Genomic DNA, 144,179 nt, shown 5'->3' with positions numbered 1-144,179 from the left:
GACTGCCTGACCCGAGGACCACAGCTGAAATAAAGCACCTTCACCCACCAACCTCTCCCGGCTGCCCACATGGGTGACTTACAGCGTGCCCTCTTGGAGCTTGTGATTTGTGCAAACGAGGCTCAGGACGAGACTGCAAACTTAATTTATATGTCTGATGTGCACCAGCGTTGAGCCAAACCCATAAAGATGCACAGCTAGTTCACTACCTTACCCAGTCTCTCATTCCGAGCAATTTTCATTTTAACTCATCACTGGGGAGGTCATGAGAGAAAAACCCTTTTGACTAAGTTATCTTTGCCTTCTTTTTATGGCTTTGGTACAAAACGGATTAGTTAAAAAGGAGAGAAAAATAATCTTTTCTCTCGTCATGAGAACCACATGTGCTGTGTAAAGTAGAGAGAGAAAAGAAGTGAGTGCTGTAAGTAGTGGATTATTTTATGTACTTGATGGGAAAAAATCGGCCAGCTCATTTCAAAGCAAACTATGCCTACAGTACTTTAAAGGGAAGTAGGAGGAAATAATAATAATTATATCTGAATTGGCTTAGGGCTAAATTCTGTAGATGAATATGGGTGTGACTGAGCAAAATGTTGTCTTGATGTTAACCTGAAGGAAAAATGAACCTATCAAACTCAGATTCAGTTGCAAAAAGTGGTATGTGTGTTACTGTATATCCATGCAAGGATATTTGATTTTTTTTTAATTTTCTTAGCTGAGTATGCAAATTCACCTACTCCTTACTAGCCTTTGTAGGAGCATATTCATGTGAAAAATTATGACAATTTAATTTCAGTATTTCAATCTTAAAGATCCAAAATGGCCAATGTAAATGTTAGCAGAAAAAAGAAAAAAATAAATTAATGACTTGGGTATTTGTGGGGTTTGTTCTAAGTAGATGGGAAAGTGAGTAAGGACCAAGGAAGGGAAAGACCAGTAAGCTTATCTTTATCTATGGAGTTAGTGATATCTTTAGGGCAGACGGGATTATGTTATTGATCAAGGCCAATAGCGATGGTCATAAAGAGTAATAAATAAGAAAGTTATTAAAGGGAGCTTATCATAGGAAACCTTTGATAAGTGGGGCATTATAGACAAATCAAGGAAGGACTAAAGGATAAACAGAGTCCAGTCCTATGTGGTGGAAAAGAGAGCTCTGCTGCAGCTCTTAACCACAGCAGTCCTGGTGTTACTGAGAAGCAAATGTTTTTCAGCATCCAGAAATGTATGAGTTAAAAATACTTTCTCAACTGACAAGGGCTCAGCTAAACAGATCAAAAAGAGAAGGAAAACCAAAACACAAGCTCAGAAGTTGCCTTTGCCTTGTACCGGGAGTCAGAAAGTGTCAAAAGATGTGTCATATCTTAAAAGGCTAAATGAAAAGTTACAGTTCCTCAGTACATGAAGAAAGAAAACCTTTATTGAAATAGTTTCTTTGTCGCATCCTATAAAAATATTATGAGGACAGCGTGTATAAAAGAGTAAGAAAAACAGAGGTTACTGGAAATTCATGTAAAGGCAAGTTTCTCTGTTTTATAGCATAACGAGAGAAAGCCATTCCTCCCAATACTAGTGTTTCTAATTATCTGGGATTTTTTTTTGGCTATAGTTTCTAGACTTTTCTACTAAAAACCTATGGCACTTCCTAAAAAGGATGTTACCAGAGTAGTTGGATAACCCGTCCATCTTTCCTAACTCTGATATTAACAAACAAGAATATTCATATTTTCCAGAAATATGTTTTTTGAAGTCAAGGGCCGAGGTTTTCTCTGATGGATTTTGACATAGCATCCACAAGCGGTGACGTACCAGCAGCCGCTCCTTCAGCAGCATCGTGCAAAGCACCCTCCCCTGTCACGGGATGCAGTTGTGGCTGCAGAGCTGCCTGGATGCTCATCCACACCGGGGCTGACACTGCCGATTCTGGACCGGTTTTCTGTCAAGTCAAACCTTGAAAAAGGCTGGAGAAAAGGGGTTGGCTCTGGCACGTGGCAGTTCCCAAGAATCCCCTTGCCAGCTGCAAAAAGCTGAAGTTTCAGTAGTTCCAGCAGTTCGTCCTTCTGTCCCACTTGCTGAGCTGATTCCTGCTGGGTGCCAGGTGTGGATGAAAGTGGTTGATGGAGTTGGCCTGTACATCACTTCTGTAGAACTTGGAGATTTTCTTACTCCACTCTTTGCCCCGCTGGAGGTACGTGAGTAGGGCTGAGGGAGCTGAATGAAACTACCTTCAGTGCTTCTTTGGGGGCAAGCACTGAAATATTTTCCACTGAGGTACAAGTTACAGATGTGGGCTAGAACATCAACACACAAAGTTATCCTCAGTTGATTTGAAGCTCAGTGAAACTTTGAATACGTGGTAAACAAGGTAAGTGGGAACCATTTAATCCTAAATATCCCAGTTGAGTCTAAACCTTACGTCAAGAGGGTTTTGGGTGCTGCTGTTGAGGCCAAATTTGCTGAAGAACTGTGGTATTCACCCTTAAAGTTGTGGTGAGGTGAAAACTGACCGAAGCGAGGGGGTACTTGGGTGCGTTTCTGAGCCTGGTTGGAGCTGCACTAATGCTGGTGAGGAGAACGGCCTTCGTCTTTGTGCATGGTGCGGCAGCCTCTCCCCTGCCAGCCACCTCTGCAGCCATGTTGCATGATCAGAGCTGGGTGGATGAGAAGACTTACGGTGTTTCTTAGAAAGAGGCCAAGGTTGCTACTAGACGGATGTGTAGAATTTGTAAGCTGCAGCAGCCTAAATTCAGATTGAATGCAAGCACGGTAAGGATTTGGGGGAGTTAGGACATGGGCTTCCTCAAGAATCCCAGCTCAGATACAGAATAGACCGTTTTCCTGACCTATGACTGGGTTGAAAATGTCTCAGTTCAGTTAAACAGGGAGAAATTCTGCCTGCAATTAGATAAATTCTGCTTTCAAATTCTTCATGGCTTTTTGCACTGCTTACTCACTGATACCAATGCAAATTGGTTGTAAGTTACTTCTGAAATGGGAGTGATTTGTACCAGCCATGCACCAGAGAAATGACTTTGCAGCCCACCGGAGACCCTGTCCCATTGACTTCAGTAGGAGTTACGTGGCTATAACTGAGACTGTTGCTGACCCCAGATACCCTGATGGACACCATCCATTTACCCCGTTGGCTGCTACGCTTTATTAGTTTTTGCAGTGAGACTAGAAAATGGGATAGGCATCTATAAAGCGGTATCCAAAATATTCTGTTTGTCCTCTTTGTCTAAGTGCTGCAAGCTCTCCTTTTCTTCTTCCCAGCCAAGGAAATACTGCTACAGTGCATAACTGAAACCAAGTAGTTCTGCTATTTTTATGCTACAGATATGTACTCTGGGAATAATTGCTACATGTCCTTCTCCCAGGTGAAAACCAAGTGAGGCAAACCTTAACCATAATACTGGTAAATAGCTAGCTATGATTTCTGTTAACAAAGCTTTTTTTCACACACAGTGGAGAAGCAGCAGACTGGGAGTGTTGTTAGCAATATATTGTCTTCTCACTATTGTTAGAGTGGCATATCATCACCTCATTTTATTTCTTCCATCTGTTTCATGCCGGGTTTGCTATAATGCTACTTTGAGAATACTGCGATTGTTTGTTTGTATTGATATGAGAAATAAATATAAAATGTTTTTGAAGGCACCATAAGGATGGAGAGTTTGATGGGATTACAGTAAAAGCAAGCAAGCTGTGAACAGAGACACAGACTGCTGCAACATACAGAATCCATGGAAGAAAAGAGTTAGAGGTTATTAAGGGAGAAGGAGAAGAAAGATGTTCTTGTGACTAAGGCACTGGACTGATACTAAAGAAATCTGGTCTTTGTTCCTGGATGCATTATTGGATTCCTTTGCGACCTGTGACAAGTCACTTAATCTCTCATTGCCTCAGTTCTTCGCCAGTAAAATGGAAGTAAATAAATTTTTTTTACCTCACCAATCTACTTCAGAGATAAATCCATTCAAAAGTTATGAAATGCTCGGCTGTTAAAGTGGTGAGCACAGGGGAAAATGAGTAAATCAATGAATTCTAACTCTCTGCTTGTGATGAGTTTAGTGAGTCATTTCTCTGGCCAGTGAACCTGGTATAAAGACAAACACTGGCTTTCTCCTAGTCAGAGAAACATCAATGACCAGTGTTTTGTGTGAAGTCATAACAAGGTCTGAAATACTTTTAATGATAATATGTCAGTAAAGAAAAAAAAAAAAGATGAAACCCCCTTTTTTCTCATTACATCAAGGAAGAAAAGACCCAAGAGAGCGAATGATAGATGTCCTAACTGCATAAAATGAAAGCTTGAATAGAGGAAATGTACAACTTTTCTATCACTGGGAAACTTTTAAAGATTAAAACGTACATGAGCTTGACTTTTCATTGCCAGGTACCTTGCAGTCAATTACATCCACTAATAGTGAGAACAAAATGCTTCACATATAGCTGGTTGCATTTTATATTCCCCTTGCAACTGTATAAATGACCACACAAGACTCTAGGCATGGAGAATCCATTTCCCATACATTTCCAGCATATCACAACCTGAGGATGTTGCTTTATTCTTCAGTACCATGTTTGTCACCAAAGCTACAGAGATGTAGCATGATGTAAATGCTATCAGTGAATCACACCCGAAAGCTTCCTAATCCTAGATAACTACTACGTGATGCTGTATGTGTTTGGAACTGATAAGGAAATCTTTTAAATTTTCTATTATCTTTGATTAGATATGGGTTTTGGTTTTGATTTAGTGTTAGGCACCTACTGTGAGGAACAAAGGAGGTGTCACAGATAACGGAGAGATAATTGTTTTAAAAAGTGAGATCCCTAAGAGAATAAAAAGCAGGTTGTTGAATTTCTTCTCGTTTTATTGATTATCCTTTCACTATGATTATCCATCTGTGGAAACATATGCTTTCAAAGGCGATAGTCTTATCTATGAGATGACTAACATGCATCTAAATTTTCCATTGTTACATTCCAGTGACATGTCTTTAAACCAGACCCTTCTCCTGAATGTGTCAAACACCAGTGACACTGACTGGTTTTCCTTTATGATGAGGACAAGCAGTTTTCTTTGAATCACTGTGCTCTTCCTTCATGGCCCACATGTGTTTGAAAATTATTTGCAGGCAGATGCTGACAATTTCCTGAAGAAACTTCACGGTTCATTACCTCCCTTTATGATAGCAGCAAAATAAATTGCTGTAAAGTCAGTTAATGTGATAGAAAATGTTCAAATTTCCAATAATAATAATAATAAAATCTCAATCCTGCTCTCTAAACTCTTCCAAAACACTTTCCAAATCACCTCCCCTTCTGCATTTGCACGCAGATACTGAGTATTACTTTGTGCTAAGTAGAATAAAGGTTTCCTCTGTGATGCAAATACTGATGGTTTATGATGCTGCTTAAAGACATTCTTCAGGAAAAACAACGTGCATAATTTAGTGCGACTGCTGGATGAGCGGAGGAGAAACAAGGAATGGGGCTTGTTGCTTCTGCTATGTGTTGCTTGCTAGGTCCCTAACGTGAGTTGGAATTACAGCATACAATGGCATATTGGTTAAAGACATGCTCACATTTTCCTAGAGAGTGATGGATGTATATCATATAATAAGCGTATAGCTACTGTGTATATTCTGGTGATCATAAAGTGACTACAGGCAGTACAGTAAGCAAGAAAGAGCAGACAATCAGGCTTTTCCAAATTCCACTGTCTTTGCCATACTTGATATTAGCACTATTTGGAAGTAGCTGTGCTGGTTTACGTTTTGCTGAATGGCCCAGTGGCCAGGTTTCCAAAGAGGCTTTACCTGAGCTGACTCTCATGTTCAGAGGGAAATAATAACAGGGGTGCTTTGGGGCTCGCTCCTGCCAGTCAGGAGGGGGATTTTTCTCCAGGGTTAAGCTTGGATTCTGCACCATGTTGGCACAGCTCTGGTGTATTATCATGGCTCTTAAAAAGGCAAATTGCAAGGAGGTGAAGAAAAATAGGAAGCTGCAAATGGTGGAGGGGGGTGGGTATTAACTAAAGTGGATTCTCTTGATCAGCACGGGAGATGCTACACAAACAAAAGGGTGAAGGTGGTGTAACCAAATGTGACCCGACCCAAGACAGGAAAATGCTTTTGAAAAATCAGTGCTAAAGAGCTTGCATGGGAGTCAAACAGATGATATCCCTCTATTTTGAATTATGAAGCGACAGATTCTGTAAGTAACTGTGGCTGCACCCAGGGCAGGTGGGTGGTTATGACCTCCGTAATGTATATTTGTGTAGATAAAGCATGCAGGTAGCAAATCATAATCTCATAGCAAGCAAATAATTCTAAAGAGGAGATTTGCATCCTAAAAGTGCACCCTAAGCCAGAAGATAAGTCTTCCAAAGCCTGTATTTACCATGTGTAGCACATGTTCAACTCTGGGTGATGTGATCTCACTTACGATTGAAGCTAATGCCACAGCTCAGACTCCAGGGGTACACAGAGATGAGCAGTGTTTCAAAGTGTGTACCACTGGACAGACTAACCGTTTCAGATGGAAGAAAGAAATACAGTTTCTGGGGACTGGAAGAAACCAGGGCTTGTATCCTGTTTCTTATTTTTCCATTAAGCCTGATCAGTAAGTAAAGGAATAGAATCGAAATGCAGACCTGTAAGTTCATCGCTGAGATGAAAGAAGACACTCAGCATGAAGGCACAAAGGCACAAGAAAGAAAGACAGGGAAGTAAAAGAGGAAGCAAAAGGCAAAACTTCAGTAGAAAAATCCAAAGCATCAGAATGGCTGATTTCAGCTTCAGAGAGTCGCCCTGAGCATACATTAAACTGGGTTCAGCTGCTCTATGTACCATCAAATATTTCATATTAATAATTAACAAGTCACTGGCTGTCAGAGCAAGATTCAAATGGATGGAAGGGGAGTTTGGGTCACCTTCCCTAGGACTGAGAGTCTTAATGAAGGGATAGCTTTACTGCACTGCTGAGGAATGATGATATACTAGGCAGAAGGATTAAGGGATATACATCTTGAAGGCTCCTTCCATGCTCGCTACTCCATAGAAGAGTATTTCATTTCCTCTTTTTATTCTTCTCCTTGATACGCTGCCAATATGTGCACATAAAGGGCTTGATCTTGCCTGCCAATGTGTGATGTACCCCAATGTACATCTCTGGAAAATTAGCTTGCATATATGCAAACTCAACAGCAAAGGTGCTGTGTATCAGGGACATGACTGCATTCAATGACTGTTATAAATCAGAGTGCTTGGTGTGTCTTTGCTGGACACATTCTCATTTATCAAGGTGGTTTTTAAACCTGTGCCTAATTCTCATGCATGAGAAATGGGAATCCACTGAAATCTCTTGCAATGCCTTGTTCTGGCTTTAGATTTTCTCCCCAACACTGCTGTTCACCTTCAAACCTACTTGAACATGAACATAAATGATAGACTACAAGGCACTGCGTTTATTGCCTTCCCATCGATGGCTGATTGGGCCGTTACAACTCATGCCATCACACAAACAGCTTGAAATGGCACAGTCAAAACCCAAGTTTTCCTTGTTACTCTCATGAAGTGGAGAACGAGTTCAAAGAGATACCAGAAGGCCTTCGCAGCCTCGGCTGCAGGGCCGCTAGTGACTGCAGCTAAAGAGAATAGCCCCGCGGGAAGCGGCAGGCAGGATTTAAGGGAGAAACTGAGGAAACAACAGTCTCTTCAAGATCAGCTGGAAATGTTTGTGAAGTCAGGCTGCTGTTTGCACCTCTGGCTTGGGATGAAAAATGAGCGTAAAAGCTGTGCAGAATTACCTTTTTTCTAGTCCTACAGAAGGACAGACAGACACAGTGACAAACTGAAAGCCCAGAAGAAAAAGTGGCACATTTCAAAGAGCTAATTACAATTTCTTTCCCTTGGAGATTAATCCACTGACTGTAATTAAGCTCCCTCTATTTTTGAGATCTTGGCAAGATCTAAGAAAAGCGCGAGTGAGCGAGAGAGTGCCCTTGCTAGCCAAGCAGATTTTTTACTAAGCTCTATCAGATGTAATTAATAGACTTTTGTGTAAGACCAATGAGAAATAAGATTTCCAATAGAGCTGAATCAAATGGCCTTGGGTACCTCTGCACACACAGTTTGTTAGGAGCTAGGCCACAGCCAGGATTTACACATTCAGAGGATGAAAAGGAGGCGTAGGGGGGAGGCAGGATGAACAAGCTCCCCCCGCCCCAACTCCTTCTTCTCCTTTGCTGCTGCTTTGTTCTGTTTGTAATCTTACCAGATGGCTAAGGCAGCCTAGAGAAGAGATTGCCTGAAACAGGCAGGTGATGAGGCCAGCAGCAGGGACTCCGGCAGTGATTGAAGAAACTGATACAGCTCTCTAACCCTTGCTGCTAGCAAAGTGCTTTGTTATTCTTCTTTTGCTCATGGCTACATTGCATTTTGTGCCTTTCTGATGGCCAAGAAGGATGCTAGAAGCCAGATCCTTGTCTGGCACAAGTGAGAACAGCATCATTAACATCCCTAGAGTGTGGTTGATTTGTGCTAGCTGCAGATTTAGCCCTTAATTTCTACACATCCCAGCTCTGCTCTTCTCCTTATGGCTTCTCCTGTGAGTATGCAGACATGGTCCTCTCAGAGCAGGGAGGACCTAGCCATTTTCCACAGCTGTACCTGGCAGACAACATGTTTTTCTTTCCACCCACGCCAGGGTAATGCTATGGGCAAAGAGTGGTGCAACGGAGACCAAACTGGGTCACGGAGAGCATTCAGAGATCCCCAGAAATCTCTAGAGAGAATATTGACAATGCCAACACCAACCTCAAGAGCAGACGATTGTTTTCCATATTGCTAGCCTGTAAGTGCAGCCCCTGCCTGGGTTCAAGGTGCACTCTCTGCAGCAGCTTGCAGGGACCACGCTTGCCTGAGCTTGCTCCGTGGGCTAGGATGCTCCCACGTGCATTCAAACAGGCCAAGGGCAAGCTGTTTGTGAGGCAGCTGTATGGACTGAAAGTGGGTGGGATGTGGGGCAAAATATGCTCACAGCCATTCTGGGGTTGGTTTTCAAAGCCACCAGGTCTGTTCATGTTCAGTGTTCCTTTGTAATACAGATCAAAAACATGGCACTGCCAGGAAAGGTTGAAGCAGCTAATTCTCCATTTCCATTGCAGCTCCCAGCAATTCGGTGTGAAGAATTAGCCCTTTAAGAAAAAAAACGCTGTTGGGTATTTAATTCCATGCAATATACATTCTGACACTACTCTCATAGAAGTTAACGGTGAAAATCCTGTTGACTTGAATGGGAGCAGAACTGGGTCCTCTTACTGCACGGATTCAGCTGTAAGAGCAGAACAAGACTCAAACCGGTTTCCAGTTATTGTACAAAGACCCAGCTTTGTCAGTTCTTTGGTTTGTGGATCGTAATGACATAAATTAAAGTACATTTAAAGTTCTAATATTTACCCACAAGGAACTAAATAACAATAGAAAGCTTGTCTTTGTAGTTAAAAAAATAAACTGAAAGCCACAGAACAAAAGCTGAAATACCATAAAAATAAAGTAGACATATTTTGCATAGCTAAGCTTATATGCACTATATCTTTTGTCTGATTTTTTCTTTCTGGAGAATTAAGCATTGAATAAAAAATGAAAGAAAAATATTCTACTATTTCTTTTCTTAATCCTTATTAAATTGATCTTTTAATCCTTTTTAAAACTTCTTTTGGAGTAGTACCTTAATAGTATCAATTTCTCACTCTATATCATCATCCAACACTGCTAAGAGTTTTTGTATATCTTTTAAAAGTGGAAGCACTTCTACTAGCAAAATAGAAGTGTTTATTTGAACCAATAACTCTTGAAAAAAGATAAAATTTGAACACAGGCATCTCATACAGGAGGTTTTTCTCTGGGAGTTTGAGAGCTTTCTTCTACAAATGCAGTGATCAGGATGGGAAGAGCATTACCAGTTCTTTTGACCTCTACCACATGTCATATTTGCTTCTTACCTGTGGTCTCCTTGGAGTGGGAGCTACCAGACCTTCTACAGAGGGAAGTTAAAGGTCTTAAGAAAAAGCTGACCATCTTCCAAAAGGCCAGAAATAAGAAAGCTTTTCTGAAAAGTTTCTTCAATCTGGCCAGTGTTATGGCAAATCTTTCAAGCTTTGGCAGTGGAGTTAAGTTGCCCAGGGAACATGAGAAACAAAGAAAGAGGCTGGCAATTTGTCATGACCAGAAGCAGAAGAACCGGAACGTTATCGTCACATCTGGAGGTATCAAATCACCACCAGGTGCTGAATCAGACATCTGAATGAAGAACCTGCAAGAACCAACTGGAAGAGAGGACATGCAGGTGGTGGAGTAGGAAACGGAGAAATGCTGCTTGTCTCCAGCCGGGCAAACCTCAGAAAAGCCTGTAAGGGTCTCCCGGCTGGTCCCAGTCAAGACAGCCCTGGAGGGGCTGGCAGTGCATATGGCTCTTGGAGGCACAGGTGGATCCCACAGCAGTTTTTTGCTTTCCAGAAGTGAAGGGCATCATCACAATAATAAAGGACACTCATGTGGGGCATCCCAGACTGATATATTTGGTGGGGATCTACACTGGTGATGTTAGTTTCACCTAAGGCACTGTCAATTAAGGACATCGCTACTTTTTAGACCATTACAGATCATGACCAGGCTCTCTGAAAGGTTATAGGCTACACTTTCAAGTGGTGAATTAAAGAGATGTTGGTGTCGGCGAGCATTTATTAAAGTGCATCTAATCTTACGTGCTCTTAATCTTTCTATATAATGTGCAGTAAAACTGCATTATCATGTGCACCTTTCTCTCGGGACGCACCAACTAGACTCCTCTGGCCAGTAGCAACGTTTCCTGAGTTTCCAGAAATGACGAATGATTTCTTAATGCAGAAGTGCCGTGGCTTCACTGCAGTCACAAAAGCAGATTAAATTAGTATTGACCTCCATGCTGCAGTAGCCGCGTGGGTATCAGTAGAACGTATGACAACACCGCATACTGGTTCTCATTCTGCTTGAAGAAGATGAGATCATCACTGACCTAAAAATTGGCAGCTACCCCCACACCAGTGAAAGCAGCCTGGTTCCATTGACCTTCTAAAGAAAGTATCAAACATCTATCACATATATTTGGAACTTCAAAAGGGAGAGTTTTCCAAAAACTCAAACCTTTTGCTGACATAACTGATTTGTAATGTGGGAAGCATTATCTCAAACTGAGGATTGTTGCATGCTATCCTACTGGTGTCCCTCAGCCTTGGTTCTGCACTCACACGGGAAAGTTGTGCTCCTGGTGAGATTTCCAGGCTGAAAGGATGGACAGACAGTGAAGCTTACAACTGTAAATAATGCCCAGTGATGTGGAGAGCTAAAGGAGGAATCACTCACATAGCTTGGGATTAAATGGCTAAAGGCAATAAGAAGGTATTTTGGTCATATTAGGCATAAAAAATTTGTAGGTCGGGTAAGAGTCCACTGCTGCTTGCAAATGGTGAATGTGTAAATCAGATCTTGAAAAGGCAGACATTTTCAAAGAGATTTTTGTGCTGTAGGTGGGGTGGAGCAGGAGGACATGTCTGGCTCAGATGAAGTTATAGCCAGAAGTGGAAACCTCTCATGTACAGAAAAAAGTGCATGAAGCAGCATCTGCTAAAGATCAAAATTTTCAAATCAGCCTGTTCAAATTACGCACAGCCAAGAGGCTGAAAAGAGTGAGTCAGGGTGCTCAGAGCTTGAAAAATCTCGGATACTTAGGCAAGGAGTGAGCAGTGTGATTCAGGGAAGTATAAGACCCTGATGAAGATCTTGATCAAAATAATAGAACAGTGAATTCAGGACTCTACAAACAATAAACTAAGTTCTAGTTACCTCTAAAATTATAGCAAATGTCAATCAGTATGGCTTCAGGGATGCACACAAACCTGTTGCCCTTTTTTGAAAGGATTACTGGCCGGCAGATCTGTGTCGATACATACGCTTATACTTCTCAAAGCCATTTGACTTAATACTGCATTAGCTTTTGATTGAAAAACTTGCACAGAATGAGGAGCACTTTCTTGGAAAGTGGTACGGAACAGAAGGACACAGAGGTCATTGCAAATAATTACCCAACCACAAGCACTTAACGCAATGCTCTGGGAAAAATTGGCCAATGCAACCCGTAGATGTATGGTAAGGGAATATGAAGAAGGAAAGTGATTTTGAATTAATGACTGCTTTTATGATACTTTGTCCACTTCTCATTTTCATGCTTCAAGAAAGATGTGAAATACTGCAGAGAATTCAAAGGACAGCTACAAAAATGACCCAAGGGCTGGAAGGTAAGCCCCAAAGATAAGGCTTATGCAGGCTGCAAGATGACTTGATCTGCGTTTATAGATATTTACACAGAGAAATGAGATCTAGGGCAATGTTTTAATGTCACATACAAAAACGTAACAAGATCCAGTATCTGTAAGCTGAAGGTAAATGAATTCAACCTTGAAATAAAACCATCTTCCTAGCAGTGGTGGTAAATGAATATTGAAATAGCTTACCACAACGGTGGTGGGCTTGACATTGCTTCATGACTTTAGGATGAGATCAGTTGCCTTTCTGAATGATATGTCTTTATCCCACTACTGTCAGAAAGTCTATGGTGATACAACCATTTCTGGCTTTGGAAAGGAGGAGGCTGAGCCCCACACCTGAGATCGACCGGAGCTGTGATGAAGGCAGGGAGAGGAGGGATGTGGCTCTTGGGTGGCACGAAGGGTTGAGAGCCAGGCTGGTAACTGGGGCTGTGCAACAGGGGCAGAAGTTTGCTGCTGAGCACATCTTGGCATTACCCCCGATTGCTTCCCTTCCACAGTGGTGGCCACAGGCTTTGGGGGAAATTGGTATTTTTCCTGCATTGGGCCTGTCGCTGAGAGTCCCAAGGCTCAATTTAAGTTTTTAGGCCTTATCTTGCTGACATTATTTAGGCTACATAAGGTTTATATACAGGACAAAATTATTCTTATTATAAGGAGCGTTAAGGAGATAAACCAAGATAATTTCTAAGTGATGATAAACTTCCTGGGTCGAAGTTGAAAAAAAAAAAAAAAGGTTTGACAACCCTCTGTAAAGCATGGATCTGCCTGATTCAGACCAGGGAGCACAGTGGTTTTCATAGGCTGGCCTGAGGGCCATCCATGCAAGCAAGCCAAGGCTCAGTTTTATGCTACAACTAAGCTGATGCAGCCAATGCCTTGAAAATGCCATGCTACCTCTGGCCCTTTGTGGTCCCACAGCTCCCTGCACCACTACCAAGCATGTTTTACTGACCTGGCCCTGCAGTGGCCTGGCTGGGGCAGAAAGCCAGCAGTAAACTAACCCCAGGAGACAAGGTGAGTTGCTGCCTGCTGGCTCAGCTCCTGTACTGGAGGACCCTGGCCTCATATAAATGCCAGCACCCTGGAGGAAAGAGGACATGAGTCACTCATGGGGATGATGATGTGGTGGAGGACCACTCATTTTGGTGACAGTTTGCCTTAGGTGTGATGTCAGATTATGCTCATAAGCCACCTGAGTTCGCCCATGCCACCTGCTAACCTCAGAAGAAGACCTTACCATCGTGAGGAAGATTTTCAAGGCCCACAGTTCAAGGAAGGCTGAGAACAACTAGAGTAGGTGATATTGTCCTGTCCTTTCCAGTCTGACTTGGTGTGCTTCTGCAGTAATGACGGAAAAACATCAGCCAACAAAAGGACGATGAGAGCAGAGGCAACAACACATTATGGCCATGTCACATCAAATATGGAAATGTTTAGCCCCAGCTGTTGGAAATGGTACCAAATAGGATTTGTTCCAATCTCCATTGACTGGTGTGTTGTGGACAGTGCTGGCTCGGCTAACTGGGTTCCTCAGGGGTGTCTCTGAACAGCTCTGCTTTCTTCAATTATTTCTGTGTTTCGATGGTGTTTGTATTCCATATGTAATGAAAAAATACCCTTTCTAAATTAAAATAACTGCTAAACGGTTTATTATGCAAATGACCTGTGTTTTTACAGACAACATTCCCTAGTACTGAGATGGCCAGATTATTGATACCAAACTTTTTTTTAAAAAAAAAAAAAGAAATATTAAAATTTTGGATTAATACATACAAGCAATGTGGTATAATTATTTAAAAAACATTGACAGGTGTTAAAATTGAGACTAACAATCTTTTTGCTCATTCACTAAGTTCAGAATTGACCATGTCTTTGGGCAATTCATTTAAAACACTTTTTCTTCCCCTGTTCAAGGAGTGTGTGTGTTTTGAAGATAGGTGTGCATATAGATTAGGTCAGGAGAGGACCTAATGGTCCTAGCAGACATACAGGCTATCAGACATAGCCACAGTTGGATCTGCTCTGTTTGTCAACAGTACTCATATATACATAAATGCACAAAGACACCTTACTCTGAGATATTTTTCTACCGGGATCATAAATTTATATTAGAGTACTTTTATTATAGTCTGCTTTTCTTGGCTTGAAAATATCAGAGTATAATTTAATCCTCCCCTCTCGCTGCCTCTCTTTGCTGTTCCTCCCCTGAAGAGAAGGAGCTTGCAGTAAGTAGTGGCCAGAAGATGCCCTGAGGAAAGCATGGTCTCCTATAAATAGGAAATGAAACAGAAAGCTGCTATCATGAAAGAAGGGGCTAGGAAAGATTTTAATAACATTCTTCAAAAGGTGTCTTGTGAACACTCACCACAATTTAATCCTCGAGCGTTCGAAGTGCTCCTGAGATATTGCATCTTCTGAAGGGGAAAAAACCCTCTTTCTTCTCTAGTGTCTCTAAACCCCGTGATTTTTTAGCAGTACATTTTCTTGTAAAGTCAATACATGAGAAAGGGAAAACAGTCCACACCCCTTGCAAAAAGTTTGCACCAACACCATCCCATGTGGTTTGCACTGACACCGTCCCACGTTGTTATTAGTGTTCCCTTCCTGAAGTCAGTCCGAGCAGCCCGTGGGCACTGACTGCTCGTGTCCAAAGGACTGACCAGGAGACTGGTACAACTCAAATATTGCAGGTTTGGCTGTTTTACAATTTGCTGGTAAAGCTGCATAGCCACATTATGCCTCCAGATATGACCAGACTTGCTGAGTAAAGGTTCGCTGTCTGAAAAATTACCTTCTAACCCTGAGCTTGCTGCTCAGCACATGCTGGATTAGAGGCGAGGGAAGCCAGTGGGCTACGGTGCCTTTCCCAGCCCTGAGGCAGCCAGGGATCTGCAGCGGGAATTGCCCTGGGAGCTGGACTCTGGACTCCTCTGGACTCCCAGCCCTGCAAGGCTGGGCGCTGCAGGAAAGAAAAACCCTGCGGGAAAGGCACACATTAAAATAGCCGAGTGAAGAAGGAGACTCTGCAGTGCAGGAAGCAAGCATGTACTGGTCAAGGAATTAGATTACTCAAGGTGGTGACTCACCCAGTAACTATTCAGTGTTTGTGGTTAAAAGAGAAACCTTTGCCAGAGAATGACTAAAATCCATTGGCACAAGCTCTAAAGGAATCATGACTGGGCCTAAATGACTGTGTACGCAAGTGAGTTATTTTTCTGCCCCTTTCCACTGAAGCAAGGCGGAGGATAAAAAAAATACACCATCCCTGTTTACGTAGGTTATTACAGCGCTGGAGTCGCCTCAGGGGGCCTTTCCAGCAGCTGCTGTCGCTCGGGCCAGGTTCGGGCTTACATTTCCCTGTTCAGGCTGGGCTGTGATTTTTGTGTTCATTTTAAAGGCTTGAGCTGGCAGTGTACAGCTAGCTCCAGGGCATTCATTCTTGCTTCGTTGAATGGTATATAGGAGGAGAAAGAACAAATTCCAGGATCTTGCAGTTTTGCCACAGAAATGAAAAACAGAATGACTGGCTTTCGCAGGCTGCACCAGGGTAATCTGGGACTAATCTCAGCTCGATTGCTGCAAGCTGCTGAGCCTGGCAGTGGCTTGTCGCTCAGCATCTGGCAGGATCAAACCAAAGCCATCTCAAGTAACTCAGAGAAAGTACCACTAATGTATGCAAAAAAGCAAGAAGGACATGGTGTGATCGAGAGAGGGATGAGATGCCTATTTTTCTTCCCATTGGTGTCCAAAGTTGTTTTCATATTACCATTTTCTTTGTTTAATTCTGAGATCCCCAATGACCTGATTTTTTCCTCCCTACAGCCCAGCAAGCCATATTTACTGTCTTTGTCAAAGGTCAGTGAAACATTTCAGTGGCACGGGCTGTCAGCAAACATGCTTAGAAGAACTTGAGAGTATTTGGTTGCTTTTGTCAGTTTTTTTGTGGCTGTAAGGGAACTATGCAATAAGGCAATAGCCTGGCATGCACAGATGTGCATTTCCCTCCAGTAAAGGTTAAAACACAGCCCTGGCATCATTCAGAAAAGCCTTCCCGCACCTGCTTTTCATTTCCTTTTGCTATTTCTGGTAATGAAAATTGGAAGTGTGGCTATGGATTTGGGGTGTAGAAGGCCTTCTACACATTTTCTTTTTTCGTAAAGACAAGCCTGGAATTAAATGAATGTTTAAGACTCAAAAAGATGAAACCAGAGGATTTCTGGAAGGAGGAGAAGAAAAGGAAAAAAAGCTTGCTCTCAGTTATTATTTTTTACTACCAATCCAGCTGGGAAGCTCAAGTTGCCTTTCGTCTTTTTCAAACCTCCGCTGTTTTTGCACCAGAAAATCTGCTGCTTGCTGGAGCTGCCCCTTTCTAGGGTTTAACATGGAAACAACAGAACTGCAGTCTGTTTTACAACAAGCCATTGAGCTTCCTGTAGAAACAAATTCCTTTCCAGCACTTTCTTCCCCTGCTTGCCAGTCAGCCTTTTGTTCTCTGTCTTTTCAAAGCTTGGCTGTGCTGCCTGAAGGAAAGGGGCTAGCCTAGCCAAATGCACTTTTTTGCAGCTTCCCCCCCCCCCCCCCCCCGACTGCCACTGAGACACCCCCAGTAGATGCTGGCAGCACTTAGGGTGCTCTAAGTCCTCAGGGAGATCCTTGTTCGTGTCTCCCCCTCGGTTGTCGTCACTTGGCTGCAGCAGGACCTTTGGGTGTATTCTGTTTTTCTGGGTGGGATTTCTCAACCCCCCTGAGGGAGAGCAGTACCAAATTCGCACCAGCCCTGGCAAAAGAAACTGCTGCTTTGATGGCTTTGTAAACAGTGCAGACAAAACCCTCAGAGCAACACTGCTTGAAAGTTCATGTCTCACCTGGGCGTTCACAGTATTTCCCCAGAACACGCAAAGCCCAGGCTTCACTCTTGTGCTGCCTCATTTGGAGAAACATCTTTGAATTCTTGCTTCCCATGGGATCCCGCCTTCCACAGCAGCGTATGGGCCATAACAACTGGAATGTCCTGAATGGAGGAGGTTAAGACTGATCCAAAGCGGTCATAGTTTGGCAGTGAGGGCAGCCTGTGAACATGGTGGGTGTTCTGGACTCATAACCTGCTCCCATCAGATGTGGGGGCTGTGAGCACAGCTGCTCTCCCCAGCCGGTGCTCTGTTTGTGGGCTGATGGGTGTACAAAGCTGGGACAGAGCAGGAAAGCTCTTTGCCTCCTGTAAGAAATACCTGGGCAAGTTTTGGCAGCCAGCTCCAGGCGAGAATCCCAAACAGAGCAGAGGACGTAGCTGTCTAAGCTTTGCTTAGTCTGCTCTCACCGCTAATGGCCACCCACTTTCACACAGCTGGTTGCTCACTCCCTACTCACCTTGCCAGCTTTTCAAGAGCCCACTGCTGTTGGGCTTTTCATCCCCTGCATGCAGCCGGTGGGGAACTCAGGTTTCTGCCCTGGGGCTACGTTTCCTACTGATCTGAACCTCTAAGTCACGCAGCACTGAGTCACAACGAGATTTTGCCTCGGGTGCACCAACGCCCTCAGGCTTGTTTGCAGATCTCATCCTATGACTCCAGCCTCCTCTTTTCCTGACAACGCTTTTGCTCCTCCAGGGTTTTTGGTCAAATGATAATGTTGTAATGTCTGTGCCCATCAGTACCATTTTGAATACATGTGAACGTGCAGATTTGAGTGTTTAGTTTTGAGATATGGATGAGATGATCTCCATCTCCAGAAGTCCCTGCCTACCTCAGCATCTCTGTGTGTGATTCGGGGTGTGGGATTTTATACACTGAGCGACATTCCTGCCCTTCCTGCTCTCCCCACTTTTAAATTCCTTTTGGTGCCTGTCCATGCTTTTGCACTCCATTAAGGTTATTAGCAGATACTTAGGAAGAGTGTAGTTTGGCCTACCCGCTCTGAAAGCATCTCATCTAAATGGGAACTTTATAGGCAGGTCTCAAACCTCACAGGTCAGTTTAGTGTTTTTTAGACACTGCAGGTTGTCTTTTAGCATTCATAAAGCAGACCGACTCCATCACTTTTTATCTCATGGCTCGGGAAGGGAATCTCTCTGCTTGTTAATATCCTTATTCTAACATGTGGGACAGAATCACAATTGCTGTATACAAAGAATGAAACCGAAGATGACGGGCCTTGAAAAAATGAGCAGGATCTGGTTCTGAGTTAAGTGCAGCACTGCGCTTAGCTCCAGGGAAAGCCGGAAGGATGCAGAGAAGCGATTTCCACTGAGGCGTTCCTTTACTACAGGTTTTGTATCTCATCTTTATTCTCTGTCAGGGTTTCCTCCACCTTCTTTAAACCACAATGGATCGAGTGTGCTCCTTTGAAAGAAACATGCAATTATTCATCAGTATATATTATGCATAAAGAAATGTAATAGCTGAAGCTTTTCACTTTGGCAGTATCAAATTGTCCTGATTTACCTGTGGTCTCATTTTTTTTTTGGTAATACATGCAGAAAGTGCTCTAATGTCCCCCATTACCATAAGGATTCAGACTTAAAACAACCACCCCATCCTTTCTGCCTTTGGCACTATTTGTTGATTAACCATCTGCTGTCATCAAAATCCTGGTGAAGAAACATGTGCTCTGCAGTGCTGACTGAGCAGGCAGTGTTTGGCAATACCAAAGCATGGAAATAGCCAAAGCAGTGTCTGTGCAAAGACCAGAGCCCCAGGAAGCTTTTTCCCAGAAAGCCGAGGCAAGTGCTCGGAACTCCAAAGTGCTGCAAAGGTGATGGGCACCGCCACTGTTCGCTTTGGCTGCGCTTCCCAGAAGAAACACTTTCCTCATGGGGTGCCCCATGCAATTAGTCTTGCTTTGGTCCAAACCTCCTCAAGTATTACTGGGGTATCACATCAGCTTTTGTGTTCGGCCTTTCAAATGAATAACACTTGCAGGAAATAATTGCTGTAAATATAAAGGATATGCTATCATCTGCCCTAAATTTTTAGAAGGAAAAATGACTAAACAATCAGGAATGGCACTTGGTCAAGAACACTCATTTGGGCCAATGAAGAAGCAAAAGTGCCCTGTTTGAAAGAGAGCTGACCTGCAGCAGAGTGTTGCTGCTCCTTTGCTTCAGGTGCTTGTTGGTTTTCATTTGCTGTGGTGCTCTTAACTCATTATTTTCTGCAAGAAAATAACTGCCATTTGACCTAGTGATGCTAGTCTAGGCAGAATAATAACAACATCACATCCAGTGCACCATAATAATGTGTTATATAAAGATTCTGTTTCAAAATAGACCCTAAAAAATAACATTTACTTGCTCATTTTTCTGATTATGTACCATGCACTCAACTTTGAAGGGTGAATCTGTGGATGAGACATATGGATGTTTTACTTGGGCATCTGTGTTGGCCTGTAGATAAGGAGGGGGACCACTGGCCTGTGCCCCTCTGGCAGGGTGCAGAAGACCACCGACTCCTCCTGACTCTGGGTGGGCAATGACTTTTTATGGTCCCCAAATGCACAGCAAGAACATGGTCTGCACCTGGGTAGGGCTCCATTTCATGGATCTCCTCTGATGCCCGTGGCCTTTCCTGCTGCAGGATTAGGCAGGGTTCAGGACAGCCTGCTTAAACACCCCCATTTCAAGACCAAAGACCCTAAGCCACCTTTGGATTGAACTGTAGAAAGAATGTAATGATGTGCTGAAAAATAATGTAACAAACTGAGATAGGAAAGGAACACTTTCCCCACACCTGAAATTACTGGGTGAATGCTAGGAAAAAGAATATCACCTTGTGCTTGGAAAGCTGGCTCAAGTGCAGCATTTAACCCTCCTATTGAAAGTGTATCTGATGTCCCTTTTTCAGTTTCTTGTTAGCTCTTAATAAAATGCCAGTTGCACTTGGATCTTTACCTAATTGATAGAGATCTTCTCCCAAAACCAAGAAAACAGAAAGCAAAAGAAACCAACAACGCAACCCCTATAGGTGGAGAACAGCAAAAAAATCTCCATGAAGCTGGTAACTAGAGACAGAGCCCCAGAACACACGATGGGATGAACAAATGCATGGTGAAAACTTACCACACTACTTGAAGCTATAGAAACAGGCTCCCAAATTTTAAACAGTCCTCCAGTGTCCCTAGTGCTCCTATTTGGGACCAGTGCTTTATTTTGCAATCTGGTTAAAAAAACATGTTTCGAGGCACAGCTGGGTGACAGTAGGGAAGCCAAGCAGCAGAGACAGCTCCTACGTTACTATACACAATAGTTATTGCCATTAGGGGATAAAGGGACGCAGCAATTGCCCTTAATTTAGAAACAAATAGCAGAGGGACGGCTAGCAACTGGGGGAGTCTGCATGCACGTACACTAACAGAGAATCTATAGCACAGGAGCAAGAGGATGCTTTTTCAAGATGACATGGAAAGAACCCACTTTGAAGTTCCCAGACTGAGTAAAATCAATATCTAAATGCTTCAGTGAAATGTGTTTGATGTTGTCTACATGTAGAAACCCAATAGAGGCCACTTTTTATTGAATAGTACTAGACTGAGCAAAGTAGGTCGTATTACAGCTTTGTTTGGGAAGCAGCATTGTACCTGCCAGAACAGCATCCTTAATGCATCGTGTCTGGCACTGGAGAATGGGTAGGATACACACCCAAACCACCTGCAAGAGTGAGTACGCAGAAAAATAGATCTCATCTACGATTGTTTTCTGAAATAATCATTGGTCAAATTGCCAGATTCTGTCAAGTGGCTACTTGAACCCATCTCACATGCCAGGCATTTGCAAAGGCTATTTATAGAGCGACTGTGACTGCGGTGGTGCTGAAGGTTTGTCAGCATTTCCATTACAGGCTCCTATAACTTGGCAGTACAATACCCACTCCAGCCTACAGCGTGACATGAAGGGTGGGATTTTGTTTTGGTTTCCTTTCCCTAAATGCATTGAAATTTGTTGGTATCTATTAGACTTTTACATTTCTGTTGCTTTCAAAAAAGGAGTATAAATTTTCTTGACTTTTTAAACAATTTTTTTTTTTTTATGGCCAAAGATCAAGCTAGATTTTCCTGTAGGAAAAATGGAGAAGCCTAGAAAATTGGAAATGGCAGGTGGCTGCCCCTATGCATTATTAACACAATGTCTGGCTGATGGCTGTATGTGACACGGGGATGCTGTATTCCTGGGGAATGTGTGACATGCTCCTCTGGCCACGCAGAGGACTGTCAGGTGTTCCTCACAAGACATAAGAGAGCTGCTCTGCTGTTGCACTTGACACCTTCTGAGACCATCACATGTTTTGGGGCACAGTTGTTCAAGTACATGTGGGTCTACCCACACCCGTGGCTGGGCGCAGCCCCTGCCTGTGTGGACACCTCTCTTTCTGGGGTCAAGGAAAGAGCTTGCCATTGCTTCTCTCATTGCTCAATGGCCCCTGGATCTCACACCAGGGGGAGCCTGGGAAGAAGACGACCCAGCTCGCCCAGTTGGTTTGCACTGGGGTAACTCCACCCACGTACTGCCCGAATTGTGGGTGACCCCAGCTGCGGTGCGAGTGCTGTGCTCACAGCCAGATGGAAACATCCTGTGCCCACGCGTTCGGCAGCTGCCTTGCGTGTGTGTCAGTACATCAAGCGCGGCTGGGGCCACCTTCTTTACAGACAGGAGGTGGGCTGGCGGGGCAAAGGGTGCATGACACCCGAGGCACTGCCTCCCTCCAATGCTCCCTGCTGTCTGCGGGCATGGAAGGAGATGTTTTGCTGATGTGCCTTTCTTCACTCACCTCCTCACTCTTGTCGTCCAGCCCAAGAGGAATTGCAGTGCCTGGCAGCCCCAGCTCCTCGCCTGCTCTCATACATAGTCTGGACGTGCATTGATTTTTCCGCTTTTCTCAGACTGCACTCATCTGTCATTTTATATTACTGGAGATACCATTAGCAATAAAATAAAGGATGAAAGGTACAGAACCCATTAGAGTGCTTACTTCATGTGTATGAGAGAGTGAGTGAAACAATTAAAAGCACATCAGCTTACAAACATGCTGATACAGTTATTAGCACAGTGAATAACATTCAGAGCATGATACCAGGGGATACAGATGAAATCTCCCCTTTCCTTTCTCCTTCCCTTCCCAGGAAGCAGAGGGAGGGATCTGATATTTCATAACCGCACTGAATATGTGTAGCTGTAGATATTGTACATGAGCAAGATGAAAAGAAGATTAAATAATAAAATCAAGGGACATTACACAACAACCAGTCTGCAGTTGGCTTCTGCGTGAACGAATTTCAGACCCACAATGATAAAACTAGAGTGACAGGAAGGTTAAATGTAAAAGGAAGAGGTAGCAATATTATCCTGGGACTAGTACATAGTAAGCTGGGAAAAGCTTCAGCAAAGAAAACAAGTTTGATTATTCCCATTCATGGAATGATTTAACCAAAATCCTTCTGAGAGCTTGATATCCTGCGAGGATGATATGAATAAGAATAAAATGTGTACAAATATTAGATGATAAGCAGGCACTCACCCACCTTCCTGAACACTCCAGTGTCATTTGCAAGGAAAAACATCTGCTATGTATGTTTTGCAGCTTTTGTTTTTATTATCTGCCTTTTTCTCTCAGCAACCTTGGGTGACATGCCCGGCATCTGGAGGCCCAGGTAACTTCACTCCAATCAGCAGGAGTGAGCACACCTCGTTGGTGGCATCAGGTCTCCCTCCAGGTTTTAGACGGACTTACTCCAAAGGGTTGTGTGTTTGGTGCCTCTATGAGTTAGTGATCCCCATTGCAGATAGCCTTCTGGCACTTCCAGGCAGTGTCCCAGATAGTGTCCCAGGAGGTCAGGCCAGGTTAGGACCAAGGCATTTTGGAGGCTGACGATGCTTGAGGACTTGCACAGAACAGAAAGTTATTGAAGAGTTGCACTGCAATTTGGGGCAGGAGTTTTTATGAATGGTCTTTTCGATGAGGCCAGTGTTGAAAAAGCATGGACTTTCTCTATTTTTATGTTTCTCTTCCCTTTTTACTCTGTGACGCTGTGTAGAAAAAAGCTCCTACTGTGATAATGTACTGGATGATAATGTACCGAAGCGGGGTGGGTGAGTCAAGCACGACGCGGGGGTGGAGGTGACACGGTTAGCCCAGCTGACAGCACCACATGATGGGCAAACCCGTCTGCAGCTGCTGATGCACCCTTGCCCTTGCACACTTTCCCTGTCCTGGGGCATGATCTCCTTGGTCAGAGTCTTCGTGGTCCTTGGTCATGTTGGTCACTGTTGCTACGTGCCTGTGGCTAAGAGCTCAAAAGAGCCAGTGAGCCTGCCGAACTCAGTGAAGCATAACCCAGCGGTGTCCACAAAGTGTTCTCTGGGGCAACCACCCTCCTTCTTTCTAGAAAGTGGTATGTGTGAATATGGATCTTAACTCTTGCAGAAAGGTGGTTGCTAGAAGTTAGGGAGTTTGTCCACACCCACAACCCCACGAGTTTAATTGTATCAGTGCAAATCTCTCTGGATTGATTTAGGTTGTGGTTATACTCATTTACCTTGCTATATGTGGAGAAGCTCGAGTTGAATCCTATAAAGGATACCCAGGCATGGAAATCTGAACCCCAGGTTCAGTGACCAGATTTATTCACACTGATCAAAAACTGCTTAATATCTCACCTATAAGCTAAATTAAAACGACAGTGTGTTTACATCAGGCTTAATAACTCCCTGTGGAGTAAAACCATGGTGCTCCGATGCATGAGCTCAGTCATGTTTGTGCTTGACAAGGATACAGACGGTGGAAGTTGAAAGTGAAATAAAAGAGAACACAAAATGCCCTCAAAGTTATTAGTTTGGTGAAGGGGGATCACTGTGAAAAGAAAAAAGAGGAAAGGTAAAGGATCTTCTCATTTTGACCTATGTAGTGTTTTAATCTTGCTTTGAACAACAAGCACTGCAATCCTTCAGCCTCTGATTCAACACAAACTTTAGAGCAGAGGTAGAAAAGACAAGATGGATCCTGCAAGTCTGAGCATGTTTTGAGAAGATGTATACTGGCGGGACATTTCCATGACCCCGGGGCAGACAGCGGGGTTGCAGCACACATATGAATGGCGTGAAGGCTCTCATCTCCCCTGGTGAGCAGGAGGCAAGTGTGTACAGGGAGGGTGAAGCACAGCTCTGGTACACACATACCTCGGTTCCTGTCGTGGGATCAGGAAGGAAATGCTGACTAACAGAAGAGCTCTGAACTGTTTTTTTTGTCACCGATCCCCTAGCATTAAGCAACAGTGACTTTGCATGGACTGAGTCATTTCAGATATCCCAAGTACGGAAAAATAACTGAAAGATCCCGTATCTGTCACAAAGCTCATTTTGATTCAGGTATTTGCCTACCCAAATATTTAACCAGATCACATCAGAACAGCTGCATACCCCTTCTGGATGTCTCGGTTTGTGTTCTCAGGGAAACTGCCAAATGCCATTATAATTTCCCTTTCCTGTGTGAAGCAGCAGTGCCCAAACTTTTCAGGTCGCTAGGCCACGTGGCCTATCGTAGTGGCAGGCAAAGCTGTGCCATGTGATGCCTCCGGTCGAGTACAGCCCTGGGAGCTCCTGGAGGCACTAAGCACACTCTGCACATCCCACTCGGACCGTGTGTCCTGGGAAAGGGGCTTCGGGAGCCAGCAGAGCTTGCCCAGAGCAGCTCATGCAGCCAGACCTGAACTGGCTGCTTCCCCAGGCGAGTAACTGGACAACGGGGTGAGTCAGATAATTTGGAGTGGCAAGAACCTGCCTTGTCTCCCTGGGATGTTGGGACCCCTTTCTGCCCTCCGGCCGTGCAGCGATACCACATGGCTGTGCCAGGGCTGTGTGTACACCCATGGGAAAGGGAGGCTCAGCAGCTGGTTGCTGTCGTTGCCACCGGATTTGGCCCGCTCCTTTGGGTTTCTGGGAGGGGGGGTGACTAGGCCATGGGATGCACGACAAGGCTGTGGCCAGTCGTCTGGGCACTACTGATAAATGGGCTGTGCAGTGAGCAGCCCACAGGTCCTCTTAAAATGAACTGTCAGATGCGGATTCTCAGAGGGGATTTTTGTGGTGCCTAACTCCCAAGGGCTGGAAGACCTTTTTTAACTGAAAAGATCCTTTATTTACATTATTTTCTTCTTCTTCAGAACAAAGAAGATCATTGGAAATAGAAAACTACCAAAGAGAAAATCTTGTGAGTGGGAAAAGACAGAATAAGAGACAATGAGAAGAAAAGTATGAGAATAAGCCAAAGCCACCCAGCTCTCTGTTTTGCCACAACTATTTCCTGACCTGTTTATTGCAGTAAGTGCCTATTAATGGGCTGACTCGAGCTCTCAGATGTGTGAGCTCCTACCCCAATAGTTATGTCGTGGTAAAAACAAAGCACGAACAACAACAACCCCAAACCCTCCACAACCAGTTCTTGGCATTGAAAGTGTTAGCAAGCACTAGTGTAGTAATTAAATGTACCCAGTGCTTTCTGACTTCACAGATGACAGTCTGTGGTTTGCCTGCCCACCCAAAATGCGTGGGAGGGCAAACCCAAGTCTTAGAGCCGAGTGTCTCATCACTTTCCTTATCAAGATCTTCACAGTCACTGGGAAAGGGTTGCACCCATCAGCAGGAGACATTCCAGCGCAGGAGATGAGATGACTTTCCTACAATTCAAGTTGCACAAGATTCCTGCATAATCATACTCCGTATCTCATCTCTTTCTGCTGTGCACCTTTTCCCTCGTGAAATTTTGCATTGCTTCTTTGTCTGAATATAAAGGAAACTCACAGGACAAAGCAGAAGTTTAAAGCAAAAAGAAAGCATTACAGCTCAACAAAAACCTTAGAGGCATGGCCAAGGTTGTTCTACGGTGACCCTGAGTACCTGGACTTTCAGGAAACCTTTGACAAAGTCCCTGACAAAAAGCGGTAGGCTGGTCTTTCTAGAGAGGATACAGAAACCTGGTGATAAAACAACTAAAATGATGGGAGACTTCTCAATGGAAAGTCAACAAAAAGGCTGGGCTTGCTCAGTTAGACGGGAGATGAATAAAAGGGGACAGAGAGGAGCATCCTATGACACACAAACAATGAATATAGCACTGTCTGAGTTAAAAATGAAGTGAAACTGAAAGGTAACCATTTCCAGTAAACGGTAAATACTTTTTCAACAACCTGTCAAGTTCATTGCCACAAGATATGAAGAAAGTAAAGGCACTGTTAGGCATTTAGACATTTACATCAATAAAAGAATATGTATTGTTATTCTGTGTAGGATAACTGGAAAATGTAAGGAGGCAAATACTCACATCGCAGGTGATAAGCCACTTTCTTCTCCTGGTGCAGGTAAATTGGGAACTCTTTTGGAGATCACACTACTCCACAACTACTTAATAAGATCCTAGGACCTTTCTCAGAAACATCTAGAACTGGCCAGTCTCAGGCAGGACACAAACTGCTTTAACCTTCTATGGAAATCCTCCTATTCCTAGCACAATAAAGAAATCCCATGTGAACACGAGTGCAATGGATGTTGGGAGCTCATTTTTCTGACACTAAGAACCAGGAATGTTTGAAGGAATGGGTAATGGTGTGACCCCACATGTCTCCAAAAATGGCTGTTACGGGGTGCAGTGGCAGCCTCTGAGCAGCCATATAAAGGCATTCAGGGCAGAGTGCAAGACCCGTCCCCTCTTCTTCTCAGCTGTAACCCAAGAAATATTCAGCAAATCATGTAACCCAGAATTATGACAGATTCTCTCAACAAATGGCACCACAGGTCGGTGGTGTGATGCGAGGATCTTCTGGCACGTATCTCCACAGAGGCTGAGAAGAACAGCACCCGCCCGTGAACAGCATGAGCCAGGAAACTGAGATTAAGAAGCCTGTTTCGTATTAGATTAACAGTTCTTAATGGCTTTTTGATCCGCCATTCTGTATGAATTTATAGTAAAGAACTGACTTGTTTTGGATCCATAAATAATCATAAACAAATGTTGGGCCAGATAATCTTGCTCCTCCACACAGAGGAGGATTTTGCAAACCTTTCAGAAACACCATGTCTTGTTGCATTTGGGTACAGAAATTAAAGTTGCCTTGAGGCAGCTTTAACTTGTGTGACCGACACTTACAAAGCAAATCACAGTAGGTTTTACTGACCTTGGCAAAATCAGAGGTCATATTTTCACAGAGATAAGCCCTTTTAGACATATTCCCCTGACGTATTCACTGCAAAAAGGTTTCTTTCTGTACCTCTACAGAATGTAATGCATGTCCTCACCTTCATTCTTTTCTCTTCAAAGTATTACTGAGGCTATCGAGAAGGAAATTAAGTTCCTTTTAGAACATTTCAGTACAATTATTCAGGGCAGGATTCTCTGCCACGCTCTTGGGTATTTTTATATTTATGAGTTCTCTTTAAGGCTTTAATGGGGCAGCAGTCAGAGTAAGATGAACCAAATACGACTCTTAAAGAGGGACTTGGTACATTAGGGGCAGATTCTCATTCTCATTAGCCTTATAATTTTTAATCCTCTAAGCAGTGGCAGTGATTGCAATGTGACTTGTATTTGAGTGAGGTACATCGTAGGGTGAATCCAGTTTTCAGAGTCTGACCCTTCCTTATTCCACTAGAAAAGCTCAAACCAAATGGCAGTCATTTCCTGCTGAAGACCAGCTGATGGATGCGGGAGGTTATTGGATCAGCATATCTTCATTTTCTCTATAAAGGAAGCACCACTGCTGACATTTCAGGTAAAATATGGAAGAAGACAAAACATGGAAAAATAATAAGGTCCAGAGGGTTTCCAAAAGCCTAATACCAAGTATCCTGCTTCCCTTCATGTGTTCTGTGAGTTGCCTCTCTTAGTTTGAAGTAAAAGAGCACACAATGCCAAGGTGGGATGGAGTTGTACCATAACTGTGTGTGGGCTCTTATAAATTTGTGGTAAATCTGAAGCAGCTTTCAGTGAAAAACACTGAGTTACCTCACATTTAGCACAGCCTGAGATCAGTTCCTATGGCTCAAATGATGCAGTATGAGAGGACTTTAACCACCCAGACCAAAGCCCCAGCTAGCTCAGTACCCTGTCTCTAACAGTGACTGACAGTGGATAGGAAAATGGGTTTGGGGTGACAGTGGTACAGGTATATTCCTGGCTTGTGGCACTTCTCTACCCTAGATACTTCCTGAGCATCTTTGTGCATAATAGCTCAGGATGGTCTTTTCCGATGACTTTGTCTAATTGCTTTTTGGAACCCATGCAAACTTTTTGGATTTACAGCATCCTGCGGCAATTAATTCCTCAGTATAACCTTTGCTTTGTGAAAAAGTGCAACCTTTGTTTTGAAACTACCACCTGGCAGGTTCACAATTTGATGCTGTGTACTTCCCATCGTATAGGAAGAGTGAATAATCATTCCCTATCCAACTCCTCCATGCCATTCAAGGTTTCCTAGATGCCTGTCATCTCCCTGCTCCATATCTCTCTCTAGGTGAAAGTCTCCTAGGTTGTTTGCTTGCTTCTTGAATCTTTTTTTCCATACTTTTAATCACTTGTGTTGTGTGTCTGTCCTTTTTGTAATTGTATTGCATTTTTTTTAAGGACTGGAACTCCACAGAGGGTTCAAGATATGGGACTAGCAAGGATTTTTGGTCTCTGTTCCTTTCCTAATAGTTCCTGAGATGCCGTTTGCTCTTTTGGTGCTGCTAAACCCTGAGCTAACATGTTCATAGAAAAGGCCATTGTAATGCCAGGATTGCTTTTCTCAGAGGTAACAGGTAGCTCAAAACACACCATTGTGTCTCTGAAGTTAGAGTTGCTTTTCCCTGTATGCCTAGATGTTGTGTTCATAGACACCAAATTTCATCTGACGTCTTCTTGCCCTGTTTCTTTGTACCATAGCACTGAGTTGTATTCTGCACAGTCATCACTCATTTTTATAGCTTCAGTGCCTTAGTGTCATCAATAAACCTCATCGGCTTACTCTCCATTGCCTTTTCTAGGTGGTTAATGACACAGAAGCAGAACAGATCTCCACAGGACTGTAAGGTTTATTCCTCCTCTTTGTTTCCTTTAATCCATGAGAGAGCTTTCCCCCTAGTTTAGCATTTTTAAGAGCCCTTGGTAAGGGATATTGTGAAACTTTGTTGAAAATCCACTCCTACTTTATCAACCAAATGAGCTGTGTCTACATGCTCATTACCTCCTTCAGAAAACTCTGGTAAGTTTGTGAGATACGGCTTGCCTGCACAACAGCCATTATGACTCTTCTTCATTATATCATATTTTCCATGTGTCTACTTGTTCTATGCTTTTTTAAAAGTTTCTATCAATTTGTCCAGTACAGCTGACGATCTTACTGACAGGGCAGATCCCTGTTTGCCCTGTCCTTACTTCATGAAGCCACATGCCAACCAGCAATGTCCAAATCATCAGGAAGAGAAGCCTGGAAGACAGAGTCTTTCCGAAATGTCCAAGGGATGCAAAGATTGCTACACAGACATTTTCAGGCCTCCTTCCTGGAACTGCCATCTGCTAGCAGATATGTGAGCATCAGTTGCTATGGTAGCACACAAAATACTATGTCCAAACCCTGGAAACACAGAGTATAGGTCTTGAGCTGGGCTGTGGACCAAGAATTTCTGCAAGGTCTGGAGGATGAGAGTTTTATCCCCTTCCTGGCCCATGCAAAGAAATCTTTTTACTGTTTTATAGTCTCACGGCTGACATGGGTTCAGTGGCAGATATTGTCATCCTGGTTGGGGATGACAATATGTAGAGCTTCTTGTAAAACAAGCCTTAGTTTTGTTTTGCAAATCTCCCAGTGGAGATGCCTATATGGAGCAGCAATGGGCTGCAGCGAGACATTTCAGTGACTGTTTCCCAGTAAACTTATGCAACATCCATTGTGCTTGTGCAGCCTGTTGCAAAAAATGGATGCCATCCCCAGAATGTCGGCTGAATATTGATTTAGCAAATGGGGAGAAAAAAGGAATGAAATAAAAGGCCATTGTAGCTGGTACTGCACATAAATAGCTGGGAGGTTAATTTATGTTACTTATGGAAATCTGGAATACTGGGAATGCTTTAATGCTTATCCCAGCTAGACTATTAGTGCTGGTCAAGTTCTTATATGCATGCATCACCATGTTATCTAAATGTCGCTAAGCCCTCTATAAAAGCAGTCAGGCAAGGCTTTAAACAGACTAGAAAGGGGGCTGTGAAAAAAAGTATTGCTTTCTGTAACTATTTATAAACCTAAAAGGATGAATGTAATACAAATGCATGTAAGAAATGCTTTTATTTACCAAACAGTAGAGGAAAGCTGCAATAAAAGAAGAAAAAAAGCATCTCACTACCCCAAAAGAACAGCAGTTCAGGGTGATTTTTTTAAAGAACATATATATAGTTCTTTCCTTTTTTTTGCTGCTGGAAGGGTGCACGTATGACTAACGGAATCTCTCTGAACCAAAGAAAACACTTCAGACCAATTTACGTTCAACATGATTTTACCTTGTATAAAACACGCACTCCTCACTCATTTGACTATGAAAACAACATAAATTAAGAAAAGAAAAAAAGCAAGTGGAATATGTATCTCAACTCTTGCGGGGATGATAGCCACACCACTTCTACAAGGGGCACCATGATTTGCTCTCAAGCCTTTTCTTTTAATGGCTTGTGGAAAAGGTGTGACAAGGAGATCCAATGGTGAAATGACTGTGCTACATCAGCTAAAAATACTCCCTGGTCAAAGCAAAGGGCGGATGAGAATGTGCCAGAGGTGGGGAGGGAGGCAAGCCTGCAACAACGTGTATAAACAAATGCCCCAGCGAGAACTGGAATGTATACAAAGCCATTGTCGGAGATTTCCTACACCTTCAGGGGCTCATTCTTCTGCTGAGATGCACAAACATAGATGCTTTTCTGACAGGGTTTCTCAAAGAGTGTAAAAGCAAAAGCCACCGCTAAATATAGACGGCTGTCACATGCTGCCTTTAGTCACATTTCAATTCATTGTAAACTGCAGCATGCCTCGCCCCACGGTTCTTTTAACCTTGGTGACGTGTTTGAGGCTTTTTTTATTTGTGCACATCCCTTTCTCCCCCTCTAATTCGGAAGTGCAAATGTAGATGTGCAGTCAATAAACAGGCAGTTTTGATGGTCCTGTTGAGCTTTAAAATGTACAGGCATGTCTGAAACAACATGGGAAATGCTGGTGAAAGGGGGAGTGAGTGGATGAGTCACTTTTAAAGCAAAGCAGGCAAACTAGGAAAAAAAAGAAAAGAAAGATCTGTGTCTTGACTCAGTGCCCAAACTCTTAAGCTGATGCTTCACTGCAGAATCTGAAGTTCAGCTTATTTTTCCTCTCATTTGTTCTCTTATTTTTATGTCTTACATAATGGAGCTTTGATTCATAGAAATCTATTTATATAGTCTAGGATTTGGGCCAAACTCTGAAGTCCTAACTCTGTCTTTCCTCAGGCAAAATGGCCATTGTGGTTAATGATATGAATGAGGTTTGCTAGGACTGTGTGTTCAGGGCTGGATTCCTGGGGGGGCTACGCTTGATCACCCCGCGATTTCTAGTATTCTTGCTCGAGTACTGATTTAATGTGAGGAACTCTAGGCTGTATTGCAGCTGGAGGACAAATTGCATGGGACTGACAAGCTATCCCAGCTTTTACTGGTGAGGCCAACATGAGCCTGTGCTCTCTTCACATGCCCAAAGGCCACCAGACAGCACTTTGGGTCACAGCTTTTTGCCTTATTCCCCTCCCTCCACGTCAGTCCTACAGCAGGACAGACGTGGAAGCCACCCGCAAGCTGCTTGCTTGGAAAGCCCTGACATGAGGTTGCGGGATGCACCCCTGCTTCCTGCAGCCTCAGCTTGGGATGTTTGCTGTGGAGGAGAAATGGCTGGATCGCGAGGCACCGGTACCACCCCAACTGCAATATGTATTTTCGAGGTCTGCAGCTGATATAATTGAGGGCAGGTTCACAACTGAATGGGATCTTGGAAGCAGGGAGCGAGAGCTGGCTTCTCCTGGGGCTGCTTTGCTTGGGGCGGTTGGATGTGAGCGGAGCACCACATTCACTAGGTCTGGCTGAGGAGCCGGCAGAGCCAGCTGACCTTTTATCTGACAAGCTGGCAGTGAGGAGACGGCTGCCAGAGAGAGAGCTCCCCGCTGACATCAGAGTTATTCTTGGGGCTAGATGGAAAACAGCGAGAGATAATGCTCTTTGCTGTAATGATGAGGCTGATTTCAAATACTTCGCATGAAAACAGCAACCCAAACCCAACTAACTAGGTCAGAGGAGCAGAACTGAGGGAGGTTGCTTCTCTGTGGCACTGTGACCAGGGACTGGAGTTTCAGCTCTCTAATAAAGTGTGAACCCCAAAAGAAGCTCCTCCGGGGGCCAGACATGCCCAGGTATATTCTTAGCAGTCTGCTAATACCTCAGCTCACCGTCCAGCATTTCTTCCAGTGCAAATGCTCTTATAATTCTGTTTTTTTTTAATGTCTGCTTGTGAGAATGCAGCATCTTTGATACTGCTGCCTCTCGGTCATATTTGATGAGACCATGTTCATACTTTTAGCCAGACTAAAAGAGATCACTGTCATGATTCAGGGGGAAACAGGGAAAATGCTTTCAGTTTATGCTAGAATACATACACACACACATATTTATATATACCTCTCTCTATATATATATTTATATTTGTCTTTTCACTAATTTGTCACAGTTCAGGATGCAAAAGCCGTAGATAAAGTACTCCATTATTTGCCAATGTCAGAGTAATGAAATAGCCAAACAAGCACTCCTTAGCCCTTCACTCCCTCAGCTATTATTCTTTGAACGTTGGAGATAAATGTCATTTGTAAATCCCACTCATTGCTAACATTAGTACTATGCATATGTACTTCCTTTGACAAGTAACCCTACCAGTGAAATCTGTAAGGCACCAAACTTTAAGCAGTTTTCTTTTAAGCACGGATAATTAGGAATTGGGGGCATCTGTCTCTGTTGAGCACCCACACTCACTCTTCTTTAAGGTGTTCCAGGTTGGTGACGTACAGTCAAAGAGCCTTGAAACATTTGACATCCTTTCTCCTAATTATGAACTCCATTACCAACTTTCTCTCTGCTGGAGTGGCTTTTCTTTTCTCTCCCTTTCTCTTTTGTTTTCCAGTGCAAATTCTGCCTATGGGGCTCGGGCTATGCTCCTTTGCACTTACAGCCCAGCCAACCAAGCTGAGCCACGGGGTCCAGGACAACCCTGGAAGATTTGAACCCATTGGCTCAGCCGCTGCTTGGCCTCCCACCAGCTCTCTGGGAGCATCACGCAGTGGAGAGCAGAGCCACTCTTGTATGATGCCATCCCATGCCAGGAAATCTGACGACCTCACTTGTGTGGGACAAATCATCCTTTTTTCACAAGAAAGATGCTGTTCCTCAGGAGCCTGTTTCCTCCAGGTTGAAGTTTGTGTCTGGTTATATTACCACAGGAGGCACTGCAACGGGTAGAGCCCATGGAAATAAATCATCCAGCCCAGTGGGCAGAGCTACTCTTTCCCTCAGCCCAGGGAGAAGAGCGAATTTTCTCCCTCTGCTTCTCTCCCAGGCTTTGCCATAACAAGAAGGAGGGTGATAACATTAAAGGTATCTCAATTAGAAAACTAGTATCCCTTGGCTACAGCTGTGCTGTAGGACAACATCTCCAGAAGACACTCCAGATCTGAAGTCTGTTAACCCCAAATTTCCCTCTGGAGTTGACTTTCTTTCTCCACTGACTCCAGACAGGCCCTTGGGAAACTGGCCTCTGAAGTCAGTCTAGGGAGAAGGTGAAAACTGGCATTTGTGAATACCTCTCTCTCTCCCTTGTCCTTCTCTTTCCATCTCATCCAGGTATCTTGAAACCTTGAAGTCATCAAAGGTATGAAAGGATGGAACAGAAGTCCTAAAAGGCAGAAACCATCTTTGCTTAAATGAAGCCACTTTGTGAAATTATTTTTCAAAGTACAATGATGGCAATGCTAAAACACAGAATTTAGGAAATAAATGTTTCCAGGCTGAGATTTTTATAAGTCAGCCTTAACACCTTGCAAATACTACCACAGTTGCCAAGCTATAAACTTCTAAAACCAGAAGTTAATAAGGGACGTTGTCACTAATAGACATTTAATGGTAACACCACTAGTAGGTGATACAGCAATAATGAAAATAATGGCCCCTTGCAAATAAAGGATGGGTAATGTCTTTCTATGATAGCCCTGAACCACACTGAGCACACAGCGCAATCACAGCATCTGCACTTTCCAGTGGTTTTATGAAACGCATATTGCAATTCACTGACTACATTATATTTTGATTTCTTTATGGATGTTGCAAGGGATTCAGGTACATCTAAATGAGGTAACCCAGGAGAAAATTAGGGTTCCTCAAGTTTACTTGACTGCTTCTCACTGTAATAATTTTTCTTCTTAACAAGCGTCAACCTATGCGAGAAATGAGGAATGCACATAGCAGCTCAGCATCATGGTTCATCAGCCAGGCAGTTCTTCTGGCCTGCCCTGGCCAGCGAGCTCCCTGCAGCCCTGACAGGCCCTGCCACAGGGCATGTGGAGGTACCATGGTGGCCTGCAAGGGACCCCCGTGCCACAAGGACCTGCATGCCTCGAGTTGGCCATTTCTCACCTCTTTCTAAAACTCCTATTGCAAGTGATGCACTGCTGGAACAACCCAAATTTACTTCACCTGATCCTGGAGATGGATGGAAGAAGTCTCCAACAACACGGATTTTCCAGAGTTAAGTCAGGAGGAGAAAGCAGGTAAGCTGCAATGGGCTCACCTATGCTGCCATGTCCGGCGAGAGCATGCCTGGCAGGATACCTCATAGAGTACGTCTGCCTGCCCCAAATGGTGACCCAAATGCATATTCACAAGGTGTACATAAATTATTAAAAAAAAAAAAGAAAATTATTCTCTTCCTTTCAGCCCTGGCACTTCAGTGCTTGAGTAAAATTGCCTCCTGCCCTGTAATTTGCCAATCTTTTAAACACAAAAACATGCTCATGAGATGGGCAAAGCAATGCTTGCAAAACAGTTGTGCTGCACAAAGGAGGTGGTGGTTTTTAGTGGTGATGGAGGGCTGCAAAAAGACCTGCTTCCTTCAGACTGGGTGGTACCTGAGAGCAACACCAAACCTCTGCAGTGGCTGTCTCCTTCACCCCAAAGCATGACAGTAGTTCCAGGCAATGTTACTTTTGCTATTAGCAAATCTGCTTGGTCCTATGGGTTGCTGCAACTGGATGCTTATGTGAGAGCTCTTAGTGTGAGCACAAGCTTGCGAAAAAAAATAGCGTGCCTGAACTGGAGATATTTTTATGAAGTTGTGACTTAAGTTTTCTTTCTCTAGATGCTTTCCTCTTTATCCTCCTCTACTGTTGCATTCTTGTTTTACCCTGTAGTAATCGCTGCAAGCTCATCTGTGGTCCTAGTAAATTGTTTTCCTAACAAGGAAGAGTCTGTTGGTGCTTCTAGGAGGAGAGAAAGTGTTAAGTAGCTTTTGGGGTAGGTAGAGAAATCCCTGCTGGGTATTTAACCTACATTTGTTTTCAATTTACCAGAGTGTTCAGGTCTAAGTCTGCTGTTAAAGATGAAAACCAAGCAATTCAAGTAATTCAATAGGATTTAGCTGAATTACTGAAAGGGCTATAGTAACACAATTTGTAGTGTCTTCTCACGAAGGTCACAAAGTCTTGAAACAAGGAGGAGATTATTGGACAAGTTAAATTTCCTTGGAGCTGACAGCCTTACCTTTCCCCAGATAGCAGCTCATTTTAATTGTAAAGGAAGATGTTCTCTGTCCTAAGCTCAGCATTTGACTGACAAATTCAACACCATGCAGGCAATATTAGTCCCTGGCAGCCCTAGGCAGGTTGATGAGAGAAACAAATTCTGCAAAACAGGGAAACAAAGGCAAGTGGCAAGCCACACAATGCATTTTTTGTCCACACGTATGTGAAGTTCATTGTCAGAAGCCATCCTTTCCACCAACTGTAGGAGAAGGCTGCAATTGTGGAAATTCCCAACAATGGTTTTGAAGTAACAGGGACTCTAGCGCATCTAGGCAGAAGTACTGGATGTTCAAAGGGACAAAAGGGAAGGCCCTCTAAAGCCCAAGAAACTGGAGCAAGGAAGGATAAACACGCGGTTTCTCTTTATAAAGCCGGCTACTGAGCAGCTACGCTTCCCTTGCAACTCCCAGCACTTTAAACTCTGCTGCCAGATCTGCTGTATCTTAAATTCAATATTTGGTGCTGCATCTTATAACAAGGAACTGGTTAAAGGCAGGGCAATCTTTTAAAATTCTGCTAAAGGATTTTGCCTAGAAATTGTCTGCTTAGGAACATTTTTGCATGCTATGGTCCTGTCTGTGCTTTTGATGTGAGTCTGTAGTTTCACATCTAGACTGTAAGTAGAGAACATCTGTAGGGCCATGTATAAATAGTTACATAAATAGCTGACAGTGGACAAAGCAATTGTGTTGGTGAATCAGGTAATTGCTGGGCAAGTTACCCAAAAGAAAAGCTGACTCCTCTTTCCTGAGAAAGGCATAACAGTCCTTCTGGCACAAGGATTTTCAGATATTAGTGGAAACACTTTTTTTTTCTGATGACCTAAGTAATTAGTATTTTCTCTTTAAATAAACATGCCAAGTTTATGCCTTGCAGATTTCTTGTTCATACTCTATCTACATATAACCTTTCCTGGCTGTCTGCATAGCTTCTTAGCATCCAGCATCTTAACATTTTTATTGTGGCAGGAGCTTTGCTGCAACAGTCATTTCCTTAGCCCATCACTTGGACTACTCCATCATCACTTTTTCTTTGCTGGCTCCTTTCTCTCTGTGGTGATCACATCCCTGTGCTGGCTCTCGCCTCTTTGTGATATCAGACAGAAATAATTTCTCTTCACTTGCAAGCTCTATTAGAGCCTATCCCTACCCTGCCCATAAACCTTCATTCTCTGTCAGGAGGCTGACTTCCACTTTCATCAACCACCAGCAAGCACATCTGCTATTTTCTCCTCGGGCTTGGGAGGAACCCGTCATTAAAAATGTGCAACGCTCTCGCCCTTTCTTCCAGCCCCTGTTTTCAGAGACTCTCCTTTGAACACTGCAGGCCAAAATCTTGTCAGTAGTTTGCTGGACCTGCAGGATGGCTAAAATTGTCCTGTGCTCTCTTGTGTCTCTGTCTCTGGGTCTAGTTTTTCATGTTTGTGTTGTAAGCAAGGACTGAGTTCTTGTGCACTGAAGTGGGGATCCCAAGTCTGTGACAACCACCAGTGACTCATTGTATGGGAGCGTGCTTGGGCAGAAGGAGAGGAAGGGAGGGGAAGGTACACAGAGATTTTAAGCAGCTCCTTTCCCTCCCTTTAAACCCTCTCTTTGATACACCTCAGCACCGTCCCTCCAGGGGAGTGCTGTGTAAACCTTGCAACCCTTTAAACCCTTTACTTCAACCTCCAGCTCCGGCCTGGCTTTCTCCAGGAATGTAGGGAACTACACAGGATGCTTTCAGATATTTCATTACAGTCTGAAACCAAGGCAGTGCTTTCGAGTGGAAAACCCGAGTCAGCCTCAAAGAATTGGGAATTTGGTTGGTAGCCAACTCCTTCTGTGCAGCTCTGCTTTTCACATCGCCCTGCCCTCCCTTTTCCTCTAGGCTTAGTCCTGAGGAGAGTTAGGTTCTTGCTTTCTCCAAGAGTTTTACTATTCTGAACAGTGCGGTGTTTTACCGTCAGGTGCATCCTCCCTCTGCGACTATCCCTGAGAGGAGAAGCAGCACACGCAGGAGAGAAAAAGAGTGTTGTGAAGGACAGTTTATAAATGACTTCAGTGAAGCAGAGTGATGTGTCATTCTGGCAGGGAGCCCATTAAAGAGGAAGCGCTGCTCTTGAATGCGTTCAGCTGGGGTTTCTGAGAACTCCTTTATACCCACTCATTATCCATTTCACATTCTGGAAGTGGATGGTTATGTTTGCCTATGTGACGCAGATCTTAATAGTTTTCTGCAGTACTACATCATTTAGCTCTCAGCTAATATAAAACCAAGCTAGTAATTAACATTAAATGCTGAGAAATGGATCTGATGTGATGAATACTCAGCACATAATGAGAACACTGTGATTTCTTACTTGGAAGCCGTCGTGGTCTTACAACATAACCAGTTGTTACAGATGCCCAAACAGAGCTGGGATTAACAATAGGATCTGGTTACACTTGCAAACCTAATTGTTGCTAGTCTGGTAGAAGTTGCACTCTCGGGCTCCACTTCGATGGATAACAGCCCTGGCATCTATTGTCATTTCATAATGGTGTAATGCTATTTATGCCACAGAAATCCCAGCTGAGCCATGAATTACACGCAGATCAGGCACACCACGGAAAATGCAGCTGTGTCGGGGGACGAGGCTTGCAAGCGACTGCTCTGCAAGGCCAACTCGTACACTGTGGAGTGGGACAATGTGAGTCAACCATAATAATTATTAATAAAATGATTTGTTAGACCAGCCATTAAAGGGCCAGCAGAACTAGAACCCGAGTGTGCCAGACACTGCAAAACCCACAGCTGGTTCCTACTGAACAGACAGACAGACAGACAGACAAAGCTAGGCCTTAGCAAGGGGTAGGCTGGAGACCTTGCCCTTGATGCCACTAAGAGGGATGCCAGGAGGACGTGAATATGCTGCAGCTCTTCTGGCTCCTGATGCTGCCCAGGAACTGGCGGTGGTAGTGATTGAGGGCTCCTGTGGGACTGTAGCCTCCTCAGGGTTGAGGATGAGGGGACCAAATGTCCTGGGATGAGCCCTGAATGCAAGGGCATGTTCCCAACATCCCGTTTTTTCAGTATGAGCTGAGCAGGGATAAAGCACCAGTTTCTTGCCCCATGTAACACCATTGCAGAGCCCCAGCCTCTCCATGCTCGGGCGGTCCAGGCCCCTTAAAAGGCACCCAGGGAAGACCTGTGACAGAGAAATGTGGGGAGAAGCAGTCCCCTGCTGTGGGATGGTGACCTTCCCCTCCCTACAGAGCCTTCACCTTCCCCAATTCAGCTGCTGCTGCTGCTGCTGCTGCATTTCTGTGTCGGGAGGGGAGCAACTTGCTGGGGCAATGGCGATGCCCGAGACCTGTGAGGAGGAGAAGACCTGCCCCCCAGCCCATGGGATGCCCCATCACCCTGTGTCTCTCCAGCCTGGGCGCTCGGTGTTTGTGGTGTTTGGGAGGGGAGACAAAGCAATTTTTAAAAAAAAGGTAGTGTCAGTTGCCAAAATGTCTTCATCTAGCTCTGGACCCAGTCAGAATAGGATGTAATGTTCAAGCACAGCAAATAATGTGATGGCAGCAAATACGAAACTAATTGCATGCTTCTTGTGTGATTTGTGTTTTGTTTTGAGTTGTGAGGTGGTTCTTTTGTAGGGTTGTACCTCTAGTTAGGAAGGAACAATCCAAGTGGAAATAAAAGACGAGCGGGAGGAGGGTGTAAGGAATGACAATAGGGGAGAAACAGGTGAGCAGAAAAACAGAGAGTAATCCCAACATGAAGAGATTGCAAGCAATTTACATAGATTTGAAACAAAGAGATGATCAACCCAGGGCAGAGAAAATCCAGCCTGTACTGCGGAAAATTTTGAGTGCACCATATCAGACTTGAGCATCACCCTGACCAAAACGTTCCACGTCCATATCAGGCAGATAATAATTAAAGTTCCTATAAAAGTTCACACACAGTAGTGGCTTGGAAAATATAGTGATGTGAATCCTAAGAGTGTAAAAATAGAGCACTGATGGGTATTCACTTGGTTTACCTTGGAAAAATTAAGTGTTGCATTGATTCTACTAAAATTTGAACTTGTTTTAAACCTGAACACTAGATCACAAAACTTGCCTCCCTGGTGAGTGTGCAGCTTTTCCTTGCAAATGGTCATTAACTTGTGGCTTACCATGAAATATTTTATATTCCCTTTTTCTGATAAAAGTACGTTTTTTAAACTGCCATAAACTGTGCTGAATAGAAACTTTTCTACCAGATACAGGATGTTGAACATTGGACATACTACTTCATGGCCATCTGTCTTGGGCTTATGCCTTTGCGTTGTGTATTTTTAAGATTTTAGAATATGCTTAGAATAGCCTGAAGTTGAAACAGCAGTCATTTATAATATATCCACAGTCCCCTCCTCTACTAAATTAATCCCAAAAGACACAGAAACAAGTTCTCATGGGGGAATTCTTCATGTACCTTTTCAGTCAGTCCTTCTTTTCTCTATGCTTTTATTTTCCAGTTTTTAGTGTAAAAATGTCATAGTCATGATTTGTCTTGTTTGTATGCTGGTAATTTAATTTCCCAGCTTTGTTCCGTTCCCCTTGAGCTACTGGATCCAAAATGCACAAAAGAAAAATAAAAATATTTGAGTCTAGTGGGGTAGGGTCAGCTTTGGGCCTGCAGTATGAATGGGGAAAGGATGCACATTCTGCAATGGCATATATTAATTTTTAATCTATTAATTTTATAAATTATTCGTGTCAGAGAAATAGAATAAAGAGAGGAAAAGCAATGGCAGTTAGCACCTAAAAACAGTGTTCTTGTGCAGCTAATGGTCTTTTTCCTCTCTTTGTGTGCTCTAATTCTCCTTCTCTCCACCCTGGTACTCTCACGGGCACAGCTGTGAATGGGCATATGTTACCTGACAGCAGCGGAGGTGCCCATACCTGATGCTGTTGAGGCTGAGCTTTGCCGACATCCCAGTGCTGATGTCAATGCCAACTTCAGGAGCCTCCACCCCACCTTCACCCACTCTTTTCTCCTTGACAGAACAGCTTGTAGGTCCATGCTGTAAATTAGATCAGGCATCTCTTCTGTTTGAAAGAAAGAAGCAAATGTATATTTTGGGGTTCCTAGGTCTAGAAGCAGACGCAATCCACGAACAGTTGCTTTGATATAGATGAGGGGAGGATTTGCTGTGGTGTGAGGGTGGGAGATGGGGTAGGGTTGCCTTGTGCCAGTATTGCTACACCACAGCCTGAGTCCATTCCTGCATGACAGGTGTAAAGCACTCAGACTCAGGGGGAAACAGGCTTCAAGATGTGCAACTTTCCTGAATATTCCTTGGTAGCTGGCTCATGGCTCAGATGCCTCCACAGCATAAATGATTGTGGTGACCATATGCTGACTCGTTACATGTACATATGTGCAAAGAGTGGACTGAGGATTTTGAGAATCAGCTTGGGAAAACAGCCAAAATTCAGCTAAAAGCACTCCCAGAATGGACGCAGTGCATGGAGAGAGCTATGATTTGGTGAATCAGATCAAGTTTTTCTTTGACAACACCTTGTTTTAATAGTGTCAGTAGTGCACATGTGTGCAGATAACACTGTGCAGACCTGGCCTCTGGCTTCTTCAGCCTCTGCTCTATCTGTCAAGTGAGAGTTGCTGTTACCTTAAGATGCTATACAGATCAAAAGCAGCTAGTTAAATATGCCTACAGATTTTCAGACCTGCATCTCTGTGTATTTGGACGACACACAGCACAACTGATGCTGATCTTGATTGCGCCTTTTTTGCATTACCATCAAACAAACAATGAAAGAGCCGTGAGCGGCATCCTCTAAGGTATTGCTGTCTGCATGCTGTCTCCCCGCTTGATTTCTTCAGGTCGGTAAGACTGTAAGAGCAATCCTCTGCAGGAGCTTTTGTTTTAAATTAAAGATGCTACAAGACTATTATGTCATGAGGCATCATGAAAAATACCCTTTCAGGAGATCAGATTGACACTTCCACCCTGTAAGTGCACAGTGCAAGAGCTACACGTATTGCTAATGTTTGTGTAGGCACCACATAAGGTCCTCGAGGGCAGGCAGGGAGGCACTGCTTTGTTCTCTCACCTGCGCTGAATAAAGAGTGTTATTGGTGTGCCAATAAATCCTGCCACAGTTTTGTTACGCTTGGAAGGACAATAATATGGTGTGTTACACAGCCCGGTAGGTGATAAGAAAAGAAAAATTTTGCTTTGCTTTGTTTTAAATAGGGGTTGTTTCGTGAGTAGGCATCTACATAAGGGGATACAGCAGTGATGAAGATGGCCTGTTGAGGAGATTGATGGCCCGCATTTAGAGACCTGAATTCCAAAGCCCTGCTCTGATGCTTGTTTCCTGAGCTATCTTCAACATAGTCTTCAGGTAAAACACTGTCTAACGAACAGTGCCCCTGCTGGGAAACTCAAGGCCAGTTTTCTTCATTGCCCAGATGCCCAGCTGTCAAAGCAGCCTGCACTTCAGCTGGGATCTCTGGGAGTGAAACCTGTAGGAAACCTGGCCTTATTTTGTCCTTCACAGCATCCACTCTTGGGAAGATGGATAGTGTTCTGCAAGACCCTCTCTGGAGTTTGCTCTGAGTCCTCCTGGATGCAGCCATGATGCCATAGCCATGAGAAAACTGTGTGACAAGATCGATCACATCCTCATGCACCTTCTTGCAGTTTGCCTCCACAAAACCAAGGCATGGACAGAAGATGTATCCTGATGTGTGGCCTGCCTGGAGTCCTACATCCTCCTTTCCATACTGAAGGAACAAGTATAGGATTGCTGCTTTGGAAAAGCCATCTGCAACAGCCACCACTGCATAGAGATTGCTGCTGAATGGCAAATGAAGTTATGGGTAAATTCATGCCACAACCAGTGCCACAGAAAAGGGGAAGAACTGAAGAAAGCCTACTACCAGGCTAGGGATGGGAACAGCCCTGGGAATAAGGTAAGGATGTGGGGAGGCAATTTTGCCTCAGGTGTGAGGCGCTCCACACAATACCTCGGCCTGACTCTGCAGATAGCCCTGGGATGGGTGAGTGGCCCAGCTGACACATCTTCAGGGTTGTAGCCGTTCTTCTGACACAGCTATGCCAATACCCCAGTAGAGACCTCCAAGAGCTGGAGCCAAGCCTCCACCTTGGCTCAGCTGCCCGCTTGTAAGGGGCAAGATGGCTTCTGACTGTCTTGCAAAGGTCATGTAGACTGCACAGAGTAAATGACATCCTGGTTGTTACTGATGTCTGGAAGGAGTTTCATTTGGAGGAGATCTCCTGAAAATCAAATACTTAAGCAATGGGCTGCATCTGGACCATGCTCAGGAAGTCCCTGAGGAGTAGCAACCCAGGCAACCCTGAGGATGCTTGGCAGCAGGAACTTGACTGCCAGTTTTTGGCTCTGCACCACCTGTGCAAGACCACAAATGCCACAGTTGCCCCCCCCCCCCCCCCCCCCCCCCCCGCCCCAGTGCATCAGAGAGGGGTTATGCAGGCTGGTTTCACCATGTGAGGCTGAGGGCTCTGTCTAGGTAGCCCCGTTTGTGGGACGTGGGCCTCAGAGCCAGGCAAGTGAGCTGGCAGTGGTTTGCCAGGTTGGTAATGGACAGCATGAAAAATAAGAACAGGACCCAAGGGAAGACCATCAGGCTATTTTCTGGATTCTCCACCCCTTGATTTTCTTTTGGTAGGGTAAACTGTCCTGTCTCTGTTCTTTTATAGATGATGGTAACAGATCCACTTTACCAAGAAGACGGATGGATAGCTCATAATCTGGATTTGAGACCTGACACGGTAAGTCAGAAAGGGCTAGTGGCTCTAATTTGTTATATATTGGACTTCTGCAGACCCCAAGTAAGTGCGAAAAGGGCAGATTATATTTCTTACTTATTTTTAGGGTTTTGGCCACATTACATTTTTATACTTTCTGTTTTTCTGCAGTAACCTATTCCAGCCATAAACCAGCAATGGTCTGGGCACATTTAATTTTAGAGCATTCCAGATGGCTGTTGTAACAGAGAGTGACCAGTCTTTCACTGTGTGGTCTGTGCTTAATCTGAGCTGGCCCAAATAAAAAAGCAATATGAAAATACCTCTATATCTGTGGATTTCCCAGTGAGGAAGTCTGGAACTTTTGTGAAAGTTTTATTTTCTTTTTAGTCATTAATGGCACAAAGCTATTAAATGTGGGCTGATTTTCATGTTTACCACTTGCCAGTAGCCTCTCTGCAGGAAACCTTTACAATTTTCTTGCATTTGAGATCAGAAGTTTTTGCATTTGACAATTGCAAAATATTTTTGCACTTTACAACATCTGCTTGTTATTTTGATTTAGGGCCTTGGGCAAACTCTTAGTTCACTCACTGTCTTACATCTCATCTGTGCAAAAAGCAAGTGAGGTTTATGATAGTTGCCCTGAATTTAACAGGTCTGAACTTGGTGGAAGCAGCCTCTAGAGATTTATCAGAGCTGCAGGTACAGGGGAGAGCAGTGTGCCTGTGACCTTCTGTGTTTGATCACAACATGGGTGGTGTTATCACCCACTTTTCTAAAAGGTCCCTTTCTGCTCACCCATATCAGTTTCCCATAGTACCATGATCAGTGGGAAGCTGAGAGCTGCAGGGGGTTGGACACCGGATCTATCTGCACTTCCAGGTGTTGGGATCAGAGGGTGTAAGAAGGGCAGGCATGTCAGATGTGGGGCAAGTGTGAGAATGACCCTTTGAGGCAGGTTGTTTGGTCAACCATACCCCTGGTCTGATGGCAGCTGGGGTGCCCTAAGGGCTTGCACCATGGTGGTGGCCTTCAGGAGTGACCTCACGAAACCATGTGGGCACTGCCTCAATCTACTGGGGCCACTGCTGTGAGCACAACGGAAGATAACAGTGCTTCTCTACCTTACAGAGACATTACATTTGTGTTTGTAAGGTTTTCTACAATGGCAGATAAGTAATTATCTAAGTAAGGGAAACTAAGTACCTAACATAAGTAGATGAATCTTCTCATTTGCTTTGCCTCATCTCTAGCTGGACTAACTCCAATCACCAAGCGCAATTCTCCCTCTCCTTAAAAAATCAATACTGCACTAAATCATTGTCTTTTTCAACTCCAAACATGAACATTTTATGGCACAATGACATCTGCCTCAAATCCAGGCAATCTTTCACTCTGAATGCCTGTGAATTTTTAGGCACTAATATTTGATGATGTTGAGAAGAGCGTAAATGAGTTATGTTAAGTATTTTGGTCTACAGGTTCTGAATAACACTGATAAACTTGAAAGAAGTTCTATCAAATTCTATCAAATGCAGCACAGAGTGTACACTGATATGGCATAAACACACCATCTAGTCTCCCTGGAAATATGATGCGACAATTTACTAGTCTAGCATAAGGTCTCTTCACATAACCGGTCAGCCCGCACCATATGGGAGTCACCTGCCCATATCTTAATTACATCTTATAGTCTGGCACCAGAGCCACCCTCACCGTGCGTCAGTAAGCAGCCCATTTTCTAGTGCTGTCAGACCTGATCTATAGAAAGGAGAGGAAGTGGTGGAAAGTAATTGTTATGTTCTGGCAGAAAGGCCAGAAAACAGCGATGGGGACTTGTGAGATTCTTGCTGGCAGGTTTCCAGCACTCAGGGCGGACATACCTAGGTATGCTCCCACCACGCCATGAGATGAGGCAGAGTGGGAGACCAGGGCATCAGTGTGAGTGCCAGAAATGCATCAGGACTTGCAAGCTTGAGCTGGGTTGTCATCTGCCCCTGCGTGGCCACCACAGATGGTTAAGGCAGAGCAATCTGAGGATCACTGTCGAACTGCCATGACTAAAGGTTTAAACTTAGCAGCACAGATCACTGCCAGCATTGGTCCAGCGGCCCACTTAAAGGCCGAATGAAGCGTCCTTCCTGTAACCTACGTGACACATCAGGGCAATGGCTTGTTTGCATTTTTATCCATTTCTTTATGTGAAGATGACAAGTTTATTGACTCAAACTGTGAAGCTTTTGTTCAGAGTGGTGGTGTCTCTGCTTGACTGGAGGGGAGCTTTGCCAGAATAAATCCTGAATGAAAAAGGAGGCAGGGCTTCAGGTTTTGATGGAGTGTTTTAACTGACATTTTAAGTTGAAGCACATTTGCAACGGGAAGTTTTTGTGGTAAATATAGCAATTTGGGATTCAAAAGAAGTTGCAGAACTGTTGCCTTATATGCTGAAGCTTATCCCATGCAGGAATCCTTCATAGAGACTTTGACTAGTAGAGTGGGTGAGTTTAATAATGATTTGAATAATTTATATCACTGAAATATTTTTGTGGGGGTTTTGCACTTCCTACAGATGACTCCATTGGACTTTTAGCCACGATGTCTAACAATTTTGAATACATGATTACAAATGCTTAAACTTATGACAAGTAGGTAATACTTTTTTGTGCTATTCACCTGTTACTAGACATCCAGAATAATAAAAGCTGATCAGGGCATAAGGCCTCTTTTCATAAGATCTCTTGCGCAAATATCTTATGAAAACAAAGGCATAATGAAGGTACTATTATTTTCTCTTCATATCACTTGCACGTGCCACAGAGATGGAAAGAAGGAAAATTTTACCAAATAAGGGGAAAAGGAAAGCTTTTAAGTGGGTCCCAAGCGTGTTTCTTTTTCAAATGGAGTTTATTTGTCACTGCATTAACACAGAAAAAGAGAGCAAAGGTGGGATCTTGGGGCAGCCCTGCCTCTAGGCACATCTCAAATTAGAACTGCCGCATTACAGCTTCATGGCTATGTGTGCAGCAGCAGGGGTGGAGGATGTGGCACCTGCAAAGACTTGGCCTGGAGAGGTGAGGAGAAAGCCTGAGCCAACTGCTGATGCTGTGCAATGCCCTCCGATAACCCACTTGGTAGCATCACGTCAGTGCTCCGGGTCCCATGTTCTTGCTCGGGGCCTCCCGCTCATAGACACTGCCACTGCCTGCATCCTCGCATGCGTGTGGTATTCACATCTTCTTGCCCATCAGATCTTTGAAAGAGGGATGGGGTTTTTTTCTGTTACAGAGGGGTAGTGTCTTGTCATGTTATGCCACGGTTCTCACTAGCACTTACAAATCCATCTGCAATACGAGTAAATCTTCCCGCTGCTGTTGATGAGAGTGCTAGCACTGAATCTGGGGTCAAAAAGGTACAGGTGAGATGTGGGCTGTGTAAATGATGTTTCAGACATCAGAAAAGACCTAGATGTATGAAGCCTCCTGCATCCCTGTGAGAGAGCCCTTGTCCCTTGCCATCCTCCCCACATCTTGGAGGGGAGGGGGACCTGGTAAGACCACATGAAAGAGCTGAGTGAAAATGAGCAAACGTCATTAAAATTATCCAGTGGACCTCAGTAAAAATGTACTGAGTGGTCCTGGCTGAGAGAGAGACATTTTTCACACTGTAATGGCCACATGGCTCCCTAAGTGGAAGAAGGAAGGTCATTTACTTCACAGGAAAAAAAGAAGTCTATGAGATCATTTATAACATTACTCACAACCATTATCTATCCCAAATCATTCTTATGCCTCGTCTGTGATATTGGCTGCGTTGCAGTGCTCTGAGTCTCTCTTAACATAAAACCCTTTCTTATTCCTTAATGGCATACCAGCTGAAATATTTAAAGCATTTGCAGACAAATGTATCTAATTGTATCCTAGATGCAGGCAGGCCCCTGGGAACGCTAACTGCTGACACAGTCACATTTACCTGCCCTGGGGGAGGCTGTTGTTTCAGTAAAAACCCTGTCAAATACAGGTTGGTTAATAAGAGAATGCTTTTCCACAAATAGAGTATATTTAGGCTCACATCCTGCGTTGACACACTCCTCCGAGTCATGAAAGCTTCCTGACCTCTCCCACAGGCTGCCGGCTCGCTGCACCCTGGTGGAAGGGCTTCACCGGCTGAAGGATGAGCTGCACTCGACTGACTGCGGACCCGCTGCCGAGGTCCCCCTTCGTCCGAGGAAAGGGGGGGGCTGTGGACTGGGTGGTGCTGCAAGAGGCTTCTGCATTCAAAACTGGCCCTGAGTGTATGGTTAAATACAGGTGAAGAAAGACAGAGCTAAAAACTTGCTCAGGTAGGTCAGGCAATGAAAGAAGACGAGATCCTTCTCGCCCTTGAGCCATGCAGTTTCTTGCTTGATTTGTACTCGAGTCCAGTATCCCATTCCCACATGAGACTAGCCTCAACCCTGACATGTGTGGCAATGACTTTTCACGCGTAATGCTACCAGAAATCTCTGGGCTGTAGCCCACCATGATGGCTGATCTAGTGAACATCTTGAATAGTTTCTTGTCTGCACACAGTTTTTAGTGGTTGGACCAGCAATTACAGAATGACACCCAGTCCACTATATGAGGGGCTGGTAAGTATCATTCACCATCTCCTGAGTATATTTTTCTCACTCACTGCCTTTATTTGTCCATGAGTCCTACCTTGCACTTTCCAAAAACATTTGTTTTGACTCTGAGTCCATGCTGCAGAGCAGGACCGATGCATTTCAGGGCCCTGGGAAAGTATCTGGGGCTTCCCACAGAATCACCATCGTGTTTTCTTCAAGGATCTGGTGCAGTTGCTTCCTCTGACTGGGGCTAGTGAGTGGGTCCTGTTTACCATTGACAGGAACACAAGAAATGGTGATGTGCCTGTATGAGGTAGGGCATCCAAAAAGAAAAACATTCTTTGGTGTGTCCCAATGCCAAAGAAATTACAGCTATTGCTCAGGATCTCTGCAAACAGCCTGTGAACTCTGCTTGTTCCCTAGCACACGCAAAATGACCACCACATTAGTAAGACATTATTTAAATAGCAGACAACTGTGGAAACATTTGGCAAGAAATCATGTGGGAGATAAAGCAATTGCAACTTTTGGCTGCGACAAAGTGGACTGTTTGAAAATCCTGCCCAGAAAGTCCTGAAGGGAAAACATTATGTGTGGTGTCCCAGATTATTTCATATGAGACATTAATATTTTTGCCGGTAATGACTATCGCTTTTCCTGTGCTGCTGACAGTGCGCTAAACTGATACAAGGGCAAAAAGAAATTGTCTTCCCAGCTCTTAAAACTGTGAAAAAGCACGCCCTGTTCCCCAGAGTAGAAGCGTTTGAATGATCTACTCTAAGAAACATGACTCCAACTATTTAGTGGCAGCCATCTCAGATCACTGCGGTGCAGCCTCAGTAAAAAAAAAAAAAATAAATTGAAAGGTGGGTGGAGAGCAGCTAAGAACACTATGAATGAGCATGGGTTAGTCCTAAACCTGGGTTAAGACTTGCAGCCAAAGAATAAAGGAGCTGGTGAGACGGGGAACACGTTGCTCTCATTATCTGCCAGTGGTTGCACATCTGCACTAAAAGTCAACAAAAGGGCATTTTTTGTTCAATTGTACATTGTGTAATAAGATATGAATAAAACTAATTCACATTTATCTAGAATTTCTCAGAATGGTTGTAGTCCCTGTAGACATAGCTGACTTTATAAAATGTGGAAGTCTGAGTCACACCAGCAGATTGTACATGGCAGGGAAACTAACCTGATGTAATAGAAATGTTTACAAGCCCAGTAACCCTTCTCCCTCCACCCTCCTCCGCTTTAAAAAGCCACGTAAGGCCATGGATCAAAGCGATGCAGCGGCAGCATGCTGAACACTGAAACAATAACAGCCCTGACTTCCTCAGACGTCAATAGTACAAGTTACCAGAGGATTTTTGCATTCAGTGAAGGAGGAGGTAATATAATCATATGCATCAAAGACTGGAAATGGAGCTATAATACCACCAACTCTTATCACTAAAATATTGCTAAACATGATTAAACATGGTTCAGTGGTAATATCAGAAGCTGACTACCCAGTGGGATCAAAAAAGCAGCAAACAGTTCAGAAATGTGTACTCAGTTAATGCTTACCAGATGCAATCAATTTAGAGTAATAGTCAGTTCCAGTCCTTAATTCATATCTTTATGAAATGAGTACAGATATACTCCTCTTATGTCTAACAGATTTCCCGCCTCCATTTTTTTCTTTCTTTTCCAAGCAACACACCACCTTTGGTTTCTTGAACTCTTCATCGCTCCCTACGAAAGCTGGAGGTTCCTTCCAGATGGCAAATTTGCTATTGTTTCCTGAGCAGATCTCAGGTTTGGTAAGGGTACATGTGATGACACAACACATTTAGGGTTTTGTAAGACACGTGACTTCACTGCGCATGACACTGTGAAAATAAATAAGAAGTGCAAAGTTGAAAGAGCCCATACTGAACAGATTAAATGTTGCCTGTAAATGAGAATTTGTCACTCTGGGGAATGTTCCTCACAGGTTCCCATGGGTTTCCTTTCTGGTCCTGGTGGAAGAGCTGGAGATAAAAACTGGTGAAGAAGCATTAGGGACAGGTCAGCTAGAAAAATTGATCTGGATTACTTGTTAAAGGAAGGTCAGTTAAACAGCATATATTTTGACAGCCAAATGAAAGGTCATGAAGCTAGGGATAAATAAAGGCAGCTTACCTACAGGAATGGGGGCTTTATTCTAGAAAGTGGTGGTTTAGCAGAGGATTTAGGTGAATAGGCTGGTAACCAAGCCTATGGGAGCTCTCAGGATAATTCATAGCATAAAGACCAGTTTGAATTTCAAAGAAGAGCGGCAATATATTTAGCTGTCCTACTAACGTGCTGCAAAAAGCTCAGACAAAAGCAACAAGAGTGATCAGAGGTCTAGTAAATGTGAACTTGGGGGAAAAATTGAAAGATGAGACTGTTTCTAGTCTGCAAAAGAGAAGACAAGTCAACAGCCTTCCAATACATAAAAAGTAGCTGCAATGGAGGCTGTAATAAAGTATTGTCCATATCTGCTGGCAATAGCACAAGGAGTAACAAGCTTAACTTGCAGCAAGGAAGATTTATGTTAGCCATCAGAAACATTTTCTAATGATAAGGACCACTGAGCACTGGAACATATTGCAGATTATCACAGGATTAAGAACTGGTTAGGCCAGTGGTTTCCAATCTTTATTTTGCACCAAACCTCAACCTGAGAAAACTGGCAGGATTCTGCCTCCCATTGTTAAATGACAAAATTGTTTTGTATTAAAACAAAGATCCTTAAAGGCTTTTGAATACTGGAAGTAATGATGGTGGTGATGATGAGACACAGAAAAGACAGGGAATGCACCAGCTCTATTAAAACCAAATGAAAAGTCAGCTTGGGATTTAGCCACCTTTCGTAACAGTCTTTAAGAGTGGGATGGTGCTGGAAAACTCACTGGGATGTGACTGGGGTGTGGAGGAGCCAATACAGTGGTAGAGTTTGGGAGGCTGTGCAAGAGGAGTCACTGCAGACAGCTGAGATGAATCAGTCTTAAAGCAAGCAAGAAATAACTGGGTTTTGGGATGAGTGGAGATGAAGGGGAACTAAGGACTCTTGTGGGTGGCCATGGGGTTACTGGCATGACACAGGAGTGGGAGCAGAGAGCACTGACATGAAGGATGTGAGATGATAGTAAGGTGGAGGGCACATCCGGGGGTGTTTGCAGCTGGGTTGCACTGTCTTTTCGTTCTCCCTTCCTCCACAGCTGCGGTGACCCCATGGTGCTACACCTCGCTGGGGGGACCCCCAACAGAAGCGGCTGTGCACCTCCGAGGGAGGCTCAGACCCAGTCTCGAGGCCACGGTACTCAAGCAGGCCTTTTTATGACTGCAAATACCTACTGAGCAGCCTTTGTCAGATATATTGCCCTTGCCAGACAAAAAGAGATGCAGAGCTGCTGACAAAGGAAAGGGGGGCATCTTTCTGTTTTCTGTGCTTCTTGTGCTGTTTAAACTGTACCTATCTGAAGCTGAAGGAAATGTGCACTGATGTAAATATGCATGTGAAAACGGGGAGGTCCTGCTCTGATGGCCATTGGTTGTGTGGACAGTGCCCTCATCCCTTTCCTGAGAGCCTGAGGACGTGTCCTCACGTTGTCTCACTCCTACAGCCCCAACCGAAATCCCTTATTGCTCATGTTTGGGAACTAGAGTCACGATCTCAAATGTTGTCACATTAGCTGAGTAGAGAAATGCCAGGCCTCCCACTATGTACGTGTGGGTAGCACCTTTTCTTTGATTAGCTCAGAATACTTTCTAATAGGGGTTAACCTTTGTGACATCCTTGAGGGACTGGCCTGCTGTGATTAATCTTAATATCTCTATCTTACAAATAGGAAAACCATTACCAAAACTTGCTCAACATCATGCTTTAAATCATTGCTTGAGCCTGGAAAAGAGTATGCTATTTCTCTCTTTTTTTTTTTTCCCAATGAGTTTCTCTAGTGATTAAAATGCACTGCTAGATATAGGGAAGAAGCCAATCTGGAAATGCAGCTCCTTAACAGTATCTGTACATTAAAGAAGGCCTTACTGCTGTTGTAAGCCCTGCCTGGATGAATGCCTACATCCTTTCAGTTCCTGGCCCAATGAGGACTTCAAATGTGTCTGGCTGAAGTCACAAGGCTCCAGCGTTGCCCCAGCTCTGTATATACCATAATTCCTCTTGGAGGAAGTCCCAGCCCATGGTCAGCACCCCGAGATTAAGAAATGCTCAGAACTGTAAAAACACAAATCACAAAACAAGCTCGGTGAAGTTTGAAGAGCAGTTTTTGAACACCCCGATGTGGACGGTAAACCACAACAACAGTAACAGGAAAAGCAGCACCACAAACGAAAACCCATTACTCCATTTGAAACTAAATTCATTTAATAAACTAGAAGAAATTGCTCAGCAATGAAAAACTTCAGCACCACCACCCTGACCACATAAGATACATGAGAATAAACAGACTTGTGGGCACACCTAGCAAGCTTAAAACAGCAGCCTCCTCCAAAACAGTCTCCACACTAGCAAGGTGATCTCACTGTCTGGTAGAAATAACGCTCATCAGCCAACTGTAATCAATCAATTTCACAGGCGTGCTTGCTATATATAAAAATTGAGGTTGGTAAAATGTACAGGACATTTGTGCCAGACCACTATCTTCTGACCTCGATGAGCAAACAAACTGAAAATATTTCTCACGGAAACCGGTTTTAGGTTACAGATCAGGTAATAACTTGGGAACTTCAGCAAAGGACACATCATAGCTCAGCAAAGCCTCCAGAAAACATTTGCAGTGATGCTTTTGGTTTGGTATTGAAACCCTGCTTGGGGTCTGCTTTTGCAGAGGGGTCCAGGAAATGAGTTTTATTCTTGCTGGTGCCCTGGCAAAACAACTTTGGAAGGTGGGCAGTCCGTGTTGGAGAGGCAGGTCATAAACGGAATGAAGGTCTGCTTGCTGCAGCGGGTGGCAGGTAACCAGAGGTCCCTTCCTGATGCTCGGGCACAGGACCAGCTGATTGAGCAAGGGAAATATCTAACTTCTCTGATCACAAGCAAGACTCTATGTATAGACACACAAGTGTCGTATCAGCAAATGGTAAATTACAACATTTCTTACTCACCGGGTGAGAACTAATTTTTCCGTGATTTGTGTCAAGCAGTTGATGGGTGGAAGTGGGAAGTCAATTAAAAATACACAAATCAGATCTTTTACCATCATTTGCTATTAATAAGAAAAACTCCAACTGCTTCAAATGTGCTCAGTGTTTTGTGGGGAAGGTTGAATAGATGAGGCATCAAACCAAGTTTTGTACTTACATCTAACGGACGTATTAAATAAGGGAAGTAGTAACTGCAGTTAATGAACGGACAGGCTGTTTCTGGTCACTGTGAACTAGATACTCAAAGACATATATGTTCTTAAAGATACAGATGAGCACTCTGTGGCGTTACCCAAAGCATCTCACTGGAAATCAGTGGCAGTTGTGTGAAGTGGGAACGCTACCTGCTTGAGTTGCAGTTTGGAAAATCTCACCCACATCCTTCATATTTCTAAAATGAGTGTGTCTTGACCTTGCCCACCTGTTTCTGGTCACAGGCTGGAAGAGGAAATGAGCTTTGCTGCTTCTTCCACTCCCGACTGATTTCTTAACTGTGAATGAATGAGTCCAGATGAAGAAAGTGCTCTTTTCACACCCATTAGCTAAACTGAAACCAAAAGTCACTACATGAAACACTTTTCTGCATAACAGAAACCAAAAGTCTTTGCATTTAAAAAGGGTAAATACCCAACAGAAAAATATATTGATAATGCAATATATGATGTTTCAAAACAATCTTAAGAGTTAAGATGGTGTCCTCTTTTTTCCTGTGACTTTGCAGCTTGACTTGAAAGTCATCATTATCAAACTGGCAAATCAAAGGCAGCAATTGCTGGAGTGGCAGAGAAAGGTTTGCCTGAAATCTCTTACTTCTCTGCATGACCTCTTCTGCTGGGCAGGGTGTCTGGTCTCCACCCAAAAGCAGAGCCTGATGGCACTAGGTCTTCTCCCTATGTACAAGATGTAGTGGAGAGTGCAGACAGAAGGGGTAAAAAGGACTGGGAACAGAGAAAAGGAAGGGTTCATGAGATGCTGGGAGGCTGAGTGTGTTGTCCGAGGCCACACAAGAAATTTGTGGCAGGCAGGTGAACTAGCCATCGACACCTGTGGAGGGTGTGTGCTGATTTCATTGCCTCTTCCCTGAGCAGCTGCCAAGGCAATGATATGTGGATTATCAACTGTCACCCAAGTGTCCCTTCACAGTGACATTATCATTCATCAGCTCCTGGTAGAGCTTGTCCACAAGTGACTCAACAGGGAAAAAATGATCTTTTGTGCTGAATGACATTCTGATGTATTTTGCACAAAGTAGGAGGTATCAGAACATCTAACAAAAAGTGAAGCAATGGGAAGTCACCTAGTATTACCATCAGGCTATATTTGAGACCTAGCCAAACTCATTCTTCTCAGATTATTGACTAATTCAACCCAAACCAGGCACACACAAGCTGCTGGACTGCATCAGCATGTGCAAGATTGGCGCTTAACATGGGAGACAACTTAGTCTTTGCGGTGGCAGTCATTTGGTGGAAGATACTGTAAATTACTGTATCTCGTGGTAGTTGATTAGGAAGGATTCTCTATTTTGACAGCAGCTGTGCTACCAAGAAAGGACTTGAATCAACACTATGCTATGAATCTTGATGTAAGCATGGACTACAACAAGTAAATAGCCCTAAAGGAGTTTTACCATGTTCGGAATGCTTGTAAGCATAACTGCTCCTGGGCAGTTATTACCATAGGTGGGAAAAATGAGGCAGAGAGTTACCTGCTTTTGCTAAGGCTACGGAGGTAGGTAGCACTCCAACCAAATCCCTGTGCCTTGTTTGCAGGTATTCCCCAGGTCTTTGTATTGTCCTCACACATACTCCACAGCATCAAGGCTGGGGACTGGACAGATCCTACAGGTGAATTTTGCAAAATAGTGAGCATCGGGGATTATTTAAATTCTGCCAGGTCTGGGAAGAGGAAACAGTGAACGAAAGAAAAACACTATATACTTTTCCCCAGAGGGGTAGGGCAGTGCCTACAAATGGAAAATAGTGGGTTTTCTTTTGCAACTTGCATAAATCTGGACTCCCTTCCCTTACTCCCCATGCCCTCCTGGGAGCTTCTGCTGAATTGTAGCTCCCTTGACATGGCCCTCAGAGCGGTGTGTGGCTTTCAGCCACAGTGTTTCTAGCTCTCTTTGGGATACAAACTTTGGGCTTCATTCAAGAAAGCACTTAGGCATGTGTAATTCCTTAAATTTCAATGTGACTATTCATGAGCATAGAGTTAGCACATATTTAATTGCCTTCCTGAATATGGGCCAAAATAGAGAGTATCCCAGGAGTGCATGGAAAGAGACTTAGTTTTCATTGCTTTAATAAAGATAGCTGCTCCACTTAGAAGCATTTGCAAATGGTTTGGGAAGATTTGGGCTTCTTGCTAGCGCATCTCTAGAGGGTGAAGCAGGCAACCAACCCTACTGCAAATGAGATGAGGATTGCCTGTGTCTGCACCACCCCAAGGGAGAGGACTCACATGAGAATTGACTCTTTTTCTCATTTTTTCTAGATGGCAGCCCAGCAAGTCCTCAACTCCAATGTTCTTCCCATCCATTTGTGAATTTATCAATTTTTATTAATGATGTCCTTTGGGAAAGAGCTCTGGATTTAGAGTATTCAGCTGTGAAGGTAAAAACAGAAGAGAAAACTTTTTAAAGTGTCTCTTTTAAGACTCTGCTTTCCATTTTAAAAATAAGTGGAAGATGATGGGGAAAAAAACATGCTTTTTATGTTAACTCTGACATAGTAACAAACTGGAGATACAACACCAGTAATGACGATACATTTCATTAGTCTAACTCAAATTGCCACACAGATCCCACAGACCTCCACTGCGTTCAACTGAAATTGTTATTGAGTGTGAAAACCACCAAAACCTTTAGCATTTACCACTAGTTCCTGACCAAATAGTGCAGATACCCTCTTCACTTCTCAAAATCAGCTTTAAAACATGATGTGGGTTGTCAGTGAGTAGCAGCAGTTTCCATTTGGCTTTTCAGTTGTAAATAGTCAACATCTGAAACTGTGCTGGAATTTCAAAAATTAAGCATTTTGCCCAAGACCTACATTCATTTATCCATGTGTAGGTAATTATGGTGGAGACCTCCACATCTGTGATGAGATTCAGCTCGTCTTAAAATAGATGTCTCTTAGCCATCTATTAGATGGCTAATTGAGGCTGAGAAATCATTGCTTAATTTTCAGACCCCAGTTTGCAACACTGGCAGCCATCAAGAAAAACCTACTTTCCTCACAGTCACTTTAAGTGGTAGCTTGGCCTACGACAGTCATGACCCATATAAACACCAAGCCGGCTGAGCCATTCTGAAGATTAGCACACTGACCACTGTTGCAGGCTTAGAGGGTTTTGAGTTGAGTCATGTGTGGGTGGAGGTAAGGCTTTCTCCTTCACAACCAGTGTTATTTTCACTGACTGCCTGGGCGAGATGGGGGAGGAAGGAGGTTAATCAAACAGTGCACGTGTGTCCTGCTTGCGGCAGCATCGGATGCGACTGCTCAGCACGCCAGGGTTGAGGGCAGGCGTCCGGCCTCTGGTGGGTGAGAGGCTGCTGAAGCCTGGAGAGGGCATGTGGATGGTGCCTTGGTAGCATGAGGCCCCTGGGGTGCAGAATAGTCTTCTTTTTGTGGAGAGAGGCACAGCTGAGCCCTGGCATGGGGCTGCTCCTCTCCTACAGCACTGCAGAGTGCTGGGGACACTGGGGAACGTCTGGGACATGATGGGGGCTTGGCGCAGTGCTTGCGTGCTGCCCTGTCCCATCTCTCCTCCGGCCCTCTCTGCAGCTCAGCTGCTCTTCATGGCATAAAGGCTCCTTCACCTAAAGGGACCTGGGCCATTCCCAATTCTGCAATGGGCAGAGATGCTTTGGGCCATTGGGTGAAAGCAGATTAAGCCATGGTCCTTCCCTGCTGCGTAGGAAATGGGGTCAGTATGTGCAGGAGCACATGGCTGATGATGCTATGCAGCAGGATACGTTGCTGATATTGCAATACACTCCTCTGCCCGAGGTGACACCTGAATGTCTCCCTGATGGAGGTGAGAGAAGTGCTTTTGAAAGACACATGAGAGAAGTCCAAAGATAATTTCTACTTCAGCTGTTCCTGAGGAGGATGGCCCAGGAAAGGCAAAACACAAAGGGATCCTCATGTTTACACTCAAGTACATTTTTATATGTCGTATGTGAGGATGGTGATCATGAATGGAAACAGATAACAGAAAGTTTGCCCAGGAAAAATGCAATTCTAAAGCAAGATCGGCCTGTACAAAGAAGATGCACTATAACTGAAAGGACTGTTTACTAATTTGAAAACATTGACCGTTCACTTTGTTTTTTAAAAATCTTATTTCTAAATATAAGGCCATGCTTATAGTGGCATCTAGTGGCTGTTGTGCTGTGGAGCTCTCCTCCTCAACACTGCTACGAGCATAGGACCAGGAGAGATTTGCAACACCAGTTGCTTGCCTTTTTGTCCAAGGTTGACTTTCCAGTAGCATTTTTCTTGTGCACACTTTTTTTCTTAGAGTATTGTCTAACTGATCAATGCAAAGATCAGCACTGAACTCAGGGGAGTCCCAGACTTTAGGGTGAATGTTGGGTTAGAGCACCTTATAAATAGGTAAAGTTTTGGACTCAGGTCTTCATTTTATTTCAGAATTATAGAAAATGAATTTGAAAAGGCAAAAATTTAGAGTGGTTCAGATTGACAAAAGCTGGAGGTAGCTCAGACCCAAGTTCCCATTTCATGGGAACTTTCAATGTTTCAAGAAACGGGAAATGCACATGTACAGGTTTACTGAAGGGCAAGCGAGACGGGCTCTGGCCATGCCTCCCTTTGTGCTGGCTGGTGCCCACCTGGTGGGACAGCGTCAGGGCATTTGCTGAGAGATGGGCCATGCCTGCTCCTGCCAGCAAGTACCCTAACAGGGGACACTGACAGCCAGGTTGTTGATAAAATGACCCAGTAAGTGCTCTTCCTCTCAAGAGGCTGAACTGGCAGGAGAGCACTTTCCCACAAGACAGCACAAAAAAAGAGGGAGGTCAGTGCTTGCCTCCTGCTCCTTTCCTTCACCCGCAGCCACCTGACACAGAGGTGAAACACTCCCGGCGCTCTTCCTAGCTGTCTGCTGGCCTTTCCTCCAGCGCAGGCTTCCCCGTCCCCTTCTCATGACTTCACCAGCGACCTCAGCTCCTCCTGCTCCCATCACCCCAGCTACCCTCAGACCTCCAGTCCATCAATGCCCGTATGCCGCCGGCTCCCCGTGATGGGCTCCAGCACAGTTCCTTGCTGCTCACAGCTTCTAGCATCTCTTTGCTTCCCACTCCCCAGCCGCATCTCTCTCCTTCCTGTGCTGTGGACACTACCAATGGAAATCTTAGCGTGATGCTGAGTTTTTCTAGTTCAGACTCCTCCTCTCTTTTCATCTGCCATTGCACTAGCTGGTCTCTCCACCTTCACTGAGTCCTACACTAGGAATTTCAGCTCCTTTTCACCCATTTTGGCCTTTGCCTAGCTCTTCCTCCACCGCATTCCCTGCCGCCCCTTTCTGCAGAGCCCAGCAGGTTTTGCTAAGAAAAACAGTGAGCTCTACTGTGACCTCTCTCTTCCGTTTGACCCACTCTTTCCTTTAGTCACAAGCACAGCTTTGACTAACAACAACTTTATTCTGGGGATTACGGCCTCGCCTTCTGCGAAGTTCAGATACACAACCATGCTTCTGCTACAAAACTCAACAGGCCAAGGGAAAGAGCCTGAGCAGTGGTGTGTTGCTGTCCATACAGTTAATTACCAAGGTTGTGGCACACTCGCACTCTCATCAATGCTGAGACATAGTCTGGAACTACTCCTAACAGGCTGCAGCAGCTGGAGGGGGTCACAGTGTGAGCGGGTGGGTGTCAGACCTAAAAAGCAGTCTTAGGCCCATTTTATTTACTAAATTAGCTGTAATCAGTGTGATTAAAACTGTTGTGAAGGATGACTCATTGGCCAGAAGTCCTCACTGAATAGCACTCTGGTCCTTCCCTCTCAGCAAGTGAGGGATGAGCCCCAGCAGCTCACTGTGCGCCTCCCTTGAGACCTGCCCTTTGCTGTGCCTACTGGAAAGGTGTAACAGATTTGGGGGAGTACTGAGATAAACTCATGGCAGAAAGACCCACCAAGGAGCTTCAGACCCTTCATGCTTTCTTCAGAGGTCCTCAAGCCTCAGGTAACTACAAGGTGAGAGCAGCGATAGGGAGAGGAGGATTCATACCTGCTCTGCTTCTGACCCAGCTCCCTAAGCATCCTCCACCGGCTGCTCTCGGGGATGGGCTGGATGTGCCCTTGGTGGCTGTTCCTCTCTGCTTGCCCTGTAGGCAGTAACAAAAGCAAGTTCAAGGGCCAGAGCTCTAAGGGTGGCATTTTCTTCAGTGTGAGGACAGCTAGATTTACATACTGAATTGCTGTGTTAAAACAATTTAGGCAACAACATGGGGGAAGACCTAGAGAGCTCATGTGCTACAAAAACCCAAGGGAGTTTTTTCTTATGTGCATACCTTATACTGTAATGTATGAAATATTGTAGCTAATGAGTCCCATTTACCTGAGCTGTTAATACATCCACATCCTGTACCACTTTATCTTTTGACATTTTAGAATTTTTTTTTTTTTATGGAAGCAATAATTTTCCTGAGTATATTATCATGAATTCATTTAAACACCTAAAAGCTTAGCTATAGTCTAATTGTGACATAGATATTGGTAATATGAAATCTGCTTTTGCAATGCGAATGCCTGTCTATTAGCAGAATCTTGTAAATTTGATTTTGAGTTTGGAGCAGCAGCTGTTTATTCAGTTCGCAGGTTTCTTGTGGTTTGTGGTTTCTTGTGGTTTAAACATTTGCAGGGTGTAGACACTAACGAGAGCACTGAATTGTTTATGGTGATCTTTGAAGCAGCATTGCAGATTTGTTATGAATTTTTGCCAGGCCAGCAGAAACATATTAGCCTCTCCTTATGCAAAGTCCCACGTGCAGGGTAACCTCGCTAATCCAGTGCTTTGGGGACATGCCACCATGCAGGTCACTGAGAGTTTATACCGCTACCGTATGGCAGTTGATCACGTCCTTTCTTCAGATCTATTATTTGGAGAGTCATCTTTTCCCCAAAACAGGGCATTCAGGCATAAAGTAAACAAAAAAAACCAACCAACCAACCAAACAAACAAACAAAAAAACCCAAACTAATTTTAAAATGTGCTTGCAGCAAAAGCCCATGTAAGAGCACTGGACAAGGCAGCAGGTTAGTGGTCACCTCAGTGACTTGTGAACTGGCTCTGTAACGCCAGCTCCGCCCTGGGAGCGCATGAACGGTCCCTCCTGGTTGGAAACCCGTCTCTTACAACAACAATTTCCTACCAGAATCTGTGAGGCAGAGCTCCTCTCACCTTTTCTGTGTACTTTTGCTGGTAATTCCATGCCAATTCCACCACTGCCTGTTTTCCGCTTCAGTAGTCAGCAAAACAACTTTCCAGGAGCCCGATCAGCTCATGCCAAGCTCCCTTGCGTGAGCTATGGGGAGAATGAGCTGGGTGTCCTGAACTCGGAGAGCAAATGTCCAGACTTGTCCTAACAACTCCTAACTTGATAAATATTGACTGCAGAGTGGTCCACTAGATTGTCGTCACTTCTATAAGGAAGGAGAGGAAGCCCATTTGAAGTAGCTTGGGCAAACATCTGAAGAGATATAATTGTTGAAACAATATTGTACTATGGAAGAATAGGAAAATTAATCTCACAAGCCCTTTCTACCTAATTCTTGATGACATTCTGTCTTCCTTAAGTATGTGGCAAAAGGGAGCCCTCTAGGGTAAGTGTTGTATAGGAAGATCTCAGTTTTCAAGATGCTTTGCAGTTGGTTTCATTTTGTACTTCAGCAGCTATGAAGGTTCATGAAACATGACGATTTATGTTGCAACCTCCAGCTCAAGGGAAACCCGGGCTGCTCACCCAAGCCCAGGACACTTTGCCAGCAGAAAGATCTCACCACGTATGCCCTGGTTCTCTAAGCATCCATCAAAGACAGGCTGGAAGGGCTAGGAGACCTTTGTAATGGCTCAGACTGGCTGTTCTCATGCTTCCTAAAATGGGGTATGAATGGGTGTATGAATGCTCGGGAGTGGACACCCCTCTTACCAAAGTCCTGTGCTGGCCTTTGCTTTTTGCACTACTATGAATGTTTTACAGCTGCTGAAGCCCCATGTAAATGTGCTGCTTCTCCTTTTCCCATCGTCATCCATCATCACGTGCTGCTTCCACTCCCAGTTACCTACGTGCTGCCAGTACTGCCAGACAGCGTGTCCTATTTGTCTGCTTTTTCTTTAATCATCGTGTCTTTTCCTCCCCCTGCTCTCAGACTCCTTCAATATACAAGCAAACCCATGCTGCTCAGCTTGCGTATGCTGCAGAGGGGGTGAGGAACACAGAAGGGCAGGAAGAGGAGAGCAGTCATGGTGTCAGTGCTATGCCAAGGAGAGAGGAGGGAGGAAAAAGGACAGCTGGAAGGAGTGGGATTGACCGTGATATTTAAAAATATGAGGAGATCTTTGTACCTAGCAAGTTGAGTGGCTTCTGGTTTATGTAGAGTCTCTTCCTTGCTGTTGACTGCATGCAAGACTCAGACCTGCTCTGATCCTGTGACAGCAGCCCCAAGGACAGGAAGGTGCAGCAAGACCCTCAATGCCCAGTGGGATGGGTGTCCTTTAAACCAGGCATGGCAGACCCCTGCCAGCTGCAGCCCTCCCATCGCACCCCACTCGGAGGCACTGTGTCCACTGGGCTCTGTGGCCTCGTGAGGTTTTCTCAGTAAGGATTTACTGTCGTGTCAAGTCTAATAATACTCCCCCCATTCTCCCTGCCGTTCTGCTAAAGCACATGGCCATAGCTCAGGTAAATTACAGGCCTGCAACAGAAATGACTTGGTGTAACTCCCTGAGTTAAAAGGATGTTAGACCTGGGGGTTGCAGAGCTTCTTCCTGAGCCTGAGAAACCATGAATCGCCTTGTGAAGCCTGCAGCTTTGCACAGTACTGCAGAGTCGTCTTTTTTCAACCCCTTTTGTTTACCACCCAAATGGCAGTGCTTTTACTGGCTTGGGCAGCTGCATCACTAAAGCGTCATATGACTGCGTATTTTCTGGTCTTTCCTTCTAATCCAGAAATACCATAGACAGTAAGAAATTCTTGTTCAGAAATTACAGTCAAGGAGGAAGTGTAAAACATTTTCATTTTAATGGGATTTCCCATTTCTTCTTTTTCAACTCTCATGCCGAAGAAATAGAAACAAGCAGTTTAGCCTTGGGTGCCAGCCTGTGGTGGTTTCCTCTGCCACACGCAGCAGCTCGGCCTCCCGCTTTCACCGGGATTGAGCTTTCTGCACAGCGCCTAACTTCAGGCAATGAAATATGAGGTGAGAGAGTGCAGCTGTTTGGGTGAGAAGGGCACCACAACTCATGTAGTGCTGTGCTTGTTAATATTGGACTAGAACAAGGGTAACAACAGCAAAATTAATTTCTGTTTCTTTCCTAGTAAGATGCCATGGCAGTGTCAGAGATAGTTGTGTGAAAAGTTCCTTTCAGACTTCACTGCTGACCTGGAGTGTGCTTTAGATTTCAGTTTTAGATTTTTTAGTTCTTCTACTCTAAAAGTTTCATTCAGTTTTGAAGTGGCTTAACTTGGGGGCCATTCCTATATCAGCATGCCCCTCTGCTATCCTCCGGAGTGTCTGGTGAGTGCTGTGGGCTAAGCCCATCATGCTTCACTCTCCGCAAGGATGCGTTGTTCTTCCTGCCTGGACTACATCTCCTATTGTTCCTCACCTTCCCATCTGACTGAGTTTCTGAGGTGCATCCTGGCAACCATGCAAGCACAGAGGGGCTCCAGGCCTGGCAACATGGCTTACGGGAGCGGGGAGGACTCTACTGGTCAGGGCTCATGGTGAGATCCATCTGGAAGACAAGGCAAAGGGAGTGCAGTGTTTCAAGCCAGTGTCCTGGTCTCTGGACCAGAGAGGGGAGGTCAGAGTGTCTTTTCTTTCAAAAAGACCTTTCCATCCCAGTAAGTTCAATGTTCCCAACACTTACACTCCGTTATATTCAAATATTGCCTCTTTGGAAAAAAAACCTTTAAAATACTCAGCAGCCAAAAACCAACCACCACCAACCAGATAAACTAGCAAACAAAAATATCACGAATTTTACTGCAGCAGAAGAGGAGGGTTAGAAACTCCAGGAGCTCCCTTGGGACAACAATTCTGTTGTCTCTTGAACTTGGGAGACTAATTTCCCACAGCAGTGGGGCATCAGTATAACACCTAGCTAGGTAGTGATGATAGCACTTGCAAATTAACGTCATCCACTGTATTACCAAGATTGGTTTGTCAGATGCTCATACAGATGTTGTAGCTCCAGAGCATTTACAAGAGGCAAAGAGTAACTTAACAGCTCCCAATTAGCTTGTAGAAAAGAATACATGGTGCTTAAGGTACGCCAAAAAAGCAGCATGCAACTCCTCTGAAAAAGCAATGCTGCTACTCCTTGTGATGCTTTAGCCTCCTGCGGTGCCAGATGTAGCTAGTGTTTTACTATTTCTTTCTTCAAATAGCAGTGCTCAGGGGGGATAAACTTTACTTAACCTAATTAATTTTAATCACAGCTTTCAAATCTCATACTGCGCAAAGAATTACAAATTGGAATACATTAATAGAAGCCATGGTTTATGCTGCAAGCTAATCGGGAAGTGTGCATTTACATTTTCTGCATGAGTTTGCAATTACCATTAAAATAAAATTCAGTTATGTCCTTTTAAATTACTAAAATGTGAGGAACAGATTGAGCTGATCCCATTTGTTGTAGAAAATGACTTGAAAATGGCTTGCATTTCAAAGAATTAAATGATTCTTACTGAATAAGAGGTTTTAGAAAATGATTTCCAGTTGTCTAGAGTTAAGGTGCTTCTAGGCATTCTGGTTTAAACAATCTTTCTTTTAAAATAATGGATTGCTTAATGTTTCCTACCTGCTTCAGTACAGGTTCACGGAAGGAACAAAGGGAGTTCTCCCACAAAGCCTCAGCTATGTCTTCCTTTAGGAGTAAGCCAGAGAAACATGTCAGCCGACCACATCCAAAACCTACCTCCAGACTACCACAGCACTGAGAAGTAGTCCAGAAAATTTCCTTCCCAGTGGAGAGGTTCCTCCTCATCTGATGAATAACAGGGGGGCAAAAATACCCCTAAATACTAGAATGCAGCAGCTCGGGGCTTTCACTACAAACAAAAAACTCCTTTGGGTGTCTTTGAAATTACAGTTCTGGTAGGACCAGGCTAAAAATTTTATATATACCCAATGATTTAAGAGCCTATGTCCCACTTAAAATGAATAAATGTATGCACTTGGAAGACTGATCCCTTCAGCCACTGATGGTGGCTTGGGCCCATTCCCCAGTGCCTGGCTGTGAGATTGTTGGACCGCTCTTCAGCAATGCCCGCTTTTGTGTCTGGAAGGTTAGGTGGTATGTGTCACCTCAAGTCCAAGGGCCTCAATTTCAGGGATGCCAGTGACTACAGAAGGAGTAAAAATAAGGTGCCCTTGGCCTTGTTGATACATTCGAAAAGAGCAGATATTTTACAGGTCTGCGATGCCAGGTCAAAAAGATTTGGCCAACTGGCGGCCGTTTTCAAAAGCAACTTGAGCTTTTATGAAACTAAGTCACATCGACTTCAGTGGAAACCCGGGTTTTGAGGTGCCAAACATCCTTCTGAGCATGCAGCTCAGATACCCAAGTCATCTGGCTCTTTTCAAAAAGTGTTATCTCACTAGAAACAATCTCATTTGCAAGAAAAATTGAATTGGTCCCGAAAGGAGCGTTGTCCTCAGGAGCACCTCCTGAGTACCAGTCTGACAGCACCCAAAATTGTTTTTAATATAAAGTTTTACATCATATTGTAATGACAGTGTTCAAGAGAGTACAGCAGTGTTTGTATTTATTTTCCGGTGTAAACCTGCTGCAACTTAACCTTTTTTTTTTTTATTCAAGATCATGTAAAGTGAGCAGTGAAAAATAAAGAGGAAAACCACAGTCTCATCATAGTTTGTACAGACACAAAAACAGTTTACTCTTTTCAGAGCAAAAAGGTCAAAATGCATGGCTTTTGGAAAACACAAGCAGATGTATCTATTATAGATGATAACCTTTAGCTAAGTTGTAAACTTCATGCTTATTAAATAATTGATAGTACATCAGAGCTTCAGGAAACCCATGTTAAAACATGCTGATTTTAAATAAAATGCCTTGTGATAATGATTTTTTTTGTAAAACATAACATAAAGTACAAATACTGACACAGAGACCAAGAGGATGAAACATTTCCATTTTATTAAACAGATTGTTATATCTAAAATAGCGCTGTACCTCACAAAATTCTCTGGAATAGGAAAATTAACCATGTTTTCACTGTGAAATATCACTTCAACCTTGTATTTGCATCAGAAAGCTTGTTGAGGGTTTCTTCTCTTAAAAAATGCAGCTTAAATGCTGTGTAGGGTGCTCATAACCACAGAATGATATAAGTAGCTTTAAAGGAAATGATGAGCTGATTCTTAACTGATGTAAATCACCAGAGCTCTGCTAGAGTAAGTGGAAATCTACTCAATGGACAATTTTAATTTTAAATAAGATACAGACTGCAGATCCACCAAAATAGTTTCCATATACTTTCTTTAAATTGCAATGAGAAGAGGAAAATTCACTTTTCCACCCCTCCAGTTTCCGTAGGTGACTGTGAAACTACATGCTCATTTAGCAGAAGGAAATGCAAAAGTGCACCTTTTTTTTCCTTTCTGTCACACTCAGGTAAATCATTGGTCAGTTTAGAAAGGTTGCACTGCTGCAAAAAATATATAGTCAGAGGGAACATGTGGTTAAATGCAGAAATGCCTCATCTCAGAGTGCTTCGTCCGCATTTTTTATGCCAGGTAGGAGTGTGAGAGTGGTGCAAATGCTACACTTCTGCCTTGAAAAGAGTACTGTCCACCACTGAAGCAGAAGTTGGACTCCAGCAAGCACTTTTTGAATACTTTAAGGGTTAAAGGTAAGAAGGCACTATGGGTATAAGGCTTACGCCAGGGCTTACCCATGGCAGTCACCAGCCGAAGCAGGAGAGCCCTGCACTTGTCCTGCTCTTTGGTGGCAGCTGCAAATACTGCAAGCATCCTTTGGCCACTTGAGTCATTTCAAAGGCTACGCTAGTAAGTAACCTGTGGGACTTAGGTACCATGTTGGTTTGTTTATTTTTTTTCACATGTGGAAAACCCTAAAGCAAAAGTAACATCCAAGGTGTTTATTAAAAATAAAGTCTAATTTCAGATACTTCTAAGATTACTTCTTGTTAACGGCTATAATCCAACTTCTTTCTTGTGTCCAAGCTTGTCCAGCTGTCATCAAGGTCAGCCTGGGTTTTAAGTAGGCTCTTTGTAGTAGCTGCAAAACTCAACCTCTACCCAAGTACACATTTTCTTTGCTCTTAAATTATTAACAATGTCTAATTTCAGACACAAAACCATTTTGCAACCATTAGAGAGGCTTTGTGTGTTGAACAGGCTCCACGTGGCGTTCCTTGCCAACAATTCCAGACCAGGAGGAGGAAACCGCTGCAAGTCCCATTTCCAAGCTGTAAAGCATCTTTCAGCACCACCAGCTGACTACTTACTGCATTCTAATTAGCTCAGGAACATTCCCAGGCCACTGTGTCGAAATGAAATGTGCGCACAACTGAAGACTCGCTCATTGGCAATCAAATTTTTAAGTTACCAGGCCTGCTGAGTTCTCTCTGCAGAGCAGAGCCGCTTCTTCAAAAGCAGTGATATTCCTCCGGGGGCATGGGGAAAAAAAAAAAAAGTCATATTTTTGCATAATCACAGCTTTCAGTAGTACAAAATTCACTGCTCTGTGGGAAATTGCAAAACAAAAAGACTTAGTAAGTACAAAGTCCTCAGTCCTCTGACATGTTAATGCAAGGGAAAAATTGCCTTGCACAAAAGAGATTATGAGGGCTATTCGGCACCATTTGTCTGTTGCCAGGTCTTTATTCAGGGTTTCATCGCAGTTACGGAGCAGAGCGGCATGGTTTGAAGGGCTCCATGAGCAATATAGCTGCTCAGCCCTCCTTCAACAGAAGTCTCTCTCACCTCCAGCAAACCCAGGTTATAGCATGATTTAGCCCCTGCTGGCAGTCTCAGTATTGTTTAATTAACTTTTTCAAATTTTTTCTGATTTCTTGCAGATCCAGCGTAAATGCAGTGTCTTGGCTACTGCAAAGCTGACACTGAGAAATTTTGCAGAAAAACTACGTGTATTTATTACCACTTACATAGGGAAAACATCTTGCTTTTGTCTACTAGTATGCACAATAGAGGAATAACACAATTTTCTTTTTCACTTTGCTTGAATTTAGAGGCTAATTTGCATCTATCGTATTTATTTCTATATATTTATTTCTATATTTTGGCAAATAAGGTCAATAATTAGGTAGTTTAAAATCCATCTGTGCACATGTCCAGTCTTACAACAGAGATTACAAGTAGAGGATGACTGCATAAGTCCTCTGTACTTGCCTAAACTTCAGTGATGAAGAATATGGGAAAAAGAAACCTAAGCTGGGCATGAAGAAGCCATTGATCAAAAAATCAACTGATCATTTCAATCCTAATTTAGGGTATTAGTGGTGCAGATCTTGCACCAGACAGGCATTGGCCTTGGCTGGCTCCCTGGGGGGTAACAGCACCTCAAGCTAAGCATGTACAAAATTTGCTACAAAAGTCAAAAAGGCGACTCTCCCAGCAAGACATGACAAATCAGATCTTTGCTAACACAGCAACAGTGCACTGAGAGCAAACGCAGAACAAAATGCCATTCTGTAGCGTGCTGGGTTTTGGCTGTAGCCTCCTGAATTCAGCTGTATTTTCTGGATCATTGCGAGAAACTCTGGCATTAATTTTTTGTTTTTTTAAAGAGAGTTTGGCCTGGTTTCTCAAGCCAAGTAGGCCACAGTCTCAGGCCTCCAGGGAGCCAAGAGTAACTGAGCTAAGTCAAGAGACTAGCAAAATTCATTATTTTGTAGACCCTTAAAGGTTTTCTCCAGATATCAGTGAAACATGCATTTATTTAATTTTTGTTTGCTCTTTCACCGGTGTCACAAGAAAGTAATGCAGTTTTATTTACGGCTTTGCAGTCATTGCTGGATTCGTAAAAGGAAAATGATCTTGCATTTCCTGTGTTCTAAATCGTAGAAAAGAAAGAATTTGAGCTTAGTGAGAAATTCTTTCTTCTTATCAATCAACATTGCAGGTGGAGATACAGCTTTAGGCACATGCTTTCCTAACTGCACAGCATTTTAATGTAATTAAGCATAGTCACTTGTAAGCAAGACCTTGAAGGGTATAACATAAACAGATCTCTGTCAACCTCTTATTTCAACAAAAAATGATATCATAATTTTAAAATGCTTTTACAGAATTGTTAACAAGTAACAATGTGTTTGGTTTAGAATATTTTACCGTCTCCCTGAACTATAAAGTTCTTTAGAGCATTACCAGAAAGTTGTCTCTTGGATTGTTTTATTTCATTAATAGTTATGATCCTGAGCAAGATTAAGCAAAGTCAGAGTCAGCTAGTTTGTAGCAAGCCCAAAACCCGTGGTCTTTTATTAAAGCCTTTTATGTGTAGGAGACATATTATCTCATACTAAGATGTAATTTCATCACCCTGTTATGCATATCCAAAAGATGTACCCATTCATTCATTGCTATCCCACTTTCGCAACAACAGCTGACCTGATTTGTAATTGATTTACTTCCATTTGTATCAGTCGAATCAACTTAGCTGCAAACAGCAGTTAAAAATAAAAAAAACGTACCCAGTCCTTGCTGACTAAAAGGATGTACTCTCTAGCCAAGCTGGACCCAGGAAACCTATCCTGAATTGTGCTGCTTAACTGATATTTAATCAGGGACAGAATTACTGGAGCCCACTACCTAAATTACTGGATGGACAGATAAGAAACTTAAATCTTATTCCCAGATTAGGTATGGACCTTCTGGTAGGTCAGCTACATTCCTGTGGGCCTCTGTTTCCCTGTAATCGTGCTTTTTGGAAAGTGATTTGAAGCCTTTAGGTGAGAAATACTCTGCAATGTTATATATCAGTAATAAAAGCAGGCCTAATGACAACATCTTTTTCCCTTAAAGGCTTCCCATGGGGCCAGCATCACCCATGGAGACTGTTCTGCAGCATTTCACTGGTGGTTTTGCCCTATGAATTGTTGGAAGATGGGCTCCAGTTACTGATTTATCATTATAAGCCCGTGCTGAGACTTGTGCATCTAAATACTGGTGAAAACCCAGTCACTGCTGTAAATTTTCTTATTACCTATGCTCTGTACATTGCCAAATAAGCTTTTGCCTCCTGGTCGCTGCAATGACATTTTTTACGAGATGCTGCTGCCTGTGAGACCAGATGACAGTGCTAATGACCCATGTTCTTGTTCTCTGCTTCCCTTGCTTACGCCTCTTGTTTCTCCACACTCAATTAAGGAAAGGAATTGAGGTTAATATTCCCGTCCTTGAAATTAAATCTATCCTTGCCCCACAGTGCAATTAATGAAAACAATTTGGATACAGAGCCTTTCATCTCTAGGTCACTGGTTTATTTAGTAGGAGTTGACAATGACTCACACCATTAATTTGTCTTCTGGGTGGCAAACACAGAGCGAATCGGCGACGTTAGCCTAGATTATAGTCAGTCACCTTGCAAAACCACTGCCGCAACTTAACTCCCCTGCTGCTCTTTGAGGTGAAGAGTTGTGGTGGCTACAAGACTTCTCCTTGTATCACAGGTCCTCCTGCAGCCTGCCTGCAGACACACCAAGGGTACACATGGCCTGTGCTGCTCTTGAGACTGCTGATTCTAGGGATGATTAGATAAACCTGGCTGTTATATGTCAAACATTAGCCTTGGTCCAAATAACAGGGCAAGTTATGCTACGCGCTCTTACTGTGAAAACTGCAGGTCAATTATATATTTGGCTATTAAATGATTTTAAGGCCCAGAACATGTTCAGCAGCACAAACACAACAGATGGGTCAAAATGGGCGTAGGTATCATCTCTGGTTTTCCTCGTTGGCAGATGCTGACAAATCGGGAGTTCTTGGGGTATTCACAAATGCTAAACTTGAGGCGCCTGAGAGTCATCTCTTCCAGATCCACCTATGTAGTCTATGGGAACACTGAGTCGCAAGGCAGAGATGTATGTTCTGCATCATCCACTTCAGCAACCTAAACTCAGTCTCACGGCTTGAATTACTGTGGAGGAACACATCTTTCCCTTGCCTGTGGCTTGAATTACTGTGGAGGAACACATCTCTCCCTCGTCTGTGGCTTGAATTACTGTGGAGGAACACATCTCTCCCTCGTCTGTGGCTTGAATTACTGTGGAGGAACACATCTCTCCCTCGTCTGTGGCTTGAATTACTGTGGAGGAACACATCTCTCCCTCCGTCTGTGGCTTGAATTACTGTGGAGGAACACATCTCTCCCTTGCCTGTAAAGCAAGTGGGAGAAAGCATCTTTGTGAATCCTTCTACCACCCCTCCAATTACCTGCTCTGAGGCCGAGCTCTGAGAAAATGGTGAGTATGGGAAGAGTAGCCATATACTGAGTAGAGACAGCATCATCCCTCTACAACCCTGATCCTTGTTACAGAGAAGGCTGCGTATCTTCAAGCTCACAGCTCCATTCGCTGCTGTCCTAGATACACACTGGATTAGGCTTTCCAACCCTGACAAGCACACTCAGCTCTTGAAAATAAAGAAAGCCCTGTAGTTTTCTTTTCCTCATCTCTTCAGAACAAAACAAAAAAGATCCCCAGAGTCACGGCTTGCTTATAATCATGTCGAAAATTTTTGAACTCCGCTGTGCCTGAAAGAAAGAGAAGCCAGCATTAGTGCATTATCATCACTCACCCAGCAACGATTAGGTCTGAGCAGATACCGTGGGGAGCATTAGTCCAAGTAAATACCAGACACTGGATCATAAAGGTTCAGGGGAGCTCAAAGTGCTTAGCGTTCACCAGCTGATTCTTAACGGATTTGTATTTATGCCAAGTTAGTAAGTGAACAGCATAGCCTGCGATTCATTGCCATACTGTACAGCAATATTTTTATGCAGCTGACTGCCACAGCATTGATGTTGCATTCAATTTTTGACTGGCTTGTGGAGGCGGCCACTTTTCTTCTCTTGACATCCTCAGGGTGGACAGCAGGGCAGACAATGGAGATGATAGCATTGAGATTTGAGAAATCTGTTGTGATGATCTTGCAAAAATCTTCACAACGTAGTGCTGCTATGGTAGCTTGAATACAGATGAATAAATGCCTCGCCTGAACACTTCTGTATTTAAGGTGCATTTTAGAGCTACTGCACACTTGTCCATTACACAGCAGGAGGGACACTGAACCAGAACATAATCAGTCAGCACTTCTGAACTTCTTTTAAGCACTTTTAAAAACATTCAGCTCATTCATCCTGCAAGCAAAAAGGGCTCTAGGGACCTAGCAGCACCGGTTGACAGAGGGCTACTACAGATAATTTTATATTACACTGCCAGCATGGACAGCTCTTTTGTTTTAACAAGTGATTTAAACCTTGGATTTCTTAAATATTAAGTTATAGATTACCTTTTAATTGATTCTTGTATGTTTTCTTTGGGGGTGGAATAAGTAATTATGAGAAATGCTGCCTTTTGGTGCAAAAAGCCAATTCAAATGAAGAAACCTTAAGCAGCAAGTTGCTTATCACTATAAACCATTCATAAGAAACTTGGCCATTGCTGCTGTGATATTAGTGAGACTTTCCTGGGAAATGTGGAAGCACATACCCTCTTCCTACAGCGTGGTAACGCGCTGTTGCTGATCAAGGACTGTACTGTCTTGGGAGCCTGATGTTTGTTAAAGAGCAAAGAGTGCGATACTGTCTGCAGTTGCGACAGTGAAAGGGTCTCAGCCAGGCATGGTTTGCTGGAAGGGTAACAGCCTCTCAGACCAACTGACAGAGCTGGAAAAAGCAAACTTTTTGGAACACCATCTCCCTCCTGCAGGTGTGAGCGTAATACACCATTTTCTTCCCTGCCCAGCTAGTTTTAGACATCTGGATTAACATGCCAAATTGTCTGCAAATTAATTTTCCTCACGGGCATTCTCCTATTTTCTTGCAAATTTTTGAGATTTCAGCATTTTGTTTGATTTCAGAAAGGGACTTCACAGGTTCACTTTCTGTGAACCCAAAGCTCTGCTTTCCCCCAGCAACTTCAATACCCAGACTAGAAGTAACCGCTCAGGCAAACGAAGACACAGGGCTGCTTAAAAACTTGCAACATCAACACCTGTTATTAGACTGATGTTCTCCTTACTAAAGATATTCTGAAAATGACTCACTTCACTGTTACAAAATCTGCTCACAAATAAATCAAGTAAAGGCTGAACTTTGATAGAGCCATCTTCTTTGTAATTAGATTTTATGACTTTCTTTAGCAACTGTCTAATCTCTGTACATGAGCCTCATTGACAGAGACTAAATTTGTAAAAGCTGAATAGAATACAGAAAAGCTGTGTGCAATTGGTTGTATCAGCTAGCTCCTCTTCTAGCTCTGAGACTGGACACCAGGGAGGGAAAAAAAATCCCCCAAATCTGAGCTCTCAGACAATTAAAACCAAGTTAGACTCTTAATGTTCATCCCTTTTCACGTATGCCATGATTTATCACAATAGGATTATATTAAAAAGAGATCAAGGTCTTAGCCTTAGGTCCTGCTCCAGAAGTAGTTAGGTAAAAAGTTATGCTTTATGGAGGGGCAAATTCATCTGCCCCTCCACCTTGCTCAAGTCACTGACTTGGAGAAAAGAAGTTGCTGCTGCTGGTAGCTCTCACATGAGTACACTGGCTCCTTCTACTCTTGGAAAGAAATAGTCCTTTCAGCTGTACCTGCTCAAAGCCAGTGAAGGCTGAGGTTTGCTCAGGAGGTGGAGGTTACATGGTCCTAAAACCGTAGAATTAAACCAGCTGAGATTGAAAACTCAGTTTGACCTAGAGCACTTTTGGGGGGTGGGGGTGGGGGGCATGGCATAATATACAAAATAAACAACGAGCCAGCCACATTCACATCCCCAGCTGTGTTGGCAAGGCTTTTTCCTCTTTTTCCTTTCAGGTCTGAGAAGTCAGAGCACTCAGGAAAGCAAACCATGAAAGCCTCCACCACACCACTTGTTTCACAAGGAGGGCTTGTGCCAAGGCTATGGGTGTGTTTCCCTGATCCAGAGATATGGGATACAGGGCACTCAATGACCCTCACCCTTGGGTGTTTGTTTGTTGTTTTTGTTTTTTTTTCCTTTTTTTTTTCTTTTTTTTTCCCCCAAAAAGAAATAAAACAAGTCCCTCCTCAGCCATCTCTTGGTACCTAGTGTTTCTGATGAGCAGAAAAAGATCACCCTAAATCTCACACTTTGCTACAGCTTCAGTGCCTGCCAGCACTCAAGGGCATCCAGAGTGGTGGCTAAAGACCTCTAATGAAAAACAGCAGCAGAGATCTCACCAGCAGGCCTGGTAACATGCAGCCATGGCACTGTGCTCTGATGTAAATAAAGCACAGCTGCACCGACCAAAATGGCTCCTTGTGCCCTCTCTGCCTCTTAGGTCCTAGCTGAGCACTTTACTGACGGAAGCAGTTTGTGCCCAGCAGCCCTGCAGACCCCAGGCAGCCCTCAGAGGATGAGCTAAATTAGCTTCACCTCCTACCTCACGAATGATTCCCGGCTATGCTCTAGCCACGTTGCTAACGATGATGTAAGAAACTTTAATAAGAGTCTGATTTGCACGTACCAGGTTTAACTTTTTGGAGACAGCTGTTCAAGGAGTCCTCTGGTGACGGGCACAGGCAGGCTCTTCTGGGGCCCTGGAGAACAAAGACGTTCACAGGAACACTTCTGCAGCAGCAGCTTGGCAAATACGGACATCCTCAGATGACAGGACAATTTATTCCCTCTCTTAGACTAATCTTTGTAACTTTGCCTGTTTTTGGAAAGAAGTCTTGAGTAGTCTTAATGGATATTGTATTGACACCAGCAATACTGCATAAAAAGCTCCGTACAAACAGCTCTCCCCCTTTCCTTAAGCAGCTTTTTGCCCACCCCCCTTTTCACACCACAGAACCTACCAGGACACTCATGGTGGCTCTGCACATCGCTCGAAGGCTGCCCAACAGGTGAAGGCTACCTTGCTGCTCCTCATGAAAGACGAGAGGAATAGACCCAGATAGAGCTCTTAGGCATATCCACCTCATCTTACGATCTTCAAGTCTCCTACAACTAGGGATTTTTTTTTTCTAATTTGCTGCTATAAGCTAAAATCATGTCCCATCCCACGTGCTGAGCCCATAGGTTACATGAATGCAAGTCACTCCTCGGTCATCTGCCTAAATGCCACAGGAGAGCAGCCTATGTGCAGCAGCTTCACAGCCTCTCCCCTTCAACGCCAGTGGGAGGGAAAAGCGTGGCCAGGAAAAGGGAAGACCATTGCATTTCCACGAGCCTGCATGTCAACGTTAGCGGATTCGTATTTACGCCGGGAGCGCCCACTGCTTGAGGACAGGCAGAGGTCCGAGGGAAGCCAGAACTCACAGCTGCGGCCTGCACACTGGCAGGGAGCCGCAGTCGGGGTGCACTGCGTTAGCCCCCATCTCCCCCAGCACCGGTGAAGAGCTGTGGTCTCACACCAAGGAGGCAGGGGCTCCACTCCACCCGCTTCGAGCTCTGCCTCTCCCAGTGCCTTCTGCTTCTCAAGGCTGGATATGCTTCTAACTTCTTCTAATGCAACGATCTGCTCCTCTCTTTCCATCCGTAAAAGGCAACAGTTCCCAAGCATAAGAGTAGCTGGGCTGTCTTTACCCAAGTTAACAGGGGGGTATCGACAAAGCATGTGTAATTATGTGAACACAAACCTACTTTATCCTTTGGAGTATCTCAAAATTTTTAGCTACTTAGTGTAAAGCACACAGCTATGAATAAAAACCTTTTTTCCATTAATGCTTGTTTAGGTCAAAGCCCTAGGATTAGCAGTGCTCTTTAAGTATTTTATTAATGATTAAAAATTTAAAGTATTTGGTCTAAATTCAGTTTTGCTCTTTCATTAAGTACCCTCTCCATGACCAGGATGTAGGTTTGAAGTCAAAATATTTGTAGCAAATCTGTCCAAGTGCAGTGGGAGATCTGAACTGTCCCTGCAAGAAGTAGAAAAGCGTTACACGGGCACAGAAAATAACTGATGCACTCTCACACACACCTGTATTTATCTGTTTCTATAGAACTTGATCCTCACAGGCTTAGAGCACCACTCATCTAGTGTCATTACTGAAGTAAATAAAAGCTAACTACAGAAAGCTCAGATTTTGGAAATAAAAAGACATCTATCCATTCTGATTTGATATATGCAGCTCTCTACACCTATACACATAAGTACACAACAGCATCTATACGTGTGCATGTACACAGGCTTACTGTTGTAAGATCCTCCTCTTCAACCAGTTTACCACAGGGAAATCTGTATTTTGAGGGGCTGAGCGTGCCGCACCTTTTTTTGCCTTTAGCCTTTCAAGCTTTCCTGCAGGTTTGAGCAGGGCACCTGAAACAGCCGCGTTGTTCAAAGCAGCTCAGAACAGATCTGACGCACGATTTTGTGTTCTTCACAGGCAAGGAGACAGTTACGGAGTTGTCTCCGTCTGTGGTACGGCAATGGAAACTCTCAAGCAGTAAAATCTGTTATGAACAAAATAAGAGACGTTCCAGGGCATGGAATTTGTCCGAACTGAATGACAAGAGATGAGCGCTTATCTTTTTGTGGAACATCCGTATGGAAGATGTGGCATTCTTAAGATATCTTGATACTCAGTTATGAGTAGGACTATTTATCCTACACCCTACTTCTGCACGCAGGAAGGGAAGAGCTAATAGCAGAAGAATTTTCTTTCGGCGGTGGGAACAACTGCATGACGATTATCCCCCACCCCGTGTGGGATTCCATCGGAGATCAAGGATGCCCTGGCCAAGTGTTGGGGGCATTGCTACATGTTTGTGGAAGTCTCTCAGCTTTTATTAATTAGATTCCTGACAACGCAATAAAACCCTGTAGCAGAAAGCCACACTGCTCATTCCTGAATCATATGAAATCAGTCACCATTTTATGTACAAGTTTTGAATTACAATCTTCAACTTCTCATCAGAAAAAAGACCAAAAAGCCTAAAAAAAAGCATTTTTGGCAGAACTGCACAGTGTACAGAAGCATACTTTCAATTACACAATATCTTACAGAACACATACTGTAACAAAAAGCAGAGCCTGTTACCTTTTCTGAGAAGGCAGTGCCCAGACAAAACTAGATGTTTCACCTCCATTATTAGAGGAACAGCTTTCACTGGACAAAAGAGTACATGAAAAAATTCCTGAACACTCCAGATAGTTTAACAGAAAAATAAAAGTACATCTGTAAACAACTTTAAAACAAGAGCCTTATGCAAATAATAAAGGTCACTGAAAGTTAAGCTGTTAAACTCTTCTTAGCCCAAACTGCTATATTCTACCCTTATAGTTTTTTATTTTATGATACACAGATTTTGCCACACAGAACACTTCACTGAGAAATCTGGGCAAATACTTTTTGAATTTTTGGTGGAATTAAGAAAGGGACAATTTGAAGGCAAAAGGTCAAACTCCAAATTGCCCCTGAAAATTACAAGAGCAGTATAACCTAACTATTGAATGGAGCCACATTCAACAGTGCATAGTAGCACAGCACTTACTTTACAATCTGAGACCCTTTTTAATGTAAACCCTGAAAAGTCACAAGCAGCTGTTAGAACAGACTTTTCTATTATGTACCATTAAGTTCGCATTGCATTCACTTTCATTGCTCAAACTTTTCCATGAAGTTACTTTTCATATAGAATACCGATTTACCTTAAGTGTATCTGTTTGACGACAAGGCAAACTGTAAAAACTGTCCTGGGAAATGATGTTGTGTACATAATTATCAACCATGTGTTTGAAGTTGAGCATTCGTATTTATGCTGCTCTACTTCATGCTTCAGCGCATGTTCAGTAAGCTGCTGGTCACTGAGTGTGTCCATTTTGGTAGACGGACAGATGTATGTGAACAGCAATGCTTTGGATAACTTGCGCTATTCCTAATACTACAGTTATTTTCTCTGCCAATTACATTTTGCTATAAATATGTGTGCCCTTAAGTTGATCCCAATATCAGTTTCAGCTAACTAATCAAATTATCTGCTAAGGTTTTGGGAATGATAACCCTTCCTTTATTTAAATAAAATGAGGGAGGGGTTTCTAACTCCCAAAGGTTTGCCAACAATAGATTTATTTTCAAGACAGGATGACACTGTTCAGTAAACTGTTTGTCATCTTTGTTGTTCACAGATACACCCAATAGTATTCATGTTTTTTATCAGGTAGGCAAGAAGGGGAAGAGAAAATACTGTGCGGTTTTTACCCTTAATGTTTTTCGAAGTTCTGCTCATGGGCTTTTACGAATAATTATTCATTTGAAATAAGTGTAAGTCAAATTTCAGATTACTTCTCTCATAATTTGAGGGCTCAGCAGCTAAACTTCAATTTTCTATTTTCCTTTTGCAAAAGAGTGTTATTGAAACCCTGCCCACAACTGAGTACACCGAGAGCTTATGTAAGGAATAATTTCTCATTGTATTTAGCAGTGCCTCATTTTTGTACCAGTTAGAAGTTAATTCATAATCCAAATAATCAATCTGCAATGTAAACAAGTAGTTATTTTCTCCCATGTAATAGTGGTAAATAATGACACTGATCATTACCGATTCTGCTTGAGTTCATTAAATGCAATTCTTCAGCCACAAAGGCAGCATGCAGTCTGTGATGGACTTCCTTTGAACTACATTCAAATGAGTGGAATAACTGAGATTCCTGATGGACATCTAAGCCGTTTCCCTCATTTTCTTAATAGCTTCCGCTATTTGCATACTCAACTCCATTTCATGATTTGTTATTTAAAATAAATTCATTTCCCCAAACCCTTCTCTCCCTATGTAAACCAAACTTATTTACATTTATGGTAAATGCTTTTCAGCAAGTAAGTTCTAAGAAAAAAAAAAAATCCAAGAAGTGGTATAAAGGGAGCAAGTATTTAAAGTTTTGTATTAATTTGCTTTCTGAATTTCCTTCCAAAGATGCTACAGGGACAAAAGCTTTAAAGGTTTGAAACACACTTTCACACATTTTGATTCTTTCTCTCTTTTATACAAGGGACCAACTTTGCCCAGTGAATCACCTTCATAACTTTTGCCCAGTAACTAAATGAAACTGCATGTCATTCCCCCCAAGAAAGTAAAGAAAATACAGCCTTTTACTTCAAATATTTTATGAAAGCAAGATTACAAGAAATATATTAGTCAAAATGCAGGGCTATCAAGCACTGAACCCAGGATGCTGGCATCAATTTGCCTACCATTTTGCACGTGGAAAAAATACACTACGTCTACAGGTAAAAGGCATCACTAATGCATCATGAATTACTCTGGTCAGCCAACATCACCTCTGCAGCTTGATGCATGTTTAAGTCCTGAAAATAATTGTCATATAATAGTTTGAGATGAGACACTGGAACAAAACCATTCTTAAACAGGAAAGTTTTTGTTTTGCTCTTATCGAGGTAACACCAAAAACTAAAAACAAGATCTTACAATTTAGCAGCCACTTTAACACTTGTTAGGCTAGCCTTCACACAAGGAGCATGCATACAGCCACTGTTCTTGCTTTAAATTGAGGGCTGTTGGTTAATTCAAGTCACTGTTTTCTCACCTTATTTGATTAACCTGTTGAACTGGATGTCCACCATAGGAAAAAGAAAATTAAATGATGTTAAGTGTAGCAGACAAATACAGATCACACCAAGAAGCTAACACTCATGAGTTGTCATAATAAGGGATAATAACAACAATAAAAAAAATATCAGTCTTTTCTGTGCATATTTTTCATTTGAAAGGTCCCAGGAAATCATGATGTGCCTGGCCGTTTCTGTTGCTGATTTCTGATGACCTCTAATTGTTTTTTGCATTGCTGATAGTAAGTTGAGAGACTTTTGTTTTCATCTAACAGCTTTTTATGTTCTTGTACCAGACGGGATGTGTTTTGCTGGTCTTTTTCATCCTGGTCCAGTTCTGCTATTAGTTCTTGCCTAAAATAAAAAAAAAAAAAAAAAAAAGGCAATTGTCATTTATAATCTACTTCTGTTTGTGTGTAGATGACTTCATATGTTTCAAATCAGTATTTGATTATCAGTCTGAACTCATGGCTGGTGATATTTCGTTCAACAAAATAAAAAAGTTGACCAAAAAAGAGAATCTTATTCTTTACAGCAGCCTGGGGAAAAATTCTCTTCCAAATCAAATCCACATTTAAACTTTAAAATAGCTGCAAGCCATAGCCTCAATCTCTAAAATTGTCCTTTATATAATGTCTTTCAGACGTTGTTTTACAGGTCACAGTAAAACATCTAAGGATCCACTCAGAATTTCATAAATATATTCAACTCTAATTTTGCTTAACTACATGTACTTTTAAAAACTCAAAAGGCAACTTAAAAGACAAAATTGCAATAATTTTGGTAACCTTTTAGTGAAGTGCTGTTTTCTATTGGGACTTGAACTTCTTAAAGCAATGGAAAAGCAGAATCAAACAAATTATTTTTGTAACTGTCATTTCACTTAACTTATGCCATAAGTGTTCAATATGTTTTTTAGCAACAATTTTAGAGGAACAAACACACTGATAACTTGACATAAATTATCCCGCAAAACTGATGTAGCAGTTTGTTTTACTATTTGTTTATGAGGTGACAAGAAGGCAAGCTGCCAGCAATATTTTAGCAACAAAATAGTAGAGGAGAAAGTTCATGTTAATTAATTGTTGCCATATGGTTTGTAATTACAGTTAAAGAAAACTTAATCACTCTATAAAGGCTGAACTAATAACTACCTTAACCAGCATTAAACTCATCAATCACAATACTATTTTTTGTTTTAACACGTATGGGCAATAATGTTCTGACTAAGAAAAAACAGTTTGGGAGAAATGTGTATGCAGACTTGCCAGAAAAAAAGATAAAATAGGAATCTAAAGGTACAGAATTAACAGTGTTGAAACAGAAACACATTTTTATATAATTTATTGACCCTTAGGGACAACAGAAATAAAACCAAAATTAAGATCTTCATGCTAACTTCAGTATCTCCTCATGAAGTCTAAAAATTCTAGCTCCACTTGAAAAATAATTGTTCTCGGGATGCTAAGCCAAAAGCGAATAGATGATAGGAGGTCGATCTTACAGTAGCTTTTTTCCCCCCGTTCTGTATGCTATTTCTAATGTACAAGAGGTTTATACACACATTTTTCTCATTAGCTATTCCACAAACACCAAGGCAAGCTCCTCATTAACAACTGCTTGCCTGCAGTGGCTCAGACACTGGTGGGTTACCAGCTGGTTACTTGGTCTAGCATGGGAGTATGTATGACCTCTCAGAACTGGTCCCCGGTGTCAGGGAACAGAAATGACGAGAAGCAGAACACAATAGAACGTACTGCAAACGGCAGTTCTGAATCAGCAATAATTTTGGCCGTAATACATGCAGTTGTTTAACTTACATGTGTACACAATGTAAGAGGGAAGAGTTTATTTCTACTGCACAAGGATAAAAAGGTACATAATGGCTTTTAAGTATTAGGTCCTAAACCCCTGGTAGAAAAACGCAAGATGTGTGTTGATAATACTGTTGTAAATGCAATGATTGACAAAAGTCAGATAGAAGATAAAAACTAACTGCAAAATGAGTAACATTGACATATTACTCAAAATTCTATAATCCATTATCCAAGTGATTATCTACAAATTAAAATTGAAAATCTTTTACTGGACAGTGTTGGAAATAAAATTCCAAGATTCCTCCAACAGTCCAGGTCTCTCATTTGAGATGATACAAACATTACTAATATGTTACATACACAAATGTGCTACGCACTTTAAAGTAGGACCTGTCCAGAAGAAGAGTCTTGATACTGATTAAAGCTTTCAATTACCTGCTCTAAGTATCTCACCTGTACTGAGCAGCTCAGTATTTCTGAGATTAAGGCTGGAAAATAATTATGCCCTATGAAATGCTACTTCATAAAGCCAGAAATAATAGTCACAAATAACACACTTCGTGTAAAAGAAAAGTACAGAAGAACAGAAAAGGTTAAACACATTTCACTTACTTCCTCTGCAACAGCAATGCAATTTCTGTCTGAACTTTCATGTATTCTTGTGCCATTTTGCAGTGCTGTTCAAACACAGCCATAGATTCTTTGGAGTTTGGGCACGGTGCTAGAGGCTGAAAATAAGTCAGACATGTTAAAAACTAATGAACTGATATCTTAGTATATAGTGTGTTAGAATGTCTCTGCAGTGTATTTATAACGTCTTTTAAAAACCAGTAAGCTTTTAAAAATAAGTGTTAAACCATGCCCTGGAAAATGTTACTGCACTGATGTCAAAGTTGACTCAAACCTCAAATCTGCCGTTATTAATCTGATACTCTCCCTGTCACAAAAATCAAAGTAGTGTTTAATCCCCCACACAACAAATAAAGCGAATACAACAATTTAATTCAGTAACACTCAAGCAAATAATGTCTTATTTTGACAGTCAAACTCAGCTTACATTTGGTTTTAGGGATCATGTTTCCCAGGGCTTGTTTTTAATAGCTTGATCAAATCTGAGTCAACCAATCTCAGATTACATAATATATTTTTTTAGCCTTGGTCAAAAGTTAGACAGAATATAAACACAGGTAAATATGCAGCACTATGTTTTGCAGCCCAAAATTCACACATTAGAATGAAATGCAAGACAAAGAATCCAATAAAGCATATATTTATTACCTGTAACTGATGATCTAATGTAAGATATGCCATTGGGATGGAGTTATCTGACCCATTGGTCTCTGTAACAGTACCAAGAAAATTTTAATGTATTTTCAGAGTTAATTCTATTCTTATAGGACAAAAACAAGAATTCTAAATCATTTCATAATACGCAATCTGAATGTGGAAAGGCAAATGGAAATAGCAGTGTTCCAATCCCAAGGCAGATGAATCATTTTGTTTTTCTGATAAAGTTAGGAACTTCAAAATTATGGTCTATCACACCAAGAAGAAATAAAGATTAAGGTTATCATCCTACACTTCCAGAAGCCATGTAACAGCATACAGGTTTTAAAAATACTATTTTTGTACAGTTTGCAATCATGTTCTCTATTTATAAAAAAATTGCCATTTCATTCTTGTTTATGAAGTATCAGCCAGCCAGCCCATGCATCTAATGATTTTAAAATTAGAAGCTGTGCAAACCAGCTCTGCCAAAATAAAATAAGCACAACCTCCTGCTCAGTTTTGAAACCTGCTCCCAGTGAGGTCTGTAAGTATCTTCCTCACAACATGCTCTAGGGCATCTTCTCTGCTCTGTAGAGATACTTTGTGAGTAGCAAGGAACCCAATAACCAATCTGCCTCCTGGGCCTGGCTGCTCTCTTCTTACACTGCAGTTACTCTGGATTTCTCTAGTGCTTTCATTCCAGATTTAACATGTTTCTGAATTCTTTTAGATCCTATCTTTTGGTAGCCCACAATCTGGGGATCGCAAGGTTACTGTTAAGCTTTAAGAGACATAGGAATAAAGACACATGGAGAAACTACTGGTTTTATAGCTGCATTATTGCTAATAGAGGATTATATGGAGGAGGGTAGGTGGGAAAAAAAAGGGGCTGCTTACCCATACCCCAAAAGCACCTGCCACAGAGTAGTCGTGGTAGAGAAACTAAGGTGTTGCCCTCAAAGACTATGCTATCTCCAAGAGCAGCTTCAAAAGGAAACAGAAATAAGAGGGTGGGAATGGAGAAAAAGTGGTTAAGTGTATGCTTGTAAGGAAACTGGAAGGTGGTAAAAAAAAAAAAAAAAAAAAAAGGAAAGAAAGAAAACAACCCTAAAACCAGAGACTTAATCACCACAGTATCTTAAATAAGAACAATATAAAAAGTCCTTCCCTACGGTAGACTATTGCCATATATGGAATACTGCTACAGCAAAGGAATTATTGCAACGTTTCAAATACATCAATACATGCAAAATACTTCAGATTACATTCCTGAGCATTTCAGCACTGTGTCAAAGAACTGTAACTTTTCCTGTGATTGACCAGATTCGGCTGCATCCTCATTTTATCATTTTGCCTCATTAACTTAAAAATGTACTCTCTTTTACAGAAAACTAAAATTATTTATCTCTTTAGAAGTTCAAACAATTCTTTGTTCATGGACTGCGTAAACCTAACAAGAAAAAATATACATGTGGTACATTCTGTATTTACCTGAGTATAAGGTGAGGGATTTCTGTGGGCCAGAAAATGGACCTGACTTTTAGCTCTAGTGCTGTGCTGCATTTAAGGCCAAAGACTTTGGACAAACTGCCTTTGCACTGGCATACAATCAGCAGCTTTCAGTTCCCAATGAACTATTGATTGGGTAAGAGCTTGCTTCCATGTGAGGCAGCAATTCCCATAAATGCTCACTGCCTAAAGCAACGCGGGACCCATGCTACACAAAAGAGAGCACAGGGTGGGCTGTGGTAGTTGGGAAGGGCTTTGAGAAACGATGAGTGACAACTCAGAGTGTGGTCAGGCAAAGTGACAATGGACAGAAGGAAGAAAGCACAGAAGCAAAATACGAGTATGCTGCCCTCCTCCCACTAAAACGGGAGGCGGGGGGGGGGGAAGAAAAGTACACATCTTACATACAGAATCACCTTATATTTGGTAAAATACAAGTGTGCATATATATACATATATAAGTGTGTGTGTGTATATGTGTGTGTGTGTGTGTGTATATATATATACACACATAAGCTTGTGCAAGAGTCGGTCCACATGTGAGTTTCCATTTTGCAGTTTGTTACAAGGAAAGAAGGAAAGGATTTGATCAGCCAAAGATGAAACTGATCACAAGAAAAAGATTTCAGAATTTGAGGCACTATGAGGTACCAGCGTGAGACTAAGTTTCAGATTCAACGTGTACATTTTGGTAACAAAAAATGTAATTCTTGTTTATATTCTAAAAAGGAATTTGTGGGCATCCATTGTTTTCATGCAGTCCAGTACTGGTTCTTTTCATAATGGAGTGCATTACGACTTTTAAAATGGAATTCAACTATTAAATTATGTTCATTCTTAATCCTATTTCATAACAAAAGAACAGTGATGCTACAGTAGAAGCATTTACAACACTTCTGCAGACATACTTAGGTTAGTTCATTTAAGAACAGTAAGATCATGTGCACATGTACATTCTGCATAAGCAAAATTACAACACATAAAAAATAGAATTAATGTATTCCAGCTGATACTCACCTACATAGCATTTCATTCCAGAAGTCACGAGCAATGAAAGCTTTAACTGTGCATTCATAATACAAATGCACAAGACTAAAATACTCTACGATGTCTATTCCCCTAATTCCCCCAAACCACGCTACAGTCAAAAACTGGTGCTAAAAGATCTGCATTAAATACTACTATCACTGCATATGTACAGTACTTTCTTACAAGCAAAATGCTTACAAGTTTATGTAACTTCATATAATCTATATAAAAAAGTTCTTAAAGCCAGTGTGCAAAACAAAGCAGTAATGATTGAATTTAAGCAGAACTAAAACGGACTGTGACTTTCACTGCTTAATTTTGGTTAATGTCTAGGCACACAGCCCACACCATAGTCAAATAAATATTTTATAGTTTTTACAGGCAAAAAGTTAACTAATGAACAAAGGATTACCTGCGTCATCAGGTGTCCATGGATTACGAGTTGGCTTTTCAGAGGTTGGTCCCGAGGTAGTGATCATTCTCACACTAGGACTAGATGATCTACTGCTGTTTCTACTCTCCTGAAATGATAAAAGAAAACAAAATAAAATGACAAGAAAAGTTAACAGAAGATTTTTTGAAGGGTTCATTTCAAAAAAACATTATTAAAAAGAAAAAGAAATGTGAAGAAACCTGAATCTGTAATTCTCCCAAATACCCTCCTCTCCAAGCTTTTACTCCGAGAGCTCTCCAGATAGTCTGATAACCTTTACATGCATTGCAGGGGTAATTTAATCCTCATTTCTACTCCATCTTTACTGTATAAAAAGAAATGGATATAATTTGCCTATTCAACATAATAAAAAATATTCAGCGCTGAACAATGTGTTCAAGATCTTTATATACAAGCATGACACTACGTCTACTAATTTTCACACAACCATTCAGTGAAATCTAGCTGCTCCATAACATAAGGAAGAAATAAAAGTTTGTTTCCAATGTTTAATCAATGGCTGGAACTACATTCAACTAAAGGAATGCATCTTAGTAACTGCACTAGATTACAGTGTATTAATCTACAGTTTTCTTATGGTTCTTACATTAACTCAGAGGTTACGTCATTCATCTTTAGAAAACATGGAAAAAGTGTTCAATCAAAAAGGATCAATCGATTAAAGCAAAGCAATTAGAAAATGAGTACATTCTTTCTCACAAAGCAAATTAAGAACTAAAACAAAATTCTGTAGGAAGTTCCTTTATATACAGCTTGGCTCCTCCAATCCTTTTGTTTACTAAAGCACAAAAACATAATACAGACTTCATTATTCTACTGAGCTTCTCTTTCAGAATTAGTATTGACAATATATATTCTTGTATTTCATATACCACCCCCACCCCCCCGACATAAAATTAACACAGTAAAGGACTTAAGACTATAAACCCCAGTGAGTTTTGCAGGAAAAAAAATGAAGTAAAAAGATGCTATTAAAATACAACTATTTTCAATATGTTGTATTTATCATGAAATGATTAATTAAATGTCCCTATTTTTCAAAAGAAGCATGCAAATATACATTACCTGGAAACTGTATTTCTTTATGACTCTAATTTCCAAATATCCTATCTTAATTTAATTTTTAAAAGCCAGGATTTCAGTCAAGTAACAATCCAAAGAATAACAAGGTTCTACACACTGAAATATCCATTATTTCAACTGCATTACGTTTCTCCTGTAATTTTTATTAACATTTAGTGTTTTCTGTTAGCCAGAAACAGGGCAATAAACTATTGTAGAAATAATCTGATGGATGATATCATCAGGATGGTGGCATCACACATTTTGAAAAAGTTTTTGTGTTGGAGTTTTTATTGACATTAAGCAAGGTTTAAACTGCCAAGCTTACTGCTTACTGTCAGTGTCCTCAGATATGAATGATAAACACACTCTGCCGATGTGAAAGGTCAGAAGACAGAGCAAGCACTTTTAGCAGCGTCTAAGTCCTTTAAGCAAAAAGAGATTTGTTGAATATCTACAGTTGATAGCAAAGGGCACCCGAGAAGTACTCTAGTTGCAGTAACTTCTCAATGCTGTACTAGATTGCTTGCTGTACCAGATTGCTTTGATCCATCAACGGAAAAAAACCCCAAACATTTCCTTGATAACATCATTTAGACAGAATTACTAGAGATAGAAATGAAGGATTTATATCTGAAGCATATCTAAAAAGCATTGCAAAGTCCAAGGGAAGTTCCCAAAACTGAACACCTGTTAGATTACAGCGTTTGAGCGTGTGTTGAGTGAAATGCTTTAGGCCTCCTGGACGCCAGCCCCTCTGACAGGTAAAAGCCAGTGACTGTTCTTTAGCAATCAGTTTCTGCTACCCTTTCACGCCTGTCCTTTCATCCTTGCTTCCTCCAGGTATCTCAGTATGCTCAACAGACTTGTTATCAAGTTACTCTCAAATCATCTTTGCCAAGTGGCCAGACCCACATGGCATTGTTAGGTTCTTAGCTTCCATTTCTCAAAGACTTGCAGACTTGAAAACCTGGCATGCTCTGAGGAATAATCCCCTCCTCAAGTTTAATTTAAATGGGCAACCCAATTTAAAGAAATCATCATTACTAGCCCTGTCTCCTGATCTCCTCATCTGTGGATTTTATCTCGCTGTGAAAGGGAAGGGAAAAATAAAAAAAGTGTGTCTGTGACCAATTTCACAATCTCACGGACAGAATGATTCATCTGTATAATATCAGATCCCCCAAATTATCACACTTAGCTTGCATGCATGTGGGCACATACATTCTGACCTTGCTTCTCAACTGTTCAATACAGTAGATGATTTTCTTTAATATTTTTTTTTCCCCACTTCAAAACTGTAAGAGTTATGAAGGCCCAGCAACAGTTACTAAAAAAAAAAAAAAAAAAGGTTTAAAAGAGGTAATTTTGATATGATGATACCACCGTGAAGGATGATGTACCAAAACAACCAACCCAATAAAAGATACACAGGTAAGGACACGGATACCTTACCAGGCATCTGATCACAACCTGCAGTTCTTGAGTGATTATGCCAAATATGCTTCTCAGTATCTGTATAAAATATCAAATTTTGTAAAGACTCTATCCAGTGTAAATAGCAGGTTTGCTGTGTTCCTTCAAGCCCCTGAAAGTTTTTATGGGTGCAGCTTTGAGTCTATACATCTGTTTCTGTGTTACAAAGACGTTTAGGCCAAGAGCAGTAGTGCTGGACAGACAGCAAAATACGATGTTTTAAAATGCTTCTGTACAGGGAAATGGAAAGGCAGAAGAAACAATTCAGTGCAAAAAAAAATTATGTGGAAAAATGAACAGAGCATCACAGTATATGGATGGAAACAAATGGAAATGTAGCATTTGACTGTACAGAGAGGGCTGCATCAGTGCTGCTCATGTCACTTGGAGTAAGGTCGAGTCTAAGGTCACCAAGCACTAGACAAATCTGTGAAAAATCAGACTTAAACAGATGTTCTCCAACACCAAACCACTCCAACAGCTGCTCCAATGATGAAAAACCTTTGGCTTAGCATATTTTCCTATCTAAACTGTTGATGTAAAAGGGTCACTTGACTAGTAAAATCATCTGCAAAGCACTATTACTGTCCACTGTTGATAACATCAGTAAGAGCAATACTGGAAAATGCCTTAAGTATCTCAACAACGTAAAAATAGTAATCATCAGTCATATAAACCACACAAAAAATTCTTCTAACAGTACACAGAAATAAAATATACATACAATCATAAAACATTCAAGAAGGTCAGATTAAAATAGACCAGTAGTTAAGCAGGGAGACAAGAGTCTTGGTCTACTCTTTCAGGTAAGCACCCGAAACTTTGGTAGGTTTATTATCAAGTCCAGTGTTTTCTTCTACCTTAATAAAAATAAAAATTCCATTCTGAATTGGAAAAACCTTCCCGATCGAAAAAATGGTTGTAACAGAATCATTTTCTATTGACACAGCAGCAATTTTCAGGAAAAACACATTTAATAAAAATATTTCTGATCAGCTTTAGTGTGTCAGTCAAATAGTTAAAACAAAGAGAAAAGCAGCGCCGTGGCAATCCTTCAATTTTGAGCGGGCTAGGGGCTTACAAGGGCTGGGTGCCGGAGCGGAGGCACACAGTGCCATGGCAGCTCGGTGAAGGAGGCTGCGCCGCAGGGCGGGTGTAAAGGAGAATGGAATGCGGGGAAGAAGGATGTTTGCAATGAAGGGAGGGAGGGGGAAGGGGATTTTCACATTAGAAAGGATAACCTATATATGGTGTGGTGCATATGGGGAAATATGATAAACTGACCAGAGCTACACTAGTCACAGATGTTTTTTCTGTTTGGCTAGTAGATGGCTTATATGGATAGCAGTTCAAGAATTTTAATAAAAATTCAATGCAGTGAGGTCCAGAGCTATAGAAACCAATAACAGTAACCTTAGGTCTTTTGCCATAATTACATTGTGCTTGCTTTCTTAATTTTTTTCTGATTTATTTTTTTAAAAAATATACAAACATATGTATGTCAAAAGTTAGCATTAGTTTCAGCAGACTTATTCTATCTCTTCTCACACAAAAAAAGGGGATGAAAATTCATTATTCGTTTATACGGACAGTGCAAAAATTTCTTCCAAAGTGCATTTTTCACGCCTGTTAAAATATGATGTTTTCCAGATTTTATCGTAACGTTTCCAAAAACTGCAAGATAGAAGCAGATAATTGGAATTCTTCCACTTAGATTTCCAATACGTACAGTATCAGAAGCAAGAAAGTAAAATGTGATTCTGGTACTTCTATAGACCCTCATTGGAAATTGGTGAGGTAAACAAAACAACTTTTCTGTATCCTCCTGGTCACAAGGACAATTTAGCTAGAACATCCATCCAAGCAGTAGAACAGCTTTCAAAGAAAGATTATGATAATAGTTATTAAGATATGAAGTAAATGCTGAAATTCTATATTTTTAAATATTAACCATTCATTAAAATGAACAGAATGAAAAATTTTAAATAAAAACCCTATAATTAAATATATTCATACATCAATCACTGCAATTTGGTATAACTGATGTACTGTCATGATTTTTTTTTCCTCAAGTCTTGCGTAATTTTAGTTCTACAATTAACTGAATAGGCTAATCTATTTCTTTACTAAATTTTGCAGATTCATTTCTTTCTAACAAACCTGTCTGCTCTGAAGATATTAAAATGTATTTAAGACTCATTTTTTAATTTCTGATAGATGTACATAGTAAATTCTACTAACAATACCTGGGGGATTGATGAGGTTTCTGTGGCTATCACACTCCATGGAATTAAAGAAGGATCAAATGCTCATCTTCCTGATAACTAGACACCCCCAAAACTACCACCTATTTTAGGTTATTGCAGTAGGTTGTTTAATATGGAAACCTGATTAACGTGATGAATATGCTAAGCTCCAGTTTCCCACATCCAAATAACAGTAGGGATCTCAAAATTGCCAATTCACACTAATGACCAAATAGCCTCTGTGAATGACTGAAAAAGACAATGAAGCAATTAAAAACACAAAATAAACACATGTGAATGAAGCATTAGCTGTACTGTTCTCATTTAACATGTTCTTAGTTTAATTTGGTTTTAGTTCAATTTCAATTTTATGTAGCATACCACTGTGTCTGTTACCATGGCACTTACGATACCAGATAAGAAGCTATGTTATTATATAATATCTTATTGAGAGTCTTTTTTTAAACAAAACTTTATGACAGCACCCTCCTGTAAACCTTTCACAAGAAATGGAGAGAATACTACTCTTAGTTACTATTCAGGATTCAGAGATTGATAATAAATGCATTTATAATACTGATGCACATGCTTTTTCTTTTTATGCGTAAAGTGAGTCTAAGGTACGTATAACTGCTTCAGATAATCATAAGTAACCATTACAATTGTTTCCTACATACAGAGAGGTGAAAAGGCTTTCCTGCATAACATCTGCCCTCAGTCAAATTAAGTGGTACACAAAAACCATGTGTACATAAAAACGATAAATGCTGCATGAGCTATACAGAAAACACTTCTCATCTAGAGCTCATTCATAGATTACCCTCATGGAATCTCATTTAAATGCAATACAAACGACACTACAGTCTGCCAAGCTTCCACATCGTTTCTACGAAAGCATCAAAGGTGAAGATTTCCAGACCAGTTTCCCTGTACAGATTCGGTGTTGACTTCACTGAAAGATAAAGAAGAGACGAGAAAGACGTTACCTGATTGGACTCTGTTCCAGCAACACTAAGGTCTTGAATGGATCTGCGCCTCTGCTGTCCGTTTCCTGCTGGGAAAAAAACAAAACAAAAACAAACCAGTGAAATCTATTCAGAACAAAATAAGAAGGGTGCGACTGTTGCAGAGGAGCTTGGAATTTGTACAAATCCACAGAGAGAAAGTGAGAGAGGGGGAGAGAGAGACAGCTGCAGAATTTTAACTCAGAACATGCTGGCCTGTCAACAAAAAGTATACCCTAATACAATAACCGCTCCTACCACATGAATAGCTGCTGCACTCTACTCCACCATCTTCTGTCACATGTATTTGGTCAGGCTTAGTACTCGGGGCAGGAGCTGATGACGACATCTATTTCAAGTGCGTTACGTTATGGGGATTTCTAAAAGCTAGACCGCGAAGATAACAGGCTGCCAGCTTTAACCTGTTGCTCTTTGGCGTGCTCAAGGAACACAGCAAGGACTTCTGCCCGCGTGCCGTTCCCCTCACGAAAATTAAGAAGCGAAAGCGCTTCCTTCTGGTCTTTGTCTCCTTCAGAAGGACGAAACTATGTCCTGGTCTCATGCTCTGAGAAGTGTGAAAAGGAGACTGTTCAGCTAAATCACATCTCACCATCAACCTCCTGAGCACAATGCTGTAATCTTTTCCTCTTCTCCTTCCACCTGTTAGCAATTATCCACCAGTGACAGCTACATAAAACAGTTTAAATTGTAGCACTGACACGCAATCAAAGGCATTTCCAGGAAACAAAGTCTCCTTAAAAATAAAAGGAGATTATGCAATGGAATCTCCCTGGCTACTTTGATTTTTATTACGGTGACTGTTGATATTGTCTCTTGAGAGCAGGTCAGCTGTCCGTCCAAAAGGAAACACCAAAACGTCCTGAGTAACAGCTGACAATGCTCAAAATTCTTGCTCTTCGCTCTGCATTACGTAACTTTTCTGCTGGAGGGGAGCATCCGAAACACGTCCTGCAGCCGGGGCAGCCCCTCGCCCCGCCACCCTGCGCGCCACGGCCAGCCCAGCTCCCTCACAGCCCTGTCGCGGGCACCGCATTTTTAACCTTTTAGATACTTCTCATTCAGCATCATTTCCATAGGACTCCACAGCCTGTCTTGACAGGTGTTTTGATTTGCAACCGTTACTAGAAAAATGTAAGACTATTCAATATTAATCAATACATTTAATGGTATCATACTTTAAATTTTTAAATATAGGTGCTATTACATGTAGGAACACATTACCACAAAACAGCAATCTCAGTGTCACTTTACCAATTTGTCCTGACATTTTGTAGTCTAAAATTTATAGGAAGTACTAGGAGAAACAAGCATATAAGAAAATCAAGAAGGATTCTCAAATGGGAATATATTCTTTGCTCTGACTACAAATGAATTTGAATTGCAAATTTTCTGTGGTCTTGATCTTTTCCTTCTGAAATTTAGGGAAAGTATATACTTACCTAAGCAACAATGGCTATATTATGTTTAATAGTTTGATATTAGAGATTGTGTGAATGACAAAGCTACATCAACATTTCTGAACTTGTTCACTTGCAGTGAACTTTTTCACTACCTAATAGTTTAACAAACAAGATTATACATTTAATAGAATTCTGTGCTGTGGATACTTCATCTGGCTGTCACAGCTCATCTCAATATTCAAGATATGGGCGGTCCACCCACGACCGATACAAAATTATGTGCATGTTTCATTCAACAACACTGTTATAAAATTAGCTCAGCTGAAATAGCCTTGCGAAAATATCTGAAATTCTCATTTCAGATTAGCAACATTTGTGAATTTAAAGAACCCGGCACATGTGTTGCTGAAATATTAGAACATGGCTGCCAAAATGTTAAAATAACCAGGGTGGGGTGCAAAAAAGAAAAGAAAATGCTTTGGGGGGAGAAAGAGGGGCCAAAACTACTGTGTTGTAATAAATGAACACCTTTAAATGAAATATCTCCAAGTTAGTAGCATGAGGGAAGAGCAAGCTCTACTAGGCAATGCCATTTTAATTAGTATAACTACTGCAGACATCTGGCAAATAGCTTAGACAAAGCAGAAACAGACTACGAATCAACAAATACTTATTGCTCCAGATTCAAGACAAATTTCAATTGAAAAATATACTATACAACATACAATCTGTATTTGAAATGACCACTGCTACTTCTTTATGCTTTCCTCTCCCCGTTTTGATCTTGTTCTTAGCTCTACCTCCATTTAAAATTAATTTTTTCTCATTATAAAAACAAAGAGATTTGTAAATGCACAGAAGTTAATATACAGTAGCTTGATGCGCTATGTCAGGATTTCAGTGGTTTACAGGATTTTAAGTTTAAAAACCAAACATCACAAACATACTTCCTGGCCTCAAAAAACCCATTTCACATACTGTTGTTTATTTTCTAAAATGAAATTCAAAAGGAACAGTACATGTGCTGCCCCACGTACTCCAGCAAAAACAAATTCTACAACTTACTAATGCTTTTCATCACCCCCCACCGCCACATATCGAGCCCAGCTATGAACTGTTCTCCCTGCCCTTTAGCAGATACTTGCGTCTCCTTTTACACTTTCTTATTTGCGCACAGTACTCTCTCTTCCTTACACACCTACAAGACCCAAACCTCTCTCTCAGTGCAGGATGATCAGTGAATAAAACAGTGCTAGAAGACATTTTAAGTTAAAACATTGATCTGAATTCTGGAAGAATGAAGCAATCTGTGGAGATGAGGGTGGGATTTCTGGCTCATATTGCTTTTAAAAGTAGATAGAAAAATTACAGACCTAAAGCATCTATAATTCCTATCCACTTTCTAAGACGCTCAACAAAATGCGTCTACCCGGCGTAATCATTTATGCAGTGTCAATGCTATAAAAATCTTAACGCTGTGGCACAGTTTCAGATGACAAAATTACAAAGCCAAATGCACGCATGCTATACGCATGAGATGTCTAACGTTGCCAGTGAAGAAAAGGCTGTACTTGAAGGTATTTTTACTAGGTGCTGCTTGACTGGTTTATATCAAAAAGGTGTTCTAATTATTCTTCTTGATCATATTACAAACTATACTTAGATTTTTTTTGTTGTTTCTTTAAACATATAGCTACTTAAGCCTTTTGTACTTACTAGGGTTTTTATTTTTCATATATATATATAAATAAATAAAATGTTGGTGCTTATTATCTATACTATATATTATATATAGTATAAATTGAAAAAAAAAAAAAAATTGATACTTCACTTGGCTATCTGGTTGCAGGATACCACCACTGAAAACACATTTGCCAAGTTCTTACACAAAAAAGGAATTAGTTGATCCATTTTTCAGTTTCTAAGTTTTGTAAACTAGTAACTCAAAAGAGCATCTTAAATGAAAGTTCTATTCACCCTTATTTACACCTGTTTAGAAAGAAGAGCAAATATATATTAAAAACTTCCACTTCTGCCAACATTTTATGTTCAACTGATTAAAATTCGTATTTTGCCACCTCAGTAGAATAATCAGTTCATGGATGAAAAGCAGCTGAGGCAACACATTACGAAAAACCCCAATGATAGCAGATGTAGTACTCATACTTCTAAAATAGCCCTGCCCCAAAGCAGCTGACTCATGGTAACATGCCTGCGTGGGGCCTCCCCTCGCCGGGAAGCAGCTGCTTTACCATGCGCTCAGCAGAACTTCAGGCAGCAGCACGGACTGGGTCAGCGCTCCCGCTGCCCCAGGGAGAGACGGGCTGCTCGCCCCGCCGACGGACATGCCCAGGGAAGTTCGGAGGAGCTGGGTATGTGGCAGAAGCGCTAAGGAACGTAACGGGGTGGGATCGAGATGGAGGTGGCAGTTTGGGGGTCTTGGAATTATAACTAGAAGGCGAAAAGTGTGTTAAGAGGCCAGGACTGCAAGCCTTGTGCTCAGGCAGTAAGGAAAGGAAAGAGGTGAGAAATAGGCCACATTATATTGTCTTTAAAAGAATTACTGAGCAAGGTACTTTTGAATAACTGCTTTAGGTATACAGATAAATATAATTCGTTTACTGGGCAGATGATCACATCCCTGTCACGTAACAATTAATCTCTTTTTCTTCTGGCCTTGGGATTCTTACAGGAAAGCTGTTCTGACAGCCAGAAAACTTTTAATATACAGCCCAGACTTATTTGCAAGTAATTTACATCTTTTTTCTGTAGTGCCGATACTGTCTTTTGGCTTAAGTAGTTCTCTCTTCCTAGTCTTTAGCTGCAGAGTCATCTACAGAAAATAAGTATTCATTTCTCAGCTTTCATTTTGTGGGCTAAAAAAGCCATGCTTTCAGATTCTTCTTTATACTCTCCATACCATCCTAGTAGCTCTTCTTGCTATTATTTCAGAGCACACGTTACGTTTCTTTTATATGGCTGCCCAGAACAGTATGTTCAAGGGCCTGTAAACGGTGTTAGTGCTTCCTTATCTTTCCTGGAAATGAATCCTAAGATTTCACAGTTTTTCACAACTGCATTACATTAGTGGCTTATACTACCCGGGATTAATCTGCATGCATCTGCTCTGGTTCCATGTCATTTTATTAAAAGAAATTGTTGCTAGTGTATGACTTACAGTGCATCACCCTGGATTTTACCCTATTTCCATTTTTTTTTCCCCAGTCACAACAAAATTCACCCTATGTGATACTCTAATCCTCCTCTATGAATAGTCACTTCTGATAAAACATTAACAGTGAATTTCATTATCGCTTATTTAAGACTTAAATACCTTAAGAGTATGTTCTGAGAAAATTCATTACTATGCTTGCTCCAATCCTATACCTTCTTTCATTTCTACAGGTTGCTATTTCTCTTGTATCTATTCCAAATTCACCTTGGAATTCCCATCCTGTCAAGTTCAATTAAAACAGTCCAGGTGAAGAATATCTGATTGACTTCCTCTGACTAAATAAGTAAAACCAATAGACTGGTACAGTCAACTTCGTGAAAATGAGGTGGCATTTTATTTCACTGACTTTGTCTAGAAGTTTCAAGGTTTCTTGGAAGCCTCAGTGCTGTCATGCAGACAGTGTGCACAGACAAGAGGCACTCAGTTAGCTTCCAGAGCTTCTTTAGCAGGCTCTCTTCACATGTTGACACTGCAAAACTTGACAGATCTCTTCACTTTCTCTTTCTTTGCTCTCTCAGGATTTCACTTATGTCATGGCAGGCCAGGACCACTTGAAAATTACAGTGGAAAGCTACACTAGTAAACTTTCTTGCTGATTTGTTAGCCTCAATGCCAAACAGGTTTTCTTTTCACAGGTGGTGCTATTGTTGTTTGGAATCTATTTTTTGACATTCTGTATTTTTATATGTAAACTTCAATAAAGTTATTTGAAAGAAACTTTTGTACAAAATTATCTTTTGCATTGAACTTTAAATACCAAACAATGTCAAGATTTGAAAGGAAACTTCCTCAAATGACACAAATTTAGAGTAGGGGGTCCACAGTTTTTAATGGATGTCTAGATTAGCAGTAGATACTATTACTTGGGTCTCCTGCCTCTGACAAATCATTTTGAAGCGACTTGCATATCGCTAATGGTATACCTATCACAGTTTGGGACTGATTATACTTATTTTTAGGCTTTGAGAAGTATGAAATGAAAGAAAGAAATCCACTTTGATTGCAAGAAAAGGAATGGGAAAGGAAAATGATATGCTGCTAACTAAATATAGACCTGGCATAGATGAGAATTATTCATTAAAGTCCCAACTGAAATTACGAGTTATGGTGCCTGATTATACTGATTTTCTTCCTGTCAGAAGCCTCTCCTAATAATTTTAGTTTGCATTAACGTGAACACAACAGAAATACCTCATGCAGACACATTTTAGGTCTAGAAAAGTGTAGTCAAATACAAGAATTACATAGATCAAGAGTTAATTTTTTTAAATCACAAGTATCACATGGATTTCAAGTTCTGTATGTAATGTATTTAAGTCTTTTGTTCTACTAATGTTCTACCAATGGGTGCTCAAACACAACAAAGATCAGGGCAAGATAATTACCTAGACAGGAATTTTTCAACTTAAATCCATTTTCACGAAGTGAGGTATTATAACAAAAGACTGTACATGTAGTTCTGCTCTATAAGAAGACTCCTAACATCAAGATCATAAAAGGAAAAAATCCTTCATCAATAAAAGTAAATTCAAACTCAAGGATCGACTCCTTTACTGATAAAAGTAAGTTTGTACTAAAATGTCATGCTCCTCTTTACAGAGACATTATGAAAAAATTATTGGGATAACTTCTAGTTCTGTCCTACAGCAACTGGAGCAAGAAGTATTTTTAGCAGTCTGATCATTATTCCGGCATCTTAACCAATTGACCCGTTCACCTGGTCTGCGATACCTGGTATGATGATCTCAGGGACATCCAGAATGTTGCCAAATGAAGCAGTTTTACGATGGCCTCGTTTAGGCTTGGAATAGGCTGAAAAAATACACATATACAATACACATGCAAAACACTAAAATGGCAATAGCAAAATTATTAAATTCCTAATACTGCATTTTTCATAAACTTGGTTAAACTATAGTTCATGCAAAAATGTGTCATGCAGAATAAACTGCATTGCCTTCCACTCATGCTTACACATAGTAAAGCAACTGTTAAAAAGCAAAAAATGCAGAACTAGCCATCATTACAACACCGTGTAATTAGTTATAGTTAGCAACACAAAAGTCAAACACAGAAAGCAGCATGGCAACAAGGAAGGGAAAACCAAATGTAATTATCCAAACAGAGAACAAATTAAATTATTTCAGGTCACCTGTATACTCAGAATACATTCTTGATTGCCTGAACTTACATAACATTTTCTCTTTAGTGTTGGGTACAAACTATTTTTATAAACAAGAGTAATAGTTGGGCACTTCTGTTTCTTTAAATCACCTCCTCTTAAAGGAAATCTCATCTGTCTCTGAAAAAAAACGCTTACTCTTATTATACTTGACAATCATTCCTGCCTTCCTGGTGAAGATTTTTTGTTTTGCAAATTGGATATCACTACCAGCCTTTTCATTTTTGAATGATGTTCAAGAAACATTATATACTTTGCAATAAAATCTAATAATACATTTTTTTATTTTTATTTTACTACTTGTGTAGTTTAAGATAAATAGTTCCCATTTAAAGAAAAGTCTGAATACACCTCCCAAAGGCAGAACGTTGCAGCATATCCATCTCAAACTTAATAAGTAATGGTGATGTGCATTATGTGAGTTACTCTTACACTTAATCTAGCGATAGATGGAACAAGAAGATTAAATAATTCTTGACCTGATTTACTCTTAACAACAGCCCAATTCTCACCCAGCCATACAGTTTTTTTCAGGCTCACAGCATATTATTTCTGTCACACAGTTAACAAGATTAAAAATCAAAGCAAAACCAGTACAGTGCTGTTTCAACTCTTTTTGAAAAAGTTATGGTCAGATGGGTTTGACTTAATTTCTCGTAGTCCACTGCCACCTGAAGTGGTTTCTTAAAAAAACTAACTAGTGTTTTCAATATATACTTTTGTTTCAAGAAAAAGAAACCCTACAGTCATAACAACAAAAAAATCTTGGAATATTTTGAAATAAGTTACTATTCAGAGCAATGTACTTAAGGAAGACAAACCAGGAAAACTAAAAACTCACACAAAGGAGGGCCAAGTTATCTCCACTAATGTCAAAAACTGACATTGACTTTAGAGTGCCAGTGACCAAAGTGAGTCCTGACACATCTTAAAATAAAACCAGTATGTTGTTATTATCAGGTAAGTACACAGCTGCCTTCTGTGTTAGGAAACCTTTAGAGATATTCAGGGTGAGATGCGCTACACAATCATCCAGTCAAAGACTGACAATACAAAAGACAAATCTTGGAATAAGGCTTTAAAATAAGAACATAAAAGTAAAAAGTGTTTAGGGCAAGATAAAATTATTTCATAAGTAACTTCAGTATTTAGTAAAACATGATCCTGGAGTAATCATAATACAATGAAGAACAAAAATGAAATACTCATGGTGCACAAGAAAGCCAGAATATGACGCATATTTCCTTATTAATTACAGCTACCTGATTACCCTAATTTTCAGATTGGTAGAAAAATACTAGAACAGCTAAATAACCCTGGACTAAGCAAAGTAATTTTGTCTGATTATTTAAATCTGTTATATAGCATAACAAAAAAAAGTTTCACACATGAAACTTAAAACCTGAAGTTTGCATAGATTAACAAACAATATCTTTGATGAAGAAAAGAGACAAGAAAGTGTTTGCCAAGTATACACATTTTTATTAATTCACTTTTCTGGGAAGAATAAAGATTGCTTTCACCATAAAATTATATATTTATACTTACACATAAATTCCAATTCACTCAAGGATTCAATGTTTAGACACAACAGTTTATAGCTACCTGAAGCAAACCTGGCAAAACACCTGTAGCTTTTTTTTTTAAAAAAAAACAAACAAAAGATACCAATGCTTTGTTTATCTGCTGAATAAAATCTAACTACGTTTCTCTTTCTGAAATATGTCAAAGTGGATTTTAAAACTTATTTGGGAACATGCTGAACTTTAAACCCACCTCTTAATTTAAAAATATTATAGGGATAACCTTGAAGGAAATGTTATTTTAAAAATAATTATGCTACCAGAGATGAAATAACATTATTTCAGATGCATTTGGAATAGGACTGATATTTAGAAATCTCATAATGATTTTTTTTTAAAAAGGTCAAAGTCCAATTCAACAAAAGTAACCTCTTCCGCAACTTTAAAAGTACCCAATTAAAATACTCAACCTTGTTGAGTGTACAGCTGTGAACGAAGCCATTTTCCCCCACATTAATCAAGGACAATAAAGACTACTTGAAAAGTTAAAGCATTTTCACATGGCTAATGGTATTAACTTTCTGAAAGACTATGCATGTTTTACATCTTATTTCCTCCTTTTCTTCCTTCCAATTCCTTAGTCTATCCCCCAAACATCCTTTAATTTTACCTGTAATGGAAGCTATTCTTGCTTCTATTTCAGACATGTCAGCACTCATCCTTTTGGCTTCTCCTGAAACAAGGGCTGACTGTGGTCGTGCGCGAACATCTGACAAGCTCTCCACACTGCTTCCACGAGATGGGGGTAAACTCAAACGGCCAGGATCACCCTGTTTCAACAGTCACATTTTTAAAAAGAAAAACCATTCTGCAGAAGGCCCTCCATGATATTCATAGTATGTAGGTTAAAATATATTTCTATAATGTGCATATTAAAGATTTAAAATTTGTAATTCAATAAATGGTGATAAATTAGCTATTATTGGTATACAAGAACAAATTACCTGCAACTTTCAAAAGAATCTAACTTTATGCAGATAAAAATTGTGTAGAATTAGGCCAATACTGTCACAAGAGAGGCTTTGTATTTTTTCATCCTACTTGAAATAAAACATAGTATTTTCAAAATTCATATAAATATTTAATCCTTTCATGTCATACTAATATTTTCATTTTAAATTAAGGCAGCGATTTTCAAATATATTTTTTTTTTAACCTAATGAATCCCTTTAAATAAAATGAACTATTTTTTTATTTCGTTGGAGATCTTCCAGTTTACCTTTTTGGAATCATTCAATATTTTCCCATCCCCTTTCATGTTCTTTTCCTATAACTAACTGGCTCCAATTTTGTACTATTTTTGGAAGAAGACATTAATGTTTCATAGCAGTTACAACACTTCTGTCAATCTTTGTCCATTTCATTATTATGGTTCAAAATTGCACGTGTTGGCTTACCGGCTGTTTGGCTGTATTTTTCATTTGTTGCGCCAATTTTGACTCTAAACGTTTAATAGTGTCATTGGTAGAAGCTCCTTGGAAGTCGCTTGGTTCCATGTTAGCATCACTCTTGTTACTTGTATTTGTCGAAGTGATGTCCATGAATGAACCTAGAAATCAATAACAAGGGAAACCATTTGACAATCTCCATTAAAAATGCTAAAGTGCATCTCTTCACTTGAGCATTCTCAGAAGCCTAACTTTGCTTTAAAGCAACACTTTTGAAAACTTTTAATGAAAGGCAAGCTGCAAGACCTTTACATAAAAAGTAAAAGGAGTGAAAAAGACAGAATACATGACTAAGTACTCTGATGACATTCTGAAGTCAATCTTTAGCTTGCTCTGAAATTGCTGAGGTAGGTGTTATGTTAACAACACAACCAGCAACCTCATTCACAATTAATGACAAAGTCCATCATTAACCATAGAGGAGCACAAATAACTGAAAAACAACAGACAATATATATTCACAGTTTAAAGTGATAAATCATATCTTAAAATCACGTGCTGAGGGGTCGAGAACAGCTAGTAAAGTCGGTACAATGATATAGCTGAAAATATTTGGTAATATATAGGTCACTAAGTTGCAAAGTAGCCAAGGAAACTTTATCCAAAATAACAGCAATTTGTTTGGAAATAGAAAACAAACCAACCAAGCAGTGGAAGGTGAAGATAGCTAAGATTAAAAACAACTGAAGTGGGAAAACTGTACTCTAAAAAATGAGAAGACTGAATGACCTTTATTTTCTATTATTAAAAGGATTTCTCTGAGGTCAAGACCTGAAAGCATAGCTCACATTTTGTTCCATTCACCTTTCCAGTGATTTCCTTGCCCTTAATTTAAATTACTATATATTGCATCTTAATATAAAACAACTGCAAGTTTGAATTGTGGAGATCATAACTGAAAGCAGGTGCAGCTTTCAAGAATAATCAAAAATTTAAAAATGCCAACTCCTAAACACTACATATGAGTGAAAGTGTGTCAATTGCTAGCAACTTTCATGGGAAAAAAGGAGGAGACCTTAAACCCACACATTCAGAGACAGCTTTTACTATAAGCTTGTTCTCCATTAAAGGTACTCTTCAGTAAAAACATTTGGCTGAGAACACTAAATATTATGAGGTCTTAACAAAAAACCAGATTCCTGCCAATGCTTAAGATTTTGGAAAGGTTACCTTTCCCAATTTGAGTTCAAAATCAATATAAGAATGTGCTTTATAATCCATCTGCATCATTTCATGTTGCTGTTCTTGTCTCTTATTTATACAAGTGTACCTGTACTAGTGGCAGAGTTGCTTTGGCCTTCATCTGAATACTGGCAAGGATACTGCAGAGGTTCATCAGCTCCTGGAAAGTACTGGGAAAAAACAGCAATGATTTGATAAAAAAGTAATTAACAATTGTTCTGAAATTATTTAAATAGTACCTCATAAACTAATTTCTAAATATAAACTATATATTATGCTTATAATAATTTATTTAGAGGAGAAATAAATGCAATTATTTTTAGTACTACATTAAAATAAATCTATGACTATTTTTATTAATTTCCCCAAATCTGTTATGAATTAGTATACCTCTCTCATAAGGAGAGGAACGATTTCCCTTCTCTACTGTAATAATTTGATAAGTTTTATCAAAAAGAGAGAGAAGGAGAGAGAAAACATGCAAGCCCACCTTTCAAGTGTGATAAAAGGTATATCTTTTATAATTCAATTTCCCAACTTCATAGGTTAAAAAATGATTAAGATATTAAAATAAATCTTTATACCCGCATCAAGTGTGTCATTATTTTAACAATTTCCTCCATGGATGGTCGTTGTGAGGGATCCTTGGACCAACAACGGGTCATTAAACTCTCAATTGGTTTAGGTAAGTTTTTGATCAGTGGTGGCCGAGTACCTATAATTGAAATTAGAAAAAACCCTTAATTTGTTAAACAGACTGTAAGTCTGACTGACAGTGACTGATCTCTCTCCGGTATTTTGCTCAATAAATACATGAAAATGTATAGTTAATTGTAGTCTGACAGAACTGACCTGTACTTAATTTTCTCTCTTAGAAACAAAAAACTGACAAAAAAAAAAAAAGTTCTTTTGCACTAAATACAAGTTACAATTACATACAAACAAGCAGAAAGAAAATTAAACTTTTCCTTCAGTAGTGATTTGAATAAATTCACTGACTGACCAAATAGAACGTATTACAATGGCTAATGAATATGTTACCACTTTCTGAAGAATAAAGCTCTAGGCCAAACTAGGAAGCAAGTAGTAACAGTTCCTAATGTTGTACTTATGGTTGGGGGGGGGGGGACACAGTATTTTTGAGGGCTGATTTTGCTCTTAAGAACTTCCTGAAAAATTATTAAGCACTGGAAGTACCAATTTCAGGTGACTTTTTCATGGCCTATACACATTTTTAATTACATATTTTACTTCAGCTGTTGTATAACTATTCAGATGTTTTTTGGTTCAAGTTTCTACTCTTTTTACTGCTTCAACAATAAGTACAATTAATGGACATCCAGTTGTGTTTAATACATGAGATGTAGTGACTTTGCATAGAAAGCAGCAAGTATTTAAAAACGTATTAACCATAACAAGTAATACACGACTCAAGAGTGCCACAATGGTTTCAAGTGAGATGAAGCACATGAACACTTCCTTCCTAAGAAGGAAAAGAAGGAAAGGGGGGGGGGGGGGAGAGAAAAAGAAAAAAAGAGAGAGAAGTTTTTAAAGCAAAAGTAGGGACAGATAGGGAATTTGTCTTCCCCTTAAAGGATACTCCTGCACCTTACCAAGGCTTTCTGATTTATGACTACTACATTTATGCAAGGCACTCATCACTCCTAATCTCAATGACTCCTGTCCTTGAAAAAGTGAAATGGAGAATCTCTTTCTTCATTCAAAAATGCCATTTGCAAACATCTATCTTTGTGCATTATGATGACTACAATGCTCATCCATCCTATCGCTGTCTGCCCCTTTCTCTTCTTCATCAAATAGGATGCCTGTGCTCACCTTAAGCTTCTATCATTTAGTACTGAAGCAATGACAGTCAGGCAGAGTACCGGCCTTCCTTGCTTGTTTGTCAATTACATCTTCCAAACAAGTTTGTGCTTTCTTTGATGTTGTCTTTCACAAATGGCAGAAACTCTTTGCAGACATTCACTGAACTACTTCACTATTATTACTTTATTCTTCTTAAAACTCTGCTTTGCCATGGTATCTAAAAACACACTGTTAAAAAAGTTACACCACTAGCATGACGATACTACAGTCTATTATTCTGACCAATGTTGTACCACTGCTTTCTTTTGTCCATTTGAATCCAACCATTGTCTCCTGTTTATATTCTAAGCTCCTGAGAATCTGTTCTGTATAGTACCTAGCACAGTAGAGTCCTGCTCCATGACTGCAGGTACCTAGACATAAAGGTAAAATAATTCAAAAAGCAGAACAAAACCAAACCAAACCAAACAAGATGAAAAACAAAGTAATATTTTTAATGCCTAATGGTCCTGCAGAAGTTTGACATTTTCTAGCATTTCTGAAGACAGGTCAAGTTACTTAAACTCACACATGTACTGTAGACACCCAATTAAAAAAAAAAAAAAAAAAGAGAGAGAGACACACAACTTGGCTAGTAAAATTGTCATTCATCCAGACAGAGGGGTTGTGGGGTTTTTTGTAGCACATGATTCAGATCACTTTTAAAATGGAGTGTCATAACAAAAAGAACGTGGCTGTTTTCCCCTGTTTGTTCATACACTACTTACATGTAGCAGGAAATGCAAGCACTGTAGCAGTCAAATAACACACAACCCACACTGACGCAAAAGTGGCAGTGGCTAACTATTAAGTCTTTATGACAAAAATGCATATTTAATGAAGCATAAAATGGTAAACCTAGTAATTTAAAGCTTCACAGTTAAGAGTGTTTAGCAAATTTACAGGTCAAATACACAACTTCAAATGCAATAAAGTATTTTCAACTCACCATTGTGAACTGCCCACATTATGCGGAAAGCTGGACCACCAATCTCATCAAAAGGTTTCCTACGGGTGATTACCTCCCAGAGAATAATACCCCAACTGAAAACATCACATTTTTCACTGTAATTGCTACCTGGAAGAAAGCCATCAATATAATTTGTCTCTTTTCTATATGACACATTAAAAAGAAGTACAGTTTGAGCTGATAAATAGCTCTATATGCTTCCTTTCACTTCACATTTGTTTTGCTAAGAAAAAAACCAGTTTTCTAAAGCTGGCTGATTCACGCTAACCTAAGTCTGAAATCATTTGACAGTAGGATCGTTAAGAATGCCTCTCTGGAAATCAATCCTTTTCACTTGGAATCATCCTGAAATGATAAAATGCGTCAGTTTTCTTATATAATATAAGATGCAATTTATTAAGTTTCAAAGATCTCTTGCATTCAGGATTTAACTGACTATGCTTGCTTACTCTAAATATTCTTCTTCAATTCACTTCTTCCATGTTAGGCACAATATGCCAGTCAATAACATACCCGTCATATCCATTGCTCTTTACTAATTACAGGTCTTTAGCAGAACTAGGAAGTTAGCATATGAACAAATCAGCAGATTCCTCAATTCCTCACCATCTTATTTCCTCCCTGTTTATTATTCTTACTCCTTTTGTCATGTCATTACTTAAAGTTCTTTGACCATAAGTTCAATATTTTAAGACTCCTGTTAAAGGTGCAGAAGACATGTAGTGGATATAGAATAATGAACAAAAATGTTGGGAGACTGCAAAGAAAGAATGTATGCTCTGTAACCGTAACTCATGCAAATAATAAAAAGAAATGTGAATGGCTAATGACATAATAAATGTGTGAATATAAATGATAGAGATTTGTTCATATGTCATCAAACAAGGATCAAACTTGGCATCGAGTGGCCAAGAGGTAGGTTTGTTTGGTTTTTTTTAATACGTAATCAGAAAGCATCGAGACAAATCATCTCCTAAACAGTGGAATTAAAGAAGCCTAGTTTCATATGGATACCCATCATATAGCATGCAATTGCAATAGGCTCCACTCTACCTATGAGCCATCTTCCTCTGCGCCCATACCTCTGACAAACCGTGCAAGGAAAGCAGCATGTTCTCAGGCCAGTTCTTGCAGACCAGCAAGTTTGTGAGGCAGACAGGAGAGAGGCTGCAGCATGAACCACAAGTCCTCTCTAAGTGAAGGCACTAATTTGGACTTCTCCCAGCTACTGATTTTACAAAACTCTTTAAGAACCTGGCATCTCCAAAACTCTTTACACCTGTATCAAAGTAGCTGAATGTGGCTAACAAGTTCCAAAGTTACTGAAGGGGAATAGCAAAGTCAGCTTTATCAGTCAGCTTTTTCTCAAAGGCGCTGGGAAAAAAGGTATCTGTTAACAACGGCAGACTGCTAAGGGAAGCAAAACAGTCCCTCTTCGCTATGCAGCCACAGCACTTCTGCAAAACACAGCCTATGACAGGGAAGTGGTGTTATTCTCCTGTTTGAGCAAGGAAACCCTATTTTGTGACTGAGAAGTCTTGGACTAATACTGAGAACGGAGAGTCCAAAAGAAGCGAGAGAGTATTCTGTATTGTTTCATTATGTAACAGACCAAGGCAGGATAACAGCTACACACAATCATTCCTTGATTTATCCAATTATCCCAAAGCAATTAAAAAAAAGTTTCTTCTAAAGGGAGTTCTGAAATTAGAACACTTGTTCTCTTTCACTTTATCCTCAGCTAAATGATATTGTTTTCATTTAGATTGTTTGATCTGTACAAGGCTTTAGGTGCCCTAATATTTAAAATGGGGGGAAAATTTTAATATTAGGGCAATTACTTCAATGAGCACTCTGCCATCTACAACAGATAGTTCTTGTGCCTTTATTGTTCTCATCTAAAAATGTTAGTACTAGAACAGTACTAAAATAATATTAGCATTTATTCCATTGTTGAATTCTGATGCAGTAGCATAAGCAAACAAACTTCTAACAATTTTGACATTTGATATGATAATTTTAGCAGTTTAATGACTGTTTCAAGAGTAACTTGATATGGTGCATCATGGAAGCTATTAGATTCCTTTCTTTCCTTGATACTTGTATAAAGATTTGTCATTATCAGTAAATGCTTTCGGATAAAAGTACATAAAACCAGCTGTAAACGGAAGGCTTTTGCTGCTGTCCAACAATAAATTTGCAATACAAGATTTCTTTGTTCTGCCTTGCGGAATTCATACACCAGAGGAATTAGGATATGCACTGTAAATCCCTACAATATACTTAACTCAAAATCTGGTTTAGATTAAGATTTTTCACTCAAAAAAATCTAGCTTTAACACAGATCATCCAATTGGTTATTTCAAAAAGAAAAAATGATCTCTTATTTATACAATTTCATTTAATAGTAAACAAACGTTAAGAAAAGAAGCATTCCTAGCTAGAGTTAAAGAAACAGAGTAGGTGCCTCAGTATAAGGTGACATAATGGAAAATGTTTAGGCAGCAGAATGAAACAGATCACCCTTGGGTGGGTCCTCTAAGCAATATGTGGGAGAAAAAGGTACCTTCAAAACAAAAGCTCCAAAGGTGATGTTTGGGAGGAAACACCTCCTAGAAGCGTACATGGACATATATAATTTGCTGCTTCTCTCTGGAATAAGGACAGTAAAAGAGGCCACTTGGATCCAGAATCTGGGAAACCACTGCTGCACATAGGCGCTTGCCAAATATATCAAAACCAGAACACTTGCTTCCTAAAGCAGGAAGATGACTTCTCCAGACCATTCTGCTAATTGCAATGATAATTTAAGGTACTGACTGGCTAAAAGGTGTTTAATTTTCAATCTAATATTGACTGGATTATTTCTCTGATAATCCTGCAGCAATTATACCTATCTAATTATCAAGTGTCATCAGTCTTCCCCGCTACACTCCAAGAAACAGCTTGTTTTCCCACTTAACTAAATCAACTCTTAATAACAAGTTTCTCAGTATGTAGGAAAGAGGAAGCACATCAAATCTCTAGATTACATAAAAAGCAGATACAGATGGAGTTACAAGAAAGTGGGGGATTGAAAATGAAGGCAATTATGTTCAATTTAGAGACACTAACAGGGAAATTCTAAAGATAAAAGCTGATCAGAATAGGGAGTGAAAGTAATGACAGTGTATTTAAATGTCAGAAGAGTTTGAAATTACTTAAGAATCTCGGAAACAGCACAATCCTGGGGAAATATCCCTCTGGCTGTGTTTTACTTGCTTATAAAATAAGAAAGAGCAGCTGTCTAAAGGTAATTCTTATGTAAATCTCAGCAATGACACAAATAAAGGTTCCACATCTTTGTGTAATTAACTAATACTAACATGATAAGAGTCATTTCAGTGCTGCTCTTCGATACTCTGCATAATTATTTGGCAATATACAATCATACAGATTTTTAAATAGATGTTAGACTTCTGCCAAGACTCTTTCAGCTGTTACCTCAAACTTTAGTACACTGATTGAAATAAAGTAAGATTACATGATGCTCTTTTTCCTATACCAAATTCATTCACAGTTGCATTCTTAGAAAGAACACATAATATTGACACTGTAAATTATTGTTACCTTCAAAAACTTCAGGTGCCATCCAAGCAGCACTTCCCTTATTGTTGGTCATATGTGTTTGAATATCACAGGCTGTACCAAAATCACAGATTTTTAGAACTGTCCCCCCAGCTACCAAGAGCAAACTGTCAAAGAACAACAACAACAAAAAATTAAAATTGTAGGATGAAATAGTCTGGTAACAAACCACTGATTTTTTTTATCCCAACAACTATCATTCTAATACAGTTGAATATCTAAAGCTTTGCTTCTCAGTGCTTTAGTTTTGTAATTTGAGAAATAAGTAAGGTCACTTGTGTCTAATCTGAACATATGAAATATTTTCAAATAATCAAATATATATTGTAATTTATTAATATTTCTACGTGCTAGATTTTAAATAAATATATTTAGCCATAGTAAACCATGAAGCACATATTGACAAAATTAGTCTTTCACATGCCAGAGGCTGAAAAACAAGTGCTGTAACAATTTTACCAAAAGAACAATCAAGACTCCCATTAATGTCAGCCAACGTAGCTATTTATTTAAATGAAAGCACTCAAAGTTACGTGTTCAACAGCTCTCTAAATCAAAACTGGGGATACAAGAAAGAGTTCAAGATTTAAAGTGTGGCTTCATGTTATGATTTTTCTGGCAATAACTGCAGGCTAGCACGAAAAGAGGGTGATCCTGCTGATCCCCAAATCTCTGTTTCCACCTAATCTGTGGAGCCAGATCTGAAGCTGTAAAATGAGTCAGATCAACAAACTGACTGAGCAGAAAACCATTCATTTTTGTTTCAGTTGGAAAGTGATGGGAGATTCTGGCAGGGGTAGTGGAACAGGCAGAAGGAGGGGGCAGAGGAGGATGGCCATGTGGGGAAAGAGCTCTAATATACCAGATTAAATAAGATGCTAAAACCAAGCAACCAAACAATCCCCCACCTAACGTTCTCTTACTGAACACCACAACCCATTGTAAAGCTGGGCCATTTTTAATGCCTCTGATTAGAAGCCCTATCCCTATTAAAATCCTCTTCCACGATGCAGGACAGGAGCAGGGTATTTTTTTTCCCGTTTAACAGAAAGTAACTGAGTGCAGTTCATTTCCTGTACCATGCACCATCATTCTGCTACTAAAGTTTCAAATGCACAGCTTTCATTTAGAATATAGTACATCCAATAACGTTATTATCAATTAAAGGTGTTTCTTTCAAATGCAATGAAATTATTATAAAATATCTTAAATTCCAATTGTAAGAAAATACGAAATATGAACCATAAACCTACTTTGGTGGTTTCAGATCTCTGTGGATTAGAGCCTTTGGTTTCATACTGTGGAGATACGCCACTCCTTGGGAACACTGTAAACACCAACTCATGGCATGTGCAGCAGTATAATGAGGCAGAGGTTCAGCACCATGCAGCACTGCAAAACAAAGGCACAAACTAAAAAGAACTTTATTGCATATTACAACAGATACAACGGAGTTAACAACATACCAGTCAGAAAGCTCTATGGAATCTAAGTAATTATCAATGCCTCATCACTGCAACTGAAAATATCCTTCTGCAAACTGTTAAAATAATGGAAACGTCAAAATATTTTCAAATTTTTAGTAAGTTTTTCATAATTTTTGATGTTAAAAATCAATATGAAAGGTGTTGCTTGTTCTCAGCTATCCCTGGTAAAGTCTGTGTTAAACAAATGCTGAGGGATTTACAAGTTAAGGAAGAATCTTTTCAGATGTTCCACTGGAAAACCCGAAATGACTTGTGTAAAATAGAAAAAACTGGTATCAAGAAACAAACCAGTGGACTGTTTTTTAAAAGCGTTCTTTAAAAGCACACTCCTTTCTCCTTAAAATTATTTTAAGAATTTCAAAGAACTACAGAATGGTTGGGGTTGGAAGGGACTTCTGGAGGTCCAGCAAGCAGGGTCAAGCAGGCCACCTAGAGCCAGTTGCCCAGGACTGCATCCAGGTGGCTTCTAAGTATCTCCAAGGATGGAGACATATGTATGAAACAACTTTATATTTTAGATCATGTTTGTCCTAACACTAGCACTTCAGCTCCAGGAAGACACTATATTGAAATGATACTCACCATTGTACAGAGAACCTCCTTCAGCATACTCCATAACAAGACACACCTTTGAGGGAGGAGGGGACAAAAAAATAAGGATGTTTTAAACGTCGGGGCAGAAAATAGCTTTTATAAACTGAAAGAAAGGTTCTTTGATAGGAACTGCAAAGTCTCCATACCTCAGCTAATGGAAAATTTATCTATGAGGTAAAGAGTCAGTTTGAATGGTACATATTTCTGTATAAGAAACAGAAATCAGTTTTATACTTAGTTCCCACTGAAAGTTAGGAAAGAAGAGAATGACCTCCCCCCCATCCTGAAAAGCAAATGCTGTCTTCAAACTGTAAGTCATTTGCCTTTACTTTTTTTTTTTAGTGGCTTACAAAAAATTTTAAATACCACGTCAAAAGAATTTCACTAGTACTAAGGAAAAAGGGATGCAGCATTATTTTACCCAATCAAATAGCCCATACTAGAATTAGCTAAGGATACATCTGCCCTGTCACAGTACTTGCTTTTCTGCTTTAAGAATTTGTGGGACTGTTTGCAGCTGTGGCAGAAAGAAAGCAAATCCTGGAAATGGCATATATGAGAATAGGAACTGATTTACAAGCTATGAGTCATGTGTTGCTAACGTATTCTCTTTTCGTATTGCTGACTTGCAATTAATAGGACTGTAGATATGAATGATACTACACATGTAATACACCAGATGTTGTTCTGACAAACTGAAGTATAATCGGTGTTTAGAAACAGCATTGGGGGTTTTCTTGAAATAATTTCTTTCTCACAGAAGGGGAAAGAAAAACCAAAAACCTGAAAATATCAACTAACCTACATATCTGTATATTTCCTTTTATGGCTAAAACATACAAAATATATAAAAAACATACATTTTTGTATATAAAGTACACATTTTGTGCATCCACGCTTGTGTATGTTAAGCTAGTCACCTTTTGTCATACTGATAAAGCTATAACTTACTGGGTTTAGACAGGCTCCATATAACTTCACAATATTGGGATGGTTTACTCGTGACAGTTGTCGAAGCTGCAATACAAATCACACTTCATTTCAAACCACGGGAAAAAAAGGCTAATGATTTATTTTCACATCTATAATTCATACACCACAACAGCAATTACAGTTTTATATATCTGCATAACCCTGGATGGTGATTTTAGGAATTACAAGACTGATATCCCTGTTTGCATTTTAATTTATGTAATTACGTTTGTGTCTAAAATATAAACTGTATACTGGAACTGTATTTGAAAGAAATTTTAAAGAAATTAAATTTAAAGAAAGTATTTTTTCATGGCGTAGTAAAATCACTCAAGTCATAAACACTGTGCAACTATGACCCCTATAGGTCTGGTGTTCTTCCTGGAGCCTCCAATTTTGGAATCCCAACTGTCTGACTTCATAAACCATCTGAATCATATTGGCTTTATTCACAATATAGAAAGTTACTGTTCTTAAAAAAGAAAAAAAAAAAAAACAAAAAACAAAACCCAAAACAAAACCCACAACCCTATAAAATAAGCCAGCCAGTTTAATATTAACATGACACAGTCCCACTACTGCTGCTTGTACTAATTGACAATTAAACTATTTTGCACTGAATTTTTCTTTAACAGTAGGCAGTAGAAGAAAAGGAAAAAGGAATTTTTTTCCTTTTACACAGACTTCTGAGCCAACTTATGATGTTCATCATCTAGGGAGCTAATGTTATTTTTTTTGTATACTTCAGAAGTTCTAAAAAACCAGAATGGAATATCACAACTAATGCTTGCACTGTGTAGGGTTTCCTGAATCCCAGTAATTACTGAAGTATTTCTGGGCTTATCTTCTCAGATCTCTTTTGAACACAAAAATGCTAAAAGACTGATCAGATCTACTCAGTATTAAATTAGACTCAGATTAATAACATTAAAAACTTTCCATGGTAATGAACGACATTGTAAATATTTACAGAGAGGTCTATTACAAATATGCTTCCTTTAACCCTTCAGTGTGTTACATTTTTAGTTCCAAAATGAAGAAATTTATTTTTAACATATTTTGTATATCTTGAACATCCTACATTCCTACTGACTAAATACTAAGCAGCCTGTCACAATGTATCTTATTTAAATTACATGGCTAACTTTTGATTCTAGAAAATGTTATTTGTTGTATTATGTTATTTATGTTATATTGTTATGTTATTGTTATAACAATAAACTTCTTGGGAAGTTTACTGGTATATCGGAACTACTCAAGATCTTTCTGAAGGAGTAGACATTGAATGGAAAGAGTGATTGCCCTTAAATGAGTTACATGTATTAATAGGCTTATATGTTAGAAAAAATAACGATATGATTAGAATTGCTGAAAAAACTAAGGAACAGTTTCAAGTATGGACCTGATTGAATTAAGAACCTGTAGCCCCTGGAAGCGTTAATCAGCTCCAGGATTTTGGCGGGTATTTCAGCTGCCCCCTGACTTCACACTGGGACAGAATCCAGGAACTGGTGTTTCCCCGACCTGTGTGCCCTCCTCTCCCTGTCCTTGCCTTCCAGTTTTTATGGGAAGCGAACTAAAGGAGCTGCAATGTGCTCTGACAGCTGTCCTGTTCTGCATGACAAGGGGTTCAGGCCTGTACTGGGTACCACAGGCTGCATTTACCTTGTAATGCAGACATAGCTTTTAGTATGCTAAATACACCCATGCATTTAAGAAAACAAGCTCTACCAAACACCATGTTTTCCAGCAAACTTACTGTACCTCTACAATGAAGGCTTTCCTTTCAGATTCACTTTCTATTTGTTTAATGGCTACATCTTTTGCTCGCCATTTTGCCTTGCAGACCACACCAAAGGCTCCTCTTCCAACAACCTAGAACAATATGAAACACTTGAATTAAAACTTGAAATGGTTTCATTTGCTGTGCAGGACTTCACAAACAGAAAAGAAGTTTACCTTAGAAAACTGAAGACATACAGAATCGTGCTTTGCAGCAGCAATTTAATATTATGCCATCAAAGTATAACTGGAGATTAGCTAAGCTTTCTCCAGAGATCATTTATAGAAGAAACAGGAAAAGACATATACAAAACATTATTAACATGCAGTAACAGTATTTCAGAAAAACATGATCTTAATTATTTCAAACAAGATCTGTTCAGAAGAAAATTAGGGGAATGATGGCAAATTTATTTTTATAGATTTGACCAGTGAAATTGTATCTATCTGCTGTATTCATTTATGCTTGCTAGTAATAGGAATTCAAAATTCTGAAATTTAAATGCATATGCAAACAACTGCACGGGACTATGGTGAAGTCTGGATGAGGTGTTCAGTGTGCTCAAAATTATCCTACCATTTTCTCACAGATGCCTCAGCAGTGTAAACTGTCCTGAGAGTCCTCCAAATAAGCACATTGTCTGTATAAACTATGCTTTCTCTATTTTTGTTGATGTCTCCTTTCTAGTTTATTTCAGATTAACATTGCCTAAAAATACACAAAACCAGGCAAGAGTCATAACTCTTCACTGTAACTTCACAGAAGCAGCAGTAGCAGCTTCTGCATACTGTATTATTCAAGAATCCTTTAATGTTTGCTGTGAAGAAGCTCTAACGCCACAACTATTTGGTGCAGTTCTTTGAAACCAAGCACAAAAATGAAAGCCTGATAGAGAGAGGTGTCCTTTTTCTATGAAGTCACTTTCAGTTACTGGTGAGTTATAAACTATGGAAAATTGAAATTTCACTTCTTTTAATTATGTTCTTCAGGGCAAAAATGGCAACATACAGAAATAACAACAAAACATGCATATGCAATGTAAAGTTTGAAACTAGAGCATCACCAAAACGGTGACTCTAGCTGCTACAGGAAAGCACAGACAAGCAAGTTGTTACACATATGCCCAAAAGAAAGGTGGAGAGGAGAGGAGGAGGATATGGAAGGCACAGAAGAAGCTACGGGATAAGATCTCTTCCAACTCCAAAAAATGCAAGGCAGGGCAGATGAGAAGGACGTGGGGGGAAGAAATGGACAAGGGGCTACGTGGGCTGGTCTCGGATTCTGTATTTGGCCCTAGCAGCCTTGCTTCACTGCTGGTTTTAACAGCATTCTGTGCTCATGTTCCTACCCCTTGACTTCAAGTAATATCATACGTATCCCGAGGAACAAAGCAGATACTTCTAATGAAATAAACACTTTTTTGGGAGGTGAAAGAGAAAAGAAGGGAAAGGAAAGAGAGTAGGGAGAGGGTCGAGTGGAAGCATTTACAAATGTGATTACCATAGCAGCTTATTATGGCAAAATTTTATTTTCCTGACTTCCTTAAATGGGTAATGCACACACATGAACATGATTTTGGATGGAAAAAAAACACACTTTCCAAAATTACAAAGCTCTTCACTGGAAAGTCATAGTTATTTACGACTTTATCCAATAAAAAAGGGAAAAGAATTTGAAGAGGGTAGGGGTGGGGAATATTCAAAACTAAAATATAGAGATGCAACATAATTAAAGGAGCCACAAAATGTCCAAACATAATATTGCATCCACAGTATAAACAGTACACTGATTCTTATAGGTTCACTATTGAATTCACTCCTTAAGAGGATGGCTTCTTAAAAGAAAAGTGTGATTTGTAGGAGATCAGTGAATAACCACCCATTCACTATGCTGAAACAATGCGAACTGCCTGCTGCCTGAATGCTCATCCTTTGAGGAAATAACATTTCATAATTTCACCTCTTTTTTTGAGATGCCCCCCAATACAGTAATAATCCGGAATGCAAATTAAGAGTGCTGATCCAGAGAAGGCAACTCAGTAGCCAGGAAGGTACAAGCACCAGACTGTACTTGTGAAGGCTCCATATCAAAGCAAACTGACTATCGTGTATGTAAACCATGCTTGGGTTAGGTTCTTGCTACTTGCTTTCTTAACAAATAAATAAATAAATATTGAAGCTGATTTCCCTTGAGAACAGGGTAGACAAGGCTGCAGGTGCATAGCTCAAGACCTACTAAACTTTCATGCTGCATATGGGAAAGTCTGCAATCAAGGGCCCAATTTCAAGAGGGGAAAATATAAATTAAAAAAATAATCAAGATTTTGCATTATGGAAGATAAAAAAAGGGGAAGTATGCTCAATATTTTTGTAAGGTTACATATGGATATGAGAGATGGCTGCCCAGGAGTGGTGATCCAATGGCATTTTCCTCTTCTGGTTTCCTTAATAGACACAAAGAAGTATTTTTCTCTTTTACATTACGGCACACACTTAGCCTTCAAGGATCTCCTGGCTTCTCACCCTCCACAGCAGTGGTTCATAGACCGAGTCTACCACAAAGATATCCACAGCAGATCAGCAGAACATGCCCCATTCTACCCCATATAAAAAGGGACCTGTTGATTGTAACCTCCTCCCCCAGCTACAGTATAGGGCCTTGACTCTTCTCTCAATATAACACACACCAAACATTTTCTTGCAGTCCACAACTGAGACTGGAAACACCAACCCATATGAATGATAGTCAAGTGGCCGACGAAAATAGTACATATAAACAAACTGGAAACAGTGAGTCACCTGAAGACCTAAAAGTCCCAAATAGTCTCCCTTGGTATTTCCTCTTCTCTCTCAGACCACATTTTGAATAAAATTGCCCAATTTCTTGGGGTTGGCAGGCCCCCCACCTTCTTCTACTGGCACAAGAAAGTTGTCCATTACAAGCCTTCTACCCACCTGGCACAGCGCACGACCAGACCGACAGTTTAAGAAAAATCTCATCAGTCTGTGTGTGTGCGCCATGTCTGCATTTCACAGCAGTGCTGATTTACTGAGCACATGGTAATCATCCACTGTGCGAGCACATTTAACTGGGATAGCAGCCTGCTCACACCTGAGAAGTACTAAGGACAGACAGTTAACATGAGAAGGATGCCACCAGGCAGCTTGGGCACGACGAACTGCACTGGCAGCAGCAATTCAAGGCCTGCTGCTCCCCTACAGTATGGAGGAACCCACACTGGTCAAGTAACTGGGAAGAACTCTTCCCTCCACTTAGGGAAAAGGAGGTGTGCATACAATGATTTCTCCTACCTGGACACAATTGGCCTTATGGCACAAGGCTGAGTGAGACTCCTTTCGGAAGACTCCTTTTCTCAATGTACCTTTTCCCACACTCTTTCACGGTTTTTTGACTATGGCTCTATTACATTTAATTGAGTGACACGGAAAAAAAATTGCTATTTGAAAACAGTGCATGTATGTCAGTTAAAAGATTGGTCTCAGATACAACCGATAAAATTTAACGAAGCAATTTGACTTTTTTTTTTTTTACTTAGCCTTTATCATTTACAACAGTTTGTGATGGATCAGGCTTAGTTTTTTGGCTAGTCATATCTTTCCTTGTTGAAAAGACCTGTGTATGTCCATATGTACAAATATATTATATTTATTACTGATATAATTTTAATATTATGATTACATAATATATACTACATATATTTTTATATATTAAATATATTTATTTTTCACATGTATATAAAAATAAAGTTACATATATGAAAAAAAAAAAAAGAAAGCCCAAGTATCTCTTGCATTTGATTCCACATGGTCAAATTCAGCCCATAAGCCAATACAATTGCATATTGTTCCCCTGAAGAGAAATCCATGACTATTTGCAAATTTAATACCAAGAATTGGTACACGTGTTTCCAGTTCACATACTAAAGAAACCATTATTTTTCAATTTTGCCGTATTTTTAAGTAACATTTCTATTCAATGAAGAAACTGAGATAAATGAATGTACCACCCAATGTGATGTTTTACATTGTGCCATAAATGTCACAATACTTGGGCACTAGTTGAAAAGTGGAATAAATTCCAAGAATCAGATGCACTTTATGAATTCCTGCTAATGACTGAAAAGAAAAAAAAAAAATCATCAGTGTCAGGCACCAATAGGAAGAGCTTACCAGGCAATCTAAATCTTAATTACATAATAGAAAGCTGTGAGAGACCATCAGATATATCAATTTTATGGTTGGTGAAAGGAGTTTGAGAAATGACTAGGCAGTCAAGGTTTCATAACAATTTATCAGTGACTTGGTGCCTGCTTAGGCAGAGGGTTGAACTTGAGAAGAGGACACGAATGCATTGAATATTTACCTAGGATACAGGGAAAACAGAAGAGCTGATCCTCCATTAAAGCAGCTCAGCCTCTTGGACAGCATACGAAACAAGCAACTGTCAGAAGCAATGACGGATCTGATACAAATTTGAAGTTTACCATATGTGAAAGCCAGTATGTCTTAATGTGGAAAAAATATCTTACTCATCGTAAAAACATCCTTTACAATTGACAGAATGGAGTTTGTGGTGGATTCCACTTACATTTCATTTTCCTCCTTTAAGTTTTCACTGCACTTATTATTTAAAGGAGCAAGTCTTAGAATTTGTCAGAACAGTTTAAACACTACGTAGTTTCCTTCAACACCGTGTGCTGGAACTAAGTAACTTAATAGCACAGGAGGGAGGCGCTGCCTGAACTTTAGTTTCTTCACGCTCATTCCTTCTTGTCCCCTGCTGTTGGTGCCACACCATATGTTTGGGCAGTAGTGCATATTCTGAATTATATGAAGCACAGTTAATGGAATTATTGACACAACAAATCAATAAACAGAAGTTGATCTGTGGCACTGTGTATGTTTGGAAAATGATCTAAAAATAAACACATTCTTTTGGTAAAAGATTTTATCCCTCTGAATATCTTCTAGGAGAAAAAAGGAAAATATAGGGCAGATGACACGTTTAGAAATCGAACACCAGTGCTTCTACTTTTCCACAGAATAGAATTAAGTTTGTCAAGAACTGCTCAGTTAGTACATGACAGACACATTTTAAACTGGCAGAAATGCTTAGAGCTTTAAAGATTGAAAAGTATATACGAATTTATTCCTCTCACTGTAAAATTCATACCAGTAAAAAGTTAATGTTTTACTGTGCGACACAGTGACATGGTGAAAGAGAGTGCCGTTTGCATGTTTTCCAGATAATGTATTTGGAGTCTTATTTAAAGAATATGAACCATACAAGATCCCTGGAACAAACATTACCTCTGCCTCTGTGTACAAACAGTATCAAATGCTGTACATAAACAAAGATACATGATACTCACTTGTAAGTATGTAGACTATACTGACTGGTAAGTATGTAGACTCGAAATCATGGAAGAAATAGAGATTGGAGATACGTTAAGCCCTCAAGGATGTATTTTGTCCTAAGGGATATGACCAATAATTTTCCACATACACAGTAAAACAAGAAAAATGCATCTCTGTTTATTCAGATGCACCCTATTCCCCTATCAAACGTCAAAACTTTGGAAGAATTAATTTCAACTTTGCCTTAACTGGACAGGTTTTCTATTCACTCAAAAATATAAAGATACAAAACTTTCACCTCTACCCATGAAGTTTCCGTGTTAGTTAGCTCTGCATGCTGGATACCTAGTGCTTTTCTTTCTAAAAAAACCTTGCTGGATATATAAGACAGCAATAAAATGTAACAGCTCCCTGGTTAACAGATTTAGCATTCATTGGAGAATTGTCTTCATAATTTGCAGTATCTACATAACATGTTTGTTTATGATTTTGGGAAGCAAGACAAGCAGTTAAAAAAACCCAACACAAACCCAACAAAACCCACACTTCCAAACAGACAACAGTCTCTGAATTACCTTTACTCATAGAATCATAGAACAGTTTGGGTTGGAAGGGACTCTAAAGATCACTTAGTCCAACCCCTCTGCCATGGACAGGGACACCTTCCACTAGACCAGGTTGCTCAAAGCCCCATCCAACCTGGCCTTGAACACTTCCAGGGATGGAGCACCCGCAGCTTCTCTGGGCAACCCGTCCCAGTGCCTCACCACCCTCCTAGTGAAGAATTTCTTCCTTATATCTATATCCCTTTGGTTACTGGTATATTTGCAAATGAAAGGTTTATGCAAACTGAACTTTTGGATTTCTCAAGCTTCAGACACAATGCAAGATGGGGCTGGGGCGGGGGGAAGATGTTCTACAATGCTTTGTAAAAACAGAAACACATTTTTAAATTTAGTTGCTTCTATTCTATCTACTAGAGTTCCAGCAGTACCAATAAAGCACACTAATATTTTCAGTTCTTCACACATCTGCCTGTATGACACGTACAAAGCATATAGATAAAAGAAAAAAATGAAATGTCAAAAGAAGCCATGAACAACAGTTTACAGCCCCTAAAAATATATGCCTACATTTTCTATCATTCATTCAACCAGCCTGAAATTCCAACTTTGGTTCCTCTGTGTGCACTATGCTTTATTAAGCAGGTTGAAGCAAATCGGCCCCATGCCACAAATGACTGTGGCCAATACCCTGGCAGCACTTTTAGGAAGGAGTTCAGATCTGCCAACTCTTAAAGCTATGTTCTTTGACTGGTTAAGTTTATTGGTACTAGTGCTCAACCCAATTCTAAATGTTGCCTTCCATTTCTGGGATTCATACAGCAATGAAAAAAAACCCCAAACCCCCAAAACGCACCCCCCACCCCCCAAAAAACCCCCCGTAAGCAATCCCACTAATTTTGAGTGAACTATGTAATTTAGTTTAGATTTAGTTTCCAAGTTTCAACTTTAAAGTTATGCAAAACACCATACAAAAAAGTATTTCTTAATGAAAAAAAATCAGTTATTAAAAATCAACTTATATTCTTAATAAATATACACAACTTCTGCTTGCCACAAACTAATACAGTTGGTCCATATTTAGGGCATCATCTGTTAGAGCTGCATAACACTGTACAGTTATTATTTAGTGTCTCGGCTATCTGAATTTAGGTTGTTTTAAGAAATCGTTCCCTTTTCAACTTCTTCGGAACATGTTTATGGAGAATCAAAGTACCATCACACACGTTCCTAAAATTATGGGCATTTCTAGAAATGCTTCCTTTGCTCTAAACATACAACCAGCCCTCTTTGCAGTTCGATAGCTCTGTCATTCTAAGAAATGCGTGCATCTCAAGCAAAGATAACAGTTTATCAGGTTATACTTTCATTCCAGCTTTTTACATACTGATAGCCTTTTACACATCTTTCTTAAAAATTAATTGCACTCATTTTAATTACCAGTAATTTAAAACATTAACAAAACACTTGTCTGATGTTCTAGTATAAATTAATTTGTTTGGTTACAGAAGCCCAGACAGGAGATTCCAGTTTTAGACACAAAATACTGGGTAACGAGGCACTCTGGGTGAAGGATTCCAACAGGAGCTGGGCTTGCTGGGCTGGCATAGTTTAAAATTACTGGTCTTTGAGAAACAAATAATGATTCTGCAGTCAGTAAAATACTGCTAGAATCCACTGGGTGGGATAAATAAGGGACACGTGAAGCTTGTTCTGTTGTTTTAGGTTTTTTCTTAGGGAAAGGCCTCCCCCCCCCAATTTCTGATAGCAGTTACACTGTCACTCAGTTGCGACTTTAGCTGCTGCATTAGACATGGAACTTTATTATTATCTCATAAATATGCATCAGGCTTTCATCACTGGCATATAAGAGCCTGTGAGGTTTCTGTCCCATGCGTTCTTTATGAGAGGAAAATATAAGTTTATTTTACAGGACGCAAACTGATTCATTGAATAAATCTGCATGTGTAGAAATAAGTGTAAAGTCTTACATTAACAGTTTAACTAGCTTATTAGCCATCTTCTAACACTTACTGCACGCTAAATTTCATCCACATGAAATTGGTGTTGTGTAACTTTGCTATAAATTCACACCCCAGCTGACACTTCAGCTATTTTCTTATGTAGATGAATGAAGAAATCTTCCACTGGTATAACTAAACAATTTGAATTAAATCAGAAATGTATTTAGAGTAAAATCACAGAAAATTCTGGCGTATTTTTTCACTACGTACTAATTTTTTGCCTTTGCTTCTGGATGCCCAACTTTGCACCTTGAAGGCTTACTTTCTGAAAAAGGCTGAGAAATTGCAGATGTGACTGACTTCAAACAGATTCCTACCTACCACCCTTGACTCTTGAAAACTAAGCCTTTTGTACTGATGTCAGATACCCAAGAATATTGTTCAGATCTCAAATCACACCTGCAGTTCTCGTCCAAACTTCTTCCAATTTTGCAGATTGGTATTCTACAACTGGACACACTCCCCCAGGACGTAAAAACAATGGAGGCAGTAACAACTCCATGTTCAGCAGCAGCTTACACAAATCTGCTTTACCATGTAGTGTAACGGACATAATCCGTCTCTGCATCTCATTAACTTTTTAAAAGTTAACTATTACAAAGGGGAGCAAAACCCAGTTGTCTTGCTGTATTCCTCATTCTCTTGTTTCTTAACTGCTCTGCTCCATAATCACAAAGAACACACGTAGTTCTTAGCGCACTTCTCAGACAGTTAATGAAATTATTCAACTGTTTCAAGAATGTCTAAGGTAGGTGAACATGCCATAAATTGCATCTCCTTAGTTGCTGGCACCTTAAGTAGGTTTTCTAAAATAAATATTTAGAAAGCTTACCTGCTCATCTTAAAGAAAACATTAGCCTAAATCCCCTTAGAATTAACTACTGTTGCCCAAACATTGTTGAAAACAAACTTCAGTGTATACTAGAGTGTACCAGCAGAGCGTTAAACAACAGTTTTCACATAATTTACACTTTCAGACTATTCAAAAGTAACTTGCAACTATGCAAATATGGCAGTGGTTTTCAACCTGGCTACATCAGACAGCGACTGGGCAGGGCCGCAGCATACATGACCAGACACGCATCTTTTGGCTGTGTGATCCAAGGCATACACACATCATGTGATGAAGAGGTCTGCGCTTTGGTCATGTATGGGACTGTTATCGAGTTACATGACGGAGGAAGGGCTGTGGGATTTTCAGGAAAGAGTGGCAGGGAGCAGGTTGCCAGAACAATTCAAACCCAAAGTCTGTTCATTGCTTAGATGTGAAAGCTCCTCTGGGAAGAGGAGACAGCAGTATTTAGGCTAAATTTAAATCCGAGATTTTAAAATAGGGCTATTAGACTTCTTATTGTTAACTTGATTTCAGTTTTATTAAGTTTTCAGATAGATTCTGTAGTTTTATTTATTCAGTTTCTGATGATTTGTCTATCTAATACCTGAAAACTTAAGAGAGGACATTCTCACAGTCAAAAATTTGCATGGTAAAGTAGGGAACATTTCTACTGAATGCAAGTTGTAGGTTGTTTTTCCCCTTCTAGTTCTGAAGATGCTCCCACTGTGTGACATCAATTCTGATTTGACTGCAACTCATTCATAGTAATTATCTCTATATTTTACTTCTATCTAAGCACTTTAAATAATGAAAAGGCAGCTTGAAGGTGGAAACATGTTTGATCAGTGGGAAGTAACACTACCGTAGTCATGTGCATGGTAGCTAAAACAAAATATGGTATATTCTTGATATTATCCAGTAGAGTTCAGCCAAACCTAAATGAAAGCGCACTTATAGATCTCACATTTATTAGCAAGGACTCAGGGCCTGCAAGTATTCCAGAACTTCAATATCTATTAATAAACCAGTGGCAGAGTGGGACTGCTATCTGCTGACAAGACAGCCTTGATAATACAACAGCAAAGCTATGATTATACAAGCATTCATTTGAGTTCCCAGTGTAGATCTCTTGACACTCCATTTTGAAACATCCGAAGTTCGCCAAGATTAAAATCTGATCAGATTAAAATCTGATCATTTTGAGTCCTTACAGCCATTTAAAAATCCTTGAAAACTTCTGAACCTGAAGCAGGAGCACGGAAAATCCTCAGTAAGGATATATGTTTTGTTATGACTGCAGAGCTGACTATTTATTTGCACTGAAACTGCATCATGAGTAACAGGTCAACACCCACAGAGAAAACCAAGGTCTAAGTATGGTCGAATCCACCTGTTTTATTGTAAAGTAGATCTTATTTCTTCCTCTGTGCAATGACGTATAGACTGTATTCAGCACTATGGTATCCCCATTGCCTATAATAATTTCTGGTAGGACAGGTACACTGAGTGTAACTCAAAATGCTACACCAGCTGTCATCAGATTTTCTCATGGAGAGAACACTTCATCAGAGCTCCCCTGCTTATATCACAAAAGTTTTGTCATCTCCAACAGAGATACTACTTTGAGGATAATGCAACAATCACATTAAATTAAGCACAAATTACTGCTTAGGCATCCTCTCTACATACATTTTTGTGCACGTAGTCCTGTGCCAGCGGGTGCTAGGCAGGTATGTAGGACACAGACAAGCTCTGTACACTAAACCTTAGAATGATAAATTCTAGTTACACCAATTGCACACTAAGCAGCTCCACATGTACAAAAGCAACATAATCCTTGCTAACAGCCTTCCCAAGGGTGTTGTGAGGATTAAAGATTTGTATAGCGTTTTATTCTTTCAAAGTGCTGTGTGTAACATATTAGATGTGCTACTCACTTCTATGAGCCATCACAGGACACCTTTTTACGATGGATAAATTCCTATCAACTTTATTTTCTTCTTTGGGTGAGAAAACCCATTTCTCCCAAAGCATGTGATTTGATCCCTGTCCCTTAGTAAGCGTTGCAAAAACGCCAGCATATTATCAAATGCAAAAATACTTTCAGTTCCCAAACACCATAAAATTTTCCTCACTTCAGAACAGTTCAATGCATATAAAGGGAAGAAGAACCATTAGATTTAGAGAGTCAAAAATCTTCATGATTGCCATATTTACAGAAAGGGGAAAAGGCAATCTTTTGGAAGACACTATCTTCTGAGAATTTCCAATGCCCTTTATGGTGAAAGCCAAAGTTACCACAACACTACTTAAATACAGCAGAAAGTGCCCTGGTGTTCTATGAAAATATTGCAGCTTTTATGTTCCGCGAACTCTCCCAGGTCACGCGAGCCCAGCATAATAATTATGAACAAACCAGTATCTAGCAAACCACTTTAAAAACATGAGACAGTGGTTGTCATATCTATAAAAGCTACTACACAAAACTAAATTCACTTCCACAGAAACGTTTTAAGAAAAAGAGGGTAATTATTACTGAAAGAGAAAGATGTTAATCTACAAATAAAAGCAGAAAGACTGTTTCAGCAGCCTTGGGTGACTGTTAGGTCCAAGCTGGCCTCATCAAATTCAGTATGGACCTGCATGAAGAAACTTCATTCCTGTAGAGACGTTAGCAGCAGAGGAAGAAAAAAAAATGCAACAGCAGCAATTTTTTGTGTGATTCTGAGAGTTAAACAACAATTGTGGTATATACATGCTACTGAGCCCTTTAGTAAAGCATGTAAGCTATCCTAGATCACACCCATCCTACTCTCACAGGAACTCCAGACAGACGAAAGGTACATACGAAGTTCTGTACTTCATCTACCCCATTCCAGCCTCAAAGAATGGAAGGCAATAATTTTACTATGAAACTTTGTACAGAAGAAGAAGAAATACTTGCTCCCAGCTATGTTATACGATAACTGAATGTCACTTCCTGGGTAGCAATGCACAGGTCACAAATGAAATGTTACAGAGCCATGAGTGCATATCATTAGCCTATGTTAAGAAAAAATAATAAAAAAAGATCTGTACGTCCTTACAGCTAACAGAGCTGTAAACTTAGCAAATAATTAACACTGGTATGATGATTATATATACAATGGTTCAAGTAGGTGGCAGAAGGAGAAAGCAGGGGCATACAGAAATAGAGATCTGAAAGAAACATCAGAATTAGCAGTTCCCACTTGTGACAGCGTTTGACAACTGTGTTTGCCACCCATACTAAAGTGGGTGGCAAAACGGGCGGCGAAACTTTAGAACTGAAGTCCTGAATAAATCTATCCCGCTTAAACCAAACCCCACAGTACATCAGCCCGCACCAGGGTTGGTATAAGCAGACCGGCACCTCCGTTCCCAGCCACACCGCCTTTGTTCTCCGGTGCCAACCTCTGCAGCATCCGGAGAAGGGAACCGCACTGCGCGGGGGTGCGGGGGGGGGGGGGTGTGCGCCCGGCAGCCCCGCGCACCCGGGAAGCCTCCGCGGCCTCTTCCGCCACCGGCGGGACGGCGCCGGGGAGGGCGACCCCGGGGGCCCTCGGGGGCAGGCGCCGCGTCGGGGGCCGCGCTGGCCGCTCCGCCCCGCCAGCAGGCCGCGCCCGGGGAGCGGGGGTGTGCGCGGGGAGGCCGCGGGGCCCTCGCTCACCTCTTCCACCTCGATCTCTTTGTAGTCGATTTCTTCGAAGTTGAGGACCGGGGGGGTTTCAATCATTTCAGCGGAGGCGGCAGCGGACATCCCTCCTCTTTCACCTGGGGGAGGAGAGGCCAGGGCAGGCCGGGGGCGGAGGGCCCGGCGCCGGGCAGCCGAGGGCCTCGGCCGGGGCTACGCGGGGCGCGGCGGCGGCTCCTGCCCTCCGCGCGGGCGCAGGTCGGGGAGGGCCTGGCCGAGGCGCCGCCTGGGCCGCCGCGCGGGGCGAGGCCGCATCCGCGGCTGCCGCGGGCCTCAGTGGCGGCGGGCGGAGGCCCCGCCGGCGGCGGCGGCGCCGCTCCGCATCCCGCGCTCTCCCGCACCCCCGCGGAGCACCGCGCTGGCTGCCCTAGGCCGCAGCCTCTGGGGAGCCCGGGAGCCGCCTCGGCCGCGCGTCCCCGGCGGAGAGAAGGGGGCGCCCCCGGGGCAGAAGCTGGCCGCCTCCGCCAGCCCCGGCGGCGGCAGCAGCAGCGGGGCGAAGGGGCCGCGGCGGGGGTGGGGGAGCCGCTCAGAGCCGCGGCGCGGCCGCCGCCGCTGACATCAGAGCCGCTTCCTGCTGCCGCGGCCGGGAGGCGGGGGAGGGAGCGCCGCGGGAGGGGGCGGGACGGGGAAACGCGCCGGCAGCCGCTGCTCCTCGGGCCGGCCGCGGCGGGGCCACGGCCTGGCGGCGGCGGCACCGCCCCCGCCGCGCCCCGCCCCCCGCCGCCCCGCCCCGCCGCCGCCAGGGGGAGCAGCCGCGGCCCCGGCCCCGGCCCCGCTTCCTCTTCCTGCCGCCCTCGCCGGCGCCGGCAGGGGCGAGCCGGGGGCCCGGGGAGAAGCGGGGCAGCGGCTGGCAGCCTCCGAGGCGGGAAGGACGTCGCCGTCTCGGCGGCGGGTCTCGGCCGGGGCTGCCCGGGCTGCAGGCAGAGGCACGGCGCACCCCGGAGCCCCGCGGTGCCTCTGCGCTGCAGGAGGCCGGCGGGGGCTGAGCGCCCCGGCGGGGCCGAGGCAGCGGCCGCCGCGCTTTAGCTCCGGGCGAGTGCGAGGCAGCGCGCCTCGAGTGCTGGATATGCCTTTCCCTAATATATATATGTATTTCCCCAGGGGGAGAGGGGTAGGTGCGGGGGGCGTGTGTCTGAGGACACGTTTTCCCTGAAGGGAGAAGCACAGCGCAGCAGCGGGTGGCCTGTGCTCTTGAGCGGCTCTTCTCAGCGGGAAGCCTGTGCAGGAGGGTGGCTGCGGAGCGGGAGGGTAATTAAGCGAACGGTGTAAACATATAGCAGTAAGGGAGTAGGACTCGGGAATGAACGTATACTTTAACCGCTCCCTCTCGGGTCCCCAGCTAATGAGAATGTCAGTCCGCTTTTCCAGTAGCTAGCGCCGGCTTTGACTTTCAGCTGGAGCACCACATCAGTGTTTTGGTGGTAAATCTCCCAGGCTGAGGCTTCAGAGTGACCCACGGTGTGAAATCAGTGCTGGGATGAGTGGATATAGCTGCTGTGTGTCACTGAAACAGCCGTGCTTCATTTCGATATGTTTAGCCTCGGGACTACATATAAAAAGTTATGTTGTTGTACAATACTATTAATAGTTTGTAATTTTAGTAGGTTTAGTAAGCTTTCCTAGATCTTCCTCCGCTAAAATGCGAGTGAATGTCTGTACCTCACAGTGCAGTCTTGTAAATGGGCGATAGAGCTGGTTTACAGAGCTAGCCTGAGAAAGCCGCTTAAGCAATTAGCTAGGAAAGAGAAGATCAAGCACAGACTGTCATTTTGGGTTGTTTGCTCCCCTCTTGCCTTTTTCTGTCAGCTTTAGTAGTTTGTCCAGGATTTCCAGATGCCTAGCAATCCAGAAATCCCAGACAAGCAGTCATGGTGCATGTACCGGTAGACTGTGTTGCATGCAAGATGAAACTAGTCTCCAGAACAGGTTGGGTCTGTGTGATTACGCTGTGCGAGCGATCTGCGGGGGCACGGGGAGCAGACTCATATCCTGAATGCGTTCCTGTTGCTTTTTGATTTTCTGATATGATTTTGTCTAGAAGACTCTAAAGAGGCTTCTGTTAGACGTGGGAAGGTTCCAGGTACCACAAAAACTGGCTAATATCTGCTTCATCCAGCAATGGGATTATTCAGAGCCCCTAGTTTCTCAGAGGTTGTATATACGTTTGGATGTTCATATTGACCCTGGTGCTCTCTAGATACACAGTCTCTGGATGATTTGGATCTAGCACCTGCTTATACTCAGAGATGTATTTGAGTTTTGTTTCATGAAGGCCACCATTAGTACACATCTTGATCATACTGTGACATGGAGTCACAAAGTACCACGTTTGTACTTGGACCTGATGACTTCTTAAAGGAAAGCATATCACTTTTGTATAAGCAGCTGCTACTGTCTCAGCTGCTGAGTGTGCAATATATTGGTTTTTGGAAGATGAAGAATATGGATTTCTGAGGTATTGAGAAACTGCAGATCAGATCAAAACCAGAGTCCTCTCAGATAAATTGATAGTGCTGGATGAATTGCTTCAGTTCTCTAAACACTTTTAAGACTGGGATTCAAGGCAGCCAACACATAAAGTCAACTGAAGCCAAGGAACAGGAGTGAATGGAAAAAAAAAAAGGATGCGTGAAAATCTGTCACTGCTGGTCTTGATACCTAGTTGCAATCTTGAGGATGGTGTCAGGCAGGATTCTGAACTTTAACTTTTCTTTTTATTTTTTTTGGACACGTATGTTACTCATGGGGGAAGGTGAACTACATCAGTGCTTTTTGCAAAGATGGCCAGATGGGTGGTGGTACTTTAGGTGGCAGTTGGTGATCTCTTCAGTTGGCTTTTTGTTATGTTTCACATACCTCTCTTGGGGATATATATCAGGCAAGTGACAGTTGCAGTCTTTTATATTTTAGTGGTGAGATTTTTCTGTTACCTTTATTTTTTTCTTGTTGATGAGAATTAAGAGCGCAGAGGAGAGCATTCCAATTATAGTTGCTTCTAAGGTTCATTTCCTTTCAGAAATTGATATAGAAATATGTATCTCAAAAATAATGAGCTCCCTCTTTGTCGAGGCAGAGTCATCGTCATTATCAAAATGTCACTGTCGTGAAGATCAGGTGGGGTTTTAAGGATGTGGTAATTTTAATGTTACTTCTTTTTGTTTTCTGACTGACACAGTCTTAATTAGCTGTGTTGGGGACTGGGTATAACTTGTACATCCCCAAAATAGAATATTTTATGTATTTATTCAACAAACACCTTTGAAGGGTGAAGGAAAAGAAAAGCTGCATCCGCCACAGGCTGTGTTTATCTCGGAGAAAAGCTGCTCTTGGGTCTAGAAGAAAAACCTAGAACATGGGAAGCTCACGTTCTGGGTCTCAATTGCCTGTGTCTAACATGGGAAAGAGGTTACGCTGCCGGGAAGGTGTGCACTTAAAGATTGTTGGAAGTCTCGGGATACCATGGGCAGAGCGTGCACAAATGCTCAAACCTGAGGTAACTGCTGTGGAGCTGTTTGTAGCTCCTGTCATAGAGCAGGTATAAGAGCTATATTTTTGCAGAAGATCTTATGCAAAATATAAAGTAAGTCTACATGGCCAGCTTAACAGACCTGAGACTTAGCCCTAACATCTGCGTATCTTAGCTAAAATTTATCCAACATATACAGAATCTTGCAGCTTAGAATTTGGGTACGTTTTCATGAGTACAGACAAAGGCGCAGATATATTATTCTGGCTACCCTCTGTCCAGCTCTCTTAAAATTACTCCACGTACCAGTTGTAGGAGTTTTTTAAGAAGAGCAAACCTGCATTATTGTTCTCTAACTTAATTTAGAAAAAAGCTAAGTGATTTCTTCTTTCAAAAGCTTTCAACTTGTGTCATATTTTCAGTATATGCAATTTTTTTTCAGTTGGTTAAAATATCTCATTTTAAGCAACGGAAGAATGATAGTAGAATGCAGCGGTGGAAGGTGTTGGACAGTCTCAACAACTGGCATACCTACAACAAGAAAGGTTCCCTTCTAGCTTTAAGCATGGGGATATTTCAGGTTTCTGACAAGACTGACTCTATTTTTTTCTTGTTAAATATTGTTTTGTAAATATGAAGTTATGTCATTTCAGTTCGTGGGAACCCTGTGTGATTAAAGACCTTGACACCAGCTGTAGAACTGATTGCGAGTCATCAGCCTCATCTCACCTGTGTGTTGGAAAGTGTCTGGATGCACACTATTCATAGGAAACCTGCAGGAATTAAAAGGAGAGGAATTAGCCTGGATGACTGAGTGACAAGAACTGGTAGATAAACTGTCTTGTGCATTGCCTTGCAAGTCTGAGGCCAGAGCAGGGCCCTCGTGACCAGTAGTATGGAGCAAACCATGAAACACACGTGCTGTACAAATTCAGGTCCCAGCTGGGAGGGACCCTGGAGAAGCTCACTTCTTGTTCCAGTGCAGATAGAGTGAAAATATTTTATGAGGACAAATCACCATGGTGATACTGAAAGATTTCTGTTGCTGAGCATGGCAGAGTTGTTGCCTAATCCACTCTTCTCATGTAGCTCCTTCGGCTGTTGTGTTAAGATTTCCCAAGAGCAGGTTGCAACATTTTGTGTGTCAGCTTTCACTATGAATCTCAGTGATTTCACCAATTCTGTCTTGCATTAGTGGTTTGCAAACTTGCAAAGCAGCACAAGGGTGTCTTGTGCCAAATACATTGAGATAGCAGCCCCAACACGCTTCATGTGTTCTTATTACTTCTTTCCCTTTCTGGGAAGACTTCCCCCCGCTATGTAAAGTCTTCTAAAAACCTATGAATTCCTTCAATTGTACTGTGCCGTATCATTTGTAATAAAATGTATATATTAAAAAAAAAAAAAAAAGCCTTGCAAAATAAATGCATGAGCTGCTTTGCTAAATACCAAACACAACTGTATGCAAGGAACTGTATTCACTTGGGTAAAAGAAAAAGAAGTTCTCTTGTATGAATGTTACAGGAACTCGAATGGTCGTGATAGTTTCTGAACCTTATTTTGCCTCCTAATCTGAGGCATGTTAGATCTCAAAGTTTTCCAGCAGCCTAAACCACCAAGAGAGCTAGGAAAGAGGTGTAATGCAGCCACTGCGCAGTAAGGGCAAAGTAAAGGTGAGAGATGATCTAGATGCCGTCCCGAAACCAGATTAACGCGTTTTCCCTGTTGCAGCTATCAGCAGCTGGGGCTGGCTGATTAAGTGGCTAGTGGGAAAAAGATACTAAAAAATTTAGCGCACAAAGAAGGAGAGACAGACGGCAATAGACGGTCCGATCTTCAACTGAGAGGTCTGAAAGACATGGTACATGAAATTTCTGATAGAAGATGTGTTAGAGAAAGGCAGAAATGTTACCAGGTAACTATAAAGCAGCAAAGGTATTTTAGAAAGGAGCAAAAACTGATCCAGGCATCTAAGTACGTGTTGGTCTGCTCTCGGTAGGCTTTAAAATAAAATGTGAAGGAGGGAATAATAAAGAGCATGGAGGTAAATTGAATGAAATGTCACATCTTTTTAATCAAAGGTAGATTATCTCAGATTAACGAAAGATCACTTTTGATAAATTCTGTGATATTTTTAGGCAAAGGGAATGGATAGAACTATTCTATCTTGATTGTATTTGATATATTGCCTTGTGGGAAATTATTAATTAAGCTGGACATGATAAGAATCATTAAAAGAACTGAAAGTGGGTAAGGAGAGTAGGGGAGTAGTCCGAAGACAATGGGGACTATCAAAAGGGAAGTATTGGAATGAAGTTACTAATAGATTTTTTTTTTAAGATTCAATTTTGAGAGCAACCTTGTTAATCTTAGTAATTGCTTTAATGATGTTGATAAGAGAATTAGGAGAGTGACAGTGATTCTGGTGATGCAAGCTTAGATAGCATAGTTAATGTAGAGAAGGATAAGAATATCAAATGGGAAAAATTAGACTCCAAGGACAAGAGAAAAATTAGACTCCAAGGACAAGAGAAATAAAGTGGTTAATATTTAAAATATTAGAGTGAAAGTTCATGAATTAATTTGAGATCTCGTAACATCTTGTTATCCTATAACAGACTTATTGTGAAGAGATGAAGAAGAATACAACTTGTATGTTTTGACTAGTGTTAGGAGGACTATGAGTCTTGTACATAATGCACCTAGAAAAAAGTGCAAGCTTATATATCCTGTATGATATACCCAATAAAGCTATACAAGGTTATGCAGACCTCATCTGAAAGACTGTACAGTGTTGGTTATCTGCTTTCCAAGAAAAATGAATTGAGACCTAACTAGTTGCAGAGAAAAGCTACAAAGATGGTCAAGATAAGAGAGGGCTTACCACAGAAGGGAAAATAAAACAACTTGGCATGTTTAATCCTGCAAAACAAAGACAGAGAGGATATATGTTGCATCTTTTTAAAGAGATTGGAAGGATAAAGATATTGGGAGGTAAACAGTACTGATGGAAAAGTGGTGTTCAAGCCAAAGGAAACTTCTTCTGGCACAAGAATCCTGTTAATGCATGCAGATTGGAAACCTGAAAAGCGTTGCTTGCCGTCAGGGCAATAGTTGCTTCACTGGATGGTGCCTGATCAGTGAAATCACTTATTTGTCATAACTATCTGTGAGAGCAGAGTACTGTACTCATTGCCTAAGGAGGTCTCTTCCTATCATATGTTGGCCAAACAAGTGCTATTAAAAGTGTAAATAATATAATGAGTTCTTATCATGGTCTTTCTTTAGCAGAGTATACATTGGAATGAACTGGTATGTTCTTAAGATGAAGCAAAAATCATATTGATAGATGTACGTGAGTAAGGCCTTGTTATGAAGTACGAGGTGAATTTTGGAAGGAGGGAGGATATTTAATTTTTTATTTCTTGGACAAGGAATATCAATCTCTCTTTCATCTTTTAAAGCTTCATACTCATGCATCAGATCAAGAGGAGGGAATTCTTGCAGGTATGATTTTTAAGTGATATTAGAAAAGGGAGATGATAGCCTTAAATGTTTTATGCAAGACACACAAGTGGGTGGAGTATCACAAAGCACCAGAGCAGTGGACTGGAAGTCGGAGGGGAGACTGTTCATGACTTTCATCATGTAGTTAGGATAAAGACTAATGTAGCCTGAGTGCATGTACACTGAGGCTTCTGTGGATGAGGAACTTGTCTTCAAAATCTTTCCATTCTAGAAGATCTGTTCTGCTATTTAAATGAGAAACAGGAATAGATGCTCTGTGTGCTTAGTTTCTGGTTCCATACCAGCTAGCACTGACAGAAACAAGGAACATGTAGAGCTGTAGGTGAAATGGAGAACCTGCCCTATGAGGAAAGTCTGAAGGAGTTAGGTCTTTTCTCCCTAGAAGGGAGAAGGCTCAGGAGAGGACCTCATCACAGTATTCCAGTACTTAAAGGGTGGCTCTCTCTTCATAAAGAGCCACATGGAGAAGACAAGGGGCAATGGGTACAAGTTGCACTGGGAAAGGTTTCATCTTGATACAAGAAAGAAATTTTTTATGGTGAGAACAATCATTGATTGGAACAACCTCGCCAGGGGTGTGGTGGAGTCCCCATCACTGGAAGTTTTCAAGATGCCACTGGACGGGGTTCTAGATAATCTCATCTAGCCTCCCTTTCCCACACGAGGTTGGACTAGATGATCTTCCGAGGTCCCTTCCAACGTGGGCTGTTCTATGTTTCTAGGAAATACACTAGCAGGCTAGCAATACCTCCGCAGAAGGCAGCCCGATTCTTGTGCTGTTCTCAATAGCCAACAGCATGAGTGCCAAACACAGACCTGCAGCTCCAGCCTGGTTCTGTCTGCAGAAGTGCCCTGTGCGTAGCTCTGCCTTCTGGTTGCTTGTGGATGTGTGTTTGGCTAACAGCCTATGTATGCATGTGTGGTACTCAAAGATGCCACCAAATAGTCATATTTCTAATTAATATCTCATTCACATGCTATATAACCGATATGCTGAAAGTCAGTGTTTTGTAATGTACAATAAAAATCACAAAGATCTGGCTCTTTTTAAAGAGGTACTTGTTAATGTGCTTTGCTATATGTCATTAGGATGGTGTATCTTTCTAGAAGGTATCTTAAAAAATGGTTGATCAAAATTATCTGTAATCAAGATAACACGTTCTCACCAGTGGAAGAATAAAGCAAATACAATCACAGAAGAAAGAAGTAAGCATTTTATATCATTGTATCACTTGTTTGGTGATGAATTGTGGACATTGTCTTTTGATTTACTGGGATCACAAGACACGTGATGTTCCCAGTTAAATGAGATCAGATAGGAACAAAAGTCACAGTAAAACTGGAAGTGACAAATCACCAGAAATTTTCCTGTCCCCCCTAGGAACTTCCAGTCAGGTGGTACTTGACCACTGTTAGTAACGGAGTGTTTCATAAAGGCAGTGGTTCTTCAGGCTATTACTGTAGCCATTATTTCAAGAGCCAGAACAATGTAATAGAAGTGCTGAGCCAATTAACTCGCTAAGGCCTAATTTTTGGCATAACCTCAGCAAGTTCTAGTATCTAAGCATATAATTCTTCAGTGAGCATAAATATATCTATCTCTTGGTATCAGACCAATAGGTTAGATGTTAATGACACTTGAGAGAATTTCTTCTCAGCATAGGTCGAGCTTCTGAATGTAAAATCATTATTCTCCTTTATACCTACTAGTTCATAAATTTACTTCCTGCAACAAGGCTCAATTTCTTTAAAATTTGAGATAATTTTAACCTATAGATGCTGCCTTCTAGTGGAGAATCTATCCTCAAAGACACTGAACGTTTTACGTGGGAGATGCTCTCAGTCACTCCCCTTAATGGTCTTCGACCTCATGTGATCCGCTGTTTATTGGAGCAATGGAAGGAGTCCAAAGAATACATTGTTACTCCTTGACTCAATTGATTTTTAAGTATTTTACACAAAGTGGAACAAGAGAGGATGAAGAACGCTCAATGCATAATGCCCTAAAAATCATATTTAATGACATCTTTGGGAGTTGAATGTTTGATGAATGTTTGAATCCCCTCTGGCAGAGGAAGGATTTGAATAGAGGTCTGTTGCACAGCAGGTGAACTATTAGATAGGAAGGGCTCGTAACAGTGATACTTGCTTCTCTTCCATCTCCTGTTGGTCATGCCAGCACAGAATTTGGTTTGATTTTCTTGCAAAAGTCCTAAACCAGAATGTTAAAGATGAGCAATTAAAAAGCTGAAAATAACACAGCATGCAAATGTTTCAGATCAGTGGCTAATTTGTTGAGAAGCTTGTACTGACTCTTGCCATGTGATGGAGGAGTGGAGGTGCAGCTGCAAAGCCCCTTTGCTGCTGCTGTGGCTCCATGGTGCTCTGCAGCTGTCCTCCTCTTGCATCTAGTTTGAGTCTGCACTGAAATGCAAAGAAATACCACTGCCCACATCACTTCCTTCTGGGGCCAGGTAGATCAAATTTTCAAAGGCTTTTCGTTGTCTAATTCATAGAATCGTCATAGATTCATCATAGAATGGTTTGGGTTGGAAGGGACCTTTAGAGGTCATCTAGTCCAACCCCACCCTGCAATAAGCAGGGACATCTTCAACTAGATCAGGTTGCTCAAAGCCCCATCCAACCTGACCTTGAATGTTTCCAGGGATGGGGCATCTAGCACCTCTCTGGGCAACCTGTTCCAGTGCTTCACCACCTTCATTGTAAAAAATGTCTTCCTTATATATAATTCATTTACTTTGATGAGACATGGAGGCCTATGCCATCTGGGGAATGTAAATCTGCCAGTTGGTCCCTACTTGTGAAGAGGAAGGAATATGAACTTCTGTAAAAAAATTAAATACATAGATCTCATGATTGTGGGGGAAAACTCCAAACATAGCTGATGTCTGGATTCACAGCCAGCCTGAAACGGTAACTTTTAGACTTGCATATTTTTTCTCTGAGAAAGTCTCTTGACCGCCCAGACTGTGGGGCATATATGGCTAGTGGCATAGCAGGCACTCCAAGCTAAGTGTGCCAGGTGATGGCAGTAGCCATAGCTCTGCATTTTGTGGAACAATATCTACTCCTGAGATGTGTGACAGATCCACCCTGATGGAGACTGGGGATGTGGGGATTGAACCAGGGGGATTTGGGGGAGGCCAAGACTTTGAGGTGTTGGTTTGTGGAGCTGGAGAACATGGGGAGAGGGAAGCACACAGCAGGCATTGGTTTTGAAGTCTTTCTGCCAGCTGAAATGTGTGTTTGGAGAAGAGAGGTGCTGCCTGCATTGGGAAGAGAGCAGGGAAAGTGAGTCTGTAGAGCATGGGATCCTAAAAGAGCAGGTGGGTGCAGAGGCATTGCTCCTGTATGTGAACACTACCTGGCAATCAGACTGTAGTTGCTGCTACTGCTGCCGATTAAGGCCACACTCACTGCCACCATTAATGATGGGACTTGAGCTGACTGCTTAGTATCCTTCCTCTTGAGGATTGTGGCACAATGTATACATTATAGTTCAGATCTCGTTATCCAAATCGTATGTACAATGTGCAACCTGGAGTGTATTATCAGGATGCAAAAATAGGCAGAAAGTCTATAATCTGTTGTACATTAGGTTTTAGATTAATCTCAGCAGAATGTGATCACCTGTTAGACATCTGGTTTCCAAGTGCTTTCTTTGATCAGTAAGAAGAGATAAGCATCTTCAGACGGTATTTCTTCCTTTCTATTATAGACATATATGTTAGGATGTGATGAATTACTGTTTGGAGATGTCTCTCTACTGACTGTAGATGGAGCCTGTATGACAAACTTCAGTGAGACACCTAGGGCTTGATTCATCTTCCCACCCATAGCCATATAGTGAGTTTGGAGGCCCCCAAAGATTTCTGAGACCTACGCATGGGGCTGGCAAATGTGATGTAGGTCATAAGCCGAAGGTCCAGGAAGCATATCCCAGGGAATCTGAGATGACACTAGATAGATATGTTTGGGCAACTGGACTGATTGCCTAATTTCTGGTTACTTAAAGTGAGGTGAGAGGAATCCCACCATTGGGATCTGACACCAACTGAGCTAAAGCCAGTGTCGGTCTCTCAGTAAAACATAGCTGCAGGTGGATCAGCCCCCGAACTCTAGACATCTAAATTCACAGCCTAGCTTTGTTTGAAGTGTAAACCTGAATACAATTTTCTTTTGTTTCTTGTGGGTTTGATCCTGCGCTGTTTCCATTAATGGGAGGTTTTCCAAAGCATGAATGCAACCAGATTTAAACTTTATTTTTATATTGGAAAAAAATAAAATCCAATCAAACAAAAATCCCCGAAAAGAATACTTTCCTCCCCTGCCCCTCACCCCAACAATGTTATATTGAAGACTATTATACATGCTTTGGCACACTTCATCGCAATTTCACCCAACTATTGGTCTCCAGCAAAGAATACCCCAAAATGAAATGTCAGGAAGAGCTGATGTTAAGAGTGCTACCCATTGGTAAAATGCGGAGGGAAGCCTGGCTGTTGGTTTGGCCAACACTCAAACCACTTAGGAAATAAAGAACTAGTTGCTCTGCTTTATTAGGGGCATTAAATTCAGAGATGCCTCTAAGAAGTTATATTTGAAAGTGTGAAAATTACATTTAATAGAGCTCTTAAAATATGATGACTGGGCGACTGTTTCTTCTGACAGCCAGCAATTACTTAATCATACAAATTTCTTTCACTATGTGAAAGAAATGGAGAAAAGCAGGTGATAGTTCCCTTTGGGCATCTGAGGATTTGATAATCTTATTTCTTCAAATGTACTCAGGAATATTACTGTCTTTAATCTCTACATCAGTTACAGAAAAGCAGTAAAAAAAGTCATCTCAAAGATCCTGGCATTAGTTGGTTTATGTCATAGCCTTTAATTTTATGAAGCATTTTGTGGGGGTGGAATTTGACATGCCTGCTGCAATTGTTCTCTTGATTCAGTGTAGCTAGAGAAATAAATTTGCAGCAAATGGGAGTCAAGAAAGGAATGCAAGCAAATGTAAAAGGCGACATTTTTCTTCCAGGAAGTTTTTACATTAGACTTCTGAAAGATTTTGACTGTAACATGGATTCTTCAAAAAAAGTAATTTGAGACTGGGAGAAATTGTGCATTGCATACGTTGCTCGTGCCTGAGCCTGTTTCATTCGTCTTAGTTAGAATTTTATGTTTATATGATGGGTATTTCCTCAAACTGTGTAGTGGACAAAGTCAATACTGAGGCCATTTTTATTTCCCCACAAGGTGGTACTGTGGTACCGACTATAGAACTCTTGTTTTGGCTATAGTTGATTTATTTCTGTAACACTTCTGCAGATGTTTTAAAGACAGATTTTTGTCTGAGAAGAAGACAGTTTCAGTCTTAGAATCAAATTTCTTAGTGGAATGGTCTTAAGACTCTTTTTTGGTGTGCTTTCTTTTCCTAACTTTTTGTCTCATTAAAAATAGATTTTATTTCAAGTTGAGATTGTCAGAAAAACTCCATTATTGCTGTTTGGACTTTTTCACCTTTTATTGCATTTTTTAAATCTAATCAGTCTATTTCAGACTCCCTTGTTTTTCAGACTGAAACAATAGCTCTTATAAGTCTATTCAGAAATTCATATCTTTTTTTCTTTTAGTTACATGTAAGTAAAGAGGCACCTACAATTAATTACAGAAATGAAAATAAATTAAAAACATTAATTATTCAGGAGAATGCAGTTTTTCCCCTGAAAACAGACCTAACCACTATCAAGCACAGAAACAAAACATAATTAATTGCTTAAATCAACATCTGTGGCAGTACGTGGGGTTCTCCCAGTTGCTTGCAGAGGTCTGTAAGATCTGTTGTGAAGAGCTCCATGTGTTTGCACACCCGCCATCACATTTGAGAACTTGCATAATTTCCGTGGTCATGTCTATGCTCTTACACTACTGTAGTTTATAGCTTATTTTAGAAAATAGAATAAGGCTAGGGTAGAGGCCTGAGCACTAATGGTCAGCATAGTCCTTGGCAGGGCTTTGACCCAGGACACCAAGTACTCCCCTAGACAGAGATTATCAGGGTTTGACCGTAGCCTGTGCTTTATGGGGAAGAGAGTTAAGCTATATTGATACGTGCCGTGCAGTAATTATTGGTCTCAAGACCAGAGGACAGGCCCTGGTACGCTTTATTCGCCAGTATCAATGTAGCCACTAGGACCCAGTGAGTCATGCCTGTGCTCCAAGCTAAGCATGCACTCAGGCAGTTTGAGGCTTATCAGTTTTGGAAATGTGAACTCCTGTTTTTATGATGTAGCTTTCACATTCATTATTTTTCTGTGTGGTCTGTTTCTATTCACCTAATGTACACAGATACACCATAGATACCTTGAAAAAGCAGTTATTCTACAGATGTTGGTCGTACAAGGTATGAAGTGTCATGCGCAATCTATAGTTAAAAGCGAGGGAGACATCAAAATGGGGTCTAGTTATATAAAATGAAGCTTTTTAAGGCATTTAGAGGCTCACATTTGGCAGTTACTTAAAAAATATGATACTAGAAAACAGTGATCTCTGCTTTGTTTAGTGATATCCAATAGCTTTTTCAAAAATAAGTTATTTAGTTTTCTATAGGGTTTCTGTATATTCTTCATGAGTGGAAGAAATACGTTTGAAAGCTGATTGTGGCTATTATCTTTCAAACCTTCCTTTCAAATAGCATCCCACTCCGGGGTCTTGTGCTTCATGGCGGGCCAGGGACTACAACATGCTTCAGGCAAGTGATAGGGCCCCCAGGCATGTCCCAAATTAAGGGGCTGCATCCATGTGGCACTGTACAATCCTTTATTAAGGCAGAGTGAATGCCTTGAGTCTGCAAGCAGTCTAGCAGGCCTTGTTTGCCAAGGTCCACAACCTGCCTTTCACAGCCTCTAGGTCAGAGGATAGAGCTGGTCCGGCTGAGGTGAAAATGGGACAGAAGATACTTCTCTTTTTAGGAATATGTGACTTCCCAACACTGAGGCGAGGAAGTGGGAGGCATGGGAACAGCAGATAGGGGCTAAAAGAAGAGCTGATGGGCCACTAGTCCGCTGGCAAGTAATGTTTGCAAAGCAGACCGCTGGGGTCTGTTGTCAATATTATGGTCATATTGTTATACTGGAGCTAGCATGAATCATAGAATCACAGAATCGTCGAGGTTGGAAAAGACCCTTAAGATCATTGAGTCCAACCGTCAACCTATCACTGCCAAGTCCATCTATACCATGTCTTCAAGCACCGTATCTATCCATTCTTTAAATACCTCCAGGGATGGAGACTCAACCACTTCCCTGGGCAGCTTGTTCCAATGCTTGACCACCCTCTTGGTGAAGAAGTTTTTCCTAATATCTAACCTAAACCTCCTCTGGTGCAGTTTGAGGCCATTTCCTCTCATTCTATCACTCGTTACTAGGGAGAAGAGACAGACCCCCACCTCTCTACAACCTCCTTTCAGGTAGTTGTAGAGTGCAATAAGGTCTCCCCTCAGCCTCCTCCAGGCTAAAAGAGAGCAGGGTAGGAAGAGCTACACAAAACAATTCTACTCGGACATTCTGTACACTCTACAAATGGGAACCCTTTCTTTGGGCATCAGATCCCAAGCAGAGAATTTCTTTATGATTATATCTTCTCAAAGCATAAAGCTATGTGTGGTGTTTTTTGCTGGGGTCGAGTTAATTTTCTTCATAGTAGCTAGTATGGGGCTATGTTTTGGATTTGTGCTGGAAACAGTGCTGATAATACAGAGATGTTTTAGTTATTGCTGAGCAGTGCTTACACAGTGTTAAGGCCTTTTCTGCTTCTCACACCAGCCTGCCAGTGAATAGGCTGGGGGTGCACAAGAAGCTGTGAGGGGACATGGCTGGGACAGCTGACCCCAACTGACCAGAGGGATATTCCATACCATATGACATCATGCTCAGCATATAAAGCTGGGAGAAGAAGGAGGAAGGGGGGATGTTCAGGGTGACAGCGCTTGTCTTCCCAAATAGCCATTATGCGTGATGGAGCCCTGCTTTCCTGGAGATGGCTGAACACCTGCCTGCCGATGGGAAGCAGTGAATGAATTCCTTGTTTTGCTTTGCTTGTGTGCGTGGCTTCTGCTTTACCTATTAAACCGTCTTTATCTCAACCCATGAGTTCTCTCACTGTTACCCTTCTGATTCTCTCCCCCGTCCCACCGGTGGGGAGTGAGTGGAGTGGCTGTGGTGCTTAGTTGCCGGCTGGAATTAAACCATGACACTATGGTCTATTAAATGCCTGTACACCCTACTTGGAAAATAACTAACAGCATCTTCAGCTTTTGGCTCTGCTTTTGGACGATCTCCATCTATTATTGTTGATAAAGGCTTCCTTCTTCCTACTATTTCCCCCCATTACAAAGAAGTCCCCTGAGTCCTGGGACTTTCCTGCAAATGTGCATGCTTTTTTAAGACTTTCTGTGGGTTCTTTCAGATTTCTATTTTTTCTTGATGGAGATAATTAAGAATATTAATTCTACATGAGAGAAAAATATATCCAATGGCCTGGGAAGGTGTTCTGGACCTGGGAGCAATGTCTCAAATGTGTTTGAATGAGATCCAACAAAGAAGAATAAGCATGTGTCTTAGGCAGGCTCTTGAGACTGCAGGATGGGAGAAATACGCTTGAAGGAATCACACTGAAGTGGTTTGCCAGTAGTACATAGATAGGATTGCTGGTAGGGATATTTAGTAACATGGGTATGGTTCTTGTTTCCAGGACTTAGAGTTCATAAAAAACAGGTGAAAAGAGATTAAATGCTTCTCCAACATCATTTTTCCTTGTCAAAATTTGCTGTCGGTGCCACAACTCATCTTTGCAGGGGGAAAAGTGAGCTATGTAGCTACAAGGAAAGGGAGGTGTGTGTATGCCCTATAAACTGGGAATCTTGTTTCCCATGACACTGGATCCCAATAACAGTATTTCTTTGTTTCAGAAATGCACTTCAGAGATTGAATTGAAGCCATAAAAGACAATTGTAAGAATTGTACTTCTGAAAGCAGAGGAATATCACACAAAGAGTAGCAGACGCTGAAAATATTTGCCCTGTGGCTTCCAGCTTTGGTATCTGTTCCTAAATGCTCCTTCTCTGAAGCATAAGAAAACTGTTAAGCTGGACTCACCCCTTCACAGGCCAGACGTAGCTCACATGCACTCTGAAACATCTGCAGGCTCTGACGTAAAGCAACCAGAAACCCCAGTGTTTTATGAGCCATTTTGGGCTTTAGGGAACCTCTGCTAAAGCACAGCTTTGGTATTACAGAAAGAAAATGAAGGGTCGCCAATTTGAGAGGGCCACCAAAGGGGACTGCAGGATCAGGATTATAAGAAATCTTTTAAGAATGCACTTAAGAAGTAATAGATCCAAGAAAATGACCTTTGGAAAGTCTCTTGTTCTCCTGTAATTTCTTTGTCAGTTGTTTTTGCCAGGTATGTCTACATAATGCTCTAGGGTGAAGTAGCTGACCCTCAAAGCTTGGGAGTCCCTGTACTTTCCTCTTCTAATGCTTTACCATTTTTTGGAAGAATTCAAACTTATATTCCAGTCACCAACTGAAGAATGGATTCTGGTTTATCTAATAAATGATATAAATTGCTGGTCTGTTCTATCTGGACAAAATAAATGAAAAAGACCTCAGATAAAAGCCTTTCTTTATTAAAGAGCCAGAGACATTTTAGATCTCATTTGGCCTTCATGCCCTACTCATTCCTCCTCTCTTTATCTAGTGGTGCTTTGCTGATACAGTTATTATCCTTTTCAGCTACTCTAAACATATATTATTAATTCTGCAACTGGCTTTCTACCTCCAGCCCTTTTAATAGTAAGCTCACTAAAATCGTGTAAGGCTATATACCCTAGGAAGGGCCTGCATATTTCTCACCTGAGAGTGCATACTCCAATACCCTCTGAATGGCCCATTTGGTCCATCCCCTTCTTGCTCTGTTTGTTCCCTTGCCTTCTCCCTTCTCCTTGCTGTGCTTCACTATCTGCATCCCTTCTTCTCCTGTATCAGGAAAACCTTTTTGTCCTCATTTTCTGAATGTTTTTTTTCCAATCATCAGGAAGCAAAAAAATCAGGGAAATAGGCAGTAAGACCTGGAATTGAATCCCACCTGTGAGGTGGGACCTAGGTTGAAATATTTCAGTGAACGTCCATTTTGACATCACAGCCTGCTCTTTGTATTGTATAAAATGGTTGGCCTAGACTATCATAATGATCACGTTGGCTGGTTTTAAAATCCGTGGGTTCTTCTTTAGAGACTCACTTAAATAACCCACCACTTCAATTACTTCTCTTTCTCTCTTCATTAGTAATCCCCTCACATGCTCTTTGCTACAGTGTTGTTTCATCTTGTGTTTGTTTGTCCTAACTAATTTAGATATTAAGTCCTTGGTGACTGACAATGCATCTATCTATGCAAAGCACACTTAAATAAATAAATTTAATAATAATTAATAATAAATATGCCAGCTGAAAGCTATGTATCTGAGCTAGCAAGGACGACACTAACATTGATGTATTTAGTTTCAGGAGCAGTGCTTGCTCTTCCCTTGCCATGGCTCCTTGCAAAGAGCTGTTAATGGCAGCAGCACTCTGAGGGGTGTCTG

At 41.3% G+C, this 144,179-nt stretch overlaps 1 protein-coding gene across 6 annotated transcripts; it reads right to left on the bottom strand.

Moving 5' to 3' along the window:
* Positions 1-77,081: 77,081 nt before the first annotated feature.
* On the bottom strand, positions 77,082-127,179 carry MAP3K7 (mitogen-activated protein kinase kinase kinase 7). 6 transcript variants are annotated; one of them, XM_087773678.1, is made up of 17 exons: positions 126,499-127,177; positions 113,992-114,102; positions 112,207-112,272; positions 111,244-111,289; positions 110,428-110,566; positions 109,157-109,281; positions 105,527-105,655; positions 103,296-103,426; positions 102,800-102,881; positions 101,479-101,630; positions 100,692-100,851; positions 98,048-98,128; positions 91,643-91,710; positions 85,831-85,939; positions 82,890-82,951; positions 82,224-82,339; positions 77,082-80,148 (listed from the first exon to the last, which is right to left on the bottom strand). In XM_087773678.1, the coding sequence occupies exons 1-17, from the start codon at positions 126,586-126,588 to the stop codon at positions 79,968-79,970; spliced, it is 1,848 nt and encodes a 615-aa protein (XP_087629804.1). In that variant the 5' UTR covers positions 126,589-127,177; the 3' UTR covers positions 77,082-79,967. The 6 variants fall into 6 exon arrangements, with proteins under 6 accessions (XP_087629804.1, XP_087629805.1, XP_087629809.1 ...); XM_087773679.1 differs by having other exon boundaries at positions 91,643-91,707; XM_087773683.1 differs by lacking the exon at positions 105,527-105,655 and having other exon boundaries at positions 126,499-127,179.
* Between the last annotated feature and the right edge of the window lie 17,000 nt (positions 127,180-144,179).

Source organism: Nipponia nippon, unplaced genomic scaffold (assembly GCF_047370975.1).
Source record: "Nipponia nippon isolate SJK-2023a ecotype South Korea unplaced genomic scaffold, ASM4737097v1 scaffold_4, whole genome shotgun sequence".
NCBI classification, from domain to species: Eukaryota; Metazoa; Chordata; class Aves; order Pelecaniformes; family Threskiornithidae; genus Nipponia; species Nipponia nippon.
The sequence above is the reverse complement of the archived record's forward strand: the minus strand, read 5'-3'. Positions and strand labels throughout refer to the sequence as shown.

Bases quoted from the DNA above. Each gene is read 5' to 3' on its own strand.
- MAP3K7 (XM_087773678.1), bottom strand. From the start codon at position 126,588: ATGTCCGCTGCCGCCTCCGCTGAAATGATTGAAACCCCCCCGGTCCTC. The intron at 98,129-100,691 runs GTAAAATTAAAG...GTATTTTTTCAG, and splicing joins AAGAATAGCTTCCATTACAG to CCTATTCCAAGCCTAAACGA. The intron at 85,940-91,642 runs GTAACGTCTTTC...TTATCATTTCAG, and splicing joins CTGGAACAGAGTCCAATCAG to GAGAGTAGAAACAGCAGTAG.